Source organism: Vombatus ursinus, unplaced genomic scaffold, assembly GCF_900497805.2.
Source record: "Vombatus ursinus unplaced genomic scaffold, bare-nosed wombat genome assembly UNPS02014941.1, whole genome shotgun sequence".
Classification (NCBI taxonomy): domain Eukaryota; kingdom Metazoa; phylum Chordata; class Mammalia; order Diprotodontia; family Vombatidae; genus Vombatus; species Vombatus ursinus.
In genome coordinates, this window is record NW_020954719.1 from 5,238,553 (window position 1) to 5,382,731 (window position 144,179).

The 144,179-nt window shown below is 40.3% G+C and overlaps 1 protein-coding gene across 1 annotated transcript; it reads right to left on the reverse strand.

Annotated features, from left to right (window-relative positions):
- Window positions 1-5,214: 5,214 nt before the first annotated feature.
- Window positions 5,215-97,048, reverse strand: VDR (vitamin D receptor). Its single transcript, XM_027844264.1, has 11 exons — window positions 96,976-97,048; window positions 95,605-95,712; window positions 65,736-65,821; window positions 61,638-61,791; window positions 37,823-37,953; window positions 21,158-21,342; window positions 20,761-20,875; window positions 18,115-18,277; window positions 7,959-8,110; window positions 7,689-7,805; window positions 5,215-7,305 (listed from the first exon to the last, which is right to left on the reverse strand). Exons 4-11 carry the CDS (start codon window positions 61,778-61,780, stop codon window positions 7,046-7,048), a joined length of 1,266 nt encoding a protein of 421 aa, XP_027700065.1. The 5' UTR covers window positions 61,781-61,791; window positions 65,736-65,821; window positions 95,605-95,712; window positions 96,976-97,048; the 3' UTR covers window positions 5,215-7,045.
- Between the last annotated feature and the right edge of the window lie 47,131 nt (window positions 97,049-144,179).

A 144,179-nucleotide genomic window follows, 5' to 3' on the forward strand; every position in this document is an offset into this window, starting at 1 on the left:
CTTGTACATCCTGATTATGTGATATAGTTTTTCCATCCTTCCTCTCCCTTTTTCCCGTACTGTATTTCTTTTCCCTTCCTTTTCCAGTCATCTTGAAAGATGATTTAAACATAACTGCACCACTCCCAGGTCCTCTATCTACTTAGACTCCCTCTATAACCCCGATGATGAAAAATTTCTAGGGGACACATGTCTCATCTCCCCATAGTAGAATGTAAACAGTTTATCCTAGTTTAGGCTCTTATGATTGCTTGCTTATGTTACCTTTTTATATTTCTTTTGACTCCTGTTTATACATCAAAGTTTCTTTACTGCTCTTTTATCAGGAATGCTTGGAAGTCCTCTATTTTATTAAAAAGTACATTTTGTAGGATTATAGTCAGTTTTGCTGAGTATGTTATAAGCCTATAGTTTTTGCTTTCTGGAATATAATTTTTCAAGCTCTCTTCTTTATCATGATAGCTGCTAAATCGTGATCTTGACTATGGTCCCTCAGTATTTGAATTCTTTCTTTCTGGCCATTTGTAGTATTTTTTCTTTGCCTTAGATGCTCTGAATTTTGGCTATAATGTAATTTTCATTTGGGGGTTTCTTTCAAGAGGCAACTGGTGTATTCTTTCTATTTCTATTTTGTTCTCTGGTTCTAAGAGATCTGACTTTTCTTTATGCATTCTTAAAATTTGATATTCTTTTTTTGTGTGATGGCTTTCAGGTAGCACAATGATTCTTAAATTATGTCTCTTTAACATTTTCTCCAATTCAATTGTTTTTGCTATTAGATATCTTATATTTTATCTTCTCTTTTGAGTCTTTCCCCTTTCCTTTAATATTTCTTATTGTTTCATGGAGTCATTCAAGTGGTCCATTCAAATTTTTAAGGAGTTTTTTCTTTTGGATCAGGTTTCTTACCTTTTGTGCTAAGCTGATAATTCTATTTCCAATTTTTTATTCCATTGGTCTCATTTTTTTTTCTAATTTTTCTCCCAGTGCTCTCATTTGATTTATTTTAAAAAATTGTAAAACTCTTTTAACAGAGTTGAGCTTGTACCCAAACTGTTTTCCTTTAAGGTGTTGCTTGTAGATATTTTTGAGTCATTTTCTTCGAGGTTTGTGTCTTGAGAATCCTTGTCAGCATAACATCTCTTTATGTTAGAATTTTAAAAATTTACTTGCTCATTCTTTCAGCCTGCTTCCTGACTTCAGACCATATTAAGGGTGGGCTCTTAGTTCTGGAGGGAATATCTGAGCTGACCTGTTCATTCATTCTTGGGAGTTGAGTGTTGTATTATTTTAGGGTCTCAGGAACAGCTCGGACTGGGGACCTGCAAGCTTATAGTGCTTCAAAAATGGTCTGATGCAGTACAAAGTCCCTTTTTATATGAGTTCTATAAGTTCCTGACCCAAGTTTGGGTCCGAGCAATGTGCCTAATGACTTACCCTTGGTTGGACTTCCAGTAGACAATAGCTGAACTCAGCCACAATCAACCATCTCCTTATTCAGAGTGATAGAACTGCAGGCTTTCCTTTGATATTGGATTCCTGCCCCTAGTTATTCCACAGCAAGTTTGTGACTGAACTGGAGGCTGGAACTAAGATCCCATTATGTTCCTGGGTTTGCAACCACATAAGTTTTTTTGCTTTTGAACTTGCTTTTAGCTTATTACGCCCGCAACCACTCTTCATCCTAGAATGCCACTCATAGGCACAAGTCCCCTCCTCAGTCAACCCTGGATCTATGATTTGGAACAGGATAGTGGGTGACAGCTGCCAGTTGGCACTTGTTCCCGCACTCTGTCCAAGGATAAGTCCCTTCATACTGGATATGAGAACTCTTTTTGCTTTGGGGCACAGCTTCTTCCTATATTGGAACACTCTGGGTGACCTTTCTTGGTTAGAGCTAGTCTCCAGTGTCTACAGATATCTCTGTCTCCCTATGTTTCTCTGGGCTGGAAAAAGATGCACTGTGATTTTTTTTCTCCTGGATTTCCCAGTCAGGACTCAATCTGGTTTATTTTCTAGATCTGTGTGTAGGATTTGTGGGATAGAATTTGCCTGTCCTTTCTGCTACTTCATCATCTTTGCTCCACCTCCCCTCCTCTTTTATTTTAAAGCCCTTCTAATTAGATTCCCAAGACTTCAGGGAAATACATTCTTGCCATTCTTTGGTGAATGCCATCTTTAGCTCGTAGCTCATTATTCCAATCTTTTAAGCCATGATCCAGAAATCCAAACCCTATTCTCAAACACTATCTATTTAATCAACTATTCACTTTTCTTGGGCAGATCATGTCTGGTCCTGTTATGGCTCTACATTTTAGGTATGAACATTCACAACCTTGAGTTTGTAACCTCCTTACCAGGATGATGATGAGACCAGAAGTCGTACCATACAAGGATCAATTAGAGAAATTTTTTTTAGGCTGGGGAAGAGAAGACAATGGTGGAGTGAATGATAGCAGTCATGAATTATTTGAAGAACTGTCCCATGGAAGAGGGATTAAGCTAGTTCTACTCATTCCCATAGGGGCAGTTAGGTGGATAGAGTGCCAGGCCTGAAGTCAGGAAGACTCATCTTCCTGAGTTCAAGTTTGGCTTCAGATACTTACTAACTGTATGACCCTGGGCAAGTCACTTAACCCTGATTGCTTCAATGTCCTCATCTGTAAAATAAGCTGGAGAAGGAAATGGCAAAACACTCCAGTATCTTTGCCAAGAAAACCCCAAATGGAGTCATGAAGAATTGGACATGACTGAACAATGACAACAGCTTGTTCCCATACATCAGAACAAGGAACAGTGGAAAGAAGTGTCAGAGATAGATTTTGACTTCCTAGCAATTAGAGTTGTTCCAAAGTGTAATGTGTTATTTTAGGATGTAGGGTGTTCCCAAGAACTTGAGATCTTCATCTGGAGAATGGATGTTGTAAAGGGAAGAATGGACCAGATAACCCCTGAGGTCTGTTCTGATAGCAATATTTTGTGATTCTGTTCCCATCCTTTGTCTCCTAGCTCTAAACCAGTTTCCTATCCATATTTACTCCTTCAAAGAACTGCAAACAATTCATGAGAAACAATTTCTCCTTATAGAAACCATTTTGCATTTTCCCCTAAGGGTTTTTCTTGTTTGTTATAGACTTCTGAAAAGTTGTTCAGAGCCTGTAGTCATACATCCAGAGCTATAAGGGGCTTCAGAGGTGGAGTACAACCCACATATTTTACAAATAAGGAAACTGAGGCCTGGAGAAGTTAAGTGACTTGCTCAGGGTCACATAGCTAGTAAATATCTAAGGCAGGATTTGAACCCAGGTCTTCCAAACTCCAAGTCCAGTGCCTTATTCACTACACCATGCTGTTTCATTGATACTAAGTTCCCCAGGTTCTCCCTGGCATCTCTCTGATGTATAAGGATCACCTTAGTCACTCACCAATCTTCTACCACAGAGATCTTTTATGAAGACAAGTTATATATTTGAACCAATAATCCCCCAAATTCATTTTTAAGTTCTTTCAGTACTCTGTTCACCCAGCCTGGTGATTTGCTGCATTTATTTGCCCTATCTACCTATCTATCTATTCATTTCATTAATTTGACTTTAACATCCTGAATCTAGACTACTCTATGATTTATTGTCTCTCCCCACTCACTTATCTTTCCTTTTTTCAAAAGATGTCTTTCTTCCTATAATAAGCTGATTCCCAGGTAGTCATCAACAGATTTTTTTTTTTTTTGGCTCCAGTCTATTTGTCACCCTTTGTATATAATCACTAGGCTTCTTAGATCCACAGAACTGTAGAGTTGAGACATCAGAAGATATGTTTTCTAACCTTGATCTAAAATGGGAATCTCCAACACTCCCAATAAGTGATTATTCAACCCTGCTTGAAAACCTTTAATCACAGTGAACTCTCTACCTTCCAGGTAGCTCATTCCATTTTGGTATAGGTTTATTTATTGGGTAATTTTTTCTTAATTGAGTTAAAATATGCCCTCATGCAACTTCACCAGATTGCTAGAGATCTATCCTCCAGGAAAAGATATCATTATGCATGATAACCCAAAATTTCAATTTTAAAATTTCTACCTGTTTCTTCTTTACTAGTATAGCACCCCTTTCTGGATGAATGGGCCAGACTAGTGCCCACATTTCTCATTATTCCTTTTTCTAAAATTAAGTAGCCATACTATGGATGCTAGCTGATTCTTCCCCTTACCAGTGTATCTGATGTGGGTTGATGTCCATGTCACTGGACAGAAAGCTAGGAGCCTTCTGGGCTAGGTAATGGATACTTTCAGTGTATCCATTCCAGAGTTAGCTCTTCTAGTTCATTCGGAGGTCAGTCCCAGAGCTGGGAAGGTGGAGACGTAACAAAGCCAAATGCACTTTATTGGTAAGGCAATAGCATTATACAGGCAAGGGAGGCCCCATGAAGCCATGGTCAGAATACAATCCAGTTTATATTGACATTAACCAAGCTACCCTGTTACAACAGGGAAACAGCCAAGAAGGAAGGACTCCCCAGACAAAACTTCTTCCTAAAGCGCAGAGTCGATCCAAAGGGACTGAACAAATTGAGACATTTTATTTGGACTGCAGTTTAGTATAATGGGGGAAAAAAGCACTAGATTGGAAATTGGCTTGAGGAAAGGAGCCAAGATCTGGAGCTCTTCGATCTCTGCCCCCCCTCCCTTTTCACTGGAGAGCAGGGCTTCCCAATCTTCCACCTGAGGGAGAGGCCCTGGCTTCTGGCACAGTTCTTTCACCAACAGTGTATGTGTCAGTCTCGGATCTTAGTGTCAGTTTGTAATCCCAACAGATTGTGTGACCCTGAGGAGGTTGCCAGTCTGGGCTTCGGTTTCTTCATCTTTAAAATGACGGCATTGAGGGTTGGACTAGATGACCTTTAAAGTCTCTTTCTGCTCTAATGTTCTCTGATTCCAGTCAGGGATATTAGGAAGACCAAAGAAAGCAAAAGGAAAAGAAAGGGCTGTCCTCCTGCCAGGTGGTCTCAGAAGAGTTCTGACCATTCTTTAGCATTGTTTCCATTAACATACATCACCTATTTACATATGTCCTGCAGCCTAGTAACTATTTATACTGAGAGATCCATATAGAAAGGGATTCTTAACATGAGATGGGTGAAATTTAAAAAAATATATTTTGATTATTTTAATATGATTGGCTTCCTTTGTAATCTGATGTATTTAATACATTTAAAAATATTATTCTGAGAAGGCTTCACTAGACTACCCAAGGGGTCCATGACACAAATATGTTAAGAATCCCTGCTATGGAAAGATACTGCTTCAGAATAACCCTTTACCCCAACTGTCCTTCCACATCAACTGTACCCTTCCCACCTACACCTCTCATTGAATGAACCCATTCCTGAGTAACCTGTGTGATGGTATCCCACTTACTCTCTGCCTGGTGCTTTGTCAAAATAGATGAACTTGAAGTTCTGTCCCATGCAGAGAACAGGGTCACTTTAGGCTTCCTTTTTGGCCCAAAGTAGGGAATAAGAAAAGAAGGGAACCAGGGCTATTGTTTTTTAGTCTTACTTTCTCTCCTATGGGTAGGAGGCACCCGGCCCCTTTAAATATTTTTTAGTACTACTTGGGTGAGGACCTGAGGCAGAAGAATTCCAGCCTAATGGGAAGGAGAGTGTGACCTTGGCTCTGAGGTTCGCTCTTAGAGGATGATGTCTTGAGGTGATAGGTGAGTGAAGGGCATCTATTCTGGGAATAGAGTTCTTTTGAGAAAGGGAGCCAACTTCTGGAGCTTTTTTTCTTTGCCCTCCTTATTCACTGAGAAGGAGGGCTTTCCAATTTTCCAACTAAGTGGATGAAAGGAGCAGATGCTGGAGGGATGGGGACCAGGATGAGAAAGAACCTTAGGGAATCTTTCTCTTAGGATGGGAGGTAAAGCATTGTTGAGATAGGGGTTAGAGTGGGGAATGATGCTTTCTGTTTCAAGGGACTTTTTGTGTTCTGTCACACTACAGCTCCTTACAGCGCAGCCTCTGAAATCCAGGAAGAGGTTGTGAAGGCTTAGGAGGCTAGCTCTGTATGTCCTCCCCCTCCCCTCCTACTATCAACATTCCTGGGAGTTGCAACAGAAGACAAGAGATGGATTTCCCTTCTCTTGCTTTCTCCATTATAACTTTTGTCTTTCATGTAGCTCCCTTAGCAGGTGAGCTCCCTGATGGTTGCCCCCATTCTATGAATGAAGATGCAGCTGATTGGGTTCCAAGCTCAGGGCAAGGGGTCTACTTACTACTATTGCTGCTGCTACCATAGAGGCTCTGGAGGCACTTACTATGGTAACACAGAAGCAGTGTGGGCACTGAAGAGCCAGAGAGGAAGGGTGGAAAGTTTGGGAAGGTAGGTAACTATTACCACAGTCACCATGTCCCAGGAAAACCATTGTAGTGAATGTCCTGCACCTTTCCTAGTCTTCCTGGACTCCCCAAATCCAACCCTACTATAATTCCTAAGTGGTACAGGCCTGCCAGGGAAATGCATATATGCAAGCAAATTATTCATCTTTGGAGACGGGGTAGGGCTGAAGGATCCCTCTAGGACTCGGGTGTCTTGGAGGTACAGGTGGCTCTGTCCCTGAGGAGTGGACATGTGTCTATTACATGATCTCACAATACCTGCTGGCTACCATGTTAGGGAAGATACAGGTATCCATCCCCAAGCCAAGCCTTAACATTGAGGTTTCTGTCCTCTGATCCCTGTCCCCTTTGAGTTTCCTTGTCAAACAGTGACTTTTAACTGAGGTCCAAAGGGGCTGGGAAGCCGTCAAAAGGGCATAGGGTGGGGAGAGGTCCTTGGACCCCTGGCACACAAACTGGACAGGAGAAAGGATTGACCTGGGGTGGGAGGAGGGAAGGGAAGGAAGGCAAGGAGGGGGCTGAGCTACAGAGGGGTGGGGAGTGCTGCTCAGCAGCAAGTAACCAAAGGATTCTGGAGCTGGATGCCCATTTGCACCACCCCCTTGGAGTGTGCCTCCTGCCCAGGTAGTAGCACTGGCTGCTCCAATCACGAGATCTCATTGCCAAACACCTCAAGCACGAGGGGGGTGAGCTTCATGCTGTGCTCTGGTTGGAAGGAGAGGCAGCGGTACTGCTTTGAGTGTTCCTCATTGAGACTGCGCAGGTCTGCTAGCTTCTGGATCATCTTAGCATAGAGCAGGTGACTGCCAGGTGGAGGGTGGCGGCAGCGAATATAGGTCTGCAATGTGTTGGACAGCCGGTCTTGGATGGCCTCGACGAGTGCTGCGTCCTGCACTCCAGGTCGGTCTGTAGGAGAGAGAGTGGCAGGGGTGGCTTCTCTGAACCCCCTCAATATAGCACTGACACTGGGGCTCCTCAGACACTTCCCCCTCCCCACTACATCTTTCTTAGCCACAGATCTAGGTAACCATTTACTCATGGGATAAGTGCTGGCTTGAGAAGAAACCTTTTCCATTCTATTCAGGACTGGATTTGGATTTGAGAATAAAGATGAGTCATTTATCTTTTCTCTCGACATAGCTTGGATGCAATCATGTGGGAATCTCCCTTCCTACCTCATACCCGACTCATGCCATGCTCCCCAGTAGGCCTCTCCTTCCCCACCCAGCCAGATTCCAGTTTTCCTTGGACCTCCCTGACTCCTCTGGTCTTGGCTGTAGGCCCCATACCTGGGGACACAATGCAGATGGCCATGAGTAAGACGTGTTCTTCTTCATGCAAGTTTAGCTTCTTCAACCCAATCTGGAACTTGATGAGTGGTTCAATTAGTTCCAGGCTGTGTCCAGCTGTGGAGGAGAAAGGCCATGGATTGTGGGCAGTGTTCAGAGTTCAGCCCCTCAACATGAAGCTAGCTGAGTTGCTTCTCTCACTCTCCCAATCCTCCACCGATTTTTCTGGGTCTAGGAGAGATTGGGTGAAGAGGGCCTGCAGTGACTCACCTTTTGTGACATCACTGGCACGGTACTTATACTCTTGGCTACCACAGGTCCAAGACATGTCATCCATGATGAAGGATTGGTTGGAGCGGAGCATGATCACTTCTATGGCACTCGATTTGAGCAGCACAATCTGGTCCTCAGAGGTGAGGTCTCTGTGAAGCAGAGGTGGGGATGTGGGGGGCATAGAGAATGAGCCCAGGGTATTGGCCATTACTACAAACCCAAGTCAGCAATGCAATGCTAGTCACAGGACACTTTTGTGCCTAGCATGCAGAAGACATGCAGAAAAAGTAAATAAAATTATTTCTGTCTTTAAGGAGTTTACAAACTTATTAAAAAGAGTACTAATAATGATTCTCATTTATAGAGTTACAAAGAGCCTTACATACAATATATCTCATTTCATCTTCCCAATGATCATAGGAGGTAAATAATGGAGCCAATGTTTTAACGAATGAGAAATCTGAGGGACTGGAGAGGATGAATAATTTTCCCAATGTCACACATGTTGTGATTGGTGGTGCTAGGATAAGAACCTGGGTCTTATTTTTTTAAAAATAGATTTTTGTTGACATCATAGTGTTCAGCACATAAGCACTATATAAATATTAGCTGTTACTGCTATCTTTTGTTTTGACATAGCCTAGATTTTCCCCTGCATCTCTCCTCTTGTCTTCTCCCAGAAAGTTATTCTTTATGGCAAAGAACTTTTTTTTAAGAGGAAGAAAAAATTCAGCAAAACCAATCAATGCGTTAAAAATATCTGACACCATATGCAATGTTCCATATTTGTGGACCCTCCACATTCAAAAAGAAGTTATATCTCTTTTTGGGGCCAAAATCCTATCTCCTCATTCAGTGTTCTTTCTATCACACCATTCTTCTTCATATAAGGGCAAAACTAATAATAAAAAAGGTAATTTTAAAAAATAGGTAATAAAAAACCAAGAGAGTCTGCAATTTAAGTATCAAGGCAAGTAATAACATGGTGGTTTTAAAGTGGGGGCAGAAAATGTGGTAGGGGAATTCATGCATAAGGTAAGGCTGTTAGAATAGATGGTCTCTCTAAATTTTTCCTACTCCAAACCTTCCCTAACCCTGGCCAGCCAAACCTGACGCAGCAGAAGCTGCAGTAACAGGCAGTCAGAGGCTATGGGAATTTCTTTGCATGCTGACATTGATTTAACAGCATGTTAAATAATATGGTAAGTTCTTAGCCAATGATTAGCTCGTTTGCTTTGAGTCACTACATTGGCCTGGCAGGAGAGTAGCCTGGGGCTGCCAGAGTACATAGATTTTCTGGATCCTTGCTTTTCCTCCCTTTTCCTCTTTTCCTCCCCAAGGTGAATAGGAGCAAAATCCTCCTCTAGTTTCTTCCTTCTATATCTGTTCTATAGATTTTCTAGGCAAACTATGCTTTTGTGTGTACTTACCTGTAAGTATGCTGTTCCATGAATATAATTCTCACTTTCCTCCTCCCTCTGTGCTTTCACTCATATCAGATCATAGGATCTGAGATTTAGCGTCAGAAGTGACCTCAGATTTAGCGTCAGAAGTGACCTTAAAGGTCATCTAGTCCAAACCCTTCATTTCACATAATTCGCTATGACTGAAATACCCTCTTTCCTGGCAGAAATCCTACCAATCTTTCAAGGCCCATACCATCACGACTAGATCAGGTGTGTTAGATAATTAGGTAAAACATTTTCTAAAAAAAAAATTATCAGGCAGGTCAAACCTTTGGATCAAGTGAGCTGTGTAGACTACATATAAAGAGAATATATACAAATATATATATTTGTATACAGAGAATATATACAAATATATACAAATAAATACAAAGTAACTAAGTAAAAGGTAGTTTGGAAGGGAAGGCACAATCATTTGAGGGTATCAAAAAAGGTTTCATGAATTTTGAAGGAAGGGAGAAATTCTATGAAGTTCAGGTGAGGAAGAAGTGCATTCCAGGTTCAGCCAGTGCAAAGGTATAGAGATGGCAGAGGGTCATGGATTAGGAACACAGAGGTCAGTTTGGCTACATCACAGATACTTGGAGGGAGAGTAATGTCCAATGAGGTTGGGGTCAGGTTATGAAGGGATTTAAAAGCTAAGAAAAAGTTTATTTTTATCCTAGAGGTAATATGGAGCCACCGAAATTGTTTGAGTAGGGGAGTCATATGGTGAGATGTGCATTTAAGGAAAGTTGCTTTGGTAGCAGCATGTAGGATGGACTGGAGCTTGGAGAGACTTGAGAAAGGGAGGCTAGTTTGGCAGTTGCTACAATAGTCTAGATGAGAGGTGACAAAGAACTGAAGCAAGTTGATGTTTGTGCAAGGACAGAGACAGTATGGATATGAGAGACAATGAGGAGGTAGAAACAGCAAGACTTAGCAGCTGATAAGATATATGGAGTATAGGAGAATGAGGAGGAAAGGATAAGACTAAAGTTATAACCCTGGGGAATGGGGATGTCTTCAATAGAAATAGAAAAGTTTTGGGGAAAGATAATGTTTTTGACAAGTTGAGTTTAAGATGTCTCCAAGATATTTAGTTGATCTAGTTTAGGTGATCTGGAAATGATGTTCAGGCAGAAGACTGAGGTTGGGGGTAGGAGTGTGTGGAGAGAAATATTTATATTTATATCTATATCTATATTTATATAGATGTATATAGTGTATACACAATGTATTCACATGCATGTATATATACATACACATATTTAAACACATATACATATATACAACCAATGAGATGATAGTTAAACCCATGTCAGTTGATTAAGTCAATAAGAAATTGAGTGTAAAGACAGAAAAGAGACCCAGGAGAGAGGAGTGTCACAAAAACCCAGAGTATCCAGGTAGTCAACAATGTCAAATGAAAAGATATGTCAAGAAGGATGAGGAACTGAGAAAGACAACCAGATTTGGCATTTAAGAGATCCTTGGTAACTTTGGAGAGAGCAGTTTCAGTCGAGTGATCAGTTAGGAAGTTAGATTGCTAAGGGTTGAGGACCACAAAAAGAAGAAAGTAGTGAATGTAGGCAGTTTTTTCAAGGACTTTGGCTGAGAGAGGAGAAACAGAGGATGATATTTTAAGGGGACGGCAAAGCTTAAGTGAATGTTTTCTAAGGATGAGAGAGAGTTGGGCATGTTTGAAGGCAATGGGGAAGAAACCATTATTTTGAGAGAGGCTGAAGTTTAGAGAGAAGGGGGTTGACTGAAGATATAACATGCTAGAGAAGACGGGAGGGTATGATATTAAGGATACATGTAGATTGGTTGACTTGGGCAAGGAAAAGAGTCATTCCACTATCATAGACTGAGGCAGATGAGGAGAAAGAGATGGGACGATGTTAAGGGGCTTTGTGATGAAGAGGAGAGATCTCATGTTGGATAATCTCAATTTTATCTGTAAAGTAGAAGAGAAGGCCATCAGCTGAAAGGGGAAGAGGGTGGGGAGAAAGAGGTATGGTAAGTTTGAGGAGAGAAGAGAAAGTTTGAAATAGCTTTTGTGTGGAGAGTTACATAGAGAATCAATTAGAGAGGAACAAACAAATTGCCTTGCTCTGGTGAGGGCCCAGTTGAAGTTGATTATCATGGATATACCTAGTCAGCAAGGCTATCTGACTTCCTCCAGCTCTGATTGGCAGCATGTGGAGGAAGCAGATGGTAAGAGCAATCTAGGGTTGAGATTTGGCAAGAAATGATCAGAATAGGACAAGGGGATGAGGAGAGTAGAGGACAGTATTGTACTGAATTGGATAACTATAGGTTTGAGATTAAAGAGTAAAGTCAGAGCAGGAGAATGACCTGAGGAAAAACTCAAGGGTGGAGGTATTGGAGGGTGAGATGAGGATGGAGAAAAGGTTTAGAAGAGGTGAGGCACAGGGAGAGACTAGATGATAGCAGTTTAGACTTTAGAGGAATGTCAGAGTTTTTAATTAAGGAAGTAAACTAACTCATGAGTAATGATGAGATTGAGGGTATGATCATCCATCCTTGTACATGAGTGAGGTTGAGTAAAGTAGTAGGTCCTGGGATTCAAAGAAACTAAAGAAATGGGGGGCTAGAAAGTTTGAGGGAACATCAATATGTATGTTCGAGTTCCCTAGTGTAAAGGAGCTGGGTGGCACAGTGGACAGAGTGCTGGGCCTGGAGTCAGAAAGACTTGAGTTAAAATCCAACCTTAGACGCTTACTAGCTGTGTCACCCTGGGCAAGCCACTTACTTCTGTTTGCCTCATCCGTAAAATGAGTTGAAGAAGGAAATGGGAAACCACTCCAGCATCTTTGCCAAGAAAACCTCAAATGGGGTCATGAAGAGTCAGAAACAACTGAAATGACTCAACAACAAAAGTGTAAGAGCAGAAGTTAGTGAAGCAGGTGCAGAACTCTTTGAGAAGGGAGGAAGAATGGTTTGAGACCTAGTACTCAACAGTTGCTACGATCTAGATTGGATGAAAAATTTTAATAGTTAGGGGCAGCTGGGTGGCGCAGTGGATAGAGCTCCGGCCTTGGAGTCAGGAGGACCTGGGTTCAAATCTGACCTCAGACACTTGACACTTACTAGCTGTGTGACTCTGGGCAAGTCACTTAACCCTGATTGCCTAAGCAAAAAAAAAATTTTAATAGTGAACTTTGAAGGACAAGGTATTGAGTGATGGTAGTAAAAAAAAATCTGAAAGAGGCAATGGAGAGAAAGGAGTATTCCAATTCCATCTCCCCTCCCCACCAGGAACAGTGTGTGTATGGGGTTGGTAGGGTGATGGAGAGGAGGTGTGTGAGTGAGGGTACAGTCACTGTTGGAGAGGACGGCTGGCGATTCAGTGTCATCAATCAGATGTCAAATTTCAATGAGAACTGGAAGATGGAAGGAATGTAAGAGAAAATTGTCCAAACTGAAAGGAAGTTTGTTCACCTTGGAACAGGAATTCCAGATGGTGCAGTGAAAGAGGTGGGTAGGGTTAGAATGAGGCATTAGTGGGATAGGACTGAGTAGGACAGTATGAGAAAACAGGAGGTTAGAGATACCATTTTCCTATGTGGCTAGTGATTGATAAGTGCAAGAATGGGAAGACAAAGAGGTGGAAGGAGATTGTTAGTCCCAAGTGTAGTAGTATGAGACTATGAATGACAAAGCTCAGAGTCTTTGAGAGGTATATATAGTCTTCTATAACAGTCCTTATTAAATTATTAATTACTATTAAATAGTCCTTAAACTATTTAATGATATATTTCCAAATGCTGCTCCCTTCGTCCCCAATTTTATCTTCTCTAGACTAATTTATCTCCAGTACCTTCTATCGTGAATCATATTACATGGTTTTCTAGATGCCTATCATTCAGTTTCTCCTCAGAAGATAAGTTCCAGTTTGTTAATGTCCTTCAAAATGTACTCTAGATATGGCCTGACCAGAACTGTAGTATAGAGAGGCCACTGCTTCCTGTGATTTGAACAAAATTTTTCTGTGAATACAATTTAAGATAAAAAATGAGGAGAATCCGAACACCCTTGGTAAAAAGTAAAGGAACAGTGACAAAGGAGAGGAGAAAAATGAAGGGGAAGTAAGAAAGAGATTTCAGGAGAAGGGAGAAACCAGGTTCTAGTAGCCTGCCTGAAGTCTTAGGAATTGAAAGAACTTTGAAAACTTTACAAATGTAAAGAATGGTTCAGTTTAGCCTGGTTCATTCCTCATTCTTTTAAGAACTTAGAAGAAGCTTATATGGGTGGGAAAAAAAGCAAACTAAAAGAAAAAAAATTATTTCTATCATAGCAAGGCAGAGAATGACCAGGGTAGGGAATGGGTTGGACTTAGGACAAAGGCATCTAGACTGGAAGGATACTGATTATAACCTACACTATAGCATCTCCTTGTCTTCGTTTCAGCTGGTAATCAGCCATGTGCAGTTTGGACATTTACTGATCATCATATCAATAGTAAGTGCTTTTTATGTCTTAAGGACAAGTGGCCTAAATAACGTGTTGCTGAAAAGGCAAATCAAATATCAAGACGTCATTCAAATCAGAACCTTCAGCTCTAACGTTTTATGAACCAATGGGACTACTGCTATTGGTCCTTCCAGCTATACACAGGTTCACACCCCTCATACTTGAAGTGTTTGGCAATAACATCTTCCAGTTGGGGCACCTGGTGGTACCTAGGGGTAGGTCACATTCTGAAGAGTTTGTTGGAATGGGCTTCTAGTTCCAAGAGTAGCCCTCCCTGCCCTTCTAGAACTTAGCCTCTCCCTTCACATCTCCCTGCCTTCCCTTCCCACCAGCAAGTCCTGGCTCCTATCTAGCCTAATCATCAAGGACCCCTGGAGCTATTGGCCCCTATGGACTTCAGTTGAGTCAGTGTTTCTTTGACAAAGAAACTCAAGGGTGTCAAGGCCAGACAGCAGAGAGCTCTATCATCTCTTAGCTTTCAGCCTAAAGGATGTTTGTGGATACTTGGGGTCTGTTTTGATACCCCAACAATGATTTCCTTATAGTGTCTCCTTCCTTCTAGGGGAAAAGATAACTTGTAGGACCTAAGCCTTTTAATGCCTAGCCTAGAGGCTAAGGAAGAACAGTCAAGCAGTCAACAAGCACCTACTATGTGCCAGGCACTGTTCTGAGCACTGGAACAGGGCCAAGGCCAGGCCCATACTCAGCTCCCAGTCTATGCTGGTCACATGCTTATATAGGGGTTTCCTAATGTATCCCCCCCCACCCCTAACCTATTCACATAGTCTCATTCTCCCTTCCCTAAACCCTCCACCTTCCACTCCTACTGCTGGGCACCAAGATCAAAGCCACAAGGGATAAAGCTACTGTTCCTTCAGTTCTTGGAATAATAGAACCCTCAAGCTCATAAACTAGAAGAACCAGGTTGCTGGGAAACTGCCTGCCCTGCCCAACCCCACGTGGGTCCCACCTGGGCCCTGAGGTCTTCACCCTGATCTTTACCACCCTGGACCTTGGCACAAGCTGTACCATTGTCCTTCCAGAAGGCACTTGTCTAGGCAGACTTGGTCTGCAGTGAGAAAACAAAACAAAACAAAACAAAACATTGGCATTGATTCAGAGGAAGAGAGTTTTTAAGATCCTTAAGGTACCTCAGAAATCATCTAGTCCTTGGCCTATAGTGAGCTTTCACTCTGGTAGTCACGTGCCTATATAGGAATTGTTTGTGTGTCTCATAGACCCTTTGGCAGTCTAGTGAAGCTTGTGGACTCCTCAAAATAATGTTTGTTGACTACTTTCATAACTGAAAGAAATACTACATTTACTGTTAATGAAAATAAAGATGTAATTTTTTCCCATCCCACAACCCCCTCTCCCCAAATCTATCCATGCATCCCTTGGGACCGCTGTGGACCCAAGGTTCAGCACCCCGATCTAGTCCAATTCTCACATTTTACTATTGAGGAAACTAAAGCCCAGAGAAATGTCAGGATTTTATTTCAAATCTAATATTCTTTCTGCTAGACATATCTTTTACTACCAACAACTAGCATTGATTGATTAGTTCATGTTATCATCTAAGCGTCTATTGAATTTGCCAACAACTCTCTCTCTCTCTGGCCTTTCAAGCAGGGCATTCCAGCCTCGGGGAAAACCAAGGGAAATAGGGATTTGCTCATCTAGGATCTAGAAAGTGAGACTAAAGTCACTGAGAGCCACTGAAGTGAGCAGGGTGTGAAAGGAAGGAGGCAGAATTTAGGATTCTTACTGAATGAACGATTCCTTAGGGGTCCCAGTACAATCCACCATTGCATACAAGGTGGATTCTCATTTCAGTCAGAACTGTGGTACTTGTAATTAAGTCTCATTAAAATAGAACTATGTTGCAATGGTGTAGAAAAGAGGTACACTGTGCTGTTTATGATTTTTCTCACAAAACAAATGTTAGCTCTATGCTAAACCGTATTTGCAAACCATAACATATTGGATGGGGGTGAGAAGTAGGGATTTACTGAACAAAGGGGATATTTTGCCAATTCCAAGTGGGCACATGCTGGGTATGTGGCAGACACAGTCACAGTCAACTTGCTCGTTGCTTGATTGCTACGACTGTGCTATGGATTGCTATGACACATCCCTGCTGTGCTTACTCTATTTGAATACAATTAAGCCACCCTTTTAGTAATGTTAAAGCATTTATCTAGGCTTTAAAATTTGTAAAGCACTTTACAAGTATTATCTCATTTTATCCTCTTGGAAGATAAAATGCTGGGAGGTAGGTACTGTTATTACATCCATTTTACAGATAAGGAAACTGAGGCACAGTAAAGTTAAGTGACTTGCCCAACTTCACATATATAGTAAGTGTTTGAAGCCAGATTTGAACCTCAGGTCTTCCTGACTACAAGTCTAGAGGTCTAATCATTGTGCCACCTAACTAATAACATTTTACTCTGATACTCTGCTGTGGCATGGAGGTGATCCTAAGTTCTCAGAGGACGTGCCCGCAGAATGTAAGCTCTGAAAGGTCCAGCCTAGGTGGAAAGGCTCCATAGGTCTCATGATAGGCAGTACATCTGTTGTTTGAGGACCAGTGTAGCTTGGTTCAGGGAGTTTCATCATCTGTGAGTTGGTCATGGTTATTCATGAAAAACCACCTATTAAGTCATGGAAAGGGTAGTGATTTCTATCACCACACTGATTAAATCACGATTTTAAAAAGTATTAAGATAAGATGGGGCAGCTAGGTGGCGCAGTGGATTTAGCTCTGGCCTTGGAGTCAGGAGGACCTAAGTTCAAATCTGGCCTCAGACACTTGACACTAGCTGTGTGACCCTGGGCAAGTCACTCAACCCCAATTGCCTCAGCAAAAAAAGCACAAAAAAATAAGATATTATTTTTTAAAAGTTAAATAAATTTTTATTGATATTTGTTGTTTCATATAGCCTATTTCCCCTTTTGTCCCCTTCCTCTCCCACACCATATAACAAAGAATTTTTTTGAAATGAAAAAGAAGAGCAAAAAACAGTAAAACTGTTACATATATTGAAAAAATCTGATAACATATACAATGTTCTACATTTGTGGGGCCCCCCCCACTTCTGCTCAGTAGTAGTGGGAGGTGAGTTCTCATATTTTGAAGTAAGATCTTCTTAAGACCACTTCACATGTTTTGTCAAATACGTTATTTTTGCCAAATATGTCAAAATGCTTTGGAGTTTTCTAAAGTGTTTTCTGGTTTGTTTTGGCCAAGAATGTTGGAGACCTATTAGTTTTGGGGCAGGTAGGAACGTAAAATAAAATGATACTGGCCAAGAGAGGTTGGAGAATAACTGGGAAGAGCCCTGCACTGATTGGTCAATGACCATAATTATGTTGGGGAGACAGCAGTTTATCAGTCACTGATGCTGTTGAGATGAGGCATAATGCTATGGGATTGGAGAATCCCACAGGGCAGCCCACTGTACTTCAAAGTTTGCTTCTACCTTAATGTGACTGGAGCCCTCCCAACCTGAGGAAAAAGAAGCACGCCATAAAACTAACCAACAACAACAAAAAGTTACCCATAAAACTCTAACCTTCACAACATTTTGAAAACACCTTAAATTTTGTTAAGACTTATTACAACTGTACAGGTTCTCAGGCAAAGGTACTGCAATATATACTGTCTTTATTAACAGGACAAAGTCTTTCCGAAATGAACTTGTGAATGAATCTGATAAGTTCTTGAAGAGAGTTGAAGGAGGCACTGCTTACTGGAAATAATATGAAAGTAGGAGCCAGGCTTCTCTGCTAGCTATTTGGGTGCCTTTGGGCAAATCACTTCAATTCCTTATTTGTAAAATGAAGTCGTTGGGTTAGATAATGTCTAAGGTCCTTTCTAATTCTAAAGTTCTGTTATTCCTTTAGCAGACTCTCCTATCCAGAGAAGGAAAGTCAGTATAGACTTCCACAGGGACACAAAAGCATGCTCCTTGTATATAGTCAGACATTATATAGTTATTTGTTCAAGTCAGATTCAATTTCAACCACTTAAACTAGTAACCCATCTTTCTCCAGGAAGACGACCTTGTTTAAAAATATACACTTAACAAACCTATCCCTCAGCATGGGGTAGACACTGAGGGTAATTTTGTGTAGTTTTGCATTAAAAGAATATGGAGATTAGATATAAACCACTTTTATTATCCAGAATTAAGGCTTCTTACCGGAATCCTGGAATCATCTTGGCAAAGCCAATAACTTTCTGGATGCTGTAACTGACCAGATCAGCCAGGTGGGGTAGCATGGAGAGCTGGGACAGGTCCAGGGTCACAGAGGGATCCTTGGAATCCTCATTTAGCACCAGGTTGGAAAAGGGCTCCATAGTGTCTGAGGTGAGGAAAGAAGATGCCTAGATCCTCATCCTGTATCTGCTCATTTTATTATACCATCAGTCAATCAACATTTATTAAGCCCCTATTATGTACCAGGCACTGCACTAGGTAGTGATACAAGTACAAAGAATAAAATAATCCTCACTCATAAGGAGCTTATATTCTATCAGGGGAGACAAGTAAATTTGTAAATCTACAAAAATAGAAAGTGAATAAATCCAAATATATTTGAATTAATTCAAGGCAGTTTGGGACTCAATGAGGCAAAAGAAAGGAGGGAGTAAATTCCAGGCATATTGGAAGTCAATGAGACAGGAGATGGAGTGTCATATGTAAGAAACAGAGGACAGTTTTGCTGGGTAGCACAGTGCAGGAGTCCAGTGGGGCTGAAAAGACAGGTTTAACCACTGGGGGCAGTTTGTGATGGGCTATAAAAGCTGAACAGAGGTCTTTATATATTATTCTAAAGGCAATAGGGAGCCACTGGAGTTAACTGAGCAGGGCAGTCACACGGTCAAATCTATACTTAGGGAAAATTACTTCGGCAGCAGTGTGTGAGCATGGATTAGAGTGGCGAGAGACTTGAGGGAGGGAGAACAATTAGGAAGCTGGGGACTTTTTTGGAAGCTGTTGCAATAAACTAGGTGAGAGGTGATGAGAGCCTGAACAAAGAGGGTAGCTGTGTGAATATGGAGAAAGGGTCTGATGGGAGAGATGTTGTACAGGTAGAAATATCAAGGTTTGGAAACTTATTGGATATGTGGGTGACAGAGGGTGAGGAAGAAAGGATGAAATGTCCAGTAGACAAGTGGTAATATGGGACTGAAATCTGGGCCTAGATACACCCCCCCCCACATACACATACGGATGAGTGTATAAATAAATATATATGTATATATATATATATATGTATGTATTTATATCTACACATAGATATACACATATATATGTGTGAGTTATCTGCATGGAGATGTTAGTTAAATCCATAAGAGCTTGTGAGGTTACCAAGAGAGAAAGAATGTATAGACAAGAGGGTCCAGAAGAGCACCTTAGGGAACACCCACAGTTAGGAGGAATGGTGTGGATGATGAATATGCAAAGAATATGGAGAACGAATGATTAGACAGGTAGGAAGCTAACCAGGAGAGAGTCATGAAAGTAGAAAGAAGAAGGAGTGTCCAGGAGGAGCGAGCGGTTAACAGTATTAAATGCAGTGGATATACCTAGAAAGAAAAGTTCCTCAGATAAAGCAATTAAGAAATAATTGTCGACATAGCTTCTATTAAATGATAAGGTCAGAAGGAAGCCTACAAGATATTGAGAAGTGAGTGAGAGAGGAAGAAACAGTAAATAGAGACTATTTTTTTTCAAGGAGTTTGGTTTAGAAAAGGAGGAAAGAGGAACAGCTAGGCACAGTGGATAGAGCACCTGCCCTGGAGTCAGGAGGACCTGAGTTCAAATTTGGCCTTAGACACTTGATGTGTACTAGCTGTGTGACCTTGGGCAAGTCACTTAACCCCATTGCCTAGCCAAAAAAAAAGGGGGGGAAGGAAGGAGAGATAAAGGACAATTATTTGAAGGGATGGTAGGATCCAGTAAAGGGTTTTTTTGGAGGACAGAGGAGACATGGACATATTTGAAAGCAGTAGAGAAGGAACTATTAGACAGGAAGAAGTTGAAGATCTGGGAGGAAGGGGTGACAGAGGATGCAATCTATTGGTGAAGACTGGAGGGGAAGAAATCAAGTGTACATATAAATGGGTTGACTTTGGCAAAGACATGGGTCATTTCTTTGTCAGAGAATGGGGGGAAAGAGAGAGTGGGAAACATTGTCGAGGGGGTTTCATTTCTGTCCAGACTTTCTCTTCCCTTTCCTATGGATAACTAAAAAATTTGGGGTCATCTATTCTATAACAACCTCTGTAGAGTTACCTCTGACACTGGGAACTTTTTCCCTGCTCTCATTTCCCCTTTCCAGACAGTAGGTAGCAGAAATTTGTGGAAGACAAGACCAAAGAGAGGATGAGAATAAATGGGAGACAATGAGGAGGGGAGGAGACTACAATATACCCATTCTCCTTGAGGTTGCTTAAAGCCAACAGGTCATTGAGGGTAAGACAGATTCTCCAGTCTCAGTTCTGGTGCTGGGCTGGTATGGGATCAGACTAGGGGTAAAATGTAAGAGGCTAGACTAGATGACTCCAAGTATTCATGTTGGACTTTACTTTGCAATGGGCTCAGACCCAAAGCATTGTTCAAAGGGCCGGGGATATCCTTAGGGATACATGTCATAGTCACATTCCAACTATGGGATTAAGTTCTGGGTATTCATGGTCACCTTCACATTTTATTCCTACCTTCATATTTGCTGAACCAAGTGCTCAGGAGGAATGAAAGAGTTCCAAAAATAAGATGGTACATCTAAATCTCCCTGATCTCTCTCTCCCTTAAGCCCTGAGGCAGTTAGTCCCACAATACCTGGAGAAGTTATGTAATTATCTGAAGTCAAGGAGTCCCCTGAAAAACTGGGTGTAAGCTCTGAGGATGATTTCGAGGGATGGATGCCTCCACCCTCCTCCCCTCGTACTGGAGGCTGGAATGGAAAAAAAAAAGAAAGAAAAATGTATCAGTTCAAGTTTTCCGGCCCCATATTTGTGCCTGCGTCTCTGGACAGAGATAGCAACAAGGACTATAGGAAGAGAGGGCCCCTTGTTCCTTCTCTCTCTCATGGAAGATTGGGTCTATCCAGTGGGGAACCCACTGTTCTTTGTCATGTCATAAATTTGCCAAATTGCTCTTTGATAAATGTCCCTTCCCTGCTCCCCAAAGCTGTATCTGTACTTCAACTCAGGCTAGTGGTAGTATGTCGTCCTACCCGGAATTGGCTGAAGTCCGAGTAAGTAGGGTCGTAGGTCTTGTGGTGAGCATCCAACAGGGTGGTGATGATGTGCTGCTGCTCTTCGGAAAGCTTGGGCCTCAGACTGTCCTTCAGTGCTTCCTCCTCCTTTCGCTTCAAGATCATCTCCCGCTTCCGCTGGACCTCTTCATCTGTCAGGATGACTGTGGAACCCAGGGAAGGATGAGTTGGCACCTGTACCCCCTACCCTCCAGTCCACCCTTGGGCCTACTCAGGTGGAAAGGATGCTTTTACTTCAGGTCTTGCCTATACTCAAGACCTTTTGCCAGAGTAAGTCCCTCTTGCCTTGAGAGCTTCAAGCCCACAAACTCAAGGGGAACTAAACTTTCTATGTAGAAAAAGATGGTGAAAATAAGTACATAGTCAAAGAAAAATAAAGGGAGTGTAAAACAGGAGATAGGATAGCTAAGAGTGGAGGTGCCACTGTCAAGAATTCTGTCAGTCAAACAACAGGGAATGCTTAGAAGCTTATTGCCATCCTGGGCTCATGTCACTGTACTTACAAGGGATCAAGCAGCAGGTCATCCTTCCCAACCACCACCTACCTATGCATCAAGTGACTTACCCTCCTACAACATAGCTCCTTCCCCAGACCAGATAGTCCTGAATTCTCTAGAAAACATTTCATACCTTGAATTCTAGTGTTTCACAACCGTAAGTTCAGAAATTCTATCTTCTGAGTAATTTTCAGAGGAGAAAGGAAATTGCTGCCCATCAACCACTGCCCTCCCAGCAATTTGCTGTACACATCCTATCCCCCAGACTACCACATGTATATGTGGGCACACACGCACTCACACACACACTCACACACACACACACACACACACACACACACACACACGACTGACCAACTCTCCAAGTACTGAATGACTTCACTTGTATATTCAGATTATCAGGAAATCAGATCAACTTATACATGAACTTATCCCCTCTGATATCCTGATCTTCAGCCCACTGGTTTTTGACTAACTCTTTAAGGAATACTCTTTGTGGTGGTGGTGCTCCTTGCTAATGCTCTTGGTTGGGAAGGTACAGTTGAGAGCAGGAGGGCCTGACACAGGAACCTAATAAGGATGCTGCCTGGCAGAGGCATGCAGAATGCTGACAGCAGGACTGGGCACTGGGGCCCAGAGCCTGTAGGTACTTGCTCTGTGTTTGTGCTGCCAGGGTATCTGCCTACAGAACTTGGGATTTGTTCAAGAGGAGGGAAAAGGAATCCCAAGCTGAGCACAGGGTACTAGACAAGCTTCTGGAAAGATCTGGAGCAAAAGACCCAGCAAAGATTGGGTAGAGGATGGGATGAATAGTTGGGGAGGATCTTGGAAGTGGAAAAGAGATTGAACTAAGGTTATAGAGAGAGTTGCAAATGGGAAATTGGTTGTAAAAAATAGTATTCTATTCATACCCAACTCATCCAGTTCTGGGAAGAAGCCATGCTCAGACAATTGACTTACCTAGCCTCAAAGGTGCCTAGCCTACCACAGAGAACAGTAAGGATGACTGCACATAGCCCAAGAGATGAATTAGGATGGGAAAAAAGAGGGGAGAACCCTGGACAAGTATAACAAACATGACCCCAGATTGGGGAGTCCATGTTGCCTTGACTTGGGCAGAGGTGAGTGGAACAACAGAAATATACCTATATATTCAAACTCTGGATGGCCTTGGGGCATGATTTTTCTCTCCTCTCTCCTCCCTCTCCCCACAAAATCTAGTAGCTGCATTTTCACAGCTACCATTCCACTCTTGTGTTACAGTATCTTAGCTGGTCTCCTTATTTCTTCTGTCTCTCTGTATCTCCATCCATCCATCCATCCATCCATCCATCTTGTACAACAATGTAACATATCTCCTTGTATCTGAGCTTAATTGTAGTTTTGGGGAGGGGGCAAGGAAGGGAGAAAAAAGAACAAAGTAAAAAGTGCACAGCAGAGAACAAAAGAAAGCTTACAAGGAAGCAAAGAAAAGATAGACAGCTTCTATCTTTTGAAATAGAAATTTATTGTTGTATATTTTGTATCCTCTCATGTTCTGCTGTGTACAATGGGCAATGCTTTTTTTTCTTTTCTTATTTTTCATTTAAGTTTTAATATTTACATTTATGTTTCTTTTTTCTTGTGTATTTAGTTTTAGTATTTAAGTTTAAAATAAAAATAAAACATTTTGAGAAAAAAAATCCCCTTGTATATTGTTTTTCATTTTGTCTCTGAGACCCCAGGGACAAACATAGTGTTTAGCACATGGTAGATGCTTAATAAATACTTGTTAAATAGAAGTGACGACTCTGGCAAAGCCTTTCTAGGATACAGTTTCCTCATTCATAAACTGAAGGCTTTGAACAAGATGACATTTAAAGGGCCCCACAGCTCTGAAATTCAGTTCTCTTGCTCAAAAATCTTGACTGATTTTTGGCCATTTAGTTTTTCCTATGATATTGTTCTGTTTCCCACACTCTGTGGTCTGACTAGACTGGATTGATTACTGTTCACTTAATACAATTAATCTCCTATCACCATACCTCTGTGTTGACTGTTCCCTCAGGCCTGTAATGTACTTCCTTCTTACTTCCCTTAGAATCCCATGTTTCCCGCAAAACTCAGTTTAAGTGCCACCTTCTACCTGAAAATTTTCCTTCCCAGATGTTAGCATCCTCCTCTCCAAAATTACTGTATTTATTTTGTGCATATTTATACATCTATATACTATTTTCCTCCCTCCCTTCTTCCCTCCCTCCCTTCCTTCCTTCCATTCTTCCCTCCATCCTCTTTCTCCCTCTTTTCCCTCTGTCTACACAGGGAATCATATCCTTACCTGTGGATGCTCTGCCTAAAGGAATATAAATTTTGATCACTAAAATACCACAAGATATCTCAGGGTTTACTGGCTAGATTTCTTTTTTAAGGACCATGCCTTAAAAACCCAGATCACTCTGGCTCTCATTGATTGACCAACAATAGGTCCCAGCCCAAGCCTCATTTGGTCATTGTTTGGGCATTGTTTGCAGCTCAGAGTGAGTGTAAATGCATTTGTTTCTGTTTTGACCAGAAACCCTGAGGGTCTTCCCCTCCTAGATGGATTTTTTTTTTTTTGACTAGGTAAAAGAAGCCATTCTTTGCCTCACTTTTTACCTAACCTTAATCACTCAATGGGCAGTGCCTCAGGCAAACTGAGACCTGGGAAAGACCTTAGCTTAAAAAGGCCATCTGCATCCACGGCCATCTCTAGTTGTCCTGATCTATATCTTGCCACTGGACCCAGATGACTCCAGAGGAGAGAGTGAGGCTGGTGACCTTGCACAGCCTTGCCTCTCTTAAATCTAATTCACTTGCAAGTCAAGACACCACCTTCCCAATGTCATGGTCATCTTGGAGAACTAAGGGAAAACAACAACAATTTCCCTGATAGAATATAAGCTCCTTGAGGGCAAGAAGAATTACAAATGGGAAATCAGTGGTAAAAGATAGTGTTCTTTTTCATATCCAACCCATCCAAGTTGGGGTAAAAGTCATGCTCAGACAACTGATTCACCTAGCCCCAAAAGGTGCCAAGTCTCCCACAGAGACGCACAGTAAGAATGACTGCACACAGTACAGTACAATGTATATTGATTATATTAATTTTTTTTGTTCAATATGATTCTACTCTGTTGCTGCCAAACTATTCTAAGATCTCTTTGGCATCAACTGTGGCTACTCAACTGTTTTCTTTATAATAGAACACATCAAAAAATAACTACTGGCTTTAATTCTGCCCTCTAGGATGAGTCTATTCTCTCTTCCACATAAAAATCCTTCTAATATTTGAAGTCAGAAATCCCAGTTGCTTCAACTATTCCTTATTTGATTTGTTTTCCAGTCCTCTCCCCATTCTGGATGCCATCTTCTGGAGTTGTTCAAGCTTGCAAATGTCCTTGCTAAAATGTGGCACATGGAAATAGACACAAAATTTATGTTGTCTAACTAGCACATACTTTAACAGAACCATTATACTCCAGCAATATTTTTTGATTAATGTTTAAGATCACATTAACTTTTTTTTGGCTATCAAATGAATTTCATGAAAAGATTCCGTCTCATCTATAACACATATCATTGATGTCAAAACTATATCTTTAAGAGGCAATATAATCTTTAGAGACTAGCAGTTTGTCATTCTGGAGAGATTGTTACCTGTGTTGATAGTAAGGTACAAAGGGGAAGAAGATGAAGAAAATAGGGGCAGCAAGGTGGCACAGTGGATAGAACACCGGCCCTGGAGTCAAGAGGATCTGAGTTCAAATCCAGTCTCAGACCAGACACTTGACACTTGACACTTACTAGCTGTGTGGCCCTGGGTAAGTCACTTAACCCCAATTGCCTGGCCACAGAAACAAAAAATATGAGAATAGAGAACTTTTTCCCTAAAAGAACTGTTTTAACTCATCTTAAAAAAAAAACACTACAAAGAGAATTCTTGAAAGGCTTTAGCTGCTGTCTTAAGAAAGCTGAATAGTGGGACTATGTTTTAGAATTGAGAAGTCAGCAGTTGTGATTGGCCGTGCTCTTTCTCACAGCTGGTACACTGAAAATAATTTTTGTCTTTGTTTTATTGTTTATGACACTGTTAATAAGTTGTACAACTAGTAACCTTTATACCTATTTAAGCCTAGGAGATTAAGGGGCTTATTTATACAAAGCATTTACTTATGCTTATCAGAAAAGATGTCCCTCTGGTTTATTAAATAAATAATAATCACTTACATTCACTTATTTAGTCAACTGGGATTAGAACTTAAGGCTAATTGATTAATAAATGCAAGAGATGTTGCAATTTTAGTATTTAATGTAGAAATATCAGAACACACCCCTTGATTACTTTAGAACACAGGATGAGAGGATGAAACAAGGAAAATGAGTCAGTAGATAAAGGTAGAGAAAGGAGCAATCATCTAGGCTACATGTGAAAGGAAAGTCTGTTAGTATATAAAGTTCTTTAAATAGCTACATATATATCATCTATTCTCATTATTATTGGCTGCCATATCATGCTGTTGAGTCATATTGAGCATATGGGTTTCATCCAAAGGCTTTTATCACATGAATTGTTTTCTAGCCATATCTTACCCATTCTGTACTTCTGTAATTGGTGTTTTTAACCCAGCTGCAGGATCTTATATTTTTTACTGTAACAATGGCTTCAATAGCCTCATCCACAACAACTTATGGGTGGTGTTAGAATATCTTTAAGAAGGAATGGAATCTTAGGGAGAGTATCATTTTAGAGACTATTAACATTTTGAGAAAGCTGAATGGTGGAACTATGTTTCCAGAGTTAACAATAAATTAACAGTTGCACTTGATATTTGGATGTGACTTTTCATCCTGAAATGTATTGTTGAAATATTTAAATACATTTTTGTAAGTTTTTTACAGTATAAAAATAGTAACACTAGTATTTAGTTAAGCCTATGAGATGAAGGGTTTTGAGAAAGAGGAGAGAAAGCTTATAGGAAAAGAGGTTTTTCTAGCTTATCTTCTACACTAGGATGGGAGTTCAGAGATAATTAATTAATGAGAGTTGGTATTTCTTTTAATTTATGAGGAAATATTGGAATATATCCCTTGGTTTCCTTAGATCTTGTGATGTAAATTAATAAGAAAATGAGCTAATAGCAGTTAAAGAGAGGGGTGACTACTTAATCTTGGCTACACATAGAGTGACTTCATTCCTAAACCTTACAACATTACTATTAAATTTTATCATCATATTTATGCTATTATCCTACTTATTAAGATAGCTATACATCTCAGTTGTGTCATCTAATAACTAGATATCTTTTTAAATTTTGTGGTTTTTGAACAGCTGAATTTATGAATGCCAAGTGATTAGGACACAATGTTATACAGGTTTTTTTTTTTCCTGAGGTCATAAGACCTGGAGTTTAAATATCACTTCTTTCAATTCCTATGTGACAATTTCATTATCTGTAAAATGAGGGCCTGACTAATTGGCTTCTGAGGTCCTTTCCCACTATATAGCTATATATACAATCCTATGAACCTACTGCTAAAAATATTGAATGGAATTGGACCAAAGGTAGATTCCTGCTGTATTTCATTATTCACTACCCTTAAAATGGATATCAGCCCTTTAATTAATACCCCTTTCATTTGTTCAAACAGCTTGGATCTACACTATCACTCAGAATACATTTTTTTTCTTTCTCACATACAAGGATATCATATGGGACTCCACCAATATGCTTTGCTGAAATCTCAGGATACCATGTATATAGCCCCTAATTTACCATTTCAGTAATCCTTTCTTGTGTTTCTGTTATTTAGGGGTGATTGTAAGTCAAATAATCTACTCCCTTTTTTTTCTTTATTTTTCCTAAGAAGATCTCAAATACCTCTTTTGTTGAATGATCATCTTTTTTCACTGACCCATTAGGGTGGGATTTTCAGAATATGTTATTGAGCTTAAGAACCTTTGCTTTTTGGAAGATACCATATTGTATTCTCTCCTTTGATTTCTCATGACTATTGAATAATTCAGGGTTATTTGAATTACTTTTTCTGCTTACATGAAGGGTTTTCTCTTGGCTGCAAAATCTGTTATTGACATTTTGCAAATATTAGCACTATATGTTTTAGAGTTTGAAATATGGATTTCTTTTATTTTTCTGGTGATAATATGCATATTTGAGTGATTAAAGATTTCCTGTCTACATTCCAACGTTCTGGACAGTATTTTTGTATTTTTCCTATATCTTTTGATTTGTCATGTTCCTTTGGGAGACTTAGGATGTTTTAAGATATCTCTATTCATTTTGTTTTCAAGGTCAGTTACTTTGGCTTGTATAGGATTTATGTATGTTTTTAATTGTGTTCCCTTTTGCTTTTTCTCTGCCAAATTTTCTTCCACTTCAGTATTATTTTTTGTTTCAAACTTATTATTTTTTCTTTCTGAACCTCTACTTCTTTGGGGAGATTTTCTACTGTATATTCATTGTTTCCTACTCTATGCTTTATGTTTTTTAAATTCTTCACAGATATCTCTGATTTCTCACCTAATTTCTTTCTTCTAATCATTTTGTTTCTCTTTTGAACCATTCTGGACTCCCCCCCCCCCCCGTGCTATTTGAATTTTGGTAAGTCTACAGAAACTTCTTTTTCATTGCATAATTTTTGACTCATTTTCCTTTAGAGTATGTCTTCATTGCGCTCTGGCTACTCTTTGAAGTTTATTCATTCTTCCTTCTGTCTTTATGATCCTATTGGTTTATTTATTTATGAACTAGGTTTTTATTCAGAATTTCTTTCTTGAACTTTGGTCTTTGGGGGTTTCTCTTGTATTCCTTGTCAGTTGCTTCTAAAATCCTTCCTCATTCTTTGGCTTCTCCCCCTTCCACTGCTACACAGATTTCAAGGCTGGATGTGCTTATTGCCCTCAGCTTTCTTGTGTTAGGAGATGTGAAGTCCTCCTGGACTAGGTACTTGCCTAAAGTAAACTTGGGTAGAGAGAAATGGCCCTAACTCAGTATCCACTGCCACAGTGGATAAAGCATTGGACCTGTAGTCTGGAAGACAAGAGTTCAAATCTGGTCTCAGACACTTATTCATTATGTAACCCTGGGCAGGTTACTTAACTACGGTCTGTTTCAGTTTCCTTGTGACGTAAATTAATAAGAAAATGAGCTAAAAGCAGTTAAAGAGAGGGGTGACTACTTAATCTTGGGGATGGTAATAATAGCATCCACTTCCCTGGGTTGTTGTGAGGATGAAATGAGATAATATTTGTAAAAAGCACTTTGCAGACCTTAAAGAGCTATTTAAATGCTAGCTATTTCCCACAGGTGGCAGAGCCTATGACTCTGTGCTGCATGTTGCCCTGTCTCCATCTTCGGCCCCTTTTCCTCAGCTATACTTCCTTTCCTTTGCTTGGCTGGGACGAATCACAGTTTACTGCCTCTTGGTGAGTAAAGTAGGCTGCAGGTTGAGTCCTTGCCATGGGCACAGAGATCCTCTAAAGCCAGACTCTAAATCTTAAACTTGTGAGTTTGTTTATATGATTGGGGGTGTAAGGATAAGGGAAGTTGAGACACTGAGTTGGAGCTATTTTAGTTCTCGGATGTTATTTCATGAGGTTTTTTGCCACATGGGTTGTTTCTATTTTATCTTATATATTCAGCTTTAATTATCCTATATTTGGCACATAATTCCCTTTTCTGAGGAAAACTGAAAAAAGACTCTCCGTATCTGACTTTGAAAACCTCCAAGAGTCCTACACTACTTATCCAAACTTATACCAACATCCCTTACTTCCTTCTATTCTACCTAGGTTCTATCCTTTTCCTCAACCCATCCAAATTATCTTCCCTTTACTCTTTACCTATTTAAATTCTACCGGTCATATGGAAGAGGGATCAGACTTATTTTGTTTGACCCCAGAGCACAGAACCAGAAATAAAGGATGGAAGTTACAAAGAAGCCAATTTAGGCTTGATGTCAGGGAAAACTTCCTAAGAATGAGAGCTGTCACAAAGTTGGCTGGGCTTCCTTGGGAGTTGGTCAGCTTTTCCTCTGTCCAGATGACTTACCCACTTGTACACATTATGGTGGGGATTGCTTTCAGGTATAGGGAGGACAAGATGGCTGCTATCTCAGCTCTATAACTCTCTGATAATCTGAGTCCATGTTCAGTTTCATGCTGCAAGGATGTCTCCAGATCCAAAGTTCCTGAAGTCATTATTTAGTGACTAGATTTACTGGATGGATTAGTCAACATTCAATGGAAGCTATTTTTAAGTTTTCTAAACTTCCTGCTATATATTGCCTACTTGCAGGAGAAATGGTCATAGGTAGATTCAACAAACTGAACTATGCCTTTCCTAGGACTCTGGTGTTTAGAGTGGACCTTTAAACACCCTGCCAAGGGCTGGGGGTAGCCTGAATTTAGGAAAAGCTGTAGGCATGATATATGTCTTATAATGTATTGTAACTGATTTTATGCAAAGAGTAAAACACTGTACATAGCTAAACGTGTTCTGGTTGCTTTGATGGGGGTGGGGGGTGGAGCCTTAATTCTATTATGCCAAGGTCATATAACTAGGGCTTAGTTAAATATAGTGTAACCTGGGCTGGTTTGGACATGTCCAGTTCACCTAAGATAGAGGTACCTTTGAGAGGCCCTTGAAGCATGTGCAGATTGCCTAACATAGAGGCCCACATCTTCTACTATGTGGGAACAATAGGGGATCAAGCCTCCTTTGATTGGCTGCCTTTGTCTTTAAAAATGGTGAGGCTGAGCTAATCACTCTTTTTGGCTGCACTCTTTCTTTTTCCTGCTGTGCTCTTTTTGGCAACTCTCATCTACTTTGACCAAAGAGTGAAGATCACAGTTCACCCACAGCATGGGTACCATGAACTGAACCAGTGACAGAAGGAAAATCCTTCCCCTGCTCACTGTCTTTTAGCCCAGCTCTGAGAAATGGGTATGGAGGTGTTGGTTTCTATTCTATGTTGTTTGACCTTCTCATTTTCAGGTGCTAGAGGTGATCACCATGGTACTGGGGGATTGGGGTCTGTCATGGAAGACCTGAGAAGTCAGGGGAGCCATTCACTCATGCTCGAAGAAGATTGGATTAGACTTGGAACTGGGATTGTGTTCTACAGGGATAGAGCTAAGCTATGAACCTAAACCCCTTCCCCTTCCTCAGAGACTGAGGACATGGGGAGGGGGGAGAGGATTATGCCTACCACATGTTGCTGGAGTGAGTTTGTAAATTTGTGATTATATCTTTTGAAATAAATATTTCTGTATAAATTCTAATCTCTTAGTGGTTAATGGTACTGGGGTACAAGGGGATACCTTCATTGAGGGAAAACTATAAGTGGGCACTTGAGCCATTTGGAGAGAGCTTAGACCCTCAATTCCTTTAAGCGTACTGGAGAATCTCTAGGAGTCAAATGTAACCTACCTGGTCTTCTAGTAGTGGGGGCCAGGCAAATAGTGTATTACAATAACTTAGTCAAATATATAAAGGAGAAGGTGAAGTCTTTACCAGTAAGAGGTTCACAGCTGCCCTCATTTGGAAAACAATATATTTCCTATACTGACGTGAAGCTGTGGCCACACAGAGAGAGTCAGAGTTGGGGTTTAGAAAGTCACCCACACTCTCTGAGAACTACAGAAAACTTGGGACTATCCAAGCATTCCTCCTCAGTAGGATAGCATGTGTGCCACAGTCACTAGCTGAAAGTAGTATTTACCCAGTCTGACCCTTCTTATTAAGCAGGATCACATTAATGATAAGCAATAGCACCTAGTGTTTAAAAATATAAATGAGGGGTTTTATTCTTATACAGTAGAGCATACAGTATAGTGCTAAGAACTCTGAGAACAGAAATTTTATTTGCTATTAGTACTATTAATCATAGTACTGTATAAAATAGCACTGTATTTTATAGATATGAATATAAAGTACTATGTAAAATATAAAGTATATTTTAAAAGTATATATATATTTAAATTATATACTCACATAGATATGAATATAAAGTACTATGTAAAATATAAAGTATTATATTTTAAAAGTATATATATATTTAAATTATATATTCACATAGATATGAATATAAAGTACTACGTAAAATATAAAGTATTATGTTTTAAAAGTATATATATTTAAATTGTATATTCACATAGATATGAATATAAAGTACTATGTAAAATATAAAGTATTATATTTTTAAAGTATTAAAATGATACTTAGTACTGTTAATAATAATAAGGTATTTATTATATAGAGAAATACTTATATTTTATGTATGCATCTCAGCTAGAGTATTAACTCCTTGAAGGAAGATATGCTATCTCCCACATCTGGAATGCTCTCCAACCTCACCTTGGCTTCCTTGAAGATTCCACTTAAACTCTACCCTCTGGAGGAAGTCTTTCTTACTCCCCTCAGTTACTTGTGCCTTCCTATCCAAGATTACCTTGTGTCTGCTTTGTTTTGTGCTTATACATACTTATATATGAGCATGTTTCCTCTCCTAATAGAAGTACATTCCTGGAAGGTCTGGGGACTAGAACTCAAGACAATGAAATGGAGACTATGGCATTATTGTCTTCATAGCCCCAGTGCCCAGGACAGTGCGTGGCACCTGTTAGGCATTTAGTACAAAGTGGAGATAAACTACACCTCCTCAAAAAATTTTTTTTTCTCTCTCTCTATCCAGGCTCAGTCCCATCACCTTCAGAAAGTCTTATTTACTCCTACAGCTCATGTTCTAAGTCCCAACAGCACTTAAGGTTTGTTCTATATAATTTAGCTCTTAATTGTGTTGCCTTGTTTTTGCTTCTGTCTCATCCAGCAATGCGTAGGTATTTATTATCTAACACACGCAGGGTGTGTGTTGGGGGAGGGGTCACAGAGAAGATACATTCTAGTTTTTTGTGTCATCACCTAGACTTAGATTATAAAAATTAATTACTGCAATATAGTGATGCCCTCAGGAGCAATTGAAATGTGAGGGCTTTTTGTCCCTACACTAAGGAGCTGCTATACTTTTTGTTTTTTCATCAGTTTTGAAAAATAATTTTCTAGCTTCTCCCTCCCTTGTTAGACTGTCATGTCCTTCTGTTAGCATTCTGCTTGCTTCTTGCCTAACCCTTTCTAATTGGCCGTGTCATCTCTGATGGGAAATGGGAAGCCAACTAAACTTGGTAGAACTGTTTACAAACTAAGAGTAATCAGAGCCTGAATGAGGAACTGAGGAACTTTTCTGTCTAAAGCAGGTGAGTATTTATAACATGGACTTTGTGACATCATTTTGGCTACTCAGAGACTTTTTTTCTTTTCTCTTGGTTTCTAATTCTTGGATAAGTTACAACTAGTTGAGGTTGCTAGGTAAGTGAGTGACCTCTGGATAAATGATGTTTTATAGAAGGTCTCACTACCTTCAAATAGTTTAGAGCCTAGTTAGAGACACAAAACACAAATATGCAACAAGTTAAAGAACAATGCAAAGCTGAAATAGAAGTTCAAGATAAAAGTCTAAAAGATGTCACAAGTCAATGAATCAGTAATTGCCCAATGTACAAAGGTAATAAGTGGTATGAGAGTGCAGAGGCAAGACTGAGGACTGTAGACTGGGGATGATGGTGGGGGATACTAAGATACAAAGATGATGGCACAGAGATGATGAGAAGGGATACTAAGGAACATAACAAGTAGTTTACAATGAGAAGAACAAGATATATACATGTGGAAAGTTATACAACAGGACAGGGCGGGATAGTAGTGAGATAAGGGACATCTCAGTTGTAAAATCTAGATTGTGGTAACTGATAACCTCAGACTGGGTGCATGAAAGAAAAGGGACAGCTCATAAAAAGAAAAAAAAATCTTTAGCTTGGATACACAGACCTAAAAGTACCTGGAGATAGAGGATGAATGCACCTAGATGCCTGGCAGAGGTGTCTAGGAGTTACTTTAGCTGACAGCACCTGCCAAATGGAGACCAAGAAAGCTTCATCGAAAGCAGGTAAGGTAGTAACATTCGTATTTCCCCTATTCCCAGTATACTTCTTTCTTGGAATGGCTGTAGAGTCTCCCTGGTTTATGGCCCTGCTCTAGCCAGAAAAAGTCTAGGTTTTGGTGTGATGTAAACCCAGCCTTCAAGATTACAGATAAAATCAGCAAAGATACAGTTGGATACATGGATACAACTATCAGCAGAGGCTGAGCTGGGATTCCTTGGCACACGTCTGAGGAGTGTGGGGGAGAGGTAGAGGGTAGTCTACCGTCTTTCCTTGTATATCTCCAAACCACTAAGAAGGAATAAACCTCCTTCAGGTTCCTCTCCAAGGAAACTGAAGGTTCCAAAGTACTTTCCTAGGAGGTTAAGTAGAGTTTCAGGCAACAATAGAGCTATAGGCTGGAACAGTCACTTGAGTTTTAGTTGTTGAGTCACAGATCATACAGTATAACCGAATTTTAAAGGTAAATGGGATCCTACAGATTGCTTAGTTCAAATCCCTCATTTTGTTGATGAGGAAGTTACAGTCCAAAGAGGTTAACTACTTGCCCAAGGTCGTGCTGCCAATGCATGACAGGATTAAGAGTAGAACCTTGGAGGGCAGCTAGGTGGCACAGTGGATAGAGCTCTGGCCTTGGAGTTAGGAGGACCTGAGTTCAAATGTGACTTCAGACAGTTGACACTTACTAGCTATGTGACCCTGGGCAAGTCACTTAACCCTGATTGCCTCACCAAAGAGCAAAAAACAAACAAACAAAAAAGAGTAGAACCTTGGTCTCCTGATTCCTGTTGGCCATGATCTTAATCCAGTTCAGTCTTACCTGGGACAATGGGCCTCTCCTCCTACGCTCACCTTATAGTGAATCAGATTCCCATTTCCCCATCCCCAAATGCTCTAGACCTGTCATAGCCATGCGGGGGGCCGGGTACCACCTTTGGCACCTTTTGTCCTGCTGCTACATGCTGGGGGAGAGGAAGAGGGTGTAGCAGAATTCAGGAAGCTTAGAGCTCAGGAACCGGGGTCGCCTGTGAAACTGAAAAGCTTCTGCATGAATAAACAATGAAACAAGGATAAGAAAGTTAAGTTGTAAATTGGGGGAAAAGATTTTTCAGATATCTCTGATAAGTTTGATATTTGAAATTTATAAGACCAACAGCAATGGATAAGTAGTGAAAGGTTACAAATAAATGGTTTTCAAAAGAAGAAATGCAAACTATTAATAACTATATGGAAGATTGCTCTAAATCACTAACAAGAAAAATATAAATCAAAATAATTCTGAGATTTCACTTCATATGTAACCAATTGACAAAGATGACAAAAGATGGGCCTAGTCCGTTTTGGAGGAGTTACAGAAAGATAGTCACATACTAAAGCATTGCTGGCTCTCCTCTGCACTCTTGCCTTGCACAGGCCTTGCACAGGCCTTGCACAACTTACTTAGTTGTTGTTCCTCTTTCCTATCAACTGTCACTTCTCCTTATCTGAAGGATGGATGTTAGTAGGGAGAAAGGTAGAAGTGGTGGGAAGGGACTGAAAGATGACTGGCCCACTGGGATTTGGAGGGATCTCAGTCCGACTGAAAATGAAGCTGTAGATGGAGCAATGAGGTTCTGGCCATCAGATTAAGAAAACCTACAAAGCAACTCTTCTCCACAAGCGTCGCTGTTGGCCCAAGTAGCTCGTCAAGGTGTGATTCAAGTGTGTGGTATAATGGAAGGCTCTCTACAGTGGCAGCCAAGAGACTTGAGCTCCAGATGTGGCTTTGTGTGGTCAAAGTTCTTTGTTGTCTGAGTTCTAGATGTGGCTTTGTGTGGTCAAGGTTCTTTGTGGTTTGAGTTCTAGATGTGGCTTTGTGTGTGGCTAGTTTGTGACTTGAGTTGGAGATGTATCTAAACTAGCTGGATGACCTTGGACAAATCATTCTACCTCTCTAATCACAACTTAAGTTGGTCCCTCCCCTTCTCCCCTTCATAGAAAATTTATAGGAGATGAAAGATGAGAACTGCTTAGAAGAGAAGGCCTAGATGGGTTGAAATATGTACTGGCAGAGGGAATACCTAAATTAATGAGATCACAGATTCTATCAAAGTACAAGGATTATAATAATGATACCTTATATTTAAATAGTTCACTACCAGCAATGATACCTTTCCCTTGCAGTATATGGTATGGTTTATAAAGCACTTTCATAGACATTATCTCATTGATTCTCACAATAGCTATGTGATGCAGGCAGGGCAGGTATTATTATCTCCATTTTACAGATATGAAAACTGAGGCTAAGAGAGTTTCTTACAATCTAGTTAGGAACACAAGAGATGGTTGGTAAATGGTACAGTGCAGAGAATGGGGTCTGGAGTCAGAGGACCTGGGTTTGAATCCCACCTCTGATGTGTATTACCTGAAAAACTTTTGGGTAAATCACTTAACTTTCCTGGGCCTTTGGTTCTTAAGGACTGTAAAATAAGGGGGTTAAACTAGATGGCCTCTGAGGTGCTCCAGCCCTATGATCTTTTGATCCTAAGAACTCAGGTGTTCAGATTCAGTATATTTTACAGACTCAGTGCCACTTTCTTCAGTATATGACCTTCATATCCAGCATGCTACCTAATATGGTGCCCTGTATGCAGTAGCTGCTTAATAAATATTTGTTGATTGAATTAATAAATGGAAAAGTCCAGAAGGCCACCCATACCTTTCTGCCACCAGTTTCTTCAGGACAAACACTTATCCTGGGTAGGGCAAGGTGCTGGCCCGAAAATCAGCAGGTCCAGACCTGATGTGTTCTCTGCGGAGGTGAAAATGAACCACTGCCTAGAAACGTCTTTAAGGAATTTAAAGTGTCAACTGAAGACCAGTGACTAGGGGCTAGGAATAAGGTTTGTGGTTTATATAGCAGAGTATGAGACTGGTATCATAGATGAAGACTTCAGTTCTTCTCTTTGACCCCACGGTGAGAGGAATTTTTTTTTTCCTTTACTGAAAGAATTCCCAAAGCTCAAGTTCTGTATTCTTGACACATCTCCCTGTCTCATTTGTCCAAATCTCTACTGTAGCCAGGGAGTCCTCCATGGCTACATCTGAGAGATTTTGGCCTCAGAGGCCCCTTCCCCCTTTTTTTCATCCAAGCCTCTCTTTGAGGCAGGGCAAGGACTCTATCTTTAGGTGACCAGGGGGAGGAGGTAGCAAGGGCAGAAAAGGCAGCAATAATCCTAGGGTGGTGAATAAAAAAAGCTGGGACAGAACCACTCACTATACCTTAGACCGGGGAGCAGAAATGGGGCACCTTGGAGGGTTATGTTCAATTTAATTTCCTGCTTTGGTTAAAAAATAACCAGGCCTACAGCTCAAAGGCAAAGTCCAGGGGGTTATTTTTAACTCTGAACCAGATTCCATCATCTCTATACATCTTTCATCTTGGTCCTCACCTGCAACACCAGGACAGCCCTAAGTAGTTCCGTTATGGGGTTATATCCTCTCCCTTTCATAAGTTTAGGCTACCCTCCAAGATTTCCCTTAGCTTTGCTCCTGAAATTCTCTGCTTTCTCTCCTTCCATAGTTTCTTCAAGGAGCCAGCCCTCAGGCACCCAGTTGAGCTCAAAAAGTATGAGTCACTGTAAAAGGCAGGATTAGCTAGACCCAAAGATGACTTCTCAGGGATTTTTCAGGCCTTCCAAGCCCAGCGAGTGATGCTTCCCTACTGCTTCTGACCTTCTTTTAATCCTTTGTAGTCTTTTATCCCAAGGCCTCCAACCAGAGGACAATTAGGTTCCTAGAACTCAGTCCCTTGCATGTAGGACCTAGGAAATGTGCAGACTTGTAGCGACCAATTCCCAGGCAGAGACTTGGACATAGAGGTGTAGTCAGACTGAGTCCTTCAAGTGAAGGACACCATGGACAGCAGTAACCTGGCTCTTCCCCGCCTTGTCCCAGACCTCAAACTAGATATACCCTACCGGCAGTGGTGGAATGAGAACAGGAGCTAGAATTGCTCTCTAAACCTCTTACCATGGGCTCTGATTTCATGGCTCTCCATCCTCAGCTTAGCCATCTGTTATTTTTCACCCTATCTCCCCTCAAGGAACTCACATTCTTTCATCATGCCAATGTCCACACAGCGTTTCAGTCGGCAGGCTTGGCAATGACGCCGATTGTCCTTGGTGATGCGACAGTCACCATTGAAGGGACAAGTGAATAGGGCCTTCCGTTTCATGCTCCTCCTGCCAAGAGATAAATTGGGGAATGGCTGAACAAGTTGTGGCATATGATTATAATAGAATACTACTGTGCTATAAGAAATGATGAAGTCAATGATCTCAGAAAAACAGAAATGGCAGACATGATCTTGTCACCCATTAACAAGGCTTCCAGAATTGCCAGGGGAGAATCAAGCTCTCTTCATTGGAGACCTACACAGACACTGGGAAAGAATCACTGTCCTCTTACTTCAGAATCTTTTTAGCTATGTGAACCTGGGCAAAGCACTTAACAAACGTCTACCTCAGTTTCCTCACCTATAAAATAGGGACAATAGAACCTACCTCATAGGGTTATTGTGAGGATTAAATGAAATGATATATGCATGTTGCAAAACCTTAAAGCTCTATATAAATGCTAGCTATAATAATAATTATTATTATACAACTATTATCCTCATTTTATGAGGATAAGGAAACAGAGAAGTGAACTTTCATAATCAGAACTGGAACTCAGGTATTCTGTCTTCTTTCTCCTCTATGCTGACTAGCATTGGTGCCGTGACAGCCTAATGGAATGGGGCAAACATTACTGTAGTCATGCGACATGAGTTGAAACCCTGGCTCCAATATTTATCCTGAACAAATCACTTGACATCTCCAAACCTGTTTCCTCATCCATCAAACAGGTATACACTACCTGTTGTGAATTGTTGTGAAGAAAGCAATAAATAAAAATGAGTTATTATTTCTATTAATCACAGCACACAAAAGGAAGAGCATGGAGGCCCATATCTAGAGAGAAGATTAGGGAAAAGAAAAGTTGTGGAATAGACCTATCCATTATCTCTTTCACAAGTGACTTTGAGTTGGAAGCCTATATAGCTGGTTTATACAGCATCCATTGCTGATAGTGTAGATAATAAAGGAAAAGGACTGGATGGCAAAATTGCTAGATTTTGAGTCAGAGGACCTGGATTTGAATCCTTGCTGTGCCTCTATATGGCCACAGATAATTTGTTTAACCTCTCTGGGTTTCAGTTTCCTCGTCTGTAAAGTGAACGAAGCTGTTATAAAGTAGAAAAATCACTGGTTTTGGAGTCAGAAAACCTGGATCCAAATCTCATCTTTGACACTTTACTACATATGTGACCTTAGAAAAGTCACTTAAATCTCTCTGGACCTCAGTTTCCCCATCAGTAAAATGAAGGGCTTGGACTAGGTGTCCTCTGAGATTCCTTTCAGATTTAAATCTATGATCCTTTGAAAATGAAGGGTTTGTGCTCAATTTGATAAGGACTAGACTGGTGATTTCCTTGTTACAGGGAACTCCCAGGTAAGGAAACTCCCTCTACTAATACAGGTTGTCATCTTTGCAACTTAGAGTCTTAAAGAGTTTCCTGGACTTGTTTAGAATCATATAGCCAGTATACGTCATAGATGAGCCTTGGACCCAGGTCCCCCTCAATTCCAGGCTGGCTTACCACCTTGCCTCTCATATTTCTTTAACAGATGTGTAAATCACTTTCTCCATGCCAGTTCTGTGAGATGGGGCCTACCAGTATTACCCTTTGCTCTAAAGGTTGAACAACTCTAAATTTAGAATCTAGCTCTAAATCTCTATGCTTACCTCCTAACTAGACTATATTTGCCACAATCTCATCCACTTCCACGGCTTTAATTTTCCTTTATTTTCTTTTCTTATCAGTAAGGTTGCTTTTAACAAGTTGCAAGCTTGTCTTAGTTTGTCCACACACAAACCAGGGTATTTAGGTAACTTCAATGTTCCCACAGTCCAGGTGCTGGGGATAACAGTGATTGCCCCAGTTCCCTGTAGTTTAAAGAATCAGATTTAGAACAGAAAGGGTTCAGAAGTCATTTGGTCCAACTCTCTCATTTCACAAATAAGGAAACTGAGGCTTTGAGAGTTTTTGACTCATTATGGTCACATAGCTAGTAGGTGTCTGAGGCTCAGAAAGTTTAAATGGCCATGATCACATAGCTAAGGTTTCCCTTACACATGGGTATTCTGGACACATGGATTGTCAGAGGCCCCAATTTCAATTCCTTTGTTACAACACCAGGAGCCTTGCCCCCACCCAGCCCAGAGTGAATCAGCTGTCACACCCTGCCCTACCCCAGTCTCAGAAATCCATGGCCATTGTCCAGCAATAACATTCCTTTGAGATTGTGAGCATTATAATTCATCTGCCATCCACTACTCCCCCTATGAGTAGCAGACTCCCACCACCTGTTACTATCCCTATCCCTGTATCACTGAATTAGCAGCTTCCTATGAGCAAACTATCCCCGAGCTCCACTGCTTAGTCTCTCATCTCTTTCTTCCTCAACCCTACACATCATTCCTTTGCATTCTCTGGCATTCCCATACCATAGTGAACAAACTTTCCTTAATTCTGAATTTTTTCTTCTCATATTCTTTCCATCTACTTGCTCTCACTGAGACTTGGCTTCCGCCAGGTGACATTGTATGCCATCCTCTCTAACAAATGCCTTCTATGCCTTCATTCACCCTTCCCCCAACCCCAACACATACAATGGTCCTGGAGGGGGAGTTTGGGATAAACCTTGCTCCCCACTGCCACTTCCAGGCCCTTTCTTCACTGCCATCACTCAATAATCTGTGCTACTTTGAATTTCATTCTATTCAAACTTTTTATCCTATACAGTTCAAAGTGGCTTGTTGTGTACCAACCCCCAAACCATTCTTCTAGGTGCTCAGCACCTAGGTCACACACTTTCTCTCCTCCCCAACCCCTGTCTTTACCAGAAAACTTTAACATTCATGCTGATGCTCTCTCAAGCTCCCTAACTTGCCAATTCTTTTGTCTCCTGAAATCCTACATTAGCCAAACACAGAGATGATCGTACCTTGGATGTCACCAATGGAAAACACCAAGTTTTCCACTTTCTTAATAAAAAATTCTGACATTCCTCTAGCTGACCATAACTTCTCATTCCATCTCTCCCTATGCTTCACCTCTAAACCAGTTCATCCTCATCTCAACCTTCAACCCCTCTCCTCTGACTCCTTTCTTCCCTTTCTGATGTTATAGTTAACCAATTCAACTTTACACTGTTTCCTACTCTCAAATTCCTCATTCCTTTGTCCTGTTCTGCTCATCACTTGCCAAACCCCAGTACTAGATTACTCTCACTATCTTACTCCTCCATTCTTACTCACAATCAGAGCTGGAGAAAGTCACAGAACCACAATGATAGGGTCTATTATAAATTCATGTTCATCAGTTTCAACTGGACCTTCCTTGCAGCATGGCATTCCTTCCTCATCCCATGTCTCACAGAAGCCCTTTCAAATCTTCTTTCTCTCCTCAAGCTTCCCGTACCTTCTTCTCCTTCTGCCCTCTCAACTGAGAAGCTCCACTCTTACCTTACTGTAAAAATTGAGGACTTTTACCATCATGAGTTCCCATTTCTTCCCTTCCCTCTATCTCAAAACCTCTTGCCATAATTCTTCAGCATTCATTATCTTTTCCCCAAAATCCACTCCTTTTCCAAACTTTCCTGTTCCTGCTAAAGACACCACCATTCTTCTCGTCTCCTAGGTTTGTAATCTCAGAATTGTCCTCCACTTTTCACTCTCCATCACTCCATATACCCAATCAGTTGTAGAATCTTGATGTCTCTACCTCTATAACAATTCTTGAATCTGACCCCTCCTTCCTACTCACCCAACCATTGCCTTATTTCAGGCCCTCATCACTTCTCATCTAGACTACTGTAATGGCCTCCTAATTGGCATCCTTGATCCAAAACTGTTTCCACTCCAATCCTTCTTCCACTGAGTTGCCAAAGTGATTTTCCTAAGTCACAGGTCTGAGCATATGACTCTGCTTCTCAGTTTCTCCAATGGCTTCCTCTTGCCCTCAGATAAAATATGAACTCCTCTGTTTAGCTTTTAAAGCCTTTCACAATCTGGCCTCCATCTATATTTCAAATCCTATTATACATTACTGCCCTTCCTGCATTCCATGATCCAGCCAAAATGGCTGTCTCTCTGTTCCTAAGGTACAACCATCTCCCGTCTCCTCTCCTTTGCATTGGCTATTCCCTATTCCTGGAATATACTCTTCCTCTTTCCCTCCTTCCTTTCCTTCTTTTCCCCCAGATTCCTTCTCTTCATCTAAGATACAGCTTAAGGTACTACCTTCTATACATAGCCTTCTCTGAATCCAGCCCCTTTATTTACTATGTAATATATTCATATATATTTTATTGCTATATTATACATATATTTATATATTGTCTATTCATATTAAATCTGAGTATATTATATTCTATAACACATTCACATGACATTAATATGGTTTATAAGTGTTTTGTTGGTTATATAATATATTCATATTTATGCAAACATTTTATTATACTATAAATGTTTACATTGCATATTTAAATTTAGTATATTCACATATATGAATATATTAGAGAATAAATAGAGTTTGGGGGGTTCAGGGGAGGCTATATGTATTGTTGTTTTTCAGTCATCTCAGTTGTGTCTGACTCTTTGTGACATGGTTACACAGGGTCACACAGCTAGTAAGTAATTGAGGCTAGATTTGAACTCAGATCTCCCTAAATCCTGTTCCATGCTCTAACCATTGTGCCACCTAGCTGCCACAGGCTACGGGTATATATGTATATGTACACACACACACACACACACACACACTTATATGTACACACAGAGTATGTGTATATGTATACACATACATACTTGTCTCTGCACCTACCACATGCTCTGGCACACAATATACACAATAAATACTCATTGGATGCTTCATTGGTATGGGACTGGTATGAACCCTTATCACTCACCACACTTCATGTACTTCCACATTTTAATCTACTCTCCCTTTCTGTTCCCTCAGCATGGTCACCTTGCTGCCTTTGAGAGGGCAGAACAGCCACCAGACTGGGAATGCTTTCTGGTCTCAGCTTTAATTTAGGGGGATATTCCAGAAAAAAAATGATTCTGGGAGGACATACATACACAACTATACACAAAGCCATACATACAGGGATAGTTACACAGATGCACACATAGGAATATAGACACATATATGGTTACACACATATATGGAGACAGACAGACACAGACATAGACAGAAAAAGAAGAATTAAGCCCAAGCCATGAGCACAGTTATCACCTACACCAAAGGAAAAAAAGGAGGGATAGCTAAGAGGCAAGAGGCTTGGGATCAGACCTTGACTTTTAACTAATAACAATAAAACAACAATAATGATCAGCATTTATATAATGCCTACTGTATGCCAGGCGCTGTATTAAGCACCTGACAAATATCTCATTTGATCCTCACAAAACCCTGAGAGGTAGGTACTATTATTATCCTCATTTGAGAAAACTGAGGTTAAATAACTTGCCCAGGTTAATACCCCTAGCAAATGTCAGAGACTGAATTTGAACTCAGTTCTTCCTGACTCAAGGCCCTGTGCTTGATCTACTATGCCATCTAGCTGCAGATAACATTTATATAGTTCTATATGCCAGGCACTGTGCTAAGTGCTTCACAATTATTATCTAATTTGATCCTCACAACAACCCTGGGACATAGGTGTTATTATTATTTCCATTTTACAAATGAGGAAACTGAGGCAAACAGAGAAGTTGGTGTTTGAGGCTGGATTTGATATCAGGTCTTTCTGACTCCAGGCCACATTCCAGTCCACTGTACCACCTAGCTGCCTTCTGATATATACATACATACACATATACATACATATACACACATACATATGTGTGTATATATACACATATATACATATATGCACACCCATATACACATGCATACATACATACACATATATACATACACACACACACACACACATATATTTAAAATAGCTGGAGGTTTAGCAAGGAAACATCCCTAAGTGGGACTTCACCATCACTGGCCCTGCACTTCTAGGAAGTTTGAGACTTCTGGGTCTGACTTCAGATCCCACTCTACCAGTCATATCTAACTATCCTTCTGGTTGGGAGATCAGCAGAGATCTATTCAGACTAGACATTGTTTCCTTTGCATCCATGTCCCGGGGCATAATTTATTATAGTCTTCACAGAAGGCTACCATCCAGAATCAGCATGGAATCCCAGAAATAGTCATGAGGCAGTTAAATGATAGAGCTCAAAAGGAAGGGTGGTCCATTGCTGTAGGAAGGAGAAGCTGCTGGTTTTGATATGCCTTGATCTCAGGACTCCTTTGAGGTCCCTTCTCACATTACCTAGGGAACCCAATAACAGATCCAGAGTTGCAGTAAGAGCCAGGTTCACAGGTCAGTATTTTGGTTTACATCCAGTCTTCATGATATCACAGCCCAACCTATCCTAAACCCTTCTGGAAGACTGTAGGACAGGCACTCTGCTTGCCTGAAGGGATACAATAAACCTTTCTACCTTAGGACTCAAGTATCCTTGCTATAATTGACCAGACAGAGGTGAGGTTGGTAGTCTTCAGGGCCTTTAACACCTGTAGGAGTGACCTTTCATATATTCTAGATCCAGGATCAGGTGGGTTTTGTCTACAACATAGTTTTGGGTTTTAGAGAAATTCCATTCCCTAGGTTAAGGCTTTCACAACTGGGATGACCTTGGAGGTAGTGGGTTCCCCATCTCACAATCTTCAAGCAAAGGCTATATAACCACTTAAGTCATGGCATAGAGGGGATTCTTACTTAGATATGAGTTAGACTGGTCTGTTCCAACTCAGAGATCTTGTTATTCTGTGAAACTGGTTTCTTGCTGTATGTTCCTCTGGGCGAGGGAACAAGAATTGATTTCCAGCCTCTCTCTCCCACTAAGAGGGACTTGGCACTTCAGTGGTCACTCCAAATGTACTGAGCCACCAGAAATCATCCATTACATCTCACCTGTTCAAAACAGAGTTCAGTTTCCATTCCCCCCCCCAAATAAGCAGATTGACCAAAGTGTTGAAAGGATGATTTCTTTTCCTACCTACTTCCATAAACTCTTTGGTATGGTCTCTAGGCTCTAAAGCAGGAGCTCTTGACCTATTTTCATGTGTATCATGGACCCCTTCGGCATTTTGGTCTAATGAAGCCTATAGACCCCTTTTTAGAATCATGTTTCTAAATGCACAAAACACATAATGAAATTTTTTTCAAAAAGAAACAAGTTGAAGGAACCTAGTTAAAGAAACCCAGCTCCAGGTATGTTTCTGTTATACCTCCAGAGCCACGGAAACTGAGGACACCAAGGAGCTTGTTATTTTCCAGAATTCAAATAGCAACTCCATAGACATTTACTAGACAAGACACTTAATCTGCTTACATTTCCTCATCTGTAAAATAGTACTTGCTTCCCAGATAGTGTGAGAATAAAATGAGATAATATTTGTAAAGTGCTTTACAAACCTTAAAGTGATATATAAATGCTGGTTGTTATTATTATTATCATCACAAAAGTACTTCTCAAGCAAAACTTCCAAGGTTCCCCAAAGTAGGGACTGACTTCTTTCTCTCATGACCAAAGACTCTAAATAGTTCTCAGTCAGGATAGATCAGGCACTCCAAAATCCTTTGATGATAGAAGTTGTTGAGTCTCTCCCCATCTCTAGGAAGAAGAGACCATCTTCTAACCCTATTATGCAAGATTTCCAAGAAGAGGAAATTCCGTGACCTTCCTTATTTTCCTTATCACCAGGAAGTTCTTTGTTTTCTGGGTTTAATTTAAATCTCCTTTGCTACAGCTTAAGTTTCTTCTTGCTCTGCACTCAGTGAAAATGGATAATAGGTAATTTCCAATTACCAATTAGACAATAGGAAAAGGATGTCTGATGAGGAAAGGTGCAGAAGGGAGAAAGCTGGGACAATAAAGACCAAATCTCCAGCTGACATATTCTTCTCATTTAATAGGCTGAGTGATATATGTACCTTCCTGCATATTTCAGAAGTTTTTTCTTTTCTTTTAATTTTATAAATAAGATAGTGACTGATTGTCTCCCCTGAAGACAGAACTGGAGAAAATGAACTGAAATTGAAGCTAGAGACTGAGCTTATATGGCAGGAAGAATGTTAACTCTTGGGGACATGAGAAACTCCAATGAGCTTGCTATATGATATAAAGAACACTGAACTGAAAGTCAGGAAACCTCAGTTCTAATAGCACCTCCTCACTAACTAATTACATGACCTTGGACAAGTCATTTAGTTTCAATTTCCTCATCTGTCAAATGAAAGGTTTGGATGAAATGTTATCTAAGATCCTTTCTAGCTCTAATAATTCTATGATCTCTTCCCCAGAGGCCAAAATGAGATCCTTATCTAACTAGGCTAAGGGAAAAGTTGTCTTTTTTTTCCCTGAAGGCAAAGAAAGTGATGGGATGATCTTACTAATACACTGTATAGCCCTGTATTTGACACTGACAATAAATTTTGCAATGATGAGCCCAGGGTGTTTCTCATCAGAAAATGAGAGGAGACTCTGCTGAAAAGCCTAGCCTGTGTACAGTGATTGAAGGGTCTGTTTTGCTAAGCAGGAGAAGAGGGAGAATAGGAAGATACAACAATTTTGGGAGTGGATGGGTGGAGGAAGAAGGTGCATCATAGCCTGGGCAATATTCTAGCCTACATGGCTAAGGGAGCAGGTAATGAGACAGGATGGAGAGGTGGTCTGAAAAAAAATCACACAATCAAAGCCACTTCTGCCCACAGTGCAGGACTTCCAGATGCTAGGGAAAAACAAAACAAAACAAAACAAAGTAAAACAAAAACAACAACTATATTTAGGGTCCAGCCAATGGTAGTGAGCAGGGAAAGTCACTCTAGCAGCCCTGAGCTTAAATTCTTCCTTCCTTTCAACTACACTTCATCTAGTTCTGAGTTTCCAATCAGTCCTTATCATCCCCAAGATGACTCCCAAAAGTGTGGCTCCCACTACCTCAGGGCCACCAGTCTACCCATCTTGAATTCCTTGCCCATGCCCATTCCATGTCCGCCCAACTTTCCTACTTAACAAATATTAAAGGTCTGTGAGCCAGTCTGGTTTGAAGAAAGCATAGCTTTCAGTTTCCATAAGAAACTGTTTTCTCTTCTGCCCACTCAGATCTGGGACCCTGTAATTCTCTGCAATTATAAACCCAGCTGGGAAGTAGCTGGATGGGGGTGGAGGGCAGTCCTAGGCTAAATATAAATGGAGTTTCTAGAAAGCCAGGGGTGAGGGAGGACATTGCCTGCTTCTCCTGCCAAAGACCTACTGACCAAAACATGAAACTGAGACATGAAGATCCAATAGGTTGCTGTGGGTCAGGACTTAAGGGAATATGTTGGTAGCCTTAGGGGCCTTAACATCTGTATAAGTGATCTTTTGTAGCATAAATATACCCCATATATTTTAGATCTAGGATCAAATATTCATCATGTGGGCTTTGTCGACAATGCAGTTTTAGGTTTTAGAGAAATTCCAGTACTTAGTTTGGAGCATATTATAGCATATTCCATTATCTGATTCCCGCATCTGAAAGACTTAGTTTATCTGATTGCTATCTGAGGTTAAACAGGCTTGTGAGTGGAGGTAGCATGGGATTCCAGGGGAAATAGAATATCTCTTTAAGCAGACTTTGTGTCCTGAGGGCAGGGATGTTATTGTCCAGATACATGGTGATGCTAATGTCCAAATCTACACTCAATCTCCCAGAAGTAGGGCACTACCCACAATCAGTTGAAATTCAGACATCTACTGCTGGGGACAATTCAGAAACGGCTTTGTTAACCTGCTCTCGCTTTTAGTCATTTGCCAACAATTAACTTATTGATTCCTATCCTAGCTACTTCCTTGGCATTTCATACCTATGGCCTTCCTTGACTGCTTTGAGAAGTCTTTCGTAAAATGAGGATAAACTCAGTAGCTTCTGAGGTCCCTTTTAGCTCTAAAGCTATGATCCTGTGACATTTCTCTCTCTCTTCTTAACCAAGGGTTCTTCCCTGGGGTTAAGGTCAGAGCAGCAGATATAGCACTGGGCCCTGAATTCAAATCTAGTCTCAGACACTTATTAGATGTGTGACCCTGGCCAAATCACTTAACCTCTATTTGCCTGTTTCCTCAACTGTAAAATGGGGATAATAATAATACCTATCTCCCAGGGTTGTTGTGAGGATCGAATGAGATAAAAAGTACTTAGCACAGTGCCTGGCACATAGAAGGCACTAGATAAATGCTTATTCTCTTCTCCCTTTCCTGGAGTCAATGGATAGATTTTGGGGGATCAAGAGGGGTTCCAGGAACTTGGATGGGGAAAAATTATTTCTTTATTTTAACTAACCTCTAATTGGAATTTATCATTTATTATAGTTATTTACAAAACATTATCCTAAGAAGGGGTCAATGGGCTCAACCAGACTGTCATAAGGGTCCATCATACCACACACACACACACACACACACACAAACATTAAGAAGCCCTGTCCTAAGCACAGGTGCATAATTCTCCTACCAGGAGAACTAAGATGTTGGCATCATAAGATTATTACAAGGCTTTCATTTTACAGATGGGGAAACTGAGGTTCAGCAAGACAAACAACTTCTCCAAGGTCACACATATAATAAATGTTAAAGGCAAGGTGGAAATGTATCTTTGTATATTTGTATTGCAGTTATGAAAATTATTCTTGATTCACACGCTTAGGTTCTAAAGGAATCATTAAATGAACAACAAATGACCTCTTTCCTTTTTCTCCTTTCAGTTATTTTTGAGGTCTTCACTATTGATACCTTCAACATTCCCCCATTTTGGTGCCTCGTGTGGACTTCCTTGTTTGCCTTTACCATGAAGCTTCTAATCTTCACTAGCAGCTCATCCACAAAAACTGACTTCTCTGCTCCTGCACTCATGGTTGTCGAACAATTATGGAGGAACACTAATCACCGAGCTGACTTCTGCCACTCCTACTTCGTCTCCTTCAACTCTGACCAAGAGTCAGTATGTCCTTGGCTCCTCTCCAGCCTGATTTCTTCCTCCCCGATCTTCCCCCTCCTACCCAACCCCTACTCCACAAAACCCATAATTACTAAGGTCACTGGGGACTTCTTTACTGACAAGACCAAGACATTTCTCTATCTGATTGCTCTTAACATTTGCATAGCTTTCAATACTCTCACTACTGACTTTAAAATTTTTTTAAATTCTGTTTTTAATTTATGGAATAAAACAAGCATTTCCATAACATAGTTCAATACCATTGACTCTTCAATACCATTTCAATCTTTCCTTCCAGGGCTTATGCATGACAGGACATACCTCATGACAACTTCCTATTTATTGTAAGTCTCCATCCTCAACCCTCTACTTTCTTCCTTTACAGCTAGCCCCTGAGCAATGCCATCCAACAGCCACAGATTCATCTGTCATTCACTATGCAGAGGACCCAGAAATCTAGTTTGTTTCTAGCCTGAACAGAACCCTCAGTTCAGTTCCATATAAATTCACCGACTACATGATATTCTGGTCCCGGATATCAAACAAAGCAAAGCAGAGATAGCTCTGCTTATTGTCCTTCCTAGAGCTTGGACTGGGCTGAACTTGTTTATTGGGGTAATGGGTAAGCAACTCCATAATTTCTTTAAATGTCTGTTATGGGCAGATACTTGGTTTTCCATTGAGTCCATGAAGGAAGGGAGCAAGAAAAGAAAATGGTATGCCCAGGGAAAACAGGATGGAGCCAATTGTGGAACTTCTGATTTAAACACAAACACACACACACACACACACACACACACACACACACACGATGACGTGATATTGGAAACTGAAATGTCCTAGCATCAAGCTCCAGACCAGACTGATGATCATTGTGAATTGGCTGTGTCTGCCATGGATGTAAGAAATATTTTGGGCTCATTTTCTTTTAAGTCACTTAAAAGCTCCATTCAACATACACAGCCATATAGAATTATCATCTACCAGGACCTGGGCAGTAGCTTTTCTCATAGGATATACCCTTCTCTCTACTGTCAAAGACCCCACCTTGTGTAGGCCCTTATTGCAACAGCCTCATGGTTGGTCTCCTTGCCCCAAGTTTCTCTCCACTCCAATCTATCCTCCTTTCAACTGTCAAAGTGATCTTGCTAATGCGCAAGACTACCACATCACACACCCATCTCCCTTCATTCCAACATACCTTCCCCACTCCTCCCCCTCAATAAACTCCAATGGCTCCATATTGCCTCCAGGATCAAATATAAAAGGTTCTGTTTGGCATTTAAAGCCCTTCCCAACCGAGCTCCTTCCTATCTTTCCAGACTTCTGACACTTTACTTCTTCTCACATTCTCCATGATTCAGTGACCCTGGCTTCCTTAATATGTTTGGGGGGAATGACCTGACCATTTAAGTCCATTTGAAAGTGGGCTTCAGAAACCCTATAGATGGAGCATAACACTCCATCTCCCAAAATTGTTCTTTTTCGTTGGCTATCCCCCATGCCTGGAATTTTCTCCTGCCTCTGAGCTTTCTTGGCCTCCTTCAAGAGTCAACTCAAATAGTACCTTCTGTAAGAGATTAATTATTCTTAGTTGCCCATTGCCTTCCCTCTGAAATTACCTCCCATTTACACTGCATATGTCTTACATACACATAATTTTTTGCATGTTGTCTCCCTATAAAAGGAGGGCAGGGAGCCCATTTTGACCTTTCTTGTATCCCTAGCACTTAGCACAGTGCTTGGCATTTAGTAAGTGCTTAATAAATGTTGATTGACAGAATGATCCTATGATCGCAGTCTCTAGGTATCAACCATGAGTTTCCATGCGGCAGTGCTGTTTCCTTAAAGGGTAGGCTCCCAATATTTCCAAGATTCCATCAGCAGTTTCCCTAAGGGTCCTGTTCCCCTGAGCTTGATCCTCATATCCCAGAACCAAACCCTATGGCAGCAAGGAAAACAAAAGTTGTTCTGGGGAAGTCACCTGACCAGTTGAGTCAGGTTGGAAATGGGCTTCAAGGACCCTGTAGATGATAGTTTGGGAGAGTAGATGGAAATATTTCTTGGTCAGTTCCATGCACTTCAACATAGATTCCTTGTTTAGGGCTTCCTTGGAGCCAGCTGCTATATAAAATTTGAAATTGCAATCATGCTTTAGAACTTTTCAGAGCACTTTCAGAGATATGTTCTCATTTAACCTTCACAACCCTGTTAGGTAAGTAGAGCAGGCATCATTGTCTCTATTTGCTAAAAGAGGAAATTGAGGCTTAGAGAGATTAAGTGACTTGATGGTGATACATCTACTTAATAGCAGAGGTAGTACTAGAACCGTAGTCTCTATAATAGAAGGTGGAACCTTACACACTAGAATCCTATCCTGTCAGAGTTCAAGAGGCAACAACTCTACCACCAAGCCCTGGCAGGAAAGGGCCTAGGTGCCGCCCAGGAAACCTGACCCATGCTTCAACAAAGCCTGTGTTCCAGGAAGTAAAGTCTACCAGGTGGGAGGAATGATAGATGCAGCAATCTGGAGCTGCTAGTGTTGCTGGTCTGGTTCCCCAAGCTGGGGAGCACCCTAATGGGAAAAGAAGGAGACCTGCGCCAGGCCAAACAGACAATTAACTCCCACAGAAACCCTGCTGCCTGGCAATTGCTCAAGGGAATGAAACTCTGTGCTTACTGGTTTCTGAAGCAGAGGCTAGGGTGAGTCAGACTCCCGCATTTCTAGAGAACTCAGGAGAATCCCAAGAATGGGAGGAAGTCTCACATAAAGCCCAACGGGCAATTGAGTCTGACTCACTCCGTTGTCGGGGCCAAAACAATGCCAACTGAAGCCCTTCGATTCAGAGTGGTACCAATAGGATATAAGCATCTCATCTCTGGAATTTACTTATCTTTTTCTTAATATCAAAATTCCTGGCGCTGATTTTGCCTATCATGAGTTCTGATTATTGTATTAGCTCCTTTTGGACCTCTACTTGAAGCTTTTATGGGAGAAGGTTGTGGAAGGAGGGCAGGAGAAGGGGAAATGACTTTAGACAAATAGGAAGGAAAAGAAAATTGTGTAGGTGACTTAGAGGGATTTGGACTAATGAAATATGTCAGAGAAGGAATTTGGGGAGGAGAAATTTAGAGAAATTGAACAAAATTTCATGGAGAACAATCTCCAGGCCAAAATATTGGACCAGATTCTACTTCCTGGGGGGGGTGGAGCCAAGATGGCAGAGTAAAAGCAGTGACTTGCTTGAGCTCTCCCCCAAACCCCTCCATATACCTGCAAAAAAAATGACTCTAAACAAATTCTAAAGCAGCAGAACCTACAAAAAGACAGAGTGAAACAAATTTCCAGCCCATGATAATCTGGATGGTATATCACACCGAGTGGCGAGAGGAGCTCAGTTCGGCGTGGGCACGCAGGCCATAGCGAACCTGGAGCAGGCCTCAGAGGACTGAATCACGGGCAGCTATGGCGGTTTCCAGACTTCTCAACCCATGAATGCCAAAGATAACTTGGACGGTCAGTGGGAAAAGTCTATGACTGCGGTGAGAATTAGGAGCTAGGTCTCAGTCACCCCTGGGGCAATGGCAGCCTCCTGAGCTTCTGGCCCACAGACTGAGGGGGAATCGAGTGCCTGATCAGAGGGGGATTGCAGGGATCTCTTTGCCAGTGCTGAGGCAGGAATCTCTTGCTTTGCCTGTGCTTGGATCTGGGTCACAGTTCTGAGGGGTGGTCCTGGGGCAAGGAGGAGTGCTGGTGTGGTAGAGCTTGTTGTGGCGGTGGAGAGGAAACACCTTGCTCCTTATCACAGCACCTTGGAAGAACTGAAAATTTTCAGGTCCCTAGAAGTATCTCTGAAAACAGCTGTACAAACCCCTGAAACTTGGGACAGTACATTCTCCACATTGGAAGCAGACACTTACCTTAACAAAGAGTTTAGAACTCAAGAAATTGGCTGGGATCATGAGTAAGCAGCACAAAAAGAGTCAGATTATATTATCTTACTTTGGTGACAAAGAAGATCAAAACATACAACCAAAAGAAGACAACGATCAAAGCTCCTACATCCAAAGCTTCCAAGAAAAATGTGAATCAGTCCCAGGCCTTAGAAGAACTCGAAAGGGATTTTGAGAAGCAAGTAAGAGAAGTAGAGGAAAAACTGGGAAGAGAAATGAGAGTGATGCAAGAAAATCATGAAAAACAAGTCAACAGCTTGCTAAAGGAGACCCAAAAAAACACTGAAGAAAATAACACCTTAAAAAATAGCCTAACCCAAATGGCAAAAGAGGTCCAAAAAAGCCAATGAGGAGAATGCCCTAAAAAGCAACTGGCCAGATGGAAAAAGAAGTAGAAAAGATTACTGAAGAAAATACTTCCTTAAAAATTAGAGTAGAGCAATTGGAAGCTAGTGACTTTATGAGAAATTAAGACACTGTAAAACAAACCCAAAAGAATGAAAAATTAGAAAACAATGTGAAATATCTCATTGGAAAAACAACTGACCTGGAAAATAGATCCATGAGAGAAAATTTAAAAATTATTGAACTATCAGATTCCACTTCCTGGTTGAAAGAGAAAGTAGGATTAAGAATAATTAAGGATTTAAGAAGATTAAGAGAGATTATGGAGCAGAACCTGCATAGGATAGCTCAAGAAAGAAAAGGAAAAGGTAGCTGGCAAGGCCAGGCAAGGTAAATAAGAAAAGGTAAGTGGAACAATTGGAGGGTAAAGCAAATTGGTGGGTGGGGCAAATTGGTGAAACAGCAGAAGATGGGTGCAAGGTTGAAAGGGAGTGAGTGTGATGATGTGGCTGAGACTAAGGGAAGGAAGTTGAGTGGGATTGTCAAGTTATTAAGAGGTGAAAGTTTTAACCAGGTGCTTAGGGTTGAGATGCAAACATCCACAGTCAGTTAAAAAAAAACCACAATGAAAATCTCAATCATTAGGGAGAACAGGGAAAATTATACAGTGTGTGATATTTCTATTTTCCCATAGCTAAGTGACTATTAACTGTCTTCAAAGTGTAAACTTATCTCCCTCCTGGAAGAGTAATGGAAGGGATTCGAGTAAATTTCTCCTCATTCCAGGTTGTTAGGGATAAGGAAATATTCCTAAAGTATACAGAAGAAGATGGAGGATTAGAGGTAATCCAGATGAACTCTCTCAACACTCCTCTCCAAACAATTTTAAAATAATGCCTCAAATCAAATTTTGGAGTGGCAGAGCCAACAAAAGGTCAGAGTAAGACATTTCTGACCAAAGAAAACTTAGGAAATCAGCAGGAAAAGTTTGTGACACCAGGGTGGAAACCTGTCCAGAGCCCATGGCAGCAGCTTTGGCAGCTTTTAGCCCAGAGACAGTAAAGAGGTCAGACAATTGGTCAGAAAAAGATTATAGGGAACCCTTTGCTAGCACTGATTGGCAACTCTATGGCCCATATGCAGTTCTGGATTACAGTTCCAGGGCTGAGAGGAGCAATGGGGGTTGTTCACAAGGGAGCAGGGGTCCTGGTTGCAGTTCTAAGGCAAAGAGAACTAGAGCTTATGGTTTCAGGGAACCAGGGGCCCTTCCTGGGTAAATACCAGAATACAGAGCAGGAGAGCAGTGACCTACCTCTCCCAGGATCACATCACCTTGGAAGCACAAAAAACTGTAAACCCTCATAACTAGCTTTGAAAACAGCAGCACAAAAAAGCCTGAAGCTTAGCACAGTGCCTCCCTACCCTGAGGTGAGCAGAACCCAACTTTAACATAAAGTTCAAAGTCAAGAAATAGACTGGAGGAATAAGCAAACAACAACCCCCAAAAAATGACCATAAAAGGCTAGTATGGTGGCAAGGAAGACCAAGATATGAACTCAGAAGAAGATAATAATGTGAAAACAGCTACAAACAAAAGCCTCAAAGAAAAATAGTAATTGGACCCATGCCCAACAAGAATTCTTGGAAGAGTTAAAGAAAGAGATAATATGGTGGAGGAAAATTTAGGGAAAGAAATGAGAGTGGTGCAAGAAAATTATGAAAAAAAAAAAGAGTCAACAGCTTGGTAAAAGAGACACAACTACTCACTGAGGAAAAGAACTCTTTTAAAAGCCAAACAGGCCAAATGGAAAAGGAGGTACAAAAATTCACTGAAGAAAAGAGCTCCTTAAAAGACAGAATTGCTTACTAGCTGTGTGACCCTGGGCAAGTTACTTAACCCTGATTGCCTCACAAAAACAAAACAAATAAAACAAAACAGAATTGGACAAAAAAAAGAGGTATAAAATCTCACTGAAGAAAATAATTCCTTAAAAATTAGAGTTGGGCAAGTGGAAGCTAATGAATTTATGAGACATCAAGAAACAATAAAAGAAAGTCAAAATAATGAAAAAATAGAAGAAAATGTGAAACATCTTGTTGGAAAAGCAATTGACCTGGAAAATAAATCCAGGAGAGATAATTTAAGAATTATCAGACTATCTGAAAGCCATGGTCAAAGGAAGAGCCTAGACATCATATTTCAAGAAATTATCAAGGAAAACTGCCCCAATATCTTAGATCCTGAGGGTAAATAGAAAGAATCCACCAATTGCCTCTTGAAAGAGATCCTAAAATTAAATCTCCCAGGAATATGATAGCCAAATTTCAGAGCTCCCAGGTCAAAGAGAAAATCCTTTAAACATCCAGAAAGGAATAATTCAAACATTGTGGAGCTATAGTCAAGATCATACAAAATTTACAGAGGGTTTGGAATATGATATTCTGGAAGGCAAGGGAGCTAGGATTACAACCAAGAGTAACCTACCCAGCAAAACTAAGTACAATTCTTCAGGGGGAAAATGGATATTTAATGAAATACAGGACTTTCAAGCATTCCTAATTAAAAGACCAGAGCTGAATAGGAAATCTGACATTCAAACACAATACTCAAGCATAAAAAGATAAATGTGAAAGAGTCGGTATAAGAGTCTCAATAAAGGTAAACTGTTTACATTCCTAAATAAATAAATATACAGAAATAAGACCTCAAAGGAGAAAAAGGGAACTAATGTTGAGAAGGGAATATTTGACCCTTGTTGGAGGTTGAAGAATAGGGGAGGGGTTTTGCATAGAGAAGAAGGGAAAGAAAAATGACACCTATAACAATTGGACCTTTAGAAACACACAAAAGACTTGAGGTTCTTCCTAAAGAGGAAGGATCTGGATCCTTTGAAGAGGGAAGGAGAACAAGCATTTATTATTTCATTTGATTTTCACAACAACCCTGTGAGGGAGGTGCTATTATCCACATTTTACAGTTAAGGAAACTGAAGCAAACTTGCCCAGGGTCATATAGTGTGTAAGGCCAGATTTGAACTCAGATCTTTCTGACTCCAGGTCCAGCACTATATCCACTGTGGCACCTAGCTGAGGAGGATAAAGTTGTGTGTCCTTCAAAGAATCATATAGTTGAGCCACCAGAGGTATCAGATGAGAATCCATCCAGTAAGGGTCAGGGAAAGAAAAGAAGAGGAGTAGTAGTTAATGATTCTCTGCTCAGGGATAGTGAGGCAGCTATTTGTTGACCTGATAACAATAACAAAGTTGTCAGCTGTCTTCTTGGGGCACGTAAGCAATATATAACAGAGAATGATCAAGACATCAAAATGGATGGCAATTACCCACTTTTGTTGATTCACTCATGTGCAAAGGATACTGTCATGAATAACCTAAAAAGTACTGTCAATGATTATGAAGTATTAGACAAGAAACTGAAGACTCCTAGTGTGGCATTTTCCTCATTGTTACTCACTGAAGAAGGCAAGGCAATGCAGAAAAGATAAATTAATTTAGGAAGAGAACAGCTAACTAAGAAAATAGTGTCTAAAAATTGTGGTTAGACTTCTGCTTAAAATGTAAGTATGATAGATCCCAGGGTAAAGATGGACTACACCTAAACAAAGTCTGGTAAGAATGAATTTGCCAAGTATCTCATACAGCTAATAAAAATACTTAAACTAAAAAGCATAGGGGATTGTCTGTGTAAATTCCCCAAGCTACGTATCATAGAAAGTAGCTTCAAAGAAAAGAGTACACCCAGAAGTTCACAGGAGACAAAATACCAGAAAGGAGCCAGTGCTTAAAATCCATGGCCTCAAATGGGTCTATACATAAATGCCCAAAGTTTAGACAACAAATATGAGGAAAGAGAAGTCCTAACAAAAGGAGGCAAATTTGGTTTTACAGGTATCACTTAGATATAGTGAGATGAAACCCATGACTGGACTATGGCTCTGGATGGGTTTACTTCACCTTCTTTTCAGAGAAACAAGCTAAGTTAAAGGGGGTGGAATCAGGAGAGTGAGTGGGTAAGGGCAGCAACATATTTTAATAAGGTATACTCAAGTGAGGCAATCCAAGAACCGGAGTAATGAAGGAGAGTACTTGGGTAGAAGTCAAAGAAGTGATTTATAGACCACCTGAACAGAGAGAAAATAGATGAGGAGCTTGATTAACACCACAAGTCCAGCTCAGAGGCAGAAAAAGCAACTTAAATTATCCTGATATCTGCGAGGGCTCCATCTTTCTATGCCAAAAGAAGAGGTGCCAACAACTTCTTGATTTTCCAGAGTGATAATTTCATCCTTCAGAAGACAGAGGAACAAACAAGGGTAATTCTGTTCTGGATCTGATTCTTACTAAAAGTGAGAAACTCCCTTTGTTGGGGTGGAAATAATGGGAACCCTAGGAGAAGTTACTATTCACTTCCAGGGTTTTGAGAGAAAGGAGAAAATCCAGGCACAGTGTGACATGTAATCTAGATTTGAGGAAAAGAGATTTCAAATGGTTCAGAGGAAAGATAGTTAGTATGCTATGGACTAAAATGATTCAGGGGAAGTCAGCCCAAGAGGGATGGGACATGCTTAAAAATAAAATTCTGAAGACAAAGAGGAACAATTCCAATGAGGAGAAATAAAAGGGATTTGTCTGAAGGGATTTGATATGGATATGTAGGAAACTCAATAATCAACATAGGTTTTAAAAAGAAATGTACCAAAAGATGGAAGCAAGACCAGTTAACAGATAATAATGATGGTCCTGAAAAATAATGTCTGGGCACTGAAGCCCAGAATGAGCAGAGGCAGGCAAGGGAAGTTAAGGACAAAAGAAAAAATTAAAATAAAAAATACACAGATCAATTGATTGATTGATAGATAGGTAGATATACACAGCTGTTTTGGGAGAAAAAAAGGAGGAGGAAAAAAGAATATTGAAGAAAGGACAGGACCTTTGCTTGGGGGGAGTGGTGGAAGTGGGGCAATGATAAATGACAACAGAGAAAAGCAGAGCTGCTTAATTTTTATTTTGCTCCTGTTTTCTCTTCCAAGGTTAATGATCTTTGTACTGGAAATGATAGAACAAAAAAAAAAAGACCATCAAGGAATCTATAGGAAGATATGCAAATAAATAGCAGTTAATTGCCTTCAATGAATTTAGTCACTTGGCCCAAATGAACTATACACTCAGATGATAATGATGAAGAGAAGGAAAGTTAACATTTATATGGTGGTCTAAAGTTTTCAAAGAGCTTCACATATGTTCTTTCATTTTAGTTTCATAATCTTGTCCCCCGTTTTATAGATGACGAAGCTGATGCTGAGAGAGATTTAAGCAACTTGCTCGGTAACACAGCCAGTAAGTGCTGAGGCAGGATTTGAATTCAGGTCTTCCTGATTCCAAGTCTAGTGCTCTATCTGCTGAGTCACCTACCTGTTCCTGAAAGATGCACAAAAACAAAACAAAACAAAACAAACAAACAAAAAACCCTGGCAGATGGGACTTGTTGAGCTTCTGTCAGTGATAGCTGAAAGATCATAGAAAATAAAAAGAGGTACCACAAGATTGGAGAAGGGCAGTGGTGTCTTGGAGGATGAGAACAGAGCCCACAAACAGAACAGAATCAGTTAGCTTGACTTCAATTTCTGGTTGGTAAATACATAGAAAGGGAATTAGTGAGTAAGAAGAATCATCATGGCCTCGTCAAGAATCAAGAATCTGTCTTGTATTGTAATCAGACTAATCTCACTTCCTTTTTTGGGGCAGGATTACTAAACTAGTAGATGGGGGGAAATGCTATGGGTATAGTTTATTTAGACCATTTAGCAATGCTCTTGATAAAGTATCCCATATTTTGTGAAGAAGACGGAGAGGAGATGGGGATGACAATGCAATTAAATAAATTCAGTACTGGTTGGATTGTTGGACCCAAAGAGTGGTCATTATTGGTTCAATGTGAATGTGGCGAGAAGTTTCCAAAGAAGTACTGTAAAGAATTGTATCCAAAAAAAAAGGAACTGTACCCTATGATACTTAGCTTTTTAAAATAAGTTGCTTGGATAAAAGCATCATGGCATAGTCCTCAATTGTGCAAATGACAAAAATCTAGGATGCATAGCTAACTCACAGGATACAAAAAAGTCAAGACACAAAAAGATCTTGACACACTAGAGCACTGGGTTAAATCTAACAAGATAAAGTTCACTAGAGATAAATGCCAAGTTTTTCACTTTTGTACAAAAAAAATCAGTTTCACAAATATAAGATTGGGGAGGTATGGTTTGTGGCTGTTGTTATTTTTTGAGTTGTTTCAGATGTGTCTGACTCCCTGTGACCCCATTTGGGATTTTCTTGGTGAAGATACTGGAGTGGTTTGCCATTTCCTTCTCCAGCCCATTTGACAGATGAGAAACTAAGGCAAACAAGGTTAAGTGACTTGCCCAGTGTCACACAACTAGTAAGCGTCTTGAGGCTGGATTTTAACTCAGGTTCTCCTGACTCCAGAGCTGGTGCTGTATTCACTGTGCCACCTAGTTGAGGGTAGTTATTTTGAAAAAGACCTAGAGATTTTAATGGGCTACAAGTACAATATGAGTCAGCAGTGGGATGTGGCAGCCAAAAAAGCTGATTTGATCTTGAGTTGTATTAAGTGAAATATAGCTTCCAGGAATAGAGAAGTGATAGTCCTATCGTGCTCTGCCCTTGGAAGACTTGTCTGAAGTAGTGTGTTCATTTCTGGGTACCCCAATTGAAAAAAGACATTCATAAGCTGGAAAGAGTTCAGTCAAGGGCAGCCCGGATAACACAGGATCAAGCCCATGTCATTGGAGGAGTTAAAGGAACTGTGGATGTTTAGCCTGAAGAAAAGAAGCCTCAAGCTGGGGTATGTCTTCAAGTATCTTAAGAGCTGTCATGTGGAAGAGGGATTTGACATTTCTACTTGTCCACAGAGAATAGAAACTGAAGCAACAGGTGAAAGATGCAAAGAGGTAAATTTAGGCTCGATATCATGAAAAACTTCCTGACAAGACTGTTCCTACCAAAGTGCAATGGAGCTGCCTGGGGGACATGTGGGCTGCCCTCCCTTGGGGGCCTTCAAACAGAGATTGAATGAACATTCATTGGGTATGTTAAGGTGGGGATTCCTTTCATGGATAGGTTGAACTACATGGTCCCTAAGATGCCTTCTCTCAAATTCTGAATTTCTATGATCCTTCCTTTCTCCCAACAAATCTGCTCCAAATTATATTGCTTTCTACTTACCTGTTCTGCCACCACTACTTCAATAATTCTTGAATAATCTCTCTTTCTTCTCTTCTTAACTGCTGCCTCTCAATTCCCATTCTCCTGGCTCTGGCTGGGTCTATCTTACTGCTCTTCCTTACCTCCTTTTCCATAAAGTTTATGGAGAGAGTCAAAGATGTTGATCCTGATCAAAAGCTTCGTCAGACAGAAAATTATAGAATTTTAGAGATGGAAGGAATCCATGGACTCATGTGTCCATCTGGCCTTGTGAGTCTAGTGCCCTCGTTTGAGTATCTGCCTCTCTAATTATCTGAACATTCCTGAGGCATAGAGATAGGCAGAACCTAGGGGAGACGGGTAAAGAGGGATATGGGCACAGAAGGTATACTGGAACTCCTGACTACAGTAACTCACATTTATATAATGCTTTAGGTTTTACAAAGCTCTTTCCTTGCAGCAACCCTGTGGGTTAGGCATGACAAGTGTTACCCCTAGTACCTAGCAAAGTGCCTGGTATACAATGAGTGATTAATAATTACTTGTTGATATTGTAGCATTGCAATGTTTTCTAGTTATGGTGTTTTAGCTTTTGAGCATCACAGCTTAGAAGCATAGGATTTGGAGCTAGAAGGAATCATAGAGATCATCTTGTTCAACTCCTTCATTTTACAGCTGAGGAAACATCTTCAGAAAAGCTACATGACTTGCCCATAGTCACATAGCTAGTAAGCATCAGGACTCTTCAATGGCAAGGAACACAGCTATTGATGCAAGGTTTGACACTTTTCCCTATATGGAGCTGTCATATGGCCATAAGTTGGGTTATGTGGGTAGATGAACTTGAGCACAGCACCCAGGCTTTGATGAGGTTCCTGCTCCCCTTGGTTCGTTTATGCTTATCAGGAGAGGATACAGTCAACTTCACACAGCCTGGGCCATTTGTGGTAGTGGATATCTAGGTGGAAGACCTAGAGAAGGAACCTCTGGGACTGTTCACAAATGTCAGCCATTGAGCCCCAAGAACAAGAAGCCAGGAGAATTTGGTGATGGAGACCTTATCGCCCTACCAATCCACCTAGCCAATTCCACAGTAGCCAAGGTGAGAGGATTACCATCGTGAAGAGCTCATTACCACTCTCCCCCTCTAAAGAACAGCTTGTGTAAGTAATTTACCTGAAGAAGCCCTTGCAGCCTTCACAAGTCATGGCATTGAAGTGGAAGCCAGTAGCTCGATCCCCACACACCCCACAGATCCGAGGCACATTTCGGTCAAAATCATCACAGCTGGGATCAGGAAAGGAAGTACTAGCTGCCATTTCTACTGTTCCTGCAAAGGTAATACATAGTTCAGGGCCCACTCTAGAGTCAAAGACAAAGCTAATTGTGGTCTTCCATTCTCTCCCTTAAAGCTACTGAACATCACAGAGAATGTGGTGTACCACCAGAGGGTAGATATGCCCTCTCTTCCCAATCCCTTGATTATCTCTATCCTATCTTGGCCCTTACTCCAAACCCATGTTTCTGAGGCCCTGTGAATAGGGTCTTAGTGCCTAGGTTGCTAATATATTGCCCTTGCTAGGGCCCTTTCACTTTCTGACATAACTGTGTAGAGGCATGCAACTTCCATGGAAGATAGTGAGTCCCTAGGAAGGGGAAGGGTCTTCAAATTAGTCAAGAATAATCCATCTTGTCCAATGGCCCCCAAAGAGGAGAATAAATCACCAGGATTCTGTTACACGTTCAGTGAACAAAGCCTTGTTATTTTGTTGACTTGGGTAGGGAGGAAGGAGGCCAGACCCATGTGTTTCCTTCCAGATGTAGCTATGATTAATCACACACATCCAAGAAACTCAAAATTGACTCTCAGATTAAGTGGTTATGTGTAGGACAGGGAGGTAAAAGAGGGAATGACCTTAAGAAACTACTCCAAGGGAAGAGGGTATACTGGTATCTAAGGGAGCAGGAGGAAGTCTGTCATCTGATAGTTTTCTTGTTTAATTATTCTTGAATGTTTCTATTTTTTAATATGATTGATGATGCTAATTATTTCCATAATGTTGAATCATCCTTGCATCCCTGGTATAAAGCCAACTTGATGAGAGAGAGTAACTTTTTGAGTTACATTGGTGTAATCTTTTAATGAGAATTTTATCTTTTAAATTTTAATTACTATTTACTAATGAGATTAGTCTCTGCTGCTCTTTATTCGTTTTATCTTTCCCTGCTTTAGGTATTAGGGCTATACCTCACACAAGGAATTTTGTAGAGTTTTTTTTTGTTTCTCAGTGGCTGAGAATAATTTGTGTAGTAGAGGCATTGATTATTTTTTCAAAGTTTTATAGAATCATCCGTGTGTAGGGGGGTGGCAATTGGGGTTAAGTGACTAAGTGACTTGCCTGGAGTCACACAGCTAGTAAGTGTTATGTGTCTGAGGCCAGATTTGAACTTAGGTCCTCCTGACTCCACAGCTAGTGCTCTGTGCCACCTAGCTTCCCCAATAGAATCTTCTTGTAAATCCATCTGGGTTTAGAGTTTTTATAACCACACAATTCTCCCCACTTCCCCCCACCCCAGGCATTTCCTTTTCAACTAGAACAATTTCCTTTTCTGAAAATGAGTTATGAAAATAACTCATTAGTTATAACTAATGAGATCTCTGTTCGACACTAAGTTTGTTAGGGTTTTTTTTTTCAAATTTTGTGTAGCTAATTCTCTATTTCTTTTGAGTTCTCATTTTTGCTGGCATATAATGGTATAGGCTCTAATAATTCTTTTTATTTCTTCTCTATTAGTTGTAATTCCACTTGTTCACTTTGTTCATTTTTTAAGTTAATTTGATTTTTCTTTCTCTTCTTTTTAATTAGGTTGGTTAAAAGTTTAGTGCTTTTGTTAGTTTCTTCAAAGAACCAGATTTTAGTTTTGTCTATCAGCTCTTTAGTCTTTTTAAACATTTTATTTCTCTTCTAATTTTCAATAATTGCTTTTGTGCTTCTTTATAGGATCATAGATATTGTGCTGGAAGGGACATTGCAGGTCATCTGGTCCAACTCACTCTTTTTATAGATGAAGAAACTGAGGCAGAGAGAAGTTAAGTGACTTGCCTAAGGTCATAAAACTAATAAAGTATCCAAGGAATTTGTCTTCCTGACTCCAATCCCTTCTATCCACAGTGTCATTTAGCTGCCTCTATTTTTTAGTTTATTAATTTTTAAAGTTGCATATTCAGTTCATTAATCTTCTCTTTTCCTAATCTTTTAACATGTTTTCATGAATATAATTTTTCTTCTGAGGACTGCTTTAGCAGCATCCCAGAAATTTTGGTATATTAACTCCTCATTATCATTTTTTTCATATACCAATTGTTTCTATAAGTTGTTCTTTGACTCACTCATTGTTCAGGAAGTTGTTATTAAGATTCCGGTTAGGTCTGCATTTTTTGTATTTAGGTCTATATTTGCTTTTTCTCCTTGTAGTTGAATTGCTATTTTTGTTGTGTGATGATCTATATAGGATGTGTTTAGAATTTGTTTTATTATACATAATTATAATTTTGCCTTAATATATGGCTTGCTTTTGTAAAGGTGTCATGAAATATTTATCTTACTTATTGCTTGTTCAGAATATACAACAAGCCTTTTAGGTATAACTTTTCTAACAGTTTGTCCCATTCTATATTTTTCTGTTTTGTTTATCTTTGCTAGATGTGCTCAGCTCTGACAGAGGCACATTGACATGTCCTACTATTTGCATTTCTATTTATATCTTTTGGAAATGCAATGAACTTTTCCTTTATGAACTTAGATGCTATGACATTTAGTATATATACATTTAATATTAATATTTAATCATAATATAATTCCTTGTTTTTTTCTGTTGATGTTGTCAATTTCTATTTTTGGTTTGCCTGATAGCATAATTACAACTCCTGCTTTTTTCAATTTATTTAATGCATAATTGGTTTTATTTCAGCCTCTCATTTTTTGTGTGTGTGTTTACTTTTAGGTGTGTAATTTTTTTTATACAATAAATTGTGGAGTTTGGCTTTCTAGTCCATTCTGTCACTCTCTTTCATTTTGTTGCACTGTAGTCCATTTACATTTAAAATTATGAGTGTTAGGCTTGTTTAATTATTCTTGCTAACTAGGTCTCTTTGTTGATGAGGGGTAAAATTGCTGTGCTGAAAGGAACATTAGAGGTCATCCGGTCCAACCCTCTCCTTTTACAGATGTTGAAACTGAGGCCGAAAGAAATTAAGTGACTTGCTCAGGGTCACAAAGGTAGTAAAGTATCCAAGGGGGAATTTGAACTTTTCTTCCTGACTTCAACCCCAGCATTCTATCCTATTAAATTCTATTTTAGAAAATTACTATTTTAAATTTCTTTGGTTATTAAATTTTGATGCCCTGGGACAAAACTCTAAACAGGCCGTCCTACTTACAACTCTGTACTGGCCTCTTGGAGGGTTTCATGACAGGTGAGGTACAATTAGATGAGTTTGAGACAGGGAAGAAGGGTCAGTCATTTTTTCTGCTTGATTGATCCTACTGGGCCCAAGGACATCCCTGGACTCATCCTTACCCCTAGTCTAAGTCAAGATTCCCCACTAAACAGCTCAACTTCTGTTTTCTCCTAAAAAACAGTCAACAAGATGCCTTAAGAGTTTCTTTCCTACTAAGCACATAGGGAAGAATTACTGGTTCAACTGGAGCAGATACAAAAAGCTAGATGCAGGCCCATTTCTGATGGCAGATATTAGAATCTCTTTCCTGCTGTCACTGGATGGGTCCACATGTTGGCCTTAGGGGTAGGATGTGGGGAAAATAGGAAAGTGGGGGGAGGAGAAGAATGAAAGATAGAGTAGGTTTAGGAATCCCTGCTCCAGGAAAAGAGCATCTTTTCCCTCTACCCAAGTCATTATATACCATCTTAATTCAGCTATAATTGGCAACTTGCTTGATGATTATTTGTTGAATTGAACGAATGACTCTAGAGATAGTAGCCTCTTAGAGGAGATTCTAGTCCTTAATAAAAGGATTTGTTCTGTGAAGTTTGGATTCAATCAAAGGGCGGCATTTGAGGACCTAGAGGGCCACATGTGGCCTTGAGGTTACAGGTTCCCTACCCCTGGACTAGAGAAAGAAGCTAAAACCAAATATATGAGTAAGAAACCATGCAAAACTACATGAATCATAACTCCTCAGTCTTAGTTTTCTCCTATGCAGATCCAGCCATCCTCTTAGGACCAATGAGAAGAAGGAAAGAAGCACCTACCTGGAGGAGCAGGGTAGTAGAAGCAGACGTGGGAGGTACAATAGGAAGAAGAACTCTCTTCCAGAATGTCTCGGGCAGAGAAGATTCTGAAATAAAGAAGGGAAAACCATCATTTGGAGTTGTGTCCCTACTTCAACCTCAGCCCACAATCCCAATTCTTTATGGAGTCCTACTACATAGTTGAGGAGCTCTCTAAAGGGAGTAATAAAATAATATTAATAACTTACATTCACATAAAACTTTTAAAGTTTGCAAAATGCTGCACATGTATTATCTCTTTTGATCCTCACAAAAATCCTATAAGGTCAGTTCTACAGGTATTATTACTTCATTTTACAGATGAGGAAACTGAAGCTCAGATAGGCTAGTAAGTATCAGAAGTAGGCTTTGAACCTAGGTCTGTTTTGACTCTACTGATAGCATGCTTTTCACTATGCCATGATGCCTTTCATGTAAGATGTTCTAGAGCAACCAATCATTAAACATTTTAGGCACTTAAATTTTATTAAGTTGTAAGGATACAAAGAAAGGGGAAAACAGTCCCTGCTCTCAAGAGGCCTATATTCCAAAGGGGGAAACAAATTGCAGATAGATATAAAAGGTACAAAGTATATGTAACATAACCTTAGAAGGAAGTCTCTAACGGCTTGGAGAACTGGGAAAGGCTTGGAGAACTGGGAAAGGCTTGCAGATCAGGTGCCTATAACTTTAAAAAAGTATTCTGTTTTTCCATTCTGCCACTTTTAGAGAAATGGAGTCAAATAGCAGTAGGTAGTGTTTCTCCTATGTCCAAGGATGGGGGTGGTGACCACAGAGTGGCGTGACAGCAGCAGCTAGAACATGTACAATTTCAAACTGGTCCTAGTGTCATTTTTTCTGCCCCCTGATCCTTCATACAGGGGGAACTAAGGGCAGGAATAGATTTTCTGTAGAACTGCTATCAGCAGCCTTCCACCCTAGGCTGAATACCTAGGGATACCAGTCTAGCATCTCTGAGGTACTATTTTCATTACCATGCGAGCACAGAGTGCTCACCACATGGACGACACACAGCACTTTCTGCCCAGGCATTCTGAGGGCTTCACAGCATTAAGCACAGTACCCTACATTTGAGTTTCATTTTCCCTCCAGTCTGCAATGCCTACTTGTATTCTCCAGAGCTAAGGTCCGGAGTGACTAGAGAAAAGTAAGAGATGCCTAGTTGCCTTACCACCTCTAATACTAAACTATTTCCTTTCTCATTTTCTGCCGCCACCTCGGGGGTCTTTACAAGCAAACTATCTTTTGAAGCTGGTCACCTCTGTCTCATCTGGAAAACCAGAGTCACATATACATGAACTGAAACAGAATGGCAAACACTGTCTCTCTGGTCTCCTACTGAATAGATAAGTACATTCCAGAGCTGTGACTGAACCACAAGTGGATCAGTCAGTATAATTCAACTGACCAGAGACTGGGGTCAGCCTAGCCGAGGCAGCCAGAGCTGTGAGCAAAGATTCCCTTCTCTCATTCCCACCCCCATACACATGTGAACATCCTTTCCCCTAGAATACCCAGTACCACAGAGGCCCTTCCTCTACAGAGACCACAGAACCCAGCCTTTGGATTGCTCCCTGGGTGCTACAGGCTTCCATTTCTGTCCGCTCTCTGCCTCCCAAGCTGGACACCAGAGAGCAGCTGGGTAAAGCCAGCTGTACAAAGGAAATCAGCCAAGGGTTCTTAGTATGAGGAGTGGGAGGTGGGGACATTCAGGGAGCCAGGCCTCCTGCTCTCCAGCTGCTGCTAAAGGTTCCTCGGTGATTTTTCTTTGGAGCCATCAGACTCTGTTGCCATAGGGACTAGGAGTGGATGGAGCTGGAACTGCCACAGTTTAATGCATCAAGTTACTTTTTTTCCCCTAGACGGTATGATTTATAACACTTTCATCTCCTTCCCTGATATGCTTTATCCCTCCAATCCTAGTAAAGAGAAGAAAGGCTCTCCTTTCCCTCTCTTATCCACACACAGTGTGGACACATATGCTGACACAGGATTACAAACCTGCCTCCCTCTCGTCCTTTTGCTCACTGTCACAAGTACCACTGCGTACCAGAGAAATACATAGACAGAGGCAGATACTTAGGCCCAAGTGCTGACAAAGGTCATTAAGGGGAGCTTCTTTATGTCTCTGTGACCTCTCTATGTGTGCCTGAATGGAGAAGAGGAAGGTAGCACAGAATTCTACAGACTTCTGGGGTGGGGGAGAGAGGGAAGGGTCCTAGGATTAGAACTGTAAGTTCCCATGAATAACAAAACATATTGCACACTGCCCCAAGTGAGACTGGCCACCTTTAAATGGCCTTTAGTACAACAGGGAGCTTGGTTAGTCACCTTTTGTTACTGCTGCCCCTCAAACAGAGCTCCGCGGGGTCCTACTATTGAAGTATGGTGACCAGTAAAATCGGAGCCTTACTGTCTCACTCCTGATCTCTGGCCATCCCCTCAGGAAGCTCCGTTGGAGGCAATTCTCCTCACTAGCTCATTGTCCGCTCACAAATTCTCCAAATTTCCTTATCCTCACGCTGTAGATACTTCTGCAAATACTTCTGTAGAAGCTTGTTGGCTCCATGCCGCCATCCTAGCAGAGGGCCAGAACTCTCCAAGGAGGGGACTCCAAAATGAGGTAGGCACAGAGGGGAATACTGAGCTGTTGCCCGTATCTAAGATTACGAGAGTCAACACTGGGACTGCAGAGGGAAACACTGTCCGTGTAAGAACAACAAATAGCAATATAAATCCTTTTTTTTTTAAAGCTAAAACTGAACAATAAGTGGATGTTGTTGTTATTGTTCAGTCATGTCCAACTCTTTGTGACTCCTGTATGGTGTTTTCTTGGCAAAGATACTGGAGTGGTTTGCTCATTTTACAAATGAGGAAACTGAAGCAAACGGGTTTAAGTGACTTGCCCAAAGTCACACAGCTAATAAGTGTCTGAGGCCAGATTTGAACTCGGGTCTTCCTGAATCCAAGTCTGGCACTCTATCCATGGAGCCACCTAGCTGCCATATAAATGGATACCTGCCCCCAAACTCCCTTCTTACTCTTTAGTCAAAGATGTACAACTACTATCATCAACACTGGTCCTCTCCCGATACTCTTTCATTGAGTCAGGAAGCAAATGGAGGGTAGAATAATCCCCAAGGTCCACTCTTATTCCGAGAACAGGAGCACATGCATTCTTAATAACAGGGCATGACAAAAACCCTGGGGGACCTCCTCATACTACTTTCACTAATTCCTAAGAAACAGAGTCCCCTTGGGTATCTCCTCCCGGATTGTTCCATGTGAACTGTGGATTGTTTATGGGATCAAAGAACTGCAAGAGTCTTCAGAGTTATCCAGTCCAACCCCTTCCCTTCACAGATGAAGAAACTGAAGCCCAAATGAAATGACTCGCCCAAGGTCACACAGGCGGTAAACAGCAGTGCCAGGATTCACATCCAGGCCTCCCTAGTCCAAAGCCAGTTCTCTTTCCATTGTACCACGTTGCCTAAGGGACAGGAGTCTAGCATAGTAGGTACATCATAGAAAGGTCTACCTGTGGCTGTTGCTCACAGACTTAAATCTGAAAGGAACATCAGACGTCATCTAGTTCAAAGTCTCTGCACCATAGTCTAGGTGAGCAACGGAGGGGGCGGGGAGTGGGGAGAATGCTCCAAGGTAAAGTGACACACATATTGTGCATGTTGAGGATTGGGGTTATGAAGGAAAGTGAGACAGAGACTGTGATGAAGAGAGAGACAGAAGGAAAGCTACTGGTGGAAAAGAGGGCCAGAGAAGAATGACAAATAAGATGAAAGACAAGGAATATGAGAAGGCATGATGCAAGAAGGACCTTCCTTTCAGTCCTCCGGGCTTCTTAAAATGATTTTTGTTTGACTATTTGTTTTAAGAGAAAAGGGGAGACCAGATTGCCCATTTAGTAAAGGATTAACCTAATCGTTGTGTTGGCCTAGGACATTTTGGCAGTAGAAAGCAGAGCAAAGTTGTGCGGTGAGAAAGGATGGGTAGAAAAAAATCCACTTACCTCATTTCCTCACCCAGACCCTAGAATCCCTCTATCCCACATTTACCATTCTGAGTACACGGGACATCACACGAACCACTGGGGTTGTCCCCAAGTGACCAACACCATGATAAGAAAGGTCAGAGGAGAACTACAGTCTGTTGAAAGGGGCAGACAGAACTCCTACTTAAGGTCCAAAAAGGGATATAGGAGGGATAGGGGAGAGGATTAATGAATAGAGAGTACTTCCTCCTCCTCTTTCTGGGTCACTTAAGTGTCAACTTTTGATGAAGAGAATTCAAATGAGGTACTTGCTGACTCACTGGAATCTCCCAGACTGAAAAAAGGCCTAAGGTCAAACTGTTGGGCCTCTCTCAAGCTGACGCTACAGTTATAACTTAGGTTATAAGGTGCAGTAGAAAAATTGCAAGGAGAAGCCAGGAAGAGCTAAGTTCTAGTCTTTGGCATTATGTCGGCTGTCTGTTGGCAAGTAGCTTTACTGATCCTCAACTCTCTTATCTATAAAATGAGGGATTAACTGACAGATATTAACAGATAATATCTGACAGAGTTGATCTAAGGATCAACTTCTTTGGGCCTCAAATATCCTCGTATATAAAATGAGGCAATTAGTCTTGATGATCTCCAATATGCTTTCCCTCAAATTATACTCTTCCACATAATGTTTATTAGATTGAGATACGTATATGAATGCGGTTTGAAAAAATGGTAAATTGGGGCAGATAGATGGCACAGTGGATAGAGTGCTGGCCTTAGAGTCAGGAGGACCTGAATTCAAATACGGCCTCAGACACAAGACACTCATTAGCTGTGTAACCCTAGGCAAGTCATTTAACCCCAATTGCCTCGCCAAAACAAACAAAAAAAAGAAAGAAAAGATGGTAAATTACAAAGAGATCAAGTTGATAGGCAAGATGGCAGTGTACTTTTTTTTTTTCCAGAAACTTTTAGTAAGCAAAAAATCTCAGGAAAAAAATTAAGCATAATATATTAAACAATAAAACTTATTCTATAAGGTGATGGACATTCCATGAGGTAAAAAAAAAAAACTAACGAGAAAATTTTGAAGATCTTACATATTTAGTGTTCCCATTCAATGTCCCCATTCCCCCCACCAATTCACTCCACCCTCCTGGCTTGTAATTCAGGATCTGGCTGTAGGACTCCCTGCCTGGTCCCCTCACTGCACTAACCCATACTGACCTCTCCCTCACCTCTCCAGAGGCAGGAGACACTGCCATTCTTCCCAGCCCCACAAAGACAGCAGTGGAAAGGTAAGGGTGAGGGGACAGGGAGGAAGCACACAGAGTCACAGGCTAAAGGAATAAAGAGCATTGGCACCTGTGGGAAATGGGGCTTGGAAACCCAGCTGCAATCTGTCCTCCCCAACCAAGTTTACTCTAGCGTGGAACCCGGACATCTCAATATCCCCCAAGACAAAGCGGCTAAAGATAACAAGCGCCATCCAACTTGGAGGGGAGGAGGAAAAGGAGGCTTTGTGCAGCAGTGGAAGAGGGAGAAACCAAAGAATGAGGAAGGAAACCAGAAGCTAGTGACTAGGAATACAAGAGGAAGACCGCAAGTTCAAGAGAGAAATCTTGAATAAGTTTATCTTCTCTAGGCAGAGAAGCCAACAGAGAGGACCAGAAAGATAGAAAAAGAGTAAAAAGGAAAAATAAAACCTCAAAGAGAGGCCAGAGCTCATTGAATATGTATTCTGCTATGAAGGAAATGGAACCAAAATTACTTGATTGAAAAAAGAGAATCCTGCGGACTCCTAGTTCAGAGAACAATAGTAAGAAACTCCAGAATGGCTCAAAGGAGGAATAAAAGTTAGAAGAAAATATTAGGAAAGAAATCTTATCAGAACTCAGACCTTTCAATAAAGAATTTAAAAACAGAAACAACAGAGTAAGAAAAATGGTAAAGTGAGGTGTTTGGTAAACTTGTTGGGGAGAGAAGGAAGTTTAGTTATGACTGTTAAGTCAATAATGAACAACAAACTTCTTTATATAAATAAGAAGAAAGCAAGGCAATTTCTTTCAAGAAGTAGAACAAAATTTACTCCCTGTCTTAAAGTGCCACAGGCAGAACCTGCAATACAATGTTCCTCAACCATGGATGTCCTTGTATAACAACTCTCAAAACACATGTAAGCCCATGTCTTTTTATTAATATTTTCCCTAATATTATGACTGCACAATGCCAAAAATATGGATGATTAAGTTTTTAAAACTTTTCATCCAGATATTTTGATACCAGTTTAATTGTTGCTGTTCTCTCCTCCTTTTCCCCTCCCTTTCTTTACCCCCAAAGATTCTTTCTCAGGAGCAGCTAAAATCTCACTCCAGGGAAGAAGAGGCAGAAAGTGAATTAAGGGGCATCATAAGTTGTACCTGCCCAAACAAACTATCTTGCTTTTTTTTTTCCCTTTGATTTCAACAATTGGAGGAGAAAGACTTGGGGTGACTTCTGAAATTCTAATGTCCTGGGAGGAGTCCAAAGAATATCTTACCTCCATCCTACCACAGTAGGAACCACGGGGTGGGGAGTGGCTGTGTGGAACATCTGTAATACCAACATAGAGAATTCTAGCAGTTCTACTGCCACTGAAACTGAAGGTTTCAGGGCCTTCAGCGCTTTAGGCATGTTCAGTATTTGCCGTAGTGGGCTTCATTTTACTGTAAGGTCCTACCCTGATTAGTGCCATCTTATTATAGGAATGAGCAGTTTGGGGTCTTAAGATAACAGGGGACAGATCAACAGGGACCCAGTCCTTCAGGCATGTACAATGTATTTCCCAGCTGACCACCCAGGGAGGAGGAAGGCCTTGCTTTCCATTTGGCAGCACTCAAAAATGGGTATAACTATTTCCTGTTGATTTTTAAATTGACTACGTGCATATGAAAGGCATGAATAGTAAAGTCAGTGTGGCATAAGGGATATACAATGGGCCTTGATTCATGTCCGGCTTCTAATACATATTGGTGGGGTGATCTTGGGCAAGTCACTTAGCCTCTGAGTACTCTAAGTACTAGACTATAAATTGCAGAGAAAGTACTGATCTATCTTAGTCTAGAGGGATTTTTTTAATTGGGAGTTACTTGTACCAAGGAAATCACAGCCCCTTATTCCCACTGCCAAAGGGGTAAGAGCAGGTGAAATTTCACTTTCTTTCCTTGGTGGCTGTCAAAGGAGGAAGGGTCTTGGGTTCTGTTTCCTACCAGGACTGAGCCATGGATTCCCATCACTGGACTTTGGGTGAATAAGTGTTGAGATAGAGTGGGTTGGGTCACAACCTTGTGAGCTTTGAAAGGTCGAGTGATGGCAGAAACTGTTGCAGCCCCACCACAGCTGAGTCAGGCGAGGAACCAGCATAGTAGCACCAAGGAGAGACCAGCGTGACCTAGCTCAGCAATGAATCAATCAGGTTGCAGTTGCCATGTCTTTTAAGAAAGGGAGCAACTCTTTCTGTGGTGGCAAAGAATTAGAAATTGAGGGGATGCCCATTAACTGGGGATGGCTGAACAAGTTATGGTATATGAATATAATAGAATACTATTGTTCCATAAGAAATGATGAGCAGGCAGATTTCAGAAAAACCTGGAAAGACTTGCATAAACTGATGCTGAGCGAACTGAGCAGAACCAGGAGAACACTGTACACAGTAACAGCCACACTGTGTGATGACCAACCCTGATAGACTTAGCTCTTCTCAGCAATGTGATGATCTAAGTCAATTCCAAAAGACTCATGATGGAAAATGCTATCCACATCCAGAGAGAGAACTATGGAGTCTGAATGCAGATTGAAGCATACTGTTTTCTTTTTTGTTGTTTTGTTTTTTGTTTTTTCTTTCTCACGGTTTCCCCCTTTTGTTCTGATTCTTCTTTCACAACATGACTAAAGTAGAAATATGTTTAATATAATTGTACATGTATAGCCTATATCAGATTGCATGCTGCCTTGGAAAGGGAGAAGGAGGGAATTTAGAACTCAAAATCTTATAAAAGTGAATGTTGAAAACTAAAAGTAAATTAATTAATTAAAAAAAAGAAAGAAAGAAAAGGAGCAACTCTTCCATTTGTGGTGTCACATTCAGAAGTGGACCTGGCAGAAGAATGTTTGTAGCAATCACTTTAACTTTGAGGAGTCCATTCTCCCCAGGGATTGAGGTGTTAGAAGGGAGACTGTTTTTGTAATTCGGTCCTTGCTGTACCTCCACAGTAAATATTCCTTCATAAAAACTAATTGGCATTAATTTCTTATTAATGATGTTGAGGAAATATCAACTAATTAAATGATCCAAGCAAATAATATTGGGGTAGTAATCACTGGTGATTGTTATGGAGGGCACACTGGAATGGTGGCTCAGGCCTATAGCACTAGAAGATACCTCAGCTCTTTAGGGTTACATGACTGAGCTCCGGGGAATCTGGCCTGCCAGAGCCTAAAAGCACTACAATGGGGTCACAGATTTACAACAGAGAGCCATGGCAAAAGGGACCTCTGAGATCGAGTTCAAATCCCTCATTGTACAAATGAAGAAAACTCAGAATCAGTTAAATGATTTGCCTAAGATCGAGCAAGTACTAAGCAACAGATTCAAACCCAAGTCCTCTAATTTAAATTCAATAATCTTTCTAACCCAACATTATATATTATGTAGGCATATATTATTATATACAATGGCATATATATGTTATATATGTCATTATACGTGTGTATGTATGTGTAACACACCAACCTGTACTTATGGGTTAGATCACATACTACCTTGTGTTCTAAGGGTAACCCCATAGATAGATCACTCCATGTGCTTCCTATTCAGTCAGTCAATAGACTCAATTAATTTTTACTAGAGGTATTTACTCAAATGGCATAGCAAAGAAAGTAGTTACAAAACAGCCTAACCCAAGAGAACCTGATGAGAAGGGGGAGACTAGAAGTTGCTGAAGCCTTTCCCTACAGCCCTACCTACTATATCAGCACTGGCTATTTTGGGGGGAAGGAAACTAGACTTAGATGGGCCTCACTTGCCCTAAGAGAGAGGGATGATGCTGTCAGGCACCTCCATTCAGAAGCCCAGCAGATGAAGCAAAGCAGTTACACCTCAAAGGGGTGAAAAATCATAGAACTCTAAGCTAGAAGGAACATTAGAGATCGTTTAGTTTGGCCCCTTATTTTATAGATGAAGAAACTGAAAGCCAGAAATTGCTCAAGATCAAGAAAAGAAACAAGGTTTGAACCCTAATCCTGTAATTCTAAATCAAGTACTTCCTTCCTAACACACGCACACCCCACACTCCTGCTACTGAGTGTAATCACTGAACAAAATCACTGACCTTTCAACTGACAATGAAGTCAGACAGTTTTAACATTATTAAGTTGCTTCCTAGACCTCTGTTTGAGCCAAACAGACAGGAATTAAAGAGGTCCAAGGTGCTGAGTGAGAAGGGTACATGTCTCATGTATACAAACACACACATTTCTTATCTAGAATGATTGTTTCTGCAAGCTGCTTTTTCCAGTGGAAACTCTGCTTTCAGCTTTGTCAACAAGATTCCCTGGCTGATTACCTTACTCTAGCTAACAGCCTAGATTACTGCCCACATCACTGCTCAGGAGAATAGATGGCAACAAAAACCAGTGAATCATGAGAGCCAGTCACTCATAGAATTATAGATAGATAAGAATAAAAGTAATTTAAGCCAATTTTTACTTTACAGATGGGGAAACATCTAGAGATATGGTTTGTTTATGGGAATACAACAGGTTAGTTTCAGACTTCTCCCTGGCAATTCCAGTTCAGGAACTCAAGTCCCAATCAAATCAGCATCCAGGAGGTCATGATATATGTATATATGTGTTAACACCTCAACCTGTACTCATACACTACCTCACACTCTGTGCTTTTTACTGTCAGCCAATAGACTCAATTAATTCTTATCAAAGGCATTTACTCAAATGACATTGCAAGAAAAGTAGTTACAAAAAAATCCCCTCACAAATTTGGGCTGCACTCTCTTACAAATACAATATACATGGGAAGAATGAGTTCTGACAGAGTGCAATGGCAGTGAGAGACATCTCTGTGACAAAGGTGGGTTATGATCCCATAACCCCTGGTACTGACGGGGCCTGAAAATTCTCCATCTCCTTGTAGAGTGTGCATGTTAGATTCCCAGGGTCTGTTCCTCTCCAAAATTTGACCCATCTGCCAAGGAGTGCCACTCCTTGAGGCGGCTTCCTCCCTCGGGTGACTGTCCCTATGTATCTGCAACTGTTTGATGTGTGTCTTTGATTCCCACTGCACATAGTTTTCCTTCTGGTTCAGTAGCTCCCTTTCAAAGTTACATGACTAATGTTGGCTAAGGGGAGAAGAGAAAGAAATTCTGTACTCTCCCACTGAAGGGAGTCTCTCTACAAGATAGCTCCTGGCTCGAAAGGGCTCAGAACTCTGAAATTCATCCAGAGCTTAGCTATTTAAAGTCCCCACAGCAGGAGCTAATTTGTTTGCTCAGCCAATCAAGTTATTTCCATCTTGACTCGAAGAGATGTTTCCTTCATAAAAGGATCAGGGTGTACCTACATCTTGTTTATTCATCATAACCTCTTTATTTGTGACATCAGTTGAGCTAGAGTGGGGTGGGCGGAGAATTACATTCCCCCTCCCTTATGGTGTAAAGGGGACCTCACTCCCTGGGGGAGAGAAGTGAATGGAAAGGGGAAAAGTAAAGAGAGACTTAAAGGCACGATGTAGAATGGCAGATTGAATCAGCCATTCCATTCAGGGATCTCTGCAGAGTAACAATATGGAAAAAGAGACTTGGTTCAAATCTGAGCTCTGCTATTGACTACATACATGACTTTCGATAAGTCACTATTCCTCTCAAGGCTTCAGTTTCTCCATCTGTAAAATGAGGGGGATTGTACTAGATGATCTCTAAAGGTTTCTTCAAACCCCTAAAGTTCTAAGCTTCTATACAAAAGTTCAGAGGAGGTCATGGGGACCCACCACTAACCACTTTCATTGTGCTTTAGTGTTGGCTTGCTTTTTTTTTTTAACTTGACTGCAGCAAGAAGGCTGGAAAGAAGTTTAATGTACTTGACTTCTTTCTCCTTGGGATAGGATTTCCTGGGACTTTGGAAAACAAATAATAATAGATAGGACTTTAAGTTTTGCAAAGTGTTTTACAAATATCTCATTTTATTTTCACAATAACCCTGTGAGATAGGTGCTGCTATTATCCTCATTTTCCAGATAAGGAAATTGAAGCAAAAAAAGGTTAAGTGACTTGCCCAAAGTCATATGGCTAGTAAGTGTCCGAGGACAGATTTGAACTCAGGTCTTCCTAAACTCCATGTCCAGTGCTCTATTCACTTTGCTGCCTGGTCCAGGGAGCAGGTAGGCAGAAGCTAGGGAACAAGGTTGGTTGTTAAATCCAGTGATTTTAGCAATGAGAAGGAGAAACTAAGGCCACTGTGGGAGGAAGGACATTGTAGATATGGGAAAGGAGAGGGTCCAGCCTCCTTTAGCAATCTGTCCTGACTAATGAAAGACCTAAGTCATTACTGTTATTTGATCTCTTCTCACTCCTGATTTTGACTCTCTTATTCATGTTGTGAAAGTTAGGAAAATTAACTTTCCTCTCTTATAGAATGTAAGCTCCTTGGGGACACGAACTGTTTCACTTTTGCCTTTGTATTCTAGTGCCTGGCACACAGTAGGTGTTTCATAAATGCTTGTTGGTTGATGGAGTCTCTCAGGCTATATTTTCTAGCTAAGGGTCACAATCCTGTGGCCTCTTGTGTACTTCTTATACAACAACCCAGTTTGCTCGATGCCTGGGGACTTCAACCAGGCTCCGTGAGTGGTAACGCAGGTGGTCCACTTTAACAACTCAAATCTTCTGCCTCAGCCTACATGTTCCAGATCTGCTCTGTTGTTTTCTTTTTATTCCATGATTATTATGCAAAGGATTCTTACCTTGGGCAGGTGGTTGGACTAAGGCTCTTTACTTTACCTAGGAGTCAAAGCCCCCTACCTGCTTCCCCTTCTCTCTCCTTTGCCTTATTTGCCTGCCCCTTTTTCTTTCTTCCTACCATCCTCCAGTTATACCAAAAAGCCCCTAGAAGAAGAATCTAGCACCTAAAAAGAGAACAGACAGTGGGTCCTGGAGAGGAGCTGGGGTGGGCAGGAAGTCTGCTTTCCTTAGCCATCCCAACTGCCCCACCCAAAACAAACATTGGTCAGAAAGCCACAGTTCTGCTGAACTGGGAAAAGACTGTGACCACTCCACCCACAAGCTCCAGTTTCCAGGAATCTGGATGCTTTTTTTGGGGGGAGGAGGGTCTGAGCCTTTCCTAACTTCTCCCCTATTTGGCAGAAAACCAAAGGTAAAAAGCTGGACTTTCCCACCACAAGGCAGATAATCAGGACCAAAAATCCCAGGCTCTTCAATATCTTTTCTCTCCACTTATGTTTTAATTGCATACCATACCCTTTCAAGGGTGTCCTGCTTTGTGGATTATTTGTGGATTATTTCTTTAAGCAGAATGTGAGAAATGACTACTGGAGATTGCCTCAAAGACTTGACAACATCATTATTTGCCTGGGGCAGGTGTAAATCTCCAACTATAGTAGAGTACAGCCCTGAGGACATCCGAGATGGTCAGATTGAGGATTCTGCCCACATTCTCCCATGCTAAGCTGATAGAATCAACACCAGTGGGGCACTGGGCCATATCCCTCCTAATTCTTATCTATCAATGAAGAAACCAGTCTGAAGCAGTCTTAGTCAGTGAGGTCTGACTAAAGGTTATCCTCTGAAGGATCCCTGGAATAACATTCTTTGTGTATTTTAGAGTACACTTTGCATCCTAAATAGATTTTTCAGCATTTCTAAGGAAGTTAAAGTTGGGAAAGCTTTCTATAAAACAGCTAAAGTTTCCAAAAGGCCTAATTCATGTTCTATTCCCTCAATGCATTCTGGACTACAATCTTCACCTGTTAATGAGGGCTGTTATTAAATAACCAAATGCACTAGAGCAGGAGTTCTTAATCTAGGGTCCATGAATAGATTTTCAGGGGGTCCATGAACATGGGTGGGGAAGAAGACATTTTTATTTTCCCTAACCTCTAACTAAAATTCAGTATTTCCTTCAATTGTTTAAAAACATTATTCTGAGAAGGAATTCATAAGATTTCACCAGACTATCAAAGGGGTCCAGAGGCTTTACTAGACTCTCAAATGGGTCTGTGATGCACAAAAATTTTTTTAAACCTACTCCAGATGTTATATGTCTAAGGTTGATGGGATCCAAACCGATCTGAGGGGGACTTGCTCCCTGACATGCATCAAGTGGGTAGCTTCTTTGTAAATTGTCAGAAATCCCCCAGATTGTTACACCCACAAAAAGGGTAAATAGTGCCAGTCACAACAATTGCAAACTGAGATTAGCTGCTTTTTTCTAATACATCTGAAGAATTCCTGAAGAGCTGTCCTGGGCTGCTATTCAGTGAAATCAATGCCAACGGATGCTGTCCTGGCGTCTGTGGGAAGCTGCTGATGACTTTGCCTCTCTCCTGCTGCAGCAGTAATACTAGTCTACTACTTCATCTTTGAAAGTAGTGGTTATACAGTTTGCTTCCTCCTGGTGTTTCCTAATGAAACATAGCTCTATGAAGTGGCATTCCAAGGGGCTTAAGGTATCCCTGAGCTGAAAGAAACCCCTTCAAAGGTCATCTTATCTATCTCCCACTTCCAGTAAGATTGTCATTCAAACCATTTTGGACAGGTATCTACACTATTTAAATACATGAAGGAAAGTATATTCCTTTGGTAAGCCAATTTCACGAACATTAGGAGATTCAGGTTATATATGCTTACTGAATTGAAGGAAGAAAATCCACATAATACTATCTGGGTTTTTTTTAAATCATCATCATTTTAAAATCATGATTAGATTAAAATCATCAGCTAACAAGCATTAATATCTTGAAGCTGAAAATTTTCAATTCCTTTTAAAAGTCATAGTCACTGCCCAATTACCTCCTCCAACTTCAATGAGCCATAAGTGTTAGAAAGAGCCACAGGCTCCTTCCTTTCTCCTGATCCATATGAGACACTAACAGATCCTCCTTGAATAGCTGGAGCCCTACCTAACTTGCAAGCAGGAGCTGTCTTTAGATTTCTCCCTGAGAAATTCTAAAATTTCACAAAGAGCTTCACAGTAGGGTTCCTTCAATCTCTGTATAGCTCACAAAGAAGTCCAGACACCTAGTTGAAATAGTATATGATATCTTGGACAGGAGGAGAGAGCAAAATTCAAAAAGAAAAAGAAACTCAGTTCAGACAAGCAGGGTAAATTAAATTACTTTGTTGCAGAAAGCCAAATGCATATGGTAAAAGGTAAGGCAGAGGAGAGAAGAGGAATAGTTGAGCCATGGCAACTTCCTTCAAACTTAGCACCTTATTCAAGATAGCCAGATATGATTTCTGAGAGTGAGGCATCCTGCAGTGTTTAAAGTCAACACACAGCACAAATCTCCCCAAACCTGCCCTACAGTACTCTCTGTTTTGCCCAGTCTTACTAACCCCCCCATTTAATAAGGTCACTTCTTTGTGGCCAGGGATTGCACTGGAGATGGGACATAAAAATACAAATTGACAAACATACACGCTGCATACAAAGCAATTAAGCAAAGAGTCTGAAGCACATGGGTAGCCCTGTTTTGCCAAGTTCCCAATGCTGCTGTGGATACCAGAGACTCGAGCAGACACTATGCCAGAGCTCACTTTGCTTGTGACGTCTATTTAATTTGGCTCTCTGGGACCATGTATTAGAGAATTTAGGGAGACAGAAGCTGGAAGAGTTCACTCTCCCTTCTGCATCATGTGCAAGTTTGAGCAGTAAGTCCAATCTCTGGCCCTTCCTTGTGAAAATTTGGTGAGAATTCAGCTGTTGCTGGATGGAGCAATTAGAGTTGTGAAGTGCCCAAGAACCTGACAAAAAGCTAAGAGAGACAGTGGGTGAGAACATGCCAGTCCTTCACTAGAACATCTCCTTAATCTCCTCACTTACCCCAAATCTGTTTCAGATGAGAGAACATCTCACCATTAATGGTCTAGTTCTGTCTCTCTTCCCTTCCAACAAAAGGGAAAAGTGAAAGTGAGAAGTTCATTCTGCCTCTGTATCTAGTAGAATAAGACTCCAGTTTCTTCCTATCCAACAAATTGATCCCTCCCCTCTCCATTACGCATTGTCCTTTTACTGCTATCAATTATCCCTTTATACAAAAGAAAATCCAATGGCCACTAGATCCTTGTCTGGTATAATTAATATTGGCTCCAGCAGGTATTAGGGGAGAGATTAGGATCTCTAGAGCGCAGAGATTCTTAACCTAGAGATGTATGGATAGATTTCGGGGGAGGGGGCGTGGGGTGTCTGTGAACATGATTGGGAAAGAAATATTTTTTTAAACTAACTTTGAACTGAAATTTAGAGTTTCTTTCAATTACAAATTCAAAAAAAAATTTTTAAACATTATTCTGAGAAGGAGTTTATTAGGCTTCAACAGACGGCCAAAAGGATCCATGACTCAAAAAAGTTTAAGAAGCCTTGTTGTAGAGGAATGGGAAGCACATTCCTGGTTCAGTGTACCTGAGATGTGAGAACAAAAGCAGATACCAACTCCATTTGGAAGGCCCAAACACAACATCGAAATAATAACCCTAGGCAAATGCAAGTGTCCATAAATAAGAGAGTCTAAAAGCAGAAAAAGAATAATTTTATATTTAAGCCCTTCAGGCAAAAACAAGCCAAGCCTGGGTAGAGAGACATTTAGCTACTTCTCAGGGTACCCATTACTTAGCATATATGGGAACCCAAACTTACAGAAGCACAGAACTAAGGTCCCCTGACAGGAGGGCGTTCTGTGCTATAAAACATCAGTCAGTCAGTAAATATTCATTAAGTTCCTATTATGTGTTAAGCACTGTGCTAAGTGCTGGAGATACCAAAAAAGGCAGACAATCCCTACCCTGAAAAACCTCACAATCTAATGGGATAGACAACTAGCAAACAAGCTATACGTACAAATAAGCCATATACAGGATAAGTAGGAAGTAATTAAGAGAGGGGAGGCACTAGAATTAGGAGGCTGAGAAAGGTTTCCTGTGTAGAAGGTGGGATTTTAGTTGGGACTTAAAGGAAGCCAGCAAAGGCAGCAAGCAGGTGATGAGGAGGGAGGGCATTCCAGGCATCAGAGAAAGCCAGAGAAAATATCCAGAGCTGAAGTGTCTTGTTCATGGAACAATCAGGAGGCCAATGTCACTGGATGGAAGAACATGTAAGGTGTAAGAAGACTGGAAAGCCTAGAGGGGGCTAGATTATGGAGGGCTTTGAATGCCAAACAGAGGATTTCGTATTTGCTCCTGAAGACTATAGAAAGTTTGGGAGCAGCTAGGTGGCACAGTGGATAGAGCTCTAGCCTTGGAGTCAGGAGGACCTGAGTTCAAAAAGGAGGACCTGAAAATTCAAATCCAGCCTTAGACCTATGACACTTACTACCTGGGTGACCCTGGAAAAGTCATTTGACCCCGATTGGCTCACCAAAAAGCAAAAAAAAAAAACAAAACCAACAAAAAAAAACTATAGAAAGCTACTAGAGTTTATTGAATAGGGGAGTGACGTTATCAGACCTGTGATTTAGGAAAATCACTTTAATAACTGAATGGAGGATGGATAGCAGTGGGGAGAGACTTGAAGCAGGTGGACACACCATCAGGCTATTGTAATAATCAAGGTACCTTTTAGTACCCTCAAACCTAAAAGGCCCTTTGCGGGGGGGGCTGTACTTTTTTCCGGACAAAATGGGGATTTTTTTCCTTAGCCGTCATCTGCTTGGTTGATTCAGCATCCAGAGTGCTCATTGATACACCTACTCATAGTGCCCTTGTTTGGGAATTTTCTCTAGAGGTATATGCTCTTATCCATTAACTTTCTCAAAGCTTCAGCTTCCTGGGTGACCCGGGGGGGAAAAATATACATATATAAACATACACACATACATATATATGTGTATATGTATGTGTGTATGTATGTATGTATGTATGTATGTGTATGTGTTTTTGGGGCCAAGGGAAGCGGTTAGTGTAAAGAAGGTGACATGGAATCCTTTTTTCCTTTTCTTTATTCTCCCTTAGCACTCTATATGAAGATGCCTCTCTTTATACTCGGAGGCTGAGATGGACCTAAACTAATCCAGGAGCCAATCACCTTCTTCTAATGCTACCTCTAGGCTCAGAAAGAGCAAAGCACAAGGCCGAGAAACAAGTTTCTTCCCCTTCTGCTTTACTGCTATTCCTTACCAGCCCAAGGTCACAGGATCATAGATTTAGAGCTGGAAGGGACAGTCTGATCTAACCCTTTCATTTTACAGATGAAGAAACTGAGGCCCAAAGAGATCTTGTGGCACATCCAAAGTCATACGAGTAGTTAGTAACAAAATCAGGTTTCTAACTCAGGTCCTCTGATTTCAAATCTGAGCCTCTGAAATGAAGACCTAAACAGTGCCTCCCACTGCCATGCTAACTCTCACAGTCCTAAGAAAGGGACAAAGTCAATTCTAGTGGGCACTCATAGGTGAATCCTCAGATCCAAAGTCAAAACCAAAGGAATGATGAATGAAGCTCTGCTTCATCTTGGGCTGCTTTGGAGCTCAGGTTCACCACCTGCCTTAGGCATGGAAATCCAGGTTGTTCACAGGTGTCTCACAGTGCTTTGTCCTGGGCCTTCCTCTCTTCTATACTATTTTACTTGTTGATCTTATCAGTTCCCTTGGATTCAATTATTGTTTGATCTTTTCAGTCTTCTTATAGATATAAAGCACAGGTATTTTTAAGTATACAGCTATACCTTATACCTGTGGGCTTATGTGTATGCATACACACACACATACACACACACACACACACACACACACATACACACACACGTATACATCTATAGATATATTCTTATACCCTCCCCTTCCTCAACACACACACATATTCTAGCATCTATCCTCCTTGTTGTTCTTCACCCAAGACACTCTGTCTCCTGACTCTGGGCATTTTCTCTGGCTGTTGCCCATGCCTGGAATCCTCTTCTGCCTCATCTCAGCCTCCTAGCTTCCCTGGCTTCCTCCAAGTGGAAACTAAAATCCTACCTTCTGCAAAAAGCCTTTCCTAGTCTTCTTTAATACCAGTGTGTCTTACTTCTGTCGATTATCTCTAATTTATCCTGCAATCATCTTGTTTTTACATAGTTGTTTGCATGTTGTTTCCCCATTAAATTGTGAGTTCCTTGACTGTCTTTCGTCTTTCTTTGTATCCCTAGTACCTAGCATAGTGCCTAAGCGCTTAATAATGGGCACTTAATACATGTTTATTAACAGACTGACTGACTCAGCTGAGGCATGCTCCATTTTGGGAAAGCAGAAAGCTGGTTAGAGCCCAGGATAAGTGTGGCATGGTTAAATGAAGGCAGGTAACATTTAGATTGGGTATCAAAAAGAGCTATAACTCACTCCATGCCCCTCAATGTCACAGGATGGAAAGAAACATCTAATTCTCGTAATTCCCAGAAATTCCCTAGACCTGAAAAACAACTCTGTGGGTAAAACTCTTGAACAGCCTGGGTTTGAAGTTTAACAAGAACAAAAATAATTCCTTATAGTGAGCTATTTTTTGCTCAGTTTTCAAAATAGCAGATCTGGATGACAGTTCAGGAGGCTGACCTAATACCATTTGCCAAATTAGATGCTTTCCCACCCCCAGGTTAAGGTTATCCCAGAAAGGTGGGGACCACGGTTACTCAGCTTTTAGGTCACTATTTAGCCTAGCCAGTTGCTACCTTAAATCTCAAAGAGAGGAGCTGGGAAGGTGAAGTAACAATGGTATACATGCGTATTAGCTAGTCCATTTAGAGGGGAAGGGCAGCAGAAGGGAATTAGCATTTACATAACATCACCATGTGCCAGGCACTATGCTAAGCACTTTTTACAAATATTATCTCATTTGATCTTCAACCCTGTGATGTAGGTGCAAATATCCCCATTTTACAGTTGAGGAAACTAAGGCAAACAGAGGTTAAATGACTTGCCCAGGGTCACACATCTAGTCTGAGGCTGGAAGTGATGTGAGGGTCTTCCTGACTCCAGGCCCAGTGCTCTATCCACTGTACCACCAGCTACCTCTAAAGTCCAGGTGGAAAGAAGTGGAAAGGGTGGATGGTGGGAGGGGGATGTATTTGGTAGCAGAACAGATGGCAAACTATATGCATTCAGTAGGTCTCCATTGGCCTGACGGCTGGCTGGATGGGAAGGAAAGCAGGCCAGTTAGGTACACTAAGATAGGTAAGTTCACACTCACTAGTCAGGATGACATCAAAGAAGAAGCCCAAAGCTTAGTGAATCAACTTGATGATGGATTGCAGAACTGGCAGGGAGAAGGGATCAGCAAGAGGGCTGACAGCAAAATGCCCATGCTGACTAGGTGAGGTATGTGTCATTAATAAACTATATTTCATTGTCAAGCTGACTATAACTTAACTCAATCATATCCTGGTCCTTCAAATGCTATTCACAATTCAGCACCAGCCAACTACTTGCCTACCCCTTTCCCTGGAGGCCTACCCAATTATTATCAAGTGGATAGGGCTTCACACTAAGTTTTGTTTTTGTTTTTGTTTGTTTTGGGTTTTTTGCCCAATTTCTCTGGGAAGGGAATCTGGGTCTGAATCCTGGCTTACTACCTGTGTGAATTTGATCAGGATACTTTGAGCTCTGTGAGCCTCATTTTCCTCATTTGTAAAATAAAGGGGCTGGTCCTGATGACCTACAAGTAAGTCATCTATACCATGTTATAGTAGTAGAAAGAGTTATATCGGAGTCAGGAGGACTGAATTCAAGGCTCGACCCAATTTTGGTCCATTGACTTTTTTGGGCTACTGTTTCCTTACTCTAGAAATAAGGGAGGGATGGGATTAAATGATCTTTGAGATCCCTTCCAACTATCACATGGAATGTGGATGAAGAAATCCAGTTGTGGTTGAACTCTTGAAAGCTGTTTGTCCCCAAGTGGAAGTTCTGTTCTACCACCAGCTCAGACGTCCTAGTCATCTACACAAAACACAAAACTCTCAAACTATACCACAGAAAAGATCCCAGAGGGAAAATGGGGGTGGCAGTGTATATGACCTCTTTCTCCTTACTCTCCTGAGGTTAGAGTATTACTTGTTCCTTGCTGGTTTAGTACAGGGATGTTGGACGGTAGCTCCATTTCATTCCTAACTACTACATGCTAGGGATGGGATTTCTTCCACTGTATACATTTAGACAAGATTCCATCACAGCAAAACAATTTGGAGTCTTGTAGAGTTCATCATCATGGAATTTCGCCTGAGGCATCCAGAAAAGTCCCCCATTCTCTCCCTTAAAGTTGAGGCAACACAGAGGTTGGTGTGCCAAGTGGGAAGGGCGGAGATAACTTCCCAGTCCTGGCAGGAGCATTTAGAAAAAAATAATTCTGAGGGCAGCTAGGTGGCACAGTGGTTAAAGCACCGGCCCTGGAGTCAGGAGGACCTGAGTTCAAATCCCGTCTCAGAGCAGACGCTTGCCACTTACTAGCTGTGTGACCCTGCAGGTGCTTTCCCTGAATCTCTTTGACCAGTCTAGCATTGCTCTATTCCCTCTCCCCAAGCACCCCCTCTACCACCAGTGACTGCTGTCTCTTCACAAGATGTCTTAAGCTTGGGTTTGAAGGCAAATTAACTGGACTTAATAACTAGTTTACTTTATGAGAAGATTCACAGGATTCAAATTGGAGTCTAGGGAAAGGGATCCCCTAATCAGCCTGGAAGAAGAGAGATTGTAGCTCAAGTCCAGTCATGACTGGTACATGCAGCTCACCCACAGGAGAGAGGAAAGCAGAGTGGACTATTGGAAAGACAGCTGGATTTGGAGTTGGTTGGGACCTAGGTTCAAATTATAGCTCTGCTACTTACTACCTGTGTGATTTGGAGCAAGTTTCCTCACCTCCCTGGGCATCTGTTTCTTCATTTGTAAAACAAGAAGTCTGGACTAGATGGCCATCAAGATTTTTTTCCAGCTCTAAATCTATGCCCCCATGAAATGCTCACTAGAGTTACTTGGTAATTACTGAACTGTTAATTACTGGGAACAATTTTGAGGAGAGGAAGTCAATTGGAATAATTCATATATCTACTAACCTGGACGGAGGCCTTTGGCAAGTGGGTGGAATAGCAGGCAAACAGTTATTAGTGTGGCCAACCGAAAGTCGGTGAGTGCCAGTACAGCATTTCCTACAATTTGTGGAGTACCCCCAGGAGCACGGTGCTCAACTATGCATGGCTTAGAAATGGATTAAGTTGTTCTTTGCTGGCATGTTGCCCCATTCACATCCTGCCCACCCCCAAGCTCAGTTCTGCCCTACCCCCATTCCTTCTAAGGATAGACAGAAGTCAGAGGCCACAGCACATACCAGCCTCTGAATAATTGGTCACTAGAGCCTATTAAACATCAACCAATTATCCAGAACCCTGAAGTAGTTAGGGAGCTCAGAGGACACTCTATGGTCCTCCCCTTCCCTACTACTCACCTCTGCCCTCTGCTTCCCCTCTCCATCCCTCCCCCTCCCCACACATCATTATCTCTACAGTGTAATATACCTGCAACCTTTCTCTCAAGGCTTAGGTTGTGTCCATAGGATTTCTCAGAAAGAACCTACTCTTGGTCCTACCAGAAAAATTCCTACTGAACTGTTTAAGCATTAACTGAGCAAGCATTCCATGCTTAGTCAATCAATAAGCATTTATTAAGCTCCTACTACATGCTAGGCACTGTGCTAAGAGCTGAGGATATAAAGAAAGGCAAAAGACAGTTTCTACTCTCAAGGAGTTTATAGTCTAGTGATAAATGAATACAACTATGTAAAAACAATATATACAGGATAAATTGGAAATAATAAAGGGAAGGCACCAACATTAAGGGAGATCGGGAAAGGCTCCTCATAAAAGACAGGATTTTAGCTGGGACTTAAGGAAGCTAGGGAAGCAAGGAGGAGGAGATGAATAGGGAGAGCATTCCAGGCATGGGGACAGCCAATGAAAATGCCCAGATTCAGGAGATGGAGCATCTTATGTTAGGAACAGCAAGGAAGCCAGTGTCACTGGATCACAGATAGTGGGGGTGTGGGAGAAGGTAAAGTGTAAGGACACTGGAAAGGCAGGAGAGAGCTAGATTGGGAAGGGCTTTGAATGCCAAATAGACCCACTCCAGACAAATCCCAGGCAGTTAACATTTGTGAAGAACTGCTGCGCACAAAATCATGGAGGGGTTACAAAATAAACAGTCTTCCAGAAATAAGAAGATTAGACAATTTGAGCCATTGAAAGTGAAATAAGTTTTCTAGTCCAACACTCTTTTTTACAGATAAGGAAAACGAGGCTTAGAAAGGTGAAGTCACAAAGCTCCTTTGTGGCAAAACCTAGATCATGGGATTTAGAGCTAGAAGGGCCTTTTGGGATCATCTTAAATATCAATGTACTTATTTTGCAGATGAGTAAACTGAAGTCCAGAGAGTTTTACTTTTCCAAGTTTAAATAGCTAATGGGTTACAAAGTCAGCATTTGAACCCAGATCCTCTGACTCTGAATCCATAGCCTTGTCTATGAGATTCACTTTTAATTCTAATAAATACATTTCTTGCCCCACTGTCTTTGATTTTTTTTGTGAGTCCAAAAGTAACAATAGATTCAAAGACACACTTACAGTGCTCATGATAAGCATTAATAAATCCTTATTGATTAACCAAAAAGGAATAACTTACTACTTGTCCTTCAAATTTCAGATCATCCCAATTATCATGAACTCTCTCTTCACATAATTTTAATTTTCATCTCAAGATTACTGCTTTCCCATCTTTATGTCTGTTTTCATTCTGAGTCAGCGACTTAGCCTACTTGGGTTTTCTACCCAAAAGGGCCAAACTTAATTCAAACCTAACTCAAATCAAAGAGATAAATTAAATCTACTAGTTGGTGTGAAGTCAGCCAGCTCTTTGGCTCTGACTGTAGAACTGTTCCTACATCTCAAGTGCCAGCAAGTGACACACACCAGATGGGTCGCCAGCTGGCCTGAAATGAGCCATAGTGACTGAGATATTGCACCTTGCACAATACCTCAGAGTGTAGATGGTTGCATGAAATCGAGTGTCAGCCAAGTGTCCGCAGATTTCTTGGCCTGCTTCACTCTGTCTAGGCTATATATTTTCCTGCTGGCACGATGGGCCCCATCTTCCTTGAGACCAGGACTCTTCCCCAAGCAGAATGAGGACTTTGTGCAGTATCCGGTTCCAGGAATACTGCTTAATTTGTTCCCTGGCAAGGACCCCAAATGGCAAATGAGAGTTTGTAAGTGTGACATGTACACATACTCCCGTAGCCCCTACTTCTCCTGCCTGACTTTTCTATGACTCTTTAAAGTTTGAAGACTGCTTTACATAGATTTTCTCACGTGACCCTTATTATCATCACCATTTATAGATAAAGAAATTAAGTCTCAGAAAGGTTAAATGATGTTCAAGGTCATAAAATGAGTATGTATCAAAGGCAGCACTTAACCCATCTGGCTAACTTTAAGGTTGGCCCTCTAGCCACAGTGTCTTTTGTGATATAAAATGAAGATTCCTATTCTCAGTTTATGGGAAAGAAAAGGAAACTGACTCCCAGAGAGGTAAAATATCTTGCCTAACCTTGAAACCATGTCTCCTGATTCCTGAGCCCCACATATTCCTATCCCTCATTCCTCCCAATTCTCCTTCATCCTTACTGTGACCTGCAATTTCTCTACCCCTAAGTATTTTGCCATTCCTCTGTTCTGGCTACATTCTCTTCACTTCCCAGTCTTGACCCCCTGGTGAACCTGGTCAATTCTACACTCTACTCTTGAATCCCACGTTCATTTGTCCATTGATGCTCATACTTTGCCAAACCCCAACCTTGAATTATTCCCACTATTTGCCTCTGTTACTTCTCATGTGCTGCTGAATACAGCTGGAGGAAGTCATACAAGCATACAGACTAGATATAGTACAAATTTATGTTACCTAATTTCAACTGGGCCCTCAAGGCAAGCTGCAAGGCAATCTTTTTTGTTGTTGTTCGGTTGTTTCAGTCGTATTCAACTCTTCGTGATCCCATTTGGGGTTTTCTTGGCAAAGATACTGACGTGGTTTGCCTTTTCCTTCTCCAGCTCATTTTACAAATGAGGAAAGTGAGGCAAATTTTTACTCCTCTATAATTGATTTTCTATCTCACTCATGAGATAAAAGCCTGCTTCAGGTACCTATTGGCTGTGGGACCTTGGACAAGTTACTTAACTTACCTCAGCCTTAGTAAAATAGAGGCAATAATAGTACCTTTAACATGTGCAAACCTTAAGGTGCTATATAAAAGTTAGCTTGTCAAGTCTTATGGACTGTGCCTTCATATCCCCTCCTCTCTACTGACACAGCCACCACCCTAGTTCAAGCTTTTATCATCTCTCATCTGGACTACTATAATAGACTCCTATTGGTTTCTCATTCTCATGCCTCTCCCCATTCCAATCCATCCTCCACATAACTGACCAAGTGATTTTCCTAAGATGCAAGTCTGATCGTGTCACTCTGTTGCTCATTAAACTCAAGTAGCTCCCTAGTGCCTCTAGGATCCAATACAAATTCTTGTGTTTAACATTTAAATCCCTTCACAACCTGGGACTCTTTCTACCTTTTTAGCCTTCTTACCCATTACTCCCCTCTTTGAACTCTGTGGTCCAGGCATACTGGCCTGCTTGCTGTTCCTCACATGCTACACTCTATATCCCATCTCCAAGACTTCATACTAGCTGTTTCACATGTATGGAATGTTCTACCTCCTTACCTCCATTTCTTGGAATCTCTGGTTTGCTTCAAGGCTCAACTCAAGCATGACCTTTACATAAAGCCTTTCTGCTTTATGTAACCCTCTGGCTGCTCGTATACTCTCTCCCAAAACTAACTTCTATTCACTTTGTATATATTATGCATACTTATCTATGTATGTGCTGTGTCTATCATTAGAATGTAAGCTTCCTGAGGATAGGGACTGTTTTATTTTTGTCTTTATATTAGAGGGATCTGTCTGATCATGAACCCCATAGCCTTAGGACAGAATAGGTTTTTTTTTTTCCCATATGTAGCGACAGTAGCATGTGACAACTGAAATCAAACCTCTGTGTCCAAGGAAACCTGCTCTATCTTTAGCCATTTAGTCCCTCTATCTCTGATCACCAGGGAGTTGTTTTTACCTTGCCTACTGTTTCCCCTGGTACTTAGTACGCTTGACCTGTGGTCTTTTGGCCTTTTTCCTTATATGGTCAGGATCTGGCTCCCTTTATTTTTCCTCATTAACTTGCTAATTTAGATCAAGGCTGTTCTGTTGCATGGTAGTTAGAACCATAAAAGTCTCAGTTAGGAGAGAAAAACAGAGTCCTGGCACATCTATCAATTGCAATCTCCCTTCATATTGGGTTAAGGGAAGGTGGCTGACCTTCTATATTAGTCAGAAGAAGAAAATAATCTGAGAGTGAAAATTTATTAGTCATATTTCAAAGATTCAAGGTGACCCCAAATAAGTGGCTGGGTACTGGGTAAGAGTGACTGCAGGCAGTAATGTGTTTCCTAAGGTGAGGGAAACTTGGAGAATCTGAAGAAGAGAAAAAAAGACTGGAGGGGGTGGTCATCTGCCCTCAGATGTTTTAGAACTCAACCATAGTCACCCTAATCACAGTCCAGGGAAAAGGAAGTGTTTAAAGTGACTCTTCAGTATATATAGCCACAGCTATGATGAACAGCAGTGCAGGAGGGATGCTGAAGTTAAGAAAGGAAGTATTACAGCTACTAAATAAAATAAAATACCAGAAAGAGATTGCCTTACTGCTTGCCTTGAGGGCCAAGCTGAAATTAGGTAACATAAATTTATATTAGATCTAGTTAATATGCTTGTATGACTTCCTCCAGCTCTATTCAGCAGCACATGAGAAGGAAAAGATGCAAATAGTGGGAATAATTCAAGGTTAGGGTTTGGCAAATTATGGGTGTCAACGGAGAAATGAACATGGGATTCAAAAGATTATTCAATATGATCAGGTTGGATTTATACCAAGAATACATGGGATGGTTCATCATTAACTACAAACATAATAGACTACATTAGTAACAAAACAATAAAAATCATGAAATTATTATCAATAAATAAAGAAAAAGCCTTTGACAAAATACATCAGTTATAGTATCTATCTAAAACCAAATGCTAGAACAATTTATAAGGGACAAACACTGGAAGCCTTTCCAATAAGATCAGGGTAAAGCAAGGATGTCCTGTGTCACAGCTTGTATTTTATGTACTTCTAGAAGTGCTAGCTCTAGAGATATGACAAGAAAGACACATAGAGGAAATCAACAGAATTTTATGTAGTTGCAAATTATATTGTAATTTGCTTTGAGAACTTTAAAAAGTCAATCAAAAAATTAAGTGAAATAATGAGTAACTTCAGTAAAGTAGTAAGATATAAAATAAACTTCCTGCAGGAAGAGATAGAAAAATAAATTCCCTTCAGAATGTAGCTCATGCTCAGCACAGATTGCCCCTCCCACAGAGGAGACTTGGTGGGGGCAGACTTGTCTAGCTCACATATTATCCAAAGTTCCAAAAGTTTCCTTCCAAAAGTGGGGAGGCAGAAAAGTCAGGCAAAGAAATGATACAGAGATATGGAAATAAGGACAGTGGCCATATCTGGTTCTATGTTTCTCCTGACAACCCTAGTGGAAAGCTTGGGGTGAGAGAATCACCTCCCCATTAATCAAGACAGGGAGTAGCAGAAAAGAGCAAGCTGGGGATGGAAAGGAGGTGATGATCAGCCCAGAGTTATAGAGCCAGGAGTGGATGCACATGCAGAGGATCAAAGCATCAAATGCATATGGTTGGTGAGAGGAATTTAAGTCCAGTCCACATTCCCTTTGCTTCCCCTTCTGTGAGGAAACTTTGTTCCTTTAATCTGCCAGAACATGTTTCTTAATATTTACTCCTTCAGTCTGTGGGGGGAAGAAGATAGTTCTATCCTCCAGCTACAAGTCATATTATAGCCTGTTATACTTTGTTTTAACATCTGCATTTGTATGCTCTTTGACATTTCTATTAAAGTATACGAGCATTAATACTGATTTAGTTTAAGGCTGTAAATGCGCAGTTCGAAATTTAGAGAAGAGAAACTAACCCATAGGGAAAATATCCAGGTCAGGCTGGAGTAGAAGTGAACTGATTAGGGAGAGGGTTTTCTGTAATTTTAGTAATATTTCAGAGCATAATTTAGATTGTCTTTTCAAATAGGAAGAGGAAGGGAAGATAGAGGGAAGGAGAGAAAGAAAGAGAAAGAGAGAGAGAGAGAAAGAAAGAAAGAGAGAGAGGCTGACTGACTAAAGGAGAAATAGGCCAGATGGAATGAGAGATGGAAGTTAGTATATTTGTTCAAGTAATCATATATAGTACCTAGCCAAAACCCCAACTGGGTACAAAAATAACAAAGTGAATAAAACAAATTTGGAACACATTTCAGATCTATATGATCACAACTACAAAACAGACTCCATAAGGAAGACAAATAATTAGAGAGAGAACTATTATTCAAGGTTGGGACACTCTAATACAATATAAATGATATTATCTAAATTAATTTATATATTTAATTTAATACCACACCAAACTACAAAGTAGTTACTTTATAGAACCAGATACAATATAAGATTTATCTGGATGAACAAAAGGTGCAGAGCCACTAGAAAAGTAATGAAAAAAAGAAGGAAAGGCTGGGGGGAATAGCACTTTGTTTTGAAGGTTCTGTTGGGAGGAGGCATTGGGAAGTGATAGTGATGAAGAAAAGAAAAAGCATGAACATTTGAGCTAAATCTTTTTTGGGGGGAGGGGGGCTGAGGCAATTGGGGTTAAGTGACTTGCCCAGAGTCACATAGCTAGTAAATGTTATATGTCTGAGGCTGGATTTGAACTCAGGTCCCCTAACTCTAGGGCCAGTGCTCTATCCACTGCTCCACCTAGCTGCCCCATGAACATTTGAAAAAAAAATGTATAGTATACAAAAGGAGAATGGGCCAGTTTAAGACTACCTAGAAAAGAAATCTTCATTGTTCAAGGAAGAAATAATAATAGTTCATATTTGTAAATTGCTTTAAGGCTTACAAAGCCTTTTCTTTATAACAATCTTTCCAGGGTATTAAGTATAACTTAAACCTACTTTATAGATGAAGAAACTGAGGTTCAGAGAGATGAAGTGACTTGTCTGAGGTCCCATGTTAAGTGTTCAAAATTCGACCACAGGTTTTTCAGGACAAGGCTTTTTCCTTTACTCTCTACTGCCTCTAGAAACCAATTTAACTCTGGCCCAAGTGTAAAGGCTCATAATTCTCCCATACTGTGGCAGTCAGGAGAACAAGAATATGCATGATATAATAGAAAAAGTACTGAACTTGGAACAAGTCACTGAACCCCTCAGCCTTTTTCCTTATCTGTAAAATAGGGTAATAATATCTACCTATTATTAGCGAGATTATTGTCCCAGTTCAGACTTCTGGGACCTCCTGACACTTTGACCCTCTGCTCAGAGAGACCCAAATTGACAGCCTACTCAGACTAGGAGGTTGTTGAAAGTGGTTCTAGAAGAATTGCCCTGGGCCAGTATCTGGCTCCAAGGATCAATATGAGACAAAATGTAGTGAGGTAGAGAACTGGATACTTCTTCATCCTGCCTTGAAGGGGAAAGGAGCTGCCTTGTTCTGGCCCACTATCATTCCCCAAATTTTGCACAGCTGGCCCTGAAGAAGTGTTGGGTTTGTGCTTTGGAAGAGTTCAAGAGTTTCACTTTATTTTTATCTATGACTTGATATCAAAGAGAGAGCAATCCTAAGGCAAAGTGAGAAGATTCCAGGAAATAAATTACCTGAATCCTTCACATTACTTACACAAATAAAGAACAACTGACCCAATCCAATCCCAAAGAAGTAAAATAGGTGAAGGGTTAGTTTTCCCACTGGGTTCTCTCCCTTCTCACCTTTAATCTCTTCCCAGATTTGGGGATAGGAAGGGCTCAAAATATTGTCCCTTCCCCCCCCAGAAGCCCATATCACTGATGACCCAAAGACTCACCAAACCCATAAGCCTGTGATCTGGTTGAAAGACGGTTTGTAAATTTCCTAACTTTTTACAGTCTGAGTCATCCCCACAGCCTAATGAGGCACCAAGGCCTCTCCTCAAATGAATTGAAAAAAGGAAGCAGCAGGGTCTGGGGCCAAAGAAAAAACTTTGATGCCTCTATTATCCCCTTAGGGATCCCTACCCCCCAGGATGAAGACTAAAAAGCTATTAAAGGGCTACTATCTCTAGGGCAATCTGGCTGTATACCAATCCTGTCTTTTTCCCTCCAGGAGGAAAGAGAACCTTTTCTTATATCTGAGCAGGGAGAAGAGTAGCGGCAAGAAAGATAAAAGGTTCCAGTTCAACCCCTCTCATTGATAGCTCTGAGTAGGGTGAAGAAACCTGGCTATCCAGATCTCTTCTTCCAACTCAAGGCATGACCCCTCTTTTGCCCTTCCCCAAAGTCATTTGGTAGAAGTCACAGTCCTTGTCTCTGCACTTTGAACTCACCAGCAGAGGTCATCGGCTGAAGAGATCACTCAGGGGTGAGGTGGTAGGCAGGAGAAAGCTGGACCATTTCAATGACAACTCTGGAGTACTAAGACCCACCACCAAATCCTGAGAAAGGAATGGCAAACACATGTAGTCATACCTGGGGTGGTCATTCCCGGCTCCTTTCAGAAACATCCCAGAAAACCCCAGGGCCATTGCTTCTTGGAAATGCCTGTTTCTTTGCCCTAACTAGCCCATACTAACCTCCTCATGGAAGACAGCCACTTAACAATGATTTGGGGGCAGAGCTGCACTCTGTTCTGGAGTGTTTCAGCAAAGCTCAAAGACGATCTACTTACCCAGGCTCTAGCCCCCCTGGCTGTGTCTGAGCCCAGACAGGAGGCTGACTCACTCACCACACGGAGGAGGAGAAAGAGGAGGAGGAGGCTCAGGAAGGGCCCAGACACAGCCAGGCTAGGGGCACCCTGCCGGTCCCACCCCCCTCATTCCCCAGGTATCAAGGGCGTCATCCTTGATCTTCTATTAGCCAGAGGGCTAGACCCTCTCACCTGGGCAATCTTGGCTCTCCACAGCTCCCTCAAACCCCACATGCAGTTTCTTCGCAGAAACTTTCCCAAGTGGCTTTCACTCATTCCCTCACAGAAATTTCTCATTTCAGCTCACTTCACCTACTCAAAAGCAGCTCTGGAGTCTCCTCCTCACTCCGAAATTGTCCCAGAGGTGCCATACTTTCATCCAGCCATTCTACAACCCTCCCCAAGGCCTCCCATCCCCTCAGCCACACGCACACGCTCTGGAGGCACTTCCTTAATTAAATGGCACCGTACTAATAATGATAGCTGTAGAAAATTCTACTTTAAGAAATCCTACTCGATCAGCACTGTATAGGAGTCTTAGAGACCCGTCTTGTGTGTTTTACGATTCCCTGGGGGAAATGGACAAAGATAAACAGCGTCCTGGTGAACTCTATAACTACCTACAGTTACCAGTCTCCTTCAACTCCTCTCCCGAGGAGTAGCACCCCGGCCTCCCTTCTTCCCATTTTCAACTCGAACGCTTTTTGACTGGGGGGTAGAGTCAATTCTTTTTCTACCGCAGCCTACAGTACACTTCCGCGCTGGGCAAAAACTCCCAACACTCCGTTCTTTCTCCTAGCTCAGTGTCCAGCCTGACTCGTGGCACCACATCCTGGCACTCACACCGTGCCCTCACCTCCCAGCCTTGCACAGTGGTCCAGGGGCGCACACACTCGTAGGCACATACACTCTCCTCCCCCACCCCCGAGATCTCTAGATCTCCACTCCACACCCAGTCCCAATCTCGGTCCCGGTCCCAGCTCTGAGCCCCGTCCTGGTCCTTGCTCCGCACCTGGTCCCCGAACACGCCCGCTCTGAGATTGGAACGGCTTGCGCTCAGAGGCTGCCTTTTGACAAGAAGAGACAGCCCCGCACCTGGCCCCGCCCCCTGGCTCTGACCCTGCCTACAGACCCGCCCCATCATTTTGGCCCCGCTCCTGGGTCCCAGTCCTCTCCAACCAGTTGCTGGAGTAGGCTGAGCTCGATCTGCGCCGACACCATCTTAAGTTTGGAATCAACCACTCGCTCGTGGAGGGGGCGGAGGAACCTATCCCATGCGTCCCTGAGGCTTTGGGAGCAAGATGGGTTTCCACCCTCTATATTTATGTCTCTCAGTCACTGCGACTCTGAAGATTCACGTTCTGGCTTTTATGTGTTATTTTGTGGACAGTTTCCCCCACCCCCCCACCTTACAGTGGTACCGGCCATCGCATTTTCCAGGTGCGTCGCCCACACCTGGATTGGTCTGCGCTTTCTGGATGTTGTTAGCGCCCGTCCTGTAGACTATGGGAGTTAAATATTTTTTTTCCACTGACTTTGGAGAGGAAAACGAGGGATAACATAAACCGTCCTTTGTATTTCGACCCAAGTGCCAACGCAAGCATGGTGTTTCTTTTTCCTCAGGATTTTAATTTAATTTTTTTGTTCTGAACTTGACAAACACCAACCAAGACGAACAATTCTATATATTTCAAGGTGGGGGGGAAGTATTATATATGAAGCCGAGAGTCTCTCTTATGTATATAGTTCTCAAAAAATACACAACAAATTAAATCGTTAGGTCCAAAGCTGTTCTACTCACCTAGGTCTCCCTCAGAACCTCCTTCCGTTTTCTTCTGTGCTTATACTTTTCCCCCTTCTTTTTTGCCATCACTGTCACTAATCTTCTTACTCCCCTTTCTCCCCAAAGTCCTCCCTTGTAACAAATAAGCATGGTCCAGTGAAAAACAAATCCATTGGCCATGTCTGAAAAAGTATGTTCCGTTCGACACCTCTAATCGCCTTGTGAGTTCCAGAGGTCTGGAGGACTCGGGTCCCCTGGGGTTAGAGCTGACTGGCAGTTGCGGGAGCTGCCGCATCAGAGAAGACCATCACTGACAAATGAATTGGGCTGAGCCTGGCCCTTTTACTGGCAGACATAACCTGGGAGTTGTTTGGACAAAGTCTAGAGGAAGGGAAATGTAAAACACCTAATTGGCAGTCCTTGATTTTTCAGTCTTCCCTCAATTGACGGGTATACCATTAATTCCCTTAATTTTTCTGTGAAATAGCCCCAAATGGTATCACTGGATCAGAAGATGTGAGTAGTGATTTTTTTTTTGCTATAATTCAAATTTCTTTCCAGAATGGTTGGATCAATTCACAATTCCACTAATAGTACATCACTGAGTCTAATCTCCTCCAAAAATGGCCAATTCCCCCCCTTTTTTTGGTCATCTTTGTGAATCTGTTGGGTGTGAGGTAGAATACTGGAATTATTTTAATTTGCATTTCTCTTATTAGTGATATTGAATATTTTTTTCATATCATTATTGATAGCTACTTAGGGGAATTGCCTATTTATAGCCTTATCTATTGGTGAATGGCTCTTTTTCTTCTATATTTGAATCAATTCCTTGTATGTCTTAGACATCAGAACTTTTATCAGGGAAACTTTCTGCAAAGATTTTTTTTTTTTTTGCTGGCTAACTCATTTCTCATTTTAATTGTACTGATTTTGTTTGTGAAGAAGCTTTTCAATGTTACATAATAAAAATGATTCATTTTATTTATTGTGATCTTCTCTATTCCTTGTTTACTGAAGAAATCTTCCTCTGTCCATAATGGTGAAAGCTACTGCCTTCCTTGATCTTTATGATGTGACCTTTTATGTCTAGGTTATGTGTCCATTTGCAGTTTATACTGGTATATGATTTGAGATGTTGGACTAAACCTAACTTGTGCCAGACAGCTTTTTAGTTTTCAGAGCAGTTCTTGTCAACCAGTAAGTCCTTAATCTAGGTAGTTGGGGTCTGAGGGTTTATCGAACACTGTTACTATGCTTCTTTGCTTCTAGATTTGTTGTACCATGTTTGACCAATCAGCTCTCCAAATTTTTTTAAACCAGTACCAAATAGTTTTCATAATTAATGCTTTCTGGTATGATTTAAGGTCTGGTGCTGCTAAGTTCTCTTCCTTTTGACTTTTTTCTTTATTTCCTTTGAAGTTCTTGATCTTTTCTTCTGATGAATTTTGTTATTAGTTTGTCCACTTCTAGAAAGTAACCCTTCAGTATTTTGATACTGAAGGCAGCTAAGTCATGCAGTGGATAGAGTGCTGGGCCTGGAATCAGGTAAACTCATCTTTCTGATTTCAAATCTGGCCTCAGACACTTACTAGCTTTGTGACCCTGGGCAAGTCACTTAACCCTGTTTGCTCAGTTTCCTCATCTGTAAAATGAGCTGGAGAAAGAAATGGTAAACTAATCCGGTGTCTTTGCCAAGAAAATCCCAAATGAGGTCACAAAGAGTCATATTCAACTGAAAAACAAAAAATTTTGATTAGTATGGCACTGAATAAGTAAATTAATTTAGGTAATATTATAATTTTTATTACATTGGCACTATCCAATTGTGAGCTTCAATTTGTCTTTATTTCTGCCTAGAATTCTTTATAGAGAATTTTGTAATCATATAATCCCTATGTGTTTCTTGATATTCGGACTCCCAGATATCTTATGTTTAGATATTATGAATGGAATTTTCCTCTCTTTCTCTTTCTCTTTTGGGTTTTGTTGCTCGTATACTTAAATGCCAGTGATTTACATGAGTTTATTTTATATCCTATTTGGATGAAGTTATTGTTTCAACTAATTATTAGCTGAATTTTTAATGTTCTCTAAGTAAACTACCATAGCATGGGCAGTCACTCAGCAGTCAACAAGCATTTATTAGGCACTTACCATGTGCCAGGTACTGTGCTAAGTACAGGGAATTAGAGATACAAACAAGAAGAAAAAAAAATTCTCTGCTCTCAAGGAACTTAGATTCTAATGGTAGAAGGCAAAACATAAGAGGAATCTGAAAAATGGATTTGAGGAAGGAGAAGGTAACTGGTGTACAGCCTTGTGAAAAATGAAGGGGGAAAAGGTGATTATTGTACTTCCTCTTTGCCTATGCTTATTCCCTAAATTTTCTTTTCTTGTTTTGTTGATATAGCAAAAATTTCTAGTACTGGGTCAAATATCAGGAGTGATAATCAACATTTTTGTCTTAATCCTGATCTTACTGGAAAGGCCCCTGCTGCATTTCCCCACTACAGATAATACTCACTTGGTTTGTTGCTGTTCAATCATGTTTCAGTGGGGTTTTCTTGACAAAGATACCGGAATGATTTGCCATTTCCTTCTCCAGCTCATTTTACAGATGAGGAACTGAGGCAAACAAGGTTTTTTTTGCCCAAGGTGACACAGCTAGTAAGTGTCTGAGGCCAGATTTGAACTCACAAAGATGAGTCTTCCTGACTCCAGGCCTAGTGCTCTATCCACTGTGTCACTTAGCTGCCTATTTTCTCGATTACTATTGGGCAAAATAATTTCCAACTTTTTTTATTCATTTGTTGTGATTTTTGCTTTTTTATATCTTTCATTTGGTCCACTTTTCTTAAAAATCAGATCAGCCAACAGTTTATTATTATTTTTAAAGCTTATTTTCTAATTTATTCTATTTCTATTTCTATTATTTCTTTTTCTATTTCTATTATTCTATTTCTATTTCTATTATTATATTTCTAATTTATTAGAAAATTCAATAGAGTTTTTTAAAAATGAAAAATGAAAATTTTTTTAAAATTAAATAACTCAATAGAGTTTTTGCCTTCAATTTTATATCTTTGACTTTCAGAATTTTTATCTTTGTGTTTAGTTGGAGGTTTTTTTGGTTACTTTTCTAGTTGTTTTTTGGTTGGCTGCTCAAGTCATTGATCTGTTTTTTGTCTCTTTTGTTGAGGAAAGTATTTAGAGATAGAAATTTTTCTTAGGATTGCTTTAAGCAGCACTCCAAAAGTATTGGTATGTTGTATCATTGTTATAATTTTCTGTGACAAAATTATTCATTGTTTCTTTTATTTGTTCTTCGAGCCACCAATTCTTTGTTTAATTTATTTAGTATCCCATTTAAGTCTGAATTTTTTTCTTCAAATCCCCTTTACTGATTATAATTTTCTTGTATTGTGGTCAATAAGGATATGTTTAATATCTCTACTTTTCTGCATTTGCTTATGAAGTTTTATGTCCTACCACATGTTTAATTTTTGTAAAGGTGCCTGGTACAGTGTGTAGAACATAGTAGCTGCTTAATAAATGTTGATTGATAAATCAAGTTCTAAGTCTGACAGAGCAGCTGAAAAAAAATATGGAAAATAAATAACGTCAAATCAAAGCCACATATTTCTGTGACTTGATTCTTTCTCAGTAGGCTGATGGTGGGGGTTGGGGGAGTGGTTAGCAACTATACTGTTAGAATGGGCAATTATATAGAAGTTGGGGTAGCTCTTCTTTCCATTGAGGTGGGAACAAGAAGAAATGGACCAAAACTTCAGCAACAGGGACCAAACATAAGTATAAGGCAGAGCCTATGGTGAAGGTTATGAAGATACTGGAACAGTTTTTTATGGGAGCTATATTGAATCTTCCTCCCTGGAATGCTTTTAAAAATAGGAGAGACATTCATTCCATGGAAATCATAAAATCTTAGCATTGGAATCAATCTCATCTAGCTTAATCTGAAACATTAATCCCCTATTTGTCTGAATTAGGGGATAGGTCACTCAGACTGGGAAAGGGAAGAAAGTAGATGACCTTATGAGGTGCTCTGATTTTCTCAAGATTCAAATGTAGCAGGTGTGATCAGAACTTCTCAGTTTTGAGTCTTTCCTCCTACTTCTTGAAATTTATTTGAAGAGATTACCATATATAGATCTTTGTTAGAAAGGGGTATCTCCCAAGGAACTAGATCTGCCTTAGGACCTTGGTCCTCAGTGATTCTAGATAATGATTAGTGACTGAGAGTTGGGGGGTGGGAAGGGAGAGACTCCAATTAAAGAAACCTCTCCTTTCTATATCTATGAAAATAACTCCACCTTCTTTTGAGGCCTTTCTTCCTTTCCATAAGATAGCTCCATCCCTACCCCCCAACTCCCCAGGGCAGACAATTTACATGAGCAGGTGGCAGTAAGAGATACATGCTTATCCAGCAAGCCTGATATAAGGATAGGATTGAGACGGTCCTATTTGGTTTTGGTACCTTGATTAGAAAACTCTTTTTGATTCAATCAGTCAGAACTGAATATGAATAGGACTTGTATATCTCTTCGAATCAGTCAAAGCCAAGGTATTAGAGATTTGATCACACGCTAAGCAATTTTTATAAGGAAGAAGTTTTCTCAGAACTGGGAAGAAATAATTCTGAGCATCTGAGTGTTCTGGATTCATCTGGATTTGAGACATTGGTACAAGCACGGAGCAAAGCAAGGACTGAGCTGTGACAGAGAGAGTCACTGCCTCAATGACTATCTTAGAACAGAGGACCCAGGCTGAGGGGAATTCCAAGAAAAGATTGGCTCTTTCCCTAACTTCCCCTCCTGATGCCTCTCTATAGCTACAGACATTATAATAGTAATCTGCTGTTTCATTACCCAAATGTTTCCATTAAATGGAATTTTGTCTTAACCACAAAGAAGCCATGGCTTAACTAGATAGATATGAACGAAAGGTTAATCAAAGACCCTTAATGCTAATGTTCTTCCCCCAATTTGTCTTGCATATATCTTTTCTATGCATAGTTGTTTACATGTTGTCTTCCCTATTCAACTGTCAACTCCCTGAAAACAGGAATTGCTTTTGCCTTTCTTTGTATTCCTAGTACTTAGCCCAATGCCTGATACATAGTAGGTGCTCAATAAATGTTTTTTGTTGCCTAGTTGTTAGGAATTTTTCCTAAGTAGGGGCTCCAATGGATTGTGACTAAACTCAGATTTGTTGTTGTTCAGTCATTTCAGTTGAGTCCCACTCTTTGTGACCTCATTTAGGGTTTTCTTAGCAAAGATAATGGAGTATTTTGCCATTTCCTTCTCCAGCTCATTTTATAGATGAGGAAACTGAGGCAAACAGGGTTAAGTGACTTGTCCAGAGTCACACAGCTAGTAAGTGTCTAAGGCTGGATTTGAAACCCTGGTCTTCCTGACTCCAGGTCCGGTGCTCAACAACAACAATAAAGTTAAAAGAAGGGAGTCAAGTGGATCTTAGGCATGATTATATTGCCCCCTAAACTTAAATGAGCTAATTGTTGTAATATGGTGTTACACTGAGAAACCTCTGATTTCTTGCTGCTTTCTACCTTTCTGTTTCTTTTTATAAGCATAGGTCAGTGATTATCAATCCTGAGAAATGGATATTTCTAGGCTTGGTAGTTACCTTATGGTTAGAGAGTTCCTGGGTTCAGGATTCTGGCATCAACCAACCAAAGAGAGATGACTCCTTTAACATGGTTCCTGGATGAGAAGGGGACCACCAATAGGAGGAGAACCTTGCAACTGAAAACTAAAAATTATATGAAGACTGGCCTGGAGATCTGGACCTTGCCAACCCTCCATGATAATTATGATTAATTACTTAGACAGTACAGGTCCAAGGTGAATGTGAAATATGTGTTCAGGAGTCTCACATTAAAAAAAAATCAAAAACCCTTCCAGTGAAGACATAATGAATGGAATGATCTCTTTAAGTATTTGAGTTGCATGCATTTGTTCATGCATACTCGTGAGTCCTTTGTACTTTATTAAGTAGCTGTCCATAGCCCATAACAACACTGGATTTTGAGTACCTTTGTAGGATGAAACCCTGTTAGCCGCTTTTTAGAAGACACTAACATGAATCATAGCCAAGCTTTGCTTTATAGATTTCTCTGCAGTTTTACTATGCTGTGGCAGCAGAGTCAGTTAATCAGTCAATAAACAATTATTAAGCACCTATTATGTGCCAGAAAAGCAAAAGATAGTCCTTACTTCCAAGGAGCTCACAGTTCTAATAGGAGGGACAAAATGAAACAAATATACAAATAAGCTATACCGAAGATAAATTGAAAATAATCAACAGAAGGAAGGCACTTGTATTAAGGCGGATGGGGAAAGACTTCCTCTGCAAGGTTGGATTTTAGCTGGGACTTGAAGGAAGTCAAGGAAGCCAGAGGTTACCTTTCCAGAGGTAAGGATGGAGACCATCGCACTGGAGGATGACCAGAGGAATAACCTAAGGCATTTGGAGGCAAGGTCCCCTAAGGATGAACCTGGGGCCATGTGAGCTCAGAGTCATTTGAGTAGAGACCCTTGGGCTAAGGAGTACTCAAGGTCCTATGTTAAATCTACCTTCTAAGAGAATCATTCAGTTTGGGGTGCAATGTAAACAATGTTGGATTTTGAATCAGAGTACCAGGGCTTGAATCCTAGCTTACTGCCCTTGAGCATGTCACTTGATTTCTCTGGGCCTCAGTTTCCACATCTGTAAAATAGGGGTAGGGGGAGTAGATAGACTCTAAAGAGCACTTCTAATTTCAAACCTATGACTCTATACTCAGATAAGTCTGTGATTTCACTGATGTGGGAGCTCCCCCCAGCAGTACGATTGTAACCTGTGAGCCTATGGAACACAACATGAAATAATTTTTAAAATCATTCAATCAAATTCAATAAATCATGGGGCTAATAACCCTTGGGAAGAAATGTAAAAAAAGAAATCTGTAACTTTGGACGTTTTGAGGAGGTTAATGCATTAGAGGTTACCTCACTAATATTTTTTAAATTAAACTACCATTTAGAGGGACTGGGCATACTGAAAATTTTTCATTTTACATTCCTGCAAAAAGTACCATAAAACAAACTTATCACTCTAGTGCAATTGCCTATATTTACCTATTTTTATTTAGTTTTGAAGTTTCTGGTTGCATCAATAGAAGGCAGCAAAATAACATACTGCAATCTAATGGACAGTCATTTGATTTAAATTGTCCAACCATAACCTACCATAACCAACATCATAGATATTGTATCAGGTGTGGGGAACCTCTGGCCTCAAGGCACATGTGTCCTAGGTCCTCAAGTGTGGCCCTTTGAATCCAAACATCACAGAATAAATCCTCTAAATAAAAGATCTGTTCTATAAAACTTCAACTCAGTCAAAAGGCAGCACCCAAGGACCTAGAAGGCCTCATGTGGCCTCAAGGCCACAGGGGTATTTTCACTGTCTTGTACACATGCCATGCTCAGTCCCACTGCCCTGCCATTGCTCATATTATTCTCCACCCCCACAATCACCCCTCCCCTCTGCTCTCCTAATTTCTTTCTGCCTGTCCAGATCCTATCAATTTTTCAAGGCCCTAGTCAAATCCCACCTGTTCAACTAAACCTTCTTTGATTAGTTTAGGCCTTAATGATCTTTTGGTTTTTGACCTTCTGTGCTACTTATTATTTTGAATACACATTTTAACACTTGATCATGTACTTATTCTATTCCAGTTATCCCAAGTTACTTAGCTATGATCAAAATTCAATCAACACTAGTCATACCTTATATTATTAGGTACAGTATATGAGTTTTTTTTTTCCAAAGTGCTTTGACATATATGATCTTATTTTAACCTCACATCAACCCTATGACTTAAGCAGGGCAGCTGTTGCTACTATCATTTTACAGATGATGCAACTAAGACTTGGCTTAATTAAATTAGGAGAAATAGCTAATAAGTGGCAGAATCTGGTAGAATCAGGACTAGATCCCAGGCCTTCTTCCTAAACCAGTGTTCTTTCTACTAAGCAACTGAATCTCTGACTTTTTTAAGTATTTATCATGCAAAAAGCACAGATAGCAGCAAGTGTGTATGTGTGTGTGTAAATGCTAAGCGGTGAGGTGGTCAGAGTGCCAAGCCTGGAATCAGAAAGACCTGAGTTCAAATTTAGACACTTACTAGCTAGATAATCCTGGGAAAGTCACTTAACATCTCTCTGTCTCAGTTTGCTCATCTGTATAATGGAGATGATAATAACAGCACCTACCTCCCAGGGTTGTTGTGAAGCTCAAATGAGATAATAATTGGTAATTTGTTACCATTTGTTAATAACTGTTTCCATTAGAGTGTTAACTCCTTGAAAGCAGGGATTGCTTTTGCCTTTCCTTGTATCCCTAGCATTTAGCACAGTGCCTGGCACATAATAGGTGCTTAATAAATACTTATTGTTATTGTTGCCTAGTTGTTGGGCCTTTTTCTAAAGTGGGGGTCTCCAATCAATTTTTATTAAACTCAGAACTTACATCTAAAATAAATTTCCTAAATCTGAAAAGAAGGGAGCCAAGTAGATCTTGTGGATGGTTATGAGCACTTTTAGCACAGTACCTGGCACCTAATAGCACTATATAAATGTTAGGAGGCAGCTAGGTGCCTCAGTGAATAGAGCACTGGGCCTGGAGTCAGGATAGACCTGAGTTCAAATGTGGCCTCAGATACTTACCAGCTGTTCGACCTTGAGCAAGTCACTTAACCTCTACTTGCCTTAATCCACTGGAGAAGGAAATGGCAAACCTCCCAGTAGCTTTGCCAAGAAAACCCCATGGACAGTATTGTCGTGATATGGTCCACAGGGTCATGAAGAGTCATACATGATTGAACAACAACCACATAAATGTTAGCTGTTATTATTATATGTATTATGTATGTATGTGTACACACACACATATATATACAATTAAGAGAGAATGAGGGGTGGGGAGAGGTGGGGGGAGAGGGAGACAGAGAGAATGAGACAGGGATAGAGAGAGAGGGAAGGAGGGAGGGAGGGGCATGGATAGCCTATTATATGGAAGGTATAATGCTAGGCACAATATCATCTTGTCATTTTTTGCAAAGAAGAAAAAGGAATCCCCACATCTTTGATTTCTAGGACAGCAAATTTGAAAGGAAAATCTTTGAAAGAGCATGGTACTTACTCTGCTAGGCAATGACCACCCTTGAATGTTGCATTTCATGGAAGTCAGGGAATGGAAAAAGGGTGGCCAACTCAACCTCTCAACTACCTATGCCAGGTTCCTGTGGTCAGCTTAGCTCAGGCTGTAGTCAGACCACAGAAATACCATCTGTTCTAGGCTTACGGGCCTCCTCCCTCCAGGGGTCTGGGACACTATCACCAAAGCCAGCTGGCCTTCTCTGAAACGTCAAAGTGCTAGAGGTAAATCAAGCAGCTGTCCCTTCAGGGGCTCTTGAAAGGGACTTTTAATGGATGTAAGCATTTAGATGCTTCAGAGACTACTCCAGGTAAAAATATGCCCTTTGAGCTCTTCCTGGAGCACTCCCTTGTGACTATTTGTTTTTCCCTTTTTGAGGGCTCTTCTTTTTCTTTAAATATTTTATGGCTAAGAATGGAGGTGGAGGGAGTGAAAGCCTCTCGATTTCATGTGGCAATTCAGAGGTAGATTTCCAGTTCCATTGGAATCCTGTACTTTTTTTTCTCTCTCTCCAAAGACCATACTCATAAATTCTGAGTTATAAAATAGACTTGCAGATAGAATCATAGGGTTTTGAGAGGATCTCAGAAATCATCTAGTCCAACCACTTTCTTTCATAGATGACCTGCAGAGGTTGTCACTTACTCTTTCTGCCCAGGGTGACACAGGGAAGGGGAAAACATCATTCAGTCTTCATCCTCCTCAATCTTTCTGCAGCATTCAACACTGTTCACCACTCTCTAGTTCTGAATACTCTCTGCTCCCTTGACTTTTTTGACCTGTCTGACTTTATTGGTCTCCTTCACCGGATTGGGAAAATTGGAGGATGCAGAAAAATACTTTCAGCTGGGGATGGAAGGAATTGGAGAAGGCTTCATAGAGGAAGTGGTACCTGAACTGAATCTTAGAGAAGATAAGGACAGGGTAAGGCAGAGATGAGGCACTGTCCTAGGCCATCTTCTATTCTCTCTCCACACTCTTTTCCTTGCTAAGTTTTTCTGTTGCCATGTGTGCAATTACAGCCTCTATGCAGATGTCTCCCAAATAAACATATCCAGCCCTCTCACCTCTGCCCTGAACTCCAGACCTGCAACTTAAGTGCCTATTAGATATCTCCACCTAGATATTTCTATTCTAGCACCTCAAATTCAATATATTCAAAAATGAACTCAACTTTCCCCCAAAGTCTGTCTCCTTTGCCATTTTCTCTATTTCTCTTAATGCCACCAATCATCTTTCCAATAACTCAGGCTTGAAATCTTGAAGTCATTTTTTGCCTGTTTGTCTTTGTCTCTGCCTCTTCCTCTTTCCTTCCTGCCCACGTTCAATCACTCACCAAATCCTGTAATTTCTGCCTACACAACATCTCTGAAATCTATTCCCTTCTCTCCCCTCTTACTGATACCATCCTACTTCAGGCCTTCATCACTTCTCACCTGCGCTATTGTAATAACCTTGTAAGTGAGCTCCTTTTTCCAGCGTTCACACAGCTGCTGAGATAACCTTCCTAATAAACAAGTCTGACCATAACACTTGCAAACTCCTGCTTGCAAACCTTCAATGATGACTAGGCATATTTGTTATAAAAATTTGTCTTTTCTTGTTTCAGTTAGAGATTGGGGATGAGAGAAAATAGATTTTTGTTAACTGAAAAACAAGTTAAATTTTTAAAAATCCCTTCAATGACTCCTTATTCCCTCTAGAGTAAAATATGAATATTTTACTATATTAGCATTAAAGCCTCCACAATGTGACCCCAATCTGCCTTCCTGGACACAATCTCCTCTACTGTTCTTCACTACACTCTACATTCCAACCAATCAGACTACTCCCAGTTTCCAAGACTCAACATGGTGCCTCCAGCCTTCATGAATTCATTCAGACCATCCCCTTGCACATGGAATATAGCCCCTCTTCATTCATGCCTTTCTTGAGCCTTATCTTCCTCTAAAACTCAGTTCAGGCACCATTTCCTCTATGAAGTCTTCCTAGATTCCCCTTATTTCCAGCTGAAAATATTTTCTGCATCCTCAAATTTTCCCGAAGCACTCTGTCTTGATTTCTTCCTTAACTTTCAATACGTCCTTCCTTGTATCATACTTAATTGTGTACAAACTGCATCTCTTGCAGCATTATACAAGCTTCTTGTGGCTAGGAACTATGTCATACTTATTTTTGTATCCCCAGTACCTAGCATGTAAGCAGATCCTTAATGGATTTTTGTTAAATGCATGAAGCCTCCTCATTTATGTTCTAAAATGGGGAAACAAATGCAAAGAAGAAATGTGACCAAATGTGCATCATTTGTACCCATGGAAAAGCTAAACCTGGCACTCGGCTCAACGTGGAAATTGCCATGTTGTATCATTGACCTAGAGCCAGAAAGGACTTTACAGGTTAGCTACTTCAGCTTGTGCATTTTACAAATGTGGGAAATGAGGCTGGAGAAACTGATGATCTGCCTAAGGTCACATACCCAATAAATAACAGAAGTAGAAACTGAACCTAGCCCTCTTCCAATGCCACCATGCTCAAGAATTCCCCTTTAAAAGGGGCAGCTAGGTGACGCAGTGGATAGAGCACAGGCCCTGAAGTCAGGAGGACCTGAGTTCAAATCTGGCCTCAGACCAAACACTTGACACTTACTATCTGTGTGACCCTGGACAAGTCACTTAACCCCAATTGTCTAAAAACAAAACAAAAAAAAAAAAGAATTCCCCTTTATAGTAAGAAATATTGTTGAATTTCACTGGAACACAAACCCTTCTCAGAAGGTTGGTAGCAGTGAAGAATGATTCCTACACTAAAAGGCTTTCCTCAGCATACTAGGCTGAGTAGATCTACTAGAATTCTGGGACTTTAGATTGTATCCTGACTTCACCACGTGATCTTTCTGGGTGACAAAAATAGGTCATTTTCCCACTAGAAATCCCTAAATTGTAAACCATTAAGCTTGGATTTCATGTTAGAGACTTTCGGATCAATCAGTCAATGTGTTTCTTAAGCTTCTTAGTATGTACCAGGTACTGTGCTAAGTGCTAGGGATACAAAGAAAAATAAAAGATACCTTTTATGTATCTAAAGACAGTCCTTGCCTTAGAGGAGCTCACAATCTAATGTGGAAGAAAATACGCAAAAAAACTATGTATAAACAAGCTATGTGGGAGGCAGCTGGGAAATGCAGTGGATAGAGCCTGGCCCTGGAGTCAGGAGAACCTGAATTGAAATTCGGCCTCAGGTACTTACTAGCTGTATGATCCTGGGCAAGTCACTTAACTGGGATTGCCACCCCCACAAAAAAACGCAAACAAAAAAACCCAAAACAAGCTATTTACTGGGTAAATAGGAAGTAATCAACAGAAGGAAGGCACTAGAATTAAGAGGACTTGGGAAGGGCTTTCTGTAGAAGGTGGGATTTTAGCTGGGGACTTGAAGGAAACCAGGGAAGCCAGAAGGTGGAGAGATGGGAGAGCATTCCAGACATAGAGGACAGCCAGGAAAAAAAAATGCCCTGAATTGGGAGATATCAAGTGTCCTGTTTGAGGTCAGCATCACTGGATCACAGAATGTGTGGGTGGGGAGAGGTATAAAGTGTAAGAATGGTAGAAAGGTAAGGAAAGGTAAGGGTAGAAAGCTAGGTTATGAAGAGCTTTGAATTCCAGAGGATTTTGTATTTGATCCTGGAGGTGATAGGGAGCAATTAGAATGTACTGAGTAAGGGGCAGGGGATAGAGGGAGACATGGTCAGATTTGTGCTTTAGGAAAATCATTTTGGTGACTGAATAGAGGATGAACTGGAGTAGGGAGAGACATGGTAGGTTGACAAACCAGCAGATTATTGCCATAGTGCAGGCATAAGGAAATGAGGGCTCACACTCGAGTGGTACCTGGTACCGCTGGTATTTGCAATGCTTATTTGGAACCCTTTGGGTTAATGGAAAAATGTTTCACAAGACTTCATAGATATGATGGTTTTTCTATTCCTTGCCTTCTCAATGGGTAAGGGAGGGGTAGAGGGAGAAAGAGAATTCAGAACTGAAATTAAAAAAAAAATTAAACATAAAATCCCCTTAGAACCCAGTTAGAGTCCTATCGTTAATACCTTTGGTATCCAGACCCTCAGTAACTAACATTTATTTGCCTTGGTGGTCTTTGCTTAATGCTTCCAGTGACACTGCACTCCTAAGATTTTGTCTTCTTTGAAGCAATTAGGCTTATAGCACCATAGATAGCCTGACCTTGCCACAGTAGGCTTACTCTAGCGGTGGCTGGGCACAACTCAATGCAATGGAATTTCTGGGTGCTGAGCTTGCTCTATAGAAGCAGCAATATTCTGACTCTTTCAATTCCAAATTTATTTGACTCCAGGGCTCCATTCCCAGTAGCCCAGCTCATGTCTCCATCCTTGGGATTTTTGGCACTTCTATTTTGCTCTCTCTCCCACAACCCCCAGCCCCAGGCTGGCTGCTGGCCACACACAGCATCTGCTGGCACAGGGAACAGTTAGAACTAAGGGGCAAGAGGAAGGCAGGAGCAGACTTCCACCTCTATCTCCAAGCTGAGACACCTCCAGAGCACTCCCAGTCTTTTAGGTATTTGCTGGGCCACAGTCCAAATCCCAGAAAACAGTGATGACTTTTCCCCCCCCCCCCCCCCCCCCCAATCCTGTCAGGGCCAGCATTACAAGCTACAGAGTATTGGGTTCTTTGCCATATAGTACCATCTGAGTTACTAGTTGCTCTGATTATTACTGTAAGAGAATATAAAAAAATGATCCTTAATTCCTCTAGAGACCTCTCACTGGGCTTCTGTGGAGAATGAAGAACATCAGATATCTAATGCCATGAGTGTGGGTTTAGTGATGGGGAATAGACTGAATGGCCTCTGTGATTTGGGTTAAGTGATAGTCTAGTTTGTGACACATGGAGGTTGAAGAAAGACTGCTCTTCTGTTTCTAACAAGTACCCCCCTCCCCTAGAGGAAAGACTAGAGAGGTAGTTTGCTTCTTTACTTCATAAAAGTGAGTAGGAATTCCATAGGTCTTATCAAGGGCACATCTACAAAAGAACAGGAAGGATATTCCATAAGCAGCCCCAGAATGCATTCAACAGTTTTCCCCTGAGGCCCTAGCTCCAGAAATATGGCGCTGTTGACATCTTCTCCTTCACCTTTACCCTCTTTCCCAGGATAAACATACTACAACGCATGGTTATTCCTTTTTGTTTATGTTTATCTCATCAGTCTTCATAATCAAAGATAACTGCTGTTGTTAAACCTGCTGTTTCCGGTGTCCAATTTCCTCTGTCATCAGGTTCTATGCTCAACTAAATTATAGTGTTGGGTTTCCTTAATGCAGCCCAATGAAAAACAAAGCAAGGCAGTCCTAGATGAAGCTATTACTTTGTAAGAATATTCATCTATGTCCTCCACAGCACATTTTTTTTTTACTCTTTCTGCCCTAAGGTACGGAGGGATGGAATTTAAACTTAGAAGGCACTTAAGCAGCCAGACTGTCCAACCCTTTCCATATAAATGTCCAAACAGAGGACCTGAAAGTTTAAGTGATTCACCTAAATTTGCACAACTAATCCCTTGACTAAAAATGCAGTGGTCTTTTCATTCCACTGTATGGCATCTTCCTTCTTTTACTTCATGGGGTTAAAGGAAGGATCTTGGGAAAAAAAGAACAGAGATGGTTCCATAATATCCTTATTCTTCCCAGCAGTTTTCCCACTAGTAACAGCTACCTGCTGATTTTGAGAACAGTCTATACAGGGAATATGCCTTTAGCCTAGGATCTAGACCTTGAATGGTTCAATTCCAAAGCAAGCCCTGGTTCTAAATGCTTGCAGGAATTTGAAACACTACTGCCTTCTTGTCTACAGAGGATCATCACTTGTTTCCTTTTGAAGAATACATAAATGGTAGCAATAAGAAGAGAGAGACTGCCTCTGGTACCTATTTTCCAAGTCACCTAACAAGTCATAGATAGATATTTGGGGTATCCAATAAGGAAATATTTGTGATGGTAAACAGAAGGAACGAGAATGGATAGCTAGGTGGCACAGTGGATAGAGTGCTGGGGTTGGAATCAAGAAGACCTGAGCTCAAATCCAGCCTCAGACACTAGCTGTGTGACCCTATGCAAGTTACTCAACCCTGTTTGCCTTGGTTTCATCATCTGTAAAATAAGCTGGAGCAGGAAATGGCAAACCACTGTAGTATCTTTGCCAAGAAAACCCCACAAAGGGTCACAAAGAGTTGGACATGACTGAAAATAATTAAACAGGGGCAGTTAGTGGTGCAGTGGATAGAGCTCTGGCCTTGGAGTCAGGAGGACCTGAGTTCAAATTCAGCCTCAGACACTTGACACTTACTAGCTGTGTGACCCTGGGCAAGTCACTTAACCCCGATTGCCTCACCAAAAAGCAAAAAAAAAAAAAGAAAGAAAGAAAGAAGGAAAATAACTAAACAAATCAAGAGGAACAATTCAGATGATTTTTCAGCTCCTCAAAGTTATCTTATTCCTTAGTACTTATCAATCTCCATAAATGTGTTAACATATCTTTACATTAGTTTGAAAAAAAAATATATTGATCTATCACCAAAATTTGACATCAATTTACAAAATCCTCCTTTTCTTTCACAGATCCTATTAATAGTTCCTGCTATGTCTTTCAGCCATAGCCACTATTTCTTCTTCCCTCTTCCCAATTTCTTTTTCTATCTGATGCCTAGGAATTCTGGATTTGTGGTAACCAGATTTATTTGGCTAAGATAACCAATGGACTAAAGACTCCGGAGTTTTGATTGGATCCTGACTTTGCTACTCTGTGAGTGGTGAGCAGCTCTTGGAATCTCAATTTCTAAAAAGTAAGAAATAAGGAGAGTGAGACAAATCTACTTTGCTGTTCCAGGACAGAGAGAAATTAAGTAGAACTGCCTAGTTAAAGAGGTGTGTAGATGTGTCTCAACCTCCAACAGTTTGGAAAATTACCCCTCAAAAGTCTGGCCTCCAATGCTCCTTGGCATGAGAGTTAAATCCAATGATAAGCACTATTTGTATCTGAGCCAAGTTTCTTGATGAGAATGAGGCAGTTGAGATAACAGTACTTTGTACTTTATTTGTGCCCTACTCCTAATCCAAGAATGTCCCAGCCCACTTTCTACCTTATCTCTTAAATGCTAGGGATGGACATCATTATTACCCCTGTTTTACAGATGAAAAAATCAAGGTGGTGTGACTAGCCTTATATTTTATTGTGTCTGAAGCCTTGTGTATATCACACAAAGGTTGTTTCCCTAGAGGTCACACAAATGGGCTTTTAAATTGTTCTTTTGAAAAAAAGGCTTTTTGATGCCTTTTGTCTTTACATCATAGCCATATCCCACCTAACCCTCACCAGAATGTGCCCTTCCTTATGTGTCCCTTCCCTTATGTACGTATGTATGTATATATATATACACAAATATATGTGTGTATATTGTGTATATTTTTGTGCATATATGTGTGTGTGTATGTATATATATGTGTGTGTATGTATATATATAGAGAGAGAGAGAGAGAGAGACCACATCCTGTCCCAGGAGGTTCCTCTACCCTAGCCTCCACCATGAGGATAAAGGTATTTTTCATTATCTCTTTTTGGGAAGCTTCATTATTCTTTCCATTGGTCAGAGTTCTTATAATAATTTTTAAAATTTACAACATTGTACTCATGTATATTGTTCTTTTGGTTCTGCTTATTTTACTCTGTATTAATTCATATAAAATTTCCCACATTTCTCTAAGTTTCTGACACTCATTATTGCATGATAATATTTTATTATATTCATATACCATAGCTTTTTTTTTTTTTAGCCATCCCCAACTAATAGGCATTCACTTTATTTCCAAGTATTTGCTGCCACAAAGAGTACTGCTACGAATATTGTGGCATGTATTGCACCATTGTCTTTGTCTTTGTTTTTTACTCCCTTAATATATATGCTCTATATTGGGGATTGTTGGGTAGAAAAGTTTAGTAATTTTTCTTGCATAATTCCATATTGAAATCCAGAACAACTGGACTGATTCACAGCTCCACCACTGTTCATCAATTTACATCTCTTCCCAAAGCCTCTCCAACATTGACTCTTTCTATTTTTTTTTTTTCAATTTCATCTACTCGCATGGACTGAGACAAAACCTCAGAGTTGTTTTAATTTGCATTTCTCCTACTATTCCTGATTTGGAGAGTGTTTTCATGTAGTTATTTAAAGTTCTCCTATCTCTTGAAAACTAGTGGTTCATATCCTTTGACCACCTATCTATTGGGGAATGGCTCTTGGTATCATGGATTAATATCAATTGTTTATATATTTTGGTTGTCAGATCTTTTCTAGGTAATATTTGTTACAAATAGATTTTCTTTTATCATTTCTCTTCTAATTTTGTCTTCACTGATTTTAGCTGCCCCTAAATGAGAATAACTCTAAGAATAAGAACTATCTTTGGAATTTTTGTCCATCTAGAATAAAGCAGTTTAAATCACATTGAAAATTCAGTTTAAAATACAGTTTACATGGCATCTTCAGGGAGCAAGCTAGATAGCTGTTATCTCCATTTTGCAACTAAGAAAACTGACATTCTGCATTATTCTATTCACTGATAATAACAGAATAAATGCCATGATTTATTGAGTCCCAGCACCAAAAAGAAAAACCAAAGGGATACTTATTACAACCAACTAAATTGTAAGCTCCTTGTGAGTAATTTTGGTGCCAGGACATGGTAGGCATCTTTCTCTTGAATATATCTCCTAGAATGTAGGCATGTATATTCAGAGTCATGGAAAGAGATACCTTAAATGCTAAAGTCTTCAGTCAGCTTTGCCCCCTTAAGCAGGACTGGCAATAGTGACTATGAAAACTGAAAATTTAGTCAATGAAAAAAAAAGTGCTCATTCTGCAGAGTAAGAGTGTACCACAGTCTGACACCTCTCAGCATACTACCACCACTCCTCAACTAAACTGAGCCTGAGAGGCATGTAGTATAGGCTCCTCCAGCAGCTATTAATTTTCTACAAATCACAATCATACTATGGCTGTTTTTAAATATGATAAAAATTATGTATCTCAAACCAAAAGCTGGCATTATTGCAATAGGAAAACACTAGATTCTTTCTCAGTAAATACATGGTGTTAAACAAAGGAATCACCTATGCTCACTGTTATTTGACATAGTAGTTTCAGAAATGCTAGCATTACCAATAAAAGACAGACATCAAAAAGATAAACAATAGCAAAAAAAAAATCCCAATGATTATTATTTAAATGGCTACAAGTTGCTTTACTTAGACAACTCCAGAAAAAGATGGAACTGAACCGATTGAGAAAATTGAAAGTTTTAATAAAGTAGTAGAATACACAATAAATCTACCTAAAAAATCAATAATAGTTCTATGTTGCAATGACAAAATCCAAAAGGAAATAATAGACAGGAAATTCTGCTTAAAGTTGCTACAAAAAGCATAAAATATTGGGGAGTCAATCTACAAAAGCACAGGACATGTAAATACAATCACAAAATACTCTTTAAAGAAAATAAAGCATGAAATAACTGGAAAATTAGAGGATACTCATCAGTTGGAGAATGGCTGAAAAAGCTATATATGAATGTCAAATGTATATGAATGTAATGGAATACTATTGCACTATAAGAAATGATGAGCAGGCAGATTTCAGAAAAATATGGAAAGATTTATATGAACTGATGCTGAGTGAAATGAGCAGAACCAGGAGAACATTGTTCACAGTAATAGTCACACTGTGTGATGACCAACTTTGATAGACTTATCAAAAGACTCATAATAGAAAATGTTGTCCACATCCAGAAAAAGAACTATGGAATCTAAATTAGATCGAAGCATATTATTTGCTCTCTCTTTTTTTTTGTTTTATTTTGTTTCTTCTTTCTCATGGTTCTAATTCTTCTTTATAACATTACTAATGTGAAAATAGATTTAATATGAACGTATATGTTGAACCTATATCAATTTACATGCTGTCTTGGGTGGGGGGAGGGGAGAGATGGGGAGAAAATTTGGAACTCAAAATCTTATGGAAGTGAATGTTGAAAACCAAAAATAAATAAATAAATTTGTATTTAAAAAAAAAAAGCATGACCAAGAATTGGGGGATAATCATGGTTGGGTCATTCCAAAAGAATAACAATGATGGTGCTATATGAAATCATTTGCAGATTTGGTGCTATACCAATCAAACTACCAAGGAAGTGATTTCTAGACACAGGCAAAACAATAGCAATTCATTTGGAGAAACAAAAGGTCGAGAATTTCTAAGGAAATAATGGGAAAAAAAAAGAAGTGAAAAGGGAATGTTGTTTCTAGTTCTCAATTATATTTTAAAGCAGTAATCAGTATTTGGTGTTTAGAGATTCTATTATTGTGTTTATACCTCAAGGAAGCCATTAAATGAGAAGAAAGTCCCTATATACACTAAAATATTTATAGCAGCTCTTTTTGTCATAGCAAAGAATTAGAAACAAAGTAGAAGTCCATCAATTGGGAAAAAGATAAATAAATTGTGGTACGTGGATGTAGTGGAATATTACTATGTTATAAGAAATGATAAATGCGATGAATACAAAAAAGCATGAAATGATTTATATAAAATGATACAAAGTAAAGTAAGCAGTGCCAAGAAAACAAGGATGTACATAATGACCATAACAATGTTAATAGAAAGAATAATGCCCCCCACCCTAAAAGTGAACATTGCAAAGTTATAAAAATAAGAATGACTCAAAAGAAAATATATGAGAGAATGCTCCCAACCCACCTCTTTGAGGAGGTAGAAGGTCCACAAGTCCATTTGTTGCATTTGTTTTTGTGTGTACTTTTTCAATGTGTTAATCAGTTGTACTGATTTTTTCCTCTTCTTTTTGTCTCATGTCTTTAAAAAATAATATGTGTTATGTGGGATGGCTCCCTGGGAGTGAGAGGGGAAGGGATACTGGGGAAAAACTGTGATGATGTTTTTTTTAAAAATCAATAAAAACTTATTTTAAAAAACTATTTGGTAGTCATTCAAAAAAATCAGTGGAATAGATTAGATAAGGTAGAATCAGACACAACTGAACTCGATAACCAACTGTTCATCAAATCTGAGAATATAGATTACTCGGGAAAGAAATAACTATTTGACTAGACCTGCTGGAAATGAAAGCAGTTTTCCAGAAATCAAGTTTAAATGCAGTATGTCACTGTGATTGTAGTTGTTGTTCAATTACGTCCAATCCTCTGTGACCCCATATTGAGTTTACCTGGCAAAGAGGAGTGGTTTGCCATTTCCTTCTCCAGTAGATTAGGTAAACAGATGTTAAGTGACTTGACCAGGCTCACACAGTGATTGTTTGAGGCCAGATTTGATCTCATCTTCCTGACTCCAGGCCCAGTGCTCTATCCACTGAGTCACCTAGCTGCCTCTAAGGCAAGCAGATTAAGTAACTTTTCCAGGTCATACAGCCAGTAAGTGTCTGAGGCCGAATTTGAACTCAGCCTGACTCCAGGTCCATCCCTCTATCCACTGAGCTATACAGCTGCCTCTGTGCCAATGTAAGCCCTGTCCCAAATCCCACTGGTTTGGGTCTCTCCTTATTGGTGGAGATGAAGGCCCTGCCCTATGTGGGTGGAGTGGAATTGGCAAGAGACAGAAAGTTTCAGCTCTCAGTAGTGTCCCCTTTGGGACTAATAAAGTTTCAAGGTTTCTTTGAGGAGTCAGCTTCCAGTGAGAAGATGGAAGAAGTCAATGCCAAATCAAGTTGCTGAAGGAAAAGATTGGTGGAAGACATGAGAGGAGCAAGCAATCTCTATCATGTCCCTATTCCCAGCTTACTACTCTAGACATTTAGGGGAATTTCCCCTTAGGTGAGATATAGGACCCTCTCTCTTGGTTGAGTTGAGTTAACTCACCTCCAGTGGGAGGATTCATATGTTCTTTCATATGTTGTCATTCAGTTATTTCCGTTGTGTCTGACTCTTCTTGACCCATTTGGGTTTTTTTTTGGCAAAGATACTAGAGTGGTTTGCCATGTCCTTCTCCACCTCATTTTACAGATAAGGAAACTGAAGCAAACAGGGTTAAGTGATTCACCCAGGGTCACACATCTAGTAAATGTCTGAGGCCAGATTTGAACTCAGAAAGATGAGTCTTCCTGACCTCTAGCTGTCCCATTCTCCTATGTATGCCTTCTCTGATTTCTGTTTTGCTATGTTTTGGGAAAATGAGTTTCTTTGCTATTTGCTATGTGTGATCATTGTAGAACTGGTATTTGGGTGGGAAGGGGATCAAGCCTTTATTATAGAGCTTGGGGTCCTCCTTACCCCACTCCCAAATCACAAAGTGACCAGAAGTTAGATAGAACCCAATCATATCACCATTAGATGAACAATATTTAAGGGAGCAGATAGATACATCACTAGCCCAACACCCCTTCACTCTGAGGATAGCAGAGTGATGGCTTCTGACCCCAACCTCCTGTTTCTCCTCTGGGTAGCAATGAGTCTACCTTGGAGAAGGGGTGGGGAGAGAAGAGGCTAGAGATATCTATCTGTCTTCCTTTGAGCCACACAAGGACAGCATCCTTGATACTACACATGTGTTTTTGTTTCTTTGGTTTTTTGGGTTTGTTTGTTTTTTTAGGCAATTGGGGTTAAGTGACTTGCCCAGGGTCACACAGCTAGTAAGTGTCAAGTGTTTGGTCTGAGGCCAGATTTGAACTCAGGTCCTCCTGACTTCAGGGCCGGTGCTCTATCCACTGTGCCACCTAGCTGCCCTGATACTACACATGCAGGGCCCACTCCTCAACCACTTTCCTTATACCTCAATAAGCTCAAAATGGATCCATAATCTAAATAGGAAAAGCAATGCCATAAAAAAGGAGAGAGAGGAGTTGATCAGATGCAGCTACAACTAGAGGAACCATTCTTAACCAAACAATAAATAGTGATACCTAGATAGAACTGGACGTGATAGCTATTTTCAGGAATTGGAAGAACTGTCAGGTGAAGGAGGGATTAGACCTATTCTATTTGGCACTGGAAGACAAAATCGGGAGCAATGTTTAGCAGCTGTGAAGAGGCAAATTTAGGTTTGGTGTAAGGAAAAACACCCTAACAAAGCTGTCCCAAAGTGGGATAGGCTCCCTCATAAGGCAGGAGGCTCCCCCTCCTCAAAGGTCTGCAAGTAGGGTTTACATGATAACATGTTGGGTAGGGCAGAGTGGGCCTTCCTTCAGTGACTGTGTGGGACAAGATGGCTACTTAAGCTCCTTCCAATTCTCAGATACTGTGAGTCTGTGATTCTGCAATCACAAAAAATACATAGATTAGTTCAGTTACATGGAATTTTAAGGGTTTTGCACACACAAAATCAGAGCAGGCAAGATATGGAGGGAAAAACTGTTGGCTAGAGGAAATCTTTATATTGCATACTTTTGTAAAGGGTTTGATACTCAAAATATATAAGGATTTTATTTTTGATCAGATCTATGATTTCATTGATTTGGATGATCTTGGCGAAAAACTTCTTCCAGTTAAAAATTGGCATCTTTCCTGCAACTTCTAGTCCTAGAGAATTGCAGAGGGATTGAGAGGCTAAATAACTTGCCCAATCACACAGCTATGATTGAGCAGTCAGAACTTAAATCCAGGTCAAATCCTTAAATCTGAGACCAACTTTCTCTTCACTACACCATGTTGCCTCTATTTGGACTATGTTTGTCTCATTAAAGCAGTTTGGTATTTTTTTTTTCTATTTTTCTTATAGGTAATTAACAAATAAAACCGAAAGCCATTTCCTCAATAGAGGAGTGGTCAAAGGTCGTGAACGAACATTAGCATTTCAACTGATATCGTGCATTGTTTCAGTTGCGACCTGCTGAACCTGCCCCAAGGCAGCATGGTCTGGAAGAAAGGGTACCTACCTTATTTCCTGATCATAGCTTTGAATATGTGGAAATAGAACTCTTGTGTTTATTATCTTACTACATCAGAATATCTTTTGACATTTAATAAGCAGTAGTTAGAAGTTTATTGCCATATTACCTTCTCCTTGGCAGACAGAGACCTCTCTATAGAAGACAATTCACCCTCTCAGCAAAGGGTACTTAGAAGGCAGTGAGTGCTTACAAACTGTGTAGCTATTTTCTCCTTAAGCTGAAAGCTTGAAAGAATTGGTTTCCTTACTCACAAACATAATCATAGCCTTTAAAAACAACTAAGATGTTCAATTCTTTTCCTGCTGTTGTCCAGAAAGTCTTTGAATAATGGGGTTGAACTGGAACACCTTGTCGTAGGCTATCTCTTCCCATTCTGGTCTGTCAAATGTCCCTTTTTTACGGGTGTGTTTAGATTCTTCTCTCATTTCCAATCCTTCTCCTGGGAAACATATGAGCTATCCTATGCTAGTTCTGTTCCTCCTCTCCTATTATTTTTCACCCAACCATTCCTATGATTATTATCAGGATTTGCTATACTGATAAATTAGCTTCTTCAGATTTTTTTTCCTCCTCCATCCCCCTGGGCCTATACTCTTCAAACTCTGGTATCCAAACAAAGGACCTTGGCTTCTTCCCACAGACACACACTAGTCACTTGCTTTCAAAATTTTCCTTATTTGATCATCTCCTTTTGTGAGAATGTTCCTGGCTTTCAGAAACCCATTCACTTATTTTTTCTTTCTTATTCTACCATTTGCTCCTTCCTCATGCCAGACCAGTAACATGCTTTATTGGCATCAACATAGGTTGCAAAGGACCTCCTCCTTGCCCACCCCCCATTCATAATTTTAATTATTCAGTTGGTTTTTACATTACATATTTGAACCAGTCTTGTTGACCAATCTCCAGCATTGTATCTGTCTTTTGCCTATCTCCAAGGACTTTGAAATACTTCTTCTTTCAATAATCCTGCCCTCACACACACATACTCCCTGGCAATGAACTTTCACTTTTAACAAAGAAAAATAGCTAAGTACAAACAACCAATGCATCAACCTTACCTGACCTTCTGCATCTATTGTACCTTAACTCTGCTAAGAGGAAAGAGGTGTGTATTATCTGTTCTCCAGATTCTCACCACAATTACTCAGAGTTTTGTAGCCTTTTAGGATTTTTTTAGTTTGCATTATTGTAATCATTTTGTATATTGTTCTCCTGGTCCTACATAATTCACCTTGTATCAGTTCATACATATATATTTTTTGTTTGCACTCATAAAAATATTTAGATCATCAGTTTTTATGGGTGCAAAAAACTGGAAACAAAGTAGATACCCATTGATTGGGGAACAGCCAAAGAAACTGTGTACATGAATATAATAGAAAGTTACTGTATCATAAGAAATGATGACTATGAAGAATTCATTGATTGAAAAATGGTTGAACAACCTGAGGGATATCAATGTAATATTGGTTGTAAGAAACTATGACTGTGGGTATTTAAAAAAAAAAAAACCATAGGAAGACTTGCATGAACTGATTACTAGGGCCCTGACACTCCCAAACGGAAACAGGGATGGGGTCAAGGCTTCCCCAAAGAGACAACCACTGCAAAGCCTCCCCAGTGCCTGGTGGCCTTGGTGACATCGATAGTAGCAGCTAAGGAAGAAGAGGAAGAGGAGCAGTTGTTGCATCTGGCCAAGTCTCGCCACTGCCTTTGTTACAACTGTGTGGTAAGATGGAAAGATCGCTGGCCTTAGAGTCAGACAGCCTGGTTCAAATCCCATCTCCAACTCTATTCCCTGTGTGACCTTTGGCTAGTCATTTCACTTCTCTAGGCTTCAGTTCTTTGTTTGCAAAATGAAGGGGCTCAACTCCGTGTTTTTTCCGTCTCTAGCTCTATGATCCAAGACTCAAGGATGAGGGGCTGTTACTGCTTTTATATGCAGCTATCTGAATGTTCTTGTTGGAGGATAGCCACCTGGGCATCAACAGTAGCAGTGATTAGCTACCAGAGGGTCCAATGAGGTTTCCTGTGCACCGAGGTGTAGCCACAGAGCAGCTACTACAACTAAGGTAAATCCCTCTGAATTGAATAACACCAGTTTTTAGTAATTGCCAACTCACTATAAATCGGTTTTGTTTCAATGGGATTGAGTGCTGTGGTTCAAGTGGGGAATATGGGAGTACAAGTGATGCCAAGGGGAGGAAGAGGACAAAGAACAGAGCCACCTGGGGTTTGAAAGTTTTTGTCCTCTACACGGTCTCCCCCAGATTGGTCATGTCCCCAAAAGATCTCAAAACATTGACCCTGCTCAAGACAATTTGTATCCATCATTCAAACTCCATTGCCTATGTTGAAACTTCATTATGTGAACAGAAATATTACTTTTTGAAAACCCAACTTAAAGAAGCTATCCAAACTATATTTTAACAGGTAAATTAGCAGGTAAGTAGTGAGAGGGGCATTTGTGGGTTCCTATTTCTCTAACATTACAGCTATTTCCATATGTAAATCTCAGTAATCTGTCACCTTATTTCATCCATCCGGTGATGAATGGGTGGGGGTGACTTAGGAAAACATCTTAAAAATTTTTTTGCCCATTCCCATGGTGGGGGGATGGACATGGATGTGTCTTCCTGCCCCAGCCCTCCTTGAAGCCTTAAAAAAAAACTCTTGTCCTGTTTTAAGTTGAAAAAAAAAAGTGAACCCTAGAATGAGAAAAGCAGAGGTGGAGAAAATAAGAGTCAATTGCCATCTGGGGAATTAAAATAACATGTCAGTCTCATCTTAGATGAACTACAAACAAGTTGAATCATTTTAATTTGCTGAAAAGGTGATTTTGCTAAAAGCTTCTAAATTGTCTTAATAGTTCAGAGGAGGGGGAAATCATCTTTACAGAAATAAGGGCTCAATTAAATTGTTACACAAGCTGCAGCTCCATCCTGATTAAGCCTAAGGAGCTTGTGCTCAGCTTTGGGAGGCTCACCAAGAGCTACTCTCTCTTTGGAGGGTAAATCCTGTGGTAGAAAGGTGAGAGGAATGCTTTTGGAAGTATAGATTAAGACTTAAAGAAAACCTACAATACAAAGACTTCTCCAAGGTGGAAGAAGGGGAAGGTGAGTCGGCAAAATCCAGAGGGCCTATCTATTGACTCCTCTATTCTTCTTATTGTTCAATTGTTTTCAACTTCTCATGACCCCATTTGGGGTTTTCTTGGCAAAGATACTGGAGTGGTTTGCCATTTCCTTCTCCAGTTCATTTTACAGATGAGGAAGCTGAGGCCAACAGGGGTAAGTGACTTGCCCAGGGTGACACAGTTAGTAAGCACCTAAGGCCAGATTTGAACTCAGGAAGAGGAGTCTTCCTGGCTCCAGGCCCAGCACTCTATCCACTACTTTCTTCCTATTATTGAAAATGGAAACATTTGCTCTTCTCTAGCACCGTGGCACTCACTCTTCATGATCCTTCTGAGATCACTGTCAGTAGCTTGGCAACCTCAAAGGCCAGTTCTTTTCATACCTGTGCCTGGCACCATGAACCTATTGACGACAATTAAATGCTATCTTATGATCTTATTATTATCTTATCCTTTTTAACCATTTTTGTTCTGCCCTTACCAGTCCAAAGATCATCCTTCTTGTCAGGTAAAATAGAAGCAAAGTATTATTATCCTATCCCTACCTTAAGAAGGAGTCCTATCCCTTTGATCTTTCTCCTTTCCCTAACTTATCTAAAGAACATCTTTTTTGTTTCATCACCTCGTTTGTAGCACTCAGCTCATTGGTAACTTTAGTGCTCCTAACATAATTCTTACAGTATGCAATGCCTTTGTATGCAGAGGCACCTAGGTGGTACAGTGGATAGAGGGCTGGGCCTGGAGTCAGGAAGACCTGAGTTCAGATCCGGTCTCAGACGCTTCTATATGTGAGGCTCTTGGCAAGTAACTTGATCTTTGTCTGCCTTACTTTCTTCGACTATAAAATAGGGACAATAATAGCACCTACCTCTCAGGATTGGTTTAAGTTTCAAATGAGATAATATTTGTGAAGCATTTAGCAAAATGCCTGGCACATAATAGGTTCTTAATAAATGCTTATTCCCTCATTCATACTTAATTACACGCCTTTACTTCCATCCTATAAAAATCTAAAAAATGAGTTTCCTATACATCCCTATTGGTCTTTTAAAATGGTTCTCTCTTTTATTCCTCATTTTTGTTTTTAATATTAATACCTTTGGAATTTCATTTTTGAGAGTTTCCCATTATCTTTGAGCTGACTTCCCTTATAGAATATTATGCCATAGAATCCCTGTCTCTTTTTTGCTCTGAACTTTTTGAAATCTGTTCTCCTTAAATCAAGGCTGACACATACCCTTTTCTGGACTTTCCTCTCTTGTATCATAAATGCTAAGACAGAATGCTTTCCAATGTTACTACTTCAGCAGCCTTGGTCAGAAGGAGATCCAGAGTAGAAATTCCCCTGGTCACGTGTTCTATCTTTTAAAGAAAGAAATTACCGTTAAGGAAAGCCACAAATTTATGAAGTGGAGAGAGAGCTCAAGCAGGTGTCTTGATAAATGTTATCTTATTATTATGCCTCTGTGCCAGGTTTTTAAATAATTTCTGACCTTATCTATTTCCTACTTCTATCAAGGTGCTCTATAGTTTATTCCATGGCAATATCTCTTGTTTTTCCCTTTATTTATTTTTGCCCAAATGCTCTCTCTCATGCTTTCTTCCTCTGGTTTCTGAATTTCCTTACAAGAGTATAGCTTCTTAATATATAATGCTACTCTGCTAACTCCTTCCCCTTTTTCTTGTCACAGAGAATCACAGAATTTGAGTTAGGAGGGATCCAGTAGCCACCCATATTTGAAAGGAATCACCATTAAAACATGCCCCGCAAATGGTGATTCAGCTTCTACTTGAAGACCTCCAAGTAGAGGAAATCACTTCTTCAGTCTACTTTGTGATAGCTCAAATTGTTAGGACATTTTTTTTTTACTGACATCAAGCCTAAATTTGTCTCTTTGTGACTCCAGTCCATTGTTCCTAGTTCTTCCCTTTGGGGCCGAACAGAACAAGTCTAATCGCTCCTCCATCTGGCAGTCCTTCATATAATTGAAGATAACTATCTTGTCTTCTCTTCCACAGGCTCAATAAGGCCAATTCCTTCAACTAATTAATACGCAAATGATCTGGGCTCACATTCCTTCACCACCCTGATTACCTTTTTTCTGGACACTCTTTAGTTTATCAATGGCCTTCTTAAATTGAATGCTCAGAGCCAAACACCAGACTCTTGATTAGGTCTTACAAAGGCAGAAGAAAAATGAGATCATTAACTCACTATTCCTGGAAGCTATCCCTTCTTACTGCAGCCCAAGATTACATTAGCATTTTTTTTTTTTGGCTTATGCATCCCACTGCTGACTCATATTGAACTTGCAGTTCACTAAAATCCCTAGGTCTTTCTCTGAATAACTGCTTTTTAACCACGCCTCTTTACACTTGTACTTGTGAAACTGATTATTTGCACCCAGATAGAGAAGTTTATATTTATCCCTATTATATTTCACCTTATGAAATTGAGCCCAATGCTCTAGCCTATCAAGATCTTTTTTTTTATTAGTCCAGACTCTGTCATCCATACTCTTATCTATCCTTTCCAGTTGTGTGTCATCTGCCAAGTTAATGAGTATTCTGTCTATGGCCTTTATCCAAGTAATTGATAAAAATATTAAACCGCACAGAGCCAAGAACAAATCCTAAGGTACTCCACAATCCTAAAGTGGACTGACACATTGCCACTGAACCATTAACAACTGTTCTTTGAGTGGCCATCCAATGAGTCATGAAACCATATAATTATATTATCATCTTGTCCATTTCCCTCTATCTTCTCCACAAGATTAGTATGAAATTATTTATCAAAAGCCTTGATAACATCTGAGTAAAATATAACTAAGCATACCCTTACCTATTATCTTAGTGTCCTTCCAATAACAGAATTGAGATTAATCGAGCGTGACTTGCTCTTGATGAAGTCATGCTGACAATTTCTAATTATCACTTCCCTTTCTAAATGTTCACCAACCATCTCTTTAATAATCTGTTCTAGAATTTTCCCTGGAATCAAAGTCCTTTTCACTGCACTATAATTTGCAGACTCTTACCTTCTCTTTTTGAAAATTAGGATAACATTTACCCTTCTCCAATCTTGTTTTCCATAATCTTCCAAATATCACTGGAAGTGATACTTGGACAGTGGCTCAGCAATCACAACTCTCAGTTCTTTCAATATCTGTGGAAGTAGTTCATTTTGGCCAGGTGATATAAATTCTGTTCCCTCTGAATAAGGTATCCCTTTCTAGAGTCTTATTCCAGGCATGGATTCCACTCCACAAAATCTCAGTGATGATAATGAGGCCAGATGTGCCTCCTGCATTCCTATCTTGCTTATTACCCATACTTCATGGCTTTTTGCAGAGCTATCTGACATCATTTTGCTAGATCCTTCCCTAGAATTTGCCTCCTGTTCATTACTGAACACTTCTACTGCTATTCTTCTTCTTATATTGTATCTGCTACTCTCTACGATGTCTGTTTTAGTAGATATACTTGGGCAGTTTTCTCTCTCCTGACCTCTTTTGAGTCTAAGCCCCTTTCATCAGATCTGTAAGATTTTAGGAACTGTTTCTTATCCCTGGTGCTTCACTTTATGTTGCTGGAGCTGTGCTTAGCCAGAAGAGCAATAAACATTTATATCTATAGCATAGAATAACAATAACTTACATGAACATAGCATTTTATGATTACAATCTATGGGTATGTAGAGTATCTCATTTGAGTCTGATTTGTTACCTATGATCCTCATAGCTGCTTCCCAGATTGCTGACTTTTCTTAAGTCTACTGGAAGTCAGTGCTGCCCCTAAATGCCATAAGCTCTTGGCTTCAGTGGTAGTATTGACTGGGTCCAGAATTAGAAGATGAATTAGATTATTAGTAAAAAAAAATATTGAAATATAAAATCTACATTCCATATAAAACTCTAAAGCCTCTACTCCTTGTCTGCTCTCTTTTTCTCTTTGGTCACAACTCCAATCTGTCTCTTTCCATCCTCCCCCCCCCCACTCTTACATCCATAGGATTCAAATACTTAACTTCCTATGATCACATGGTTTGTTCAACTTAGTGAAAATAGAAATAGGCCAAGTACTCCTATATAGTCTGCAACCATCTCTCAAATCCCTTCCTGCTTGCCCTCCTAGATCTTTGGGAAGTAGGAAAGGAATTCCCAAATCACCTGCACCTATAATTCGTAGAGTTGTGAGAAAATGATATGTTCAGGACCTCTTTTCAAAATCAAAAGCAAAAACAGAGCAAGGTAGAAGAATGAGAGAAATCGAGCTTTCCTTCCAGCCTCAAAGGAGAAATAAGAGCTACCAGCCTTAGGACTTTAGATCTTCCTCTCTTTCATTGTAGTTTATCTCTGCTTCAGTACCTGGGGTCCCTGCAGGTCTCCAGCAACCAAACTCCTGGACACTCCATCTGTTCCCTGGAAGCCCAGAAGTCTAAAACTGTGGCTGCTCTGACCCAATCACCCACCTAGAAATTGGGAAGTACAATTCCCAGGAACAACAGAAGACAGAAGAGGCAGCCAAATCTGAATTCCATCATGCATCCTGTACCCCTCAATCACATTGCACAACTTATAGGCCACTGAAAGTATATGTGCCCCAAGATTCCCAGTGAAGGAGTAAGGGTAATAATCTTTGTGTATGCCGGGATCATCATCATCAACTGGGCCAAGATGAAAATAATAATTCAAAAAGAAAATAGGGCAAGGCAGGAATGAACACAAGTAGCATTTACAATCACGTTTTCAGATATCTTATATAATCATTATTCTAGTCCCTTATTAGCAAGGTGGCTGATGGGAAGTATATTTTTTTCCTACTCTGTAAGGAGGAGTTGAAGGATCATGCAAGGCAAAAGCCTCATCAGACAAATGAAGCCCTCTTTGAGAGGACAGGGCCTGGAATATAACCAGCCAATTGCATGGGAAAAGTGCTGCTACCTTAAACAGTATAATCATGAGTAGTTGAAGTCTTGCCTGGCCTTACTGGCCTGCTTAATGAATGACCTGCCTGGACAGAATTTACTGCCACTCCAGAACTGGATGAACATATCCCTTCTCCACTCTCTCCTTCCCCTAATGCTGCCTGGTGAACTGGCATTGCTTTCCCTTAAATCTTACTTATTGACTGTCGGCGCTTTTATAATGGGTTTTGTCTCCAGGTAAAGATAAGTTGATTTTTATTGCATTTCAAGCAAGTGGTTGCTATAAAAGAGTGGATTACTATGGGAAAAGAAAAAGTGAAACCTCTAATAGCCCTAAATTTAACTTCAAGCCTGTACTAATGTTCTTTCTCTCTTTGTCTCTCTGTCATTGTCTTTCTTTCCCTCCCTACCTCCACAAAGAAAGACTTCATTTTATAGATGAAGAAAATGAGATGGAAAGGTTATATGATTTGCCCAAGGCCTCACAACTATACTATTTGGAAAATCATTGAATCTTAAAACAAGAAGGAACCTCAGAGTTCATGTACATAGCCCAGTTCCTGCTTGAATCACTTTTACCACATCCCCACCAAGTAATAGTGCAACTTTAGTTCTCTATCTCTGGTAACAGGCAGGTCACTGTATTCCATCTTGGGACATTTCTAGTTGTTAAGTTTTTCTTTATGTTGAGCTGAAATCTGCTTCCCTTATAACTTCTATTCTTCTGTTCTAGTATAGTAACACCTTACCTATGTAGGACATGGTTATGTTAGGCCCTTATTGAGCCAGAACAGAGCCATTTATGAATGGAAAATACTACTAGATACCTAGATCCAAGGGAGAAAGAGCACCAGCACATCAGGTAGTAGCTTTGAATACGAAATGGTTTCTTTCTTTGGAAAATGGGGGCCAAGAAGTAAATGAAACTGCACTGTCTTTTCCAGGAGATTTCAGAGGCACAGAAAAGGTAGTAGAAGCTCTTACTCACAAAAATGAAGTCTCCTCCAAAACAACCAATCACAGATTTTTCTAGGTAAACAAGCCCTTCTTTTAAAACACAATTGTGGGGCAGCTAGGTGGCCCAGTGGTTAGAGCACTAGTCCTGAATTCAAGAGGACCTGAGTTCAAATCTGGCCTTTGACACTTGATATTTACTAGCTGTGTGACCCTGGGCAAGTCACTTAACCCCATTGCCTAGCAAAAAAAAAACCCACAATTATTCTCTGGGAGGGAGAAGTTTATTCCCCCCCTTATTCATACTTTATTCAAATTTTTAATTAAATAATTAAAATCCTAATAGGCCAATGAATTGAATTAAAGCATGGAGAAGGGAATCTTTCCTCCTAGCCAAACCACAGGACACAGGAATGGGACTTGCCACTAGGTGGTTCTTCCATAGACAGATGGAAGTTTCTCAAGATGGAAAAGGCTGTGTCTAGAAAGAAGATCCCCTCTTAGGCAGGAGCCAAAAGTATCAGTCTCTTCAAATGAAGTGAGTTAGTAAGTGACAGAACTAGGACTTGAAGCCAGGTCATCTGACTTCCACATCAGTGCTCTTTCTATCATGCCATAGTCTTTGAATGAAACTATTAACAAATTGTCAAAGATGTCCTTGCAATCATGGCTGGAGTTAAAAAAAAGAGTTTCACAGTGGTCTCTATTGCTGTGCTTTTGCAATGTGTATAAAAATAAACATCTTCTAGTATTGTCTGCTAAGGATAAGGCTTTTGTCATATTGACTCTTTTGCTCAGGACTTAGCTGAGAAGAATAATTGCAAATGCTCATACCCAGAGCCACCTGCCATGATAACTTCCAAATTGTGATGTTCTGGGAGGTTTGCTGTTAGAAGACTTGAAGACCAGAACAATGGGTTGGATATAGTAAGATTAAAATTTATTAGCAATAAAGTCAATTACACGTGTATAAAAGAAGTATGACTAGACAATGATACTCATGTGAAAAAGGTAAGGCAGTTTTGGTGGAATGCACACTTAGTATGAGTTAATAGTATAATATGGTAACCAAACAAGTTACTATGATCTTGGGTTTCATTAAGAGAGGCAGTGTCCAGAATTCAAATCAACTCAGCTCAAATGTGTGTTAATCACCTCTTATGTACTAGGCATTGTGCAAGATGCTGAGGATACAAAAAGAAGTCTGGTCCCTGCCCTCAAGATGCTTATATTCTAATTGGGAAGTGATAATTTCCTTGGTCAAATCACATCTAGTAGGCTAAGCCAAGGAGATGGAGATGGGGATCAAATTAGAAGTATAAGTTGTGATCAGGATCAGAATTTTAACTGGCAGAAAGTTATTCACGTTTTACGTAGAGTTAGTTCACCAAAATCTGCCACTTTCAGTTTCCTAAGGGCAAATTTCTGTGAGAATTTCTTAGCTCCTGAGGTTAGATCAGTCTACCAGTTTCCTCTGAATTAGCAATAACTGGGAAGCTTCCTCCCACTGCTGGCATTTGGTCCCAGGGCAACACCAATGCAAGGGAGCATGGGAACATGCCGGCAGCCAGCATATTAACCACCACCATGCTGATGCTGTAGACAGAGGAGGGGCCAAGAGAGTCTGGCAGCCCATCACTGGGTTCCCAGAGGTAGGAAAGTCACATAGTGCAAATGACACTCTTACTGAAGCCTACTGCTCCCCTTTGTGTTCATCCATATGAACTCTGGTGACTCCCCAACTTTAGACCTCTGCTACAAACTCCATTTCCCTCCTCCTGACTTGCCCTTTGGATTCAGTATCTAGATTAGCTCTAATTCAACCAAGCACAGCTCCTGATTTGGTCTCTTTTGTCATCACCATGCTCTCCCCATGCCTTCTTTCCCCAGGAGTGTTCTTCTCTTGGGCTTTGCTTGCCTTGCCCACTAGTGCTGGCATGCATGGACCCAGAGCACAGAGACTGGACATCTGGCAGCATTTTGCTGAAGGGAAATTGCTGTCTTTAAGTAGCAGTAGAAAGCAATTAGTAAGGGAGCTAGATTTAAAGCCAGGCCATGTGACTCCATGTTTGGTGATCTTTGTACCACACCATAGTCTTTCAGTAAAACTATGCTTAAAGTGCCAAAGATACCTTTGTAGTTACGGCTAGAATAAAAAAAAAAAAGTTCGACAGTAATCTCTCACTCATCTTGTGCTTTTTTAACATGTATGAAGAACAATCATCTTATAAGAGTCTTTTCTAAATGGATAAATGAGTATGTCGTACTGTATGTAACGACTGAATCTTTTGCTCAGTGCTCAGCCAAGAGGAGCAACGTCAAATGTTGATGCCCTGAGCTATGTGCCACAGTAAGTCCCAGGTTGTGCGGTGCCATCTCCACCTTGAAGTTTGATTTTTAGAAGACACAAGGCTAAAGCAAAGGGTTAAGTCCAATAAGCTTAAATTTAATAGAAATAAATGTAAAATCTGCACTTGGGTTCAAAAAAGTCTCACTACACTCATCTAGGGGAGGCACGATTAGCCAGCAACAGTTCATATTAATCCTCAAGCAGTTTACACCAGCTGACTGCACGTGACAGTTGTGGAAGAAGGTTGACCAACATGACCTGCCTAATTTGACCCTGCTCAAAATACCATTTCTGTACTCAAGAGCAGCAGTCAGTACTGTGCAATTACGATGGGATTTAGCAGATATGGGCAATTCCCTTTCAGACTTAGCTGAGCTCTCACAGGACAAATAAAACAGTTTGTTGAATTAGGAATGAATGAAGAAGTTAAAAATATTTACTTTTTAGTTGCACCAAGTTTGTCTGGTATATCCTTGACCCCAGGCACTCTCCTTTAGAGACAAGAATCCCAGAATACAGGTGATTTAGATGAGCAATATTCAATGACACATACGCACCGTGTAACAAAGCAACCAAGCCACAAGACCAACAATCCCAAACACCATGTACACTACATGGTGATAATAGAGGGGAAAGAGATTGAAGGCAAATTTTGAGGGTACCATCTCAAATGCCTCTAGGCCACTCTCATTCCTTCATAGCATTCACTCAGTCTTCTCATATCAACTCACTACAATATGAAAATATAGATGGTACAAAAACTTAAAATAATGACTTCAAAAGATTGTATAATTTTAAATTTTAATTTACATGTTAACAGTACTTTTACTCCTTCTGCAGCTTGGAAACTAGCAGGAATCATCAGTTAAACTAGGAAGTTCCCCAAATCTCCCCATACCTCACACATGATGTGAGCTGCTCTCCAGAGTTGAAATATCTACACTGAACTGATCTCAGTTGATTTATAAATGCATTTAGTATTGTTTCCCCAGATACGGTTCTTTACTGCTTGCCCTGAGTGTCAATTTTTCTATTTATGGCTATGAGAGATAGTTAAAATTGTGGAGCTACGCTCCATAGTAAAGGTAGAGAGGAGAGAAGGTAGAATGCTAGCAAGAGGTTAGATGTCAATGAATTGTGAGATTTCATTGGATCATATGATCTAGAAATAAAAGAGACTTTAAGAGCTAGAAGGTGGATCAATTCTAACTTCCTCACTTTATAGATGAAAAACTGAGATAGAGATAAAGGACATAAGCACAAGAATATTTGTGGGAACACTTTTTGTTGTGACAAAGAACTGGAAACAAAGTGGGTGCCCAGCAGTTGGGGAATAGCTGAACAAAATGCAGTATATGAATGTAATGGAATATGACTGCTGTATAGGAAATGGTAAACATGACAATTTCAGAGATACCCAGAAAGATTTGAGTGAATTAATGTAAAATGAAATGAACAGGACCAACAAAAGAATTTCAATGATGACCACTATATATACACACATATGTATGCATACGTGTACATGTATGTGTATGAATTAAGGCAAAACTTAGACATAAATGTAATGCAAAGGAAAACAACTTTGAAAGAATGCTGCCTACCTCATGGTAGAAAGATGATGGACCAGAAGTGCAGAATAAGAAATACATTTTCAGTCATGGGTAATGTGTTGAAGCATTATGTTTGATTGTACTTATATATTACAAGAGAGGGATGAGGGAGAGAATGTGGGAGAGCAGTTTTACAATTAACCATAATTTTAATATCATAGGAGAATGGAGAGAGAGAATAGGCAGTGATAGAGATGCAGGGAAAAAAGAACATTAACAAAACATTTTTAAAAGTATACAGAAGGGGGGCAGCTAGGTGGTGCAGTGGGTAGAGTGCTGGGCCTGGAGTTAGAAGGACCTGAGTTCAACTTCAGCCTCAAACACATACCATTTAATAGCTGTGTGACCCTGGTCAAGTCACTTAGCCCCAATTGCCTCATCAAAAAAAAAAATGGACTTCAGAAAAACCTGGAAAGACTTGCACGGACTGATGCTGAGTAAAATGAACAGAACTAGGAGAACATTGTACACAGTAACAGCCACATTGTACAATGACTAACTTTGATAGACTTAGCCCTTCTCAGCAATGCAGGGATCTAAGATATCTCGAGAAGTCTCATGATGAAAAATGCTATCCATATCCAAAGAAAGAATTATGGAGTTTGAATGCAGATCAAAGCATACTATTTGCTATTTTTTCTTCTGTTTTGTTTGTTTCCTCTTTCTTGTGGTTCCTCTTGTTGGTTCTGATTTTTACTTACAACATGACTAATATGAAAATATGTTTAATTGGAATGTATATGTATAGCCTATATCAGATTGCGCACTGTCTTAGGGAGGGAGGGGGAGAAAAATTTAAAACTCAAAAGCTTATGGAAGTGATTGTTGATAAATCAAAATAAATTAATGCAAAATCTAAAAAAAAAAAACCAAATTTGGCCTCAGATATTTACTAGCTACGTGATCCTGGGCAAATCACTTAACCCCAATTGCCTCTAAAAAAAAAAAAAACTAAACTAAACAAAAGATAAAAAGTACACAGAAGAAAAGAAAAAAAATCAGGAAACAAATAGGGCAATTTTGTCACTACCATGTCAAACTTAATAATCACTTAAAAAACACAAGTTACATAACAGATGTTCTCAGTTTACTTATACTTCTTTCGTGCTTTGCATACTGAAATTTTCATATTTGTTGATGCTAACTTCATAATAAAAAAATTTAATTTAAAAAAGAGAGAGAAACTGAGCCTTAGAGAGGGTGAGGCTCTTAGCCATGGTAATACAGGTAGTAAATGACAAAGTTGGGATCTAAACCCAGACCTTCTGATTCATATACAATACTCTTTTCACAATACCTGAACTTGGATGGAAAATCAGGCCTATTTCCTCAGTGTCTAAGAGACCAAAAATAAGAATTTCTAGATGTTCTCCATCTGGGTCTGAAATAGTAAAGAGAGACCTCAATAGATGTATTCAGAACAGAGAAAACTCTAAGTAAGGCAATTCCTAAACTGGACAGAAGCAAACATCAATTCTCTAGACCTATAATTTCCTGCCAGTATATAATATATAATCAAAGTTGGAAAGGCTTTGAAATGGACCTGGTGCTTGACTGTATGTGTTATCTGAACTTCCTCAGGACTCACTCCTCCTTTGGGCTGTGACTTTCTCTCTCTAGCCACTCCCTTCTGAATGTGGACCTGGTCACATAGTCAAGAAAATTATGGCTGCCTAACTCACCCCAGCTAGCCATCACAGTAATTACTGACTCGTTTTAATTCTAGGAGAAACCTCCCAACCCCTTGATGAACATATTCTTCTGCTTTGAAAAGTTGTTAAATCAATAAATTTTCTCTTTCTCAGTCTGGTTGCCTCCTTTAACACAGCACCTAAACACTAGTGCATGCAGTTTAACAATTAACCATAGTTTTATAGCATAGAAATTAAGGCAAAGCACAGACAAAATTTTCAACCACCTGTAGCTTTCAGTCAGCCACTAAGAGAGACAGCAAGATTGCTCTCCCTTCCGAAGAGAAGTGGTGGTATCTTGTGCTGTGGGTTGGGACTCTTTCTGACAGATACCCATCACTTCTTCTCTGGATCGCCATCCTACATTGGCACCCTGATCCTATTCTGCTACCCTCTGATCAACCCTACCAACTTCCACTCTGCATCATTCCCCATTGTTAAAGACAAGAGATATTTATTCTCTTTGTCTTTCTGCTTCTGTCTCTCTGCTTCTGTCTCTCTCCTCACCTCCTCCCTCCCAACATGGCCATTCCAAACCTCTTTGGCCACAGTCTCTCATGGATGTCCTTTAGTCTGGCACTCTCTCATTCCCAATGTTAAATTCCTCCCTTACCCACCCCCCCCCCATGGAAATGCCATAACTTTTCCAGAAACCACTATGAACTAGAAGCAGCTACAGAAGAAAATGATCACACTTTGTCTGTCTCTGTCCACCAATTGCCAGTCTTTGGAAAGGATACTACATTCCTCCTTGAATGTCAGAAATTTTGCAGTCAATTCCTGCTTTCTTGAAATCCTTGCAAAATCCTGGGATACTTTAACACCTGCAAACATATACCACACTTAAAACACTTAAAATAATAAAGATTATTATCTTCACATCCCATAGTACAATTTATATGAAATACATGTCACCAGTACATTCAGTAGACATAACACAATGCAAACATATTTCAACAAGCTGCTTCAGCAGCTAGACGCCTAAATTATGTGCAGGACATAGTACACACACACACTTATAATACACAAGCAAATGAGCATAAATAGCAAAAACAAAGCAATAAAAATTCCAATGGGCCTACAAAATAAAATATGCCTAAGTATCAGCAAAGCTATGCATAGCTAGTAAACATATCTATAGTACATGCATGATAGATATGAGTACAGCAGCAGACAGACATGATCCACAAAAATAATAAAACAGAAACCTACTTCAAACAAGAAGCAATTAACAAATGAATCAGTGAATATATGTACTTCTGTGTGAGGAACACACAAGTCAAATAGAAATAGATTTCTTATGACCTGCTGAACTGTCTGCTCCTACACTTGAAGTGATTGATGCTATGAACTGATCATCATAATCAACATCTATATAGATCTGCATTCCTAAATATGAATTTGTTAAGGGCCCAAGCTAGCTACCAGATTCTGTGAATTGTCTTTGTACTCTTGGAAGTCCCTACAGCTGAAGTTTTAGGTAGTAAGGGTGCTATCTCTGGATTTAGTTACCTTATACAGTTACTAGTTGTATGACACTGGGAAAGTAAATAGAGCATGGACTTAATAACATCTAAGGTCCTTTGAAACTCTAAATATGATTCCCTTATCTGACTTGGTTGTTGGATTATAGTAAGCAGTATTTTTTCACTTGAAACATCACTTTCTGAGCCACTGTCTTGTTCATACAGTCTTTGTACAATCAGTAGACAGTCTCTTTTACTCACAGTCAGATGGGCAGGGTGTCTGTCACTGTCCTCTTGCTCATTATAGAGTACAACCAACTCTCCTATGAGCAATAAATGGATGTGATGAAAATTGTCTTTACTATCCCCTCCACCAGTCTCCAGAATGATTCCATAGACAGTCAAGTTGACCCAGCCTCTCCATAATTGGGAGCTTTCCATTTTATTTCCTAACTTGTATGTTTACCAAGAACACCAACATTTCTAACAAAAAACTCTAACAACTTATGAAGATCTTGACACCAAACTTAGCATCATGCTGTCATTTGTTTCTGTCAGAATTCTGGAGTCATTGAGGGGTAGTAAGCTGCTATCAACCTCTCTCTCAGCTGAGAGATGCATTGGTTCTTAGTGAAGGTAGTTCCTCCATTCTCTCTGACTCTAAAGCACACACTGATAGGTAGATATGGCCAGGAGTGTTCTGGCAAATATTTAACAGACTCCCAGGGGAGAAATATAAGCATGACACATTGTTAAATTTAATCGGCATTATTAGCATTTTCTCCATCACTTTCTTAAATCTAGAGACAATCAGCAAAATAATTCATCAAACCCTGATTTATAGCATTTGCCAATTTCTGAGGTATAAATGCTCATGCTGAAAATTTAACAGTCAGCTCCCTCTAGCCTTTCTAGCTGGTTCCAGTACACTCCTGGGTGTGGCTCCTGCCTAAACATCACCAAGTCTAGTGTACAATTTGTGGCATCATTCTCAGTGGAGTTGTATGCACATATAAGAAATGTCCCATTTTTACTTCACTAAGATTTATTTCACTTCTGTGCTTTTAACCTGTTCAGTAGTATGTGATGGAAGTGCTCAAGTTATAGGTCTCCTTGGGGATGATCAGGTGTAGAGCTATCATTCTTGACTTCTTGATGTCAGCCAAAGCTAATAGCTCAATGAGTGACTTGCTCTTAAAATCTCATGCCTTGATCAAAATGGATTCAAGCAGGAAATCCAAACACTGAAAAATATTTCCCCATTTCAACAATCATAGAAGCATGTTATGTATCTTGTGAAATGGTTGGTCATTGCCAAGATGTGATTTATATTCTTACTATCTCCTTCAAAGATAGAAAATCAATATAGACAAGATGTAAATGTTTTCTAGGGCTTATATTCTCTAGATACGCTGCACTAGTTCATAGTATTTTTCTTTGTACACAACAAACACAAGGTTCACACTTCTTAGCAACAGCTGCTGTTTGGGACAAGTAAATATCTGTTCCTTACTAGTTCTAGTGTTCTCTTCTGACCCGTAAGTCCAAAGTCATCATGTAAAGCTTTCATAGCCATAGAAAAAACATGCTGGGTAGCACCATCTGCTTATTGATAGCAAGTGAAGAAATGCTATCCCATGTAGTGACTCTACCTTCTGCAGTCTTGACAGTTGGGTGCCTTCTAGAGATAGGAATATGAATTTTTTTTATTAATACTTCTTTGCTTCTTGGCTTACATCATTTCTCAGAGTACGTCACCAACCATCGGATCTAGGCAGTAGTCATCCACAGATAACTGAGGCAAAGCAAGTTGGATTAGTGAAACCAGTTGTACCCTCATGGCATCTTGTCTTGGAGAAGTCCCAAACTCTCAGTTGTACTGACATTTGTATGCAGCTCAACTTCCTGGATGCTACATATGTAGCCTTCAGCCCTTCCTTAGGTATTATGATAGCCTCAGTGTTACTTGTCCTTCAGGGCAAAGTATCTACATCTAAATTAACTGTCTCTGGCCAGAAGTACATGCTTAATTCATAGTTTATGTTGTTATCCCTCTCTGGCAAAGCAGCAATTACCTTGGCACTGTTCAAAATAGGCCACTGGGTTGTGGTCAGTCTACCCTTGCAATTGTACTACATGCAGAGATTCTTTGACCTTTACACCAATTTTAAAGCCAAGAACTCCAGTTTGTGTATTGACAGCAAGTCTCATTATCACTAAGCTCTCTGATGGTAAATACAGCTGGCTTCTGGTGAACATCATGCACTTCATATATAATTATTCCAAACCCTCTGATATCTGTATTCAAGACAATAGGTTTTTTGGATTGGCATAAACCAACACTTATGCGTGTATAAGACAGTTGAACAAGCCTTTGGAAGCTCATTCATATTTGTCTTTCCATTGATCTCCAAAGGGATTCATGGGTTTTAAAACAATTTGGCCTTTATCACCTTTCTACTTCTGGTTCTCTTCAATCATGTAAAAAATATGAGTGAGGTCATTCAGTGGTTAGGAAGGGAAGCATAGTTCTTAACAAATTTGTGATAACTGCCAAATCCTCAAGCAGTCCTTAGATCTTAAAAGTTCTTTGAATGTGGCAAAAATTTTCTTATCTTCTCTAGATAAGTGATCACACCTTGTTGAGGTACTATTCTGGAAAGAAGTTCTGAAAAACTGGCATTTGTCAATTAGCAGCTTCAGACCAGCTTCCTCTTGTCTGTCCAGCACTTTCATAAGTCTCACCTCAAAGCTTTTCATTGTCTTTATTCTTTAAAAAGTTCCCTTTTTATTATGAATTTGACAGACATAAATAAACATGAGCATTTCCAATATAAATAAAACCATTCTATATGAAACTATGAATCTTTATTAGATACAACTTATTTAAAGTGTAGAGTAAATTTAATATGACACTAACAATAGTACCAATCATGTGTGTCCCATTTGAACTTTCTTCTCTCTTCTTTCCATTAAAAAAACTATTTCATATTGGAGAAGATGTGGGAAAATTGGAACACTAATGCATTGTTGGTGGAGTTGTGAAATAATCCAATTATTTTGGAGAGCAATTTGGAACTATGCCCAAAGGGCTATAAAAATGTGCATACCCTTTGACCCAGCAATAGCACTTTTAGGGCTGTATCCCAAAGAGATTATAAAAATAGGATAAAGGACCCACATGTACAAAAATATTTATAGCAGCTCTTTCTGTGGTGGCAAAGAATTGGAAATTGAGGGGACTCCTAACAATTGGGGAATGGCTGAACAAGCTATGGTATATGAATGTAATGGAATACTATTGTGCTATAAGAAATGATGAGCATGCGGACTTCAGAAAAATCTGGAAAGATTTGTATGAACTGATGCTGAATGAAGTGAGCAGAACCAGGAGAACACTGTACACAGTAACAGCCATGTTGTGCAATGACTAACTTTGATAGACTTAGCCCTTCTCAGCAATGCAAGGATCTAAGACATCTCCAAAAGTCTCATGATGGAAAATACTATCCACATCCAGAGAAAGAACTATGAAGTTTGACTGCAGATCAAAGCATACTATTTGCTCTTTTTTTTCCCTTTTGTTTTTGTTTTCTTGTGATTCCTCCTATTGGTTCTAATTCTTTCTTACAACATGACTAATGTGAAAAGAAAAAAAAAAGAAAAAAACTATTTCATCAATGTTTCTTCTCCTTTTTTTCTTTGCATTATTATTACTACCTCTCCATCTTCCTTCCATAGCCCCCCACCCAATAAAAAGTTTTCTCTTGTAACAAATAAGTATAGTCGAACAAAATGAATTCACACATTAGCCATGTCTGAAAATGTATATCTCATTCTGCACATATATCCATCATCTCACTAAGAGGCATGCTTTATCATCAGTCTTTTCAGTATCTTTCCAAAGAAAATGAGGTCATCAAGGCACCCCAATACTGCCGAGGAGCTCATGTTTACGACTTCTTTTTCTATCAGTCATTAAAAATATCAGGCATCCCCAAAATGCCTTGAGACACAGTTTCAAACTAGTAAAATCAAGCTCCACAAACAAAAACAGTCTTATCCTTGTCTTTTTCTGCTGTAAGAATCTGGTATTGTCCACTGAATAAACCCAATACTGAGAACTACTAACTGCTTAATAGACAGCTTAGAACAGCTTGAACCTATGTTACAGTGGACCAGTAGGTCCACTTAATGAAAGTCTAGTAATCTACATACATTCATATCTTTCCATTCTTCTTCTGTACCAACACTATAGGTGATACATATAGACTGCTGGACTCCTTGATGATGCTGTTGATCAATAATCATTCAATTTTCTCTAGAGGTCTATCATGTCTAACTTTTCTAAAATTCTATTCACCTCTTTAATTCCTTTCTTGTTTTTTGGGGGGGATAGATTTATCTAGTTCTGAGAAGGGAAAGTTGAGGTCCCGTACTAGTATAGTTTTATTGTCTATTTCCTCCTGTAACTCATGTAACTTCTTTAGGAATTTAGATGCTATATCACTTGGTGCTGTTTAGTATTGATATTATATTACTTCATTGTCTATGGTACCTTTTAGAAAGATGTAGTTTCCTTCCTTATCTCTTTTAATTAGATCTATTTGTGCTTTTGCCTTGTCTGAGATCATGATTGCTACCCCTGTTTGTTTGTTTGTTTGTTTGTTTTTACTTCAGCTGAAGCATAATAGATTCTGCTCCAGCCCCTTCCCTTTGTTCTATGTGTGTCTCTCTCCTTCAGGTGCATTTCTTGTAAACAACTGATTGTAGGATTCTGGTTTTGAATCCCCTATGCTCTCTGCTTCCATTTTATGGGCAAGTTCACTTCATTCACATTCATAGTTATGATTACTAACTGTGTATTTCCCTCCATCCTAGTTTTCCTCCTGTTTATCCTTCTCTCTCTCCTTTCACCCTTTCCCTCCTCACCACTGTTTTACTTCTGACTGCCACCTCCCCCAATCTGCCCTCCCTTCTGTCAGTCCCTCCCACTTTTCCTAACCCTGTCCTCTCCTTCTTCCCCATAGGGTAAGTTAGATTTCTATTTCCAACTGATTGTGCATGTTATTCCTTCTTTGAGCCAATTCTGATAATTTCAAGCAATGCCCACTGCCCCTCTCCTTCCATCTTCCCTCTTCACATAAGATAATTTACTCCATTTTATATCTCCCTTCCTTCTGCTCCCAGTGTAATCTTCTTTCTCACCTCTTAATTTTTTTATATCATCCCATCAACATCACCTTATACCTGCACATTCTGTGTATACTCCTTCTAACTGCATTAATAGTGATACCTTTAAGAGTTACAAGTATCATCTTCCCATGCAGGGACACAAACAGTTTATCCTTATTGAATCTCTTATGCTTTCTCTTTCCTTTTTACCTTTTTATGCTTCTCTTGAGTCTTGTATTTGAAAAACAAATTTTTTGTTCAGCTCTGATCTTTTCATCAGGAAAACTTGGAAGTCCTCTATTTCACTGAATTACCATTCTTTTCCCTGAAAGATTACACTCAGTTTCACTAGGTAGGTGATTTTTGGTTGTAATCCAAGCTTCTTTACTTTCCAGAATGTCTTTTTCCATGCCCTCTGATCCTTTAATGTAGAATCCTGTGTAATCCTGACTGTGGTTCCTTGATACTTGAATTGTTTCTTTCTGACTACTTGCAATATTTTCTCTTTGACTTGGGAGTTCTGAATTTGACTATGATGTTCCTGGGAGTTTTCATTTTGGAATCTCTGGAGGTGATCAGTGGATTCTTTCGATGTCTGTTTTACTCTCTGGTTCTAGGACATTAGGACAGTTTTCTTTGATGATCTCTTGAAATATGATATCCAGGTGCTTTTCTTGATCATGGCTTGCAGGTAGTCCAATAATTATTAAATTGTCTCTCTTGGATCTATTTTCCAGGTCGGTTGTTTTTCCAATGAAATATTTCACATTTTCTTCTATTTTTTCATTCTTTTGGTTTTGTTTTTTTAATGTCTCGAGGATGTTATTGTTTCTTAACTTCTCAAGGAGTTATTAGTTTTCAGTTGTCCACTTCTAATTTTTTTTTTGTTTTAGTTTTAAGGCAATTGGGGTTAAGTGACTTGCCCAGGGTCACCCAGCTAGTAAGTGTCAAGTGTTTGGTCTGAGGCCAGATTTGAACTCAGGTCCTCCTGACTTCAGGGCCGGTGCTCTATCCACTGCACCACCTAGCTGCCCCCACTTCTAATTTTTAAGCAGTTATTTTCTTCAGTTAGTTTTTTTTTTTACTTCCTTTTCCATTTTGCTAGTTTTACTTTTTAAGGCATTCTTTTCTTCAGTAAAGTTTTATGCATTTTTCCATTTTTTGTGCTTTCTTTATCCTGCTATTGACTCTTTTTAATGATTCTCTTGCATCATTCTCATTTCTTTTCCCAATTTTTCTTCTACTTCTCTTATTTGATTTTTAAATTCCTTTTTGAGTTCTTCCAGGAGTTCTTTTTTGGCCTGAGACCAGTTCATATTTTTCTTTCAGGCTTTGAATGTGGGCATTTTGACATTGTTGTCCTCTTCTGGGTTTGTGTTTTGGTCTTCCTTGTCACCATAATAACTTTCAGTGGTCAGATTCTTTTTTCTTTGTTTTTGCTAATTTTTTTCTAGCTTATTTCATTACTTTTAAAATTGGTCTCAGGGGGCACTGTCCCAAGCTTCTTGTGCCTTGGGCTGTAGCCCTGGTGTTAAGCAGGTGCCACGGGGTCCAGACCCCTCACCTGGCACTGCACCAGGACCATGGGGGGGGCTACTGGCCTCTCATCTGGTGCTACACTGGAGCCCATGGGGAGCCTTGTGCTATTCCAGGGTCACAGGAGTGGGGTCTAGTGTTGTGATAAGACCAGTGTTGGGGGGGAGGGCCTGGCTGGTCACTTGGCACTGTGCTGGGGTCACAAGGGTCTGGCCACTTGCCTGATACCACCTGGGACTGGGAGGGGAGTGGGGGACTGGGCCCACAGTGGGGTTGTGCTGGCCACTCATCTGCTGCTGCACTGGGGCCACCTCAGTCACTGACCTGCAATTAGGCT

What these genes read in the sequence shown, in the direction of transcription:
- VDR (XM_027844264.1), bottom strand. Translation starts at nt 61,780, where the DNA reads ATGGCAGCTAGTACTTCCTTTCCTGATCCCAGCTGTGATGATTTTGAC. An exon ending in TAATTACATAACTTCTCCAG is followed by an intron (nt 18,278 to 20,760) that starts GTATTGTGGGAC and finishes TCCTCACCTCAG; the next exon opens with ACACTATGGAGCCCTTTTCC. An exon ending in AAGATGATTCCAGGATTCCG is followed by an intron (nt 8,111 to 18,114) that starts GTAAGAAGCCTT and finishes TCTGCTTCACAG; the next exon opens with AGACCTCACCTCTGAGGACC.